This window comes from Carassius carassius, chromosome 6 (assembly GCF_963082965.1).
Source record: "Carassius carassius chromosome 6, fCarCar2.1, whole genome shotgun sequence".
NCBI lineage: Eukaryota > Metazoa > Chordata > Actinopteri > Cypriniformes > Cyprinidae > Carassius > Carassius carassius.
In genome coordinates this window covers 15264751-15408929 of record NC_081760.1, presented here as the reverse complement: position 1 = coordinate 15408929, position 144179 = coordinate 15264751, and the positions used below count along the sequence as shown (strand labels likewise).

The 144179-nt window shown below is 36.7% G+C and overlaps 3 protein-coding genes and 2 long non-coding RNA genes across 17 annotated transcripts; 1 reads left to right on the top strand and 4 right to left on the bottom strand.

The window, feature by feature from the left end:
• Positions 1-5002: 5002 nt before the first annotated feature.
• Positions 5003-22543, top strand: LOC132142411 (protein SON-like). Of its 9 annotated transcripts, XM_059552253.1 has the most exons (13): positions 5003-5135; positions 9564-9646; positions 9726-9897; positions 10224-11818; positions 12688-13070; positions 13146-13277; positions 13668-13886; positions 13971-14081; positions 15863-15979; positions 19629-19776; positions 19857-19922; positions 20154-20269; positions 21968-22543. In XM_059552253.1, the coding sequence occupies exons 1-13, from the start codon at positions 5053-5055 to the stop codon at positions 22124-22126; spliced, it is 3384 nt and encodes a 1127-aa protein (XP_059408236.1). In that variant the 5' UTR covers positions 5003-5052; the 3' UTR covers positions 22127-22543. The 9 variants fall into 9 exon arrangements, 3 of the variants coding, with proteins under 3 accessions (XP_059408236.1, XP_059408237.1, XP_059408238.1); XR_009434064.1 differs by lacking the exons at positions 19629-19776; positions 19857-19922; positions 20154-20269; positions 21968-22543 and adding exons at positions 17981-18090; positions 18187-18274; positions 18366-18971; XR_009434060.1 differs by lacking the exons at positions 19857-19922; positions 20154-20269; positions 21968-22543 and adding an exon at positions 18187-18274 and having other exon boundaries at positions 19629-19767.
• Positions 22544-47691: 25148 nt separating this feature from the next.
• LOC132141887 (uncharacterized) lies at positions 47692-48217 on the bottom strand. The gene is made up of 3 exons (XR_009433952.1): positions 48167-48217; positions 47959-48070; positions 47692-47866 (listed from the first exon to the last, which is right to left on the bottom strand). It is a non-coding gene; the product is annotated as an uncharacterized LOC132141887 (long non-coding RNA).
• Positions 48218-49838: 1621 nt separating this feature from the next.
• LOC132141886 (uncharacterized) lies at positions 49839-51128 on the bottom strand. Its single transcript, XR_009433951.1, has 3 exons — positions 51044-51128; positions 50052-50122; positions 49839-49964 (listed from the first exon to the last, which is right to left on the bottom strand). It is a non-coding gene; the product is annotated as an uncharacterized LOC132141886 (long non-coding RNA).
• Positions 51129-58147: 7019 nt separating this feature from the next.
• On the bottom strand, positions 58148-66519 carry LOC132142410 (protein downstream neighbor of son homolog). The gene is made up of 10 exons (XM_059552252.1): positions 66001-66519; positions 64994-65056; positions 64703-64900; positions 63476-63654; positions 63145-63323; positions 61414-61534; positions 61206-61328; positions 60603-60801; positions 59933-60148; positions 58148-58633 (listed from the first exon to the last, which is right to left on the bottom strand). The coding sequence occupies exons 1-10, from the start codon at positions 66412-66414 to the stop codon at positions 58496-58498; spliced, it is 1830 nt and encodes a 609-aa protein (XP_059408235.1). The 5' UTR covers positions 66415-66519; the 3' UTR covers positions 58148-58495.
• Positions 66520-85135: 18616 nt separating this feature from the next.
• Positions 85136-138876, bottom strand: LOC132142413 (runt-related transcription factor 1-like). Of its 5 annotated transcripts, none has more exons than XM_059552257.1 (8): positions 138554-138870; positions 138313-138459; positions 101886-102142; positions 100582-100738; positions 95948-96052; positions 94422-94589; positions 86132-86257; positions 85136-85686 (listed from the first exon to the last, which is right to left on the bottom strand). In XM_059552257.1, exons 1-8 carry the CDS (start codon positions 138615-138617, stop codon positions 85175-85177), a joined length of 1536 nt encoding a protein of 511 aa, XP_059408240.1. In that variant the 5' UTR covers positions 138618-138870; the 3' UTR covers positions 85136-85174. The 5 variants fall into 5 exon arrangements, with proteins under 5 accessions (XP_059408240.1, XP_059408241.1, XP_059408242.1 ...); XM_059552258.1 differs by having other exon boundaries at positions 138676-138863; XM_059552259.1 differs by lacking the exon at positions 94422-94589 and having other exon boundaries at positions 138554-138876.
• Between the last annotated feature and the right edge of the window lie 5303 nt (positions 138877-144179).

The following is a 144179-nucleotide window of genomic DNA, read 5'->3' as shown; positions in this document are numbered from 1 at the left end:
CTCCTTACTTCTGCCTGAATCTAACTTATTAAATGTTTTCTAAAGTCACAGAATAGACTTGACTTCCTTCAAAATAAAAGATTTAACTGTGAAGGCAATTTGCACTTCTGCTTGTTAATAATAATGCAAGACAATCCATAAAAGATCACTTTAACATCTCAGTAATTTCTCCTAAGAATAAGTTTCTGAAGTGTGTTTTACAAGAAAATACCAGTAGATAGAGTTTTTCTACTTTAAAATTTCATGTAAAAGCTTCTTTGCACTTTGAAAATTTTGCATAATTTGCTATTTTCAAGAATGTTTGTGACCAAACAGTAGCCATTGACTTTATCCCCCTACTAAGTTGGCTACCGTCAACTGTTTGGCTGCCAGCATTCTTCAAAATATCTTCTTTTGTGTTCAACAGATGAAATAAAGTTTGGAACAACTTTAAGGTGATTAAATGATGATAGAATTTTCATCTCAAACTATTCATTTAATTGTGAATTGTACAAGCAATTTCTGAGTGAAAATTGTTTCTACACCAATTTTATTTTATTTTTTTCAGTGTAGAAGAGCAAATTTAATATTTTGCTAAATTAATACTAATATTCAGATTTTTCTTGTGAGAAAAATACTCCAGTAGTCTCATATGCGACTCCTCTGAAGTTTCAGATCTTAGTGGCACCACAATATATACTCAGATTTATTAGTACTGTAACTTTTCTTTTGGATCACATACAGGCCTTATGGCAATTACCGTCATTTTACTGTAGTAAAAAATGGCTTTAATATAGTATGGCATTTTGGTGGAAACTGATTACTATTGTAAAGGTTTGTGTTTTCCTCATTAGTTCAAGTTTTGTGAGCAAGTGTTCTTCTGAATTGTAACCTTTGTTAGTGTTTAACCACATCTATTACTTTGTTAATCTTTTGTGGCACACTGGAATAGTTTATCTGTTTGTTAAAGTGTGTGAATATGTTATGTGTGATTAAAAGTAACAATAAAGAAGGATTTTTCAGTTCCCGCTGAGTTCTGTAGGCAGGGAACAGAACCTTGCTCCCTGATTGACATGAACACTGGGATGCTCAAGGAGGAAAAGAGTTTCTGGCTTTAAGTCTGCAAAATAATTAGCATTATTTATTTAAGTGGTGCTTTGCTTTTCCAAACCTCTTAGTATTAAGGACAACATGAAATCAAAACTGCAGGGGAACTTTTGCATGGACAAACACTGCTCATGCTGTTCTTAAGAGAAATCTAGTTTAGCAATGACACTGAATAAATTCTGGGTACTTTTATTTTCTTCACAGTCTACAATCCAGCACCTATTGAGAAGAGGCAGGGAACAGAACCTTCCAGACGCTTCCTGATAGACATGAACACTGGGATGCTCAAACATGACGTTTTAACAAGAGTTTCAGGCTGTATGTCTGCTAAGTTATTATTATTATTAATAACAATAATTATAATTATAATAATAATACACATTGTAGATTTTGGACAAATTGAACAAGTGTTTTTTTTTTTTTTCTGTCTACAATCCTGCATCTTATGAGGTGAGGATGGGAACTCCTCTGGTGAATCCCAGAACCAGACAACAGCTGCCATCACTAACAGAGCTGCAGAGGAACACGGCTCCATCTGAGTTTATCAAAACATGATATCAACAATGTTTTAAGACTTGGAAGTTATTAAAAATATCTACCCTACTTGCTCTTTAGGACACTATAGGGGTATTCCTCAAAAATGTAAATTCTGTCATAATTTCTTACCACACTCTTAGAAATAAAAGGTAGAAAAAAAGTAGTTTTCACAGCAGTGCCATAGAACCAATTTGAGTTTCCCAAAACTTTTCAGTGAGCCAGATAACGAACAACAGACTGAGTCGTTCTCGAGTCAAGAACCGTTTCTGTCAGACGCGTCCGATTTGAGAACCGAGGAGCTGATGATGCTGTGCGTGTGTTGTGTTATTCAGCATGAAGCAGACTGACACACAGAGCGTCTGCAATGGAACTGATTCTTTTGGTTATTGATTCTGAGCTGATTTTGTGCTAATATTATGAGCGCGGGTAAACCGAAGGCTTGAAACAAGGGCAATCATCGCCAATGGCGTCATTACGTCGAGCGCAAAAGAACCGGTGAACCGGTTCGGTTCAACTGGTTTATTGAATCGAACTGTCCGAAAGTATTACTGGTGATCTGAAAACCGATGCAATTCATCTTCAGTTCTCTCTTCACAGCAGTTCAGTCAGTGTACTGTTTGAGTAAATGAATTACTCCGGGGTATTGGTTTGTTTGAACTCAGAGGGAGTGTCAGCCACATTAAAAAAGTTAACAGCTTAAGTCATTTGTGGATTAATGCATATTGGAGACACGAACCGTTTAAAACGATTCAGTTCGAATTGGTGAACTGGTTCAAAAAGATCCGGTTACATCAAATGATTCGTTCGTGAACCAGATATCACAAACTGCTTTGTTTTGAACTCTCTCTCACAACAGACACGGAAGAGAAGACAATGCTGAATAAAGTCGTAGTTTTTGCTATTTTTGGACCAAAATGTATTTTCGATGCTTCAAAAAATTCTAACTGACCCTCTGATGTCACATGGACTACTTTGATGATGTTTTTCTTTCCTTTCTGGACATGGACAGTATACCGTACACACAGCTTCAATGGAGGGACTGAGAGCTCTCGGAATAAATCTAAAATATCTTAAACTGTGTTCCGAAGATAAAAGGAGGTCTCACGGGATTGGAACGACATGAGGGCGAGTTATTAATGACATAATTTAGATTTTTGGGTGAACTATCCCTTTAAATTATATGATAATTTACTGCTGACCTAATCTCGGTCAACAGCTTATTTTTGCACTACTAATGATGTGATAAACAATCCCATTATAATCAACGAAGAGACATAACATTTTAAGTATAAAGCCTACTGCATCACATTTGATATATGAATTTACAAAGCTCGAAGTTGTGAAAAACCTGTTGTATACAACATGCCTTCTGTTGTCTGATTGACACTCCATACATTTTAGCAAGTTTAAGCCTTTTAGGATAACTGTAAAAACCTTCACTTTCCGGCTGTGATTTATGTGCTTTATGAAGTAAAATCTTTACTGACTTAAATCTTTATCAATTAAACATAAGAATAACTTTTAGATTGTTAGTAATATTACAAGATGAACTCCTAGTGGACTGAATCAAAATGAATTTCGTCTTACTCACAATATCTGCTTTAGTGGGTGAATCGGCTACATCAAAATTAATGTAACTTACACACACACACATTATACATTCCTTATTTTTTTTTTACTTACAACTTTACAGTAACATTAAACTTTTTTTTAATGTTTCCTCTAAACCATGTTTAGACTTCAGAATAATTGGCCAGATTAAGGCCTAAAAAAAAAAAGACAAATCTTACCATTTTAAATAAACATAATGTCACTTCTTAAGTTACAGTATAGTATTATTAGGACAGTATTATTTATAGATAATATTAATAGATTACACTTTGTATAAACATTTGCAAATTAGTTCGTAAAAAGGTATCGTTACATGCTTAAGGATCCTAGTTACATTTCTTTTTCATTTATTTTAGGAGCTAATTAAACTAATTAAAAAAAAAAATAGGAACACATGGTCAATGTAAAAAAAAACTGCCTTCCCATTACAAGGCAATATTTTATTTAATATTTGACAAAGTGATTCGCAGGTGCGTTTTTAAAAACCTTTTTTGAGGCATTTTTTTCTATCCTTATTTAATGTATGTCATATTTGGTAAACTTCACAAAATTTATATTTCCAAACGTTTTCAAAGTGTTTAATTAAAACAATATATTCCGTTAGAATACTAAAACACAATCAGGAAGAATAAGCTACCAATCAGATGAAACCTGCATCAACAAAATGTTCCTTAGCACTACAGATGTGGCAAGTCAGTGGCATGTAGACAAGTTAACGTCATATTCACAGACTGTTTAATGAGGCTCAGAGACAGGCGCGGAGTTTGCGGGGGGGGCAGGGGGAGCATTGCCCCCCCTGGTGGCTGAAACGGGAAAGTAACTGAAGTAGTTCAGCCCAGTGACACGAGATGGGCATGCAAGTGGAGATGTGTGAAATCAGTGAAAAGTCACTACTCTGCGATTATGGAGTGTTTGAGAGAAATTAGTGAAGAGGGAGAGAAGTGGTCATGTGTAGAGAATTGTGTGACTGTTCATTTTTCCCTCTTAAAATGTTTTATATGTTTCATGAAGTAGGCTACAACAAAATGCGAAATAACTTGTTTTTAATCACTCTCATTGCCACAATGTGTTTCAAAAGTGGAGAGTATTGTGTGACTGTTCATTTTTCCCTCTCAAAATGTTTTAAATGTTTCATGAATTACAACAAAATGCGAAATAACTTGTTTTTTAATCACTCTCATTGCCACAGTGTGTTTTGAAAAAAGGAAAGAAAAATGTTAAAAATCTTTTCGTTTTGGTTGAAGATAATATTTTAACAGTGCAAAAGTGGTCCACATTTCATTGATTAATTGTGTTCGAACGAAGATGCGATGCGAAGTCAAGTGGCTGCTTATGCGAAGTAGCCTACCTGTTTACAAATATGATTGTATTGTTGTAGTGTTTTTTCTTGGGTTAAAAATAAATATGTGTTTATTTAGCATGTTTGTTTTGTCCATATGTGCTAGTGCTGAGTTCCCCAATTGATAGGCCATGCAAGTCCCAGCTGCTACAATGATTTTTTTTTTGCCCCCCCTGGCTCGAATGTCAAACTCCGCCTCTGAGTCAGAGATGGCACGTGATGCTCTGATGTGATCTCGTTGTTACTTATAACAATGACAATAAAGAACCTGAAATGAAATACAGTATAAGCGAGAGGGAACGGGTAGCACAAAGCGGCTACAGTTGTTTTTGTTAACTCTTCAATGCAATAGATTTTTACATTTTGAACGGGCCGCCTTCCCCCGTCGCTGTCATTCGCTGGTGTGTCCGGAGGAAGTAGACGTCACTGAGGCTTTCTGGGATACTTGCGGAGTCAGACCCAGCAACAATCCTAGTGTGATGGAGACCGATATAGAGCACATTTTCAGGGATTTTGTAATGAACAAGATTAAAGAAATCGAAGATGAAACTCAAGAAACCAGGTAAAATGTCAGATATTTTACATGTGCCTTACTAGATTGCGTTTTATCATTGTATCAGCTGTAGTTGTATTTGTCTTAGCCGGCTAGCTAAACATTAGCTGTAATAGGTGTATAGCACCTCTACTTCACCGCACAGAAACACGGTGTTGAAACGTTTCACGATTGTGTTGACAAGAGGTAAACATTTACAATCTTACAAAGGTTGCCATGGTAAATTAGGGTTCGACTATAACTTACGTTAATCGTTTTATAAGGATTTATGACGTCGTGACTTTAACTGATCAAAATGGTTCATCATCTTTGTGTTCAGACATGCTAACACTACTGCGGTCAAACAGTGCCAGAAATGTTTGTATTAATGCTATAGACCGTTTCAAAGACGATGGAACGCTACTGCGCACGTCTGATCCTGAAGCATTTCCGGTAGCGCCATTTTTAAATCTCCGATCTGTCGAAACAATCGCGTACATTTTAATTCTAGCGAAAAGGCAACAGTTGCGGTATTTAAAATAATAATACTAATCGGTGATCGGAATTACCCATTTAATATGACTGAGGCGGAAAATTACAAAGAACATTAAAAGTAACGTTAGTCTTCCGTACGGCTCTGATTGCTGCTGCGTGCGTGTGCACGAGAGACGGTGTTCTGACGATGTAACATACTTTGTCAGAATAGCATACCGGATGTTGAGTTTTATAGCGGAGTCTGTCAATTTAGCCTATTTTGTCTGTATTAAAAATACAGTTTATACAGGGGTATGCTTTTTTGATAGGCCCTGGTTTAATTAAAATACAGTTTATACAGGGGTATGCTTTTTTTAATAGGCCCCGGTTTAATAAAAATACAGTTTATACAGGGGTATGCTGTTTACCGCTTGTAATCTTAAGTATGCTGAAATGTTTAAATTTAACGCATCATTTTCACTGCTGCGCATGCGCATTAACCGAAGGTATCCCATTCTGATGGGTATGGTGTTCCCTCAGAACAACGGCGGTAAATGCACGTGGCAGTCTCGATGCGATAAGTTCCTTAGCGGAAAGGTTGTGATCATTTGTTCGCACAGTATGTCTGGTTAAAATGAAGCAAGACAAACAGTGTCACTTGCGTACTTCTCATTGTTTGTCGCCAATATGTCCGGAAAGGTTTTTAATAGACATTTCACTTGCATTGCTGGGTCAGTCTGTAGATCTGCAGATCCACTTTCCTGCATAGTTTAGCTCTAACCCTAATCAAACACACCTGAGCATGCTATTCAATGTCTTCGGGATCATTAGAAAATCACAGGTAGGTGAGTTTGATAAGGGTTGTAGCTAAACTCTGCAGCAGATTGGCCCTCCTGCTGTATATCTACGCAAATATGAATTTTCATATATATTTTTACAGCGCTTTCCAAAATACATATCATTTCACTGCAGCTTTACAGAAGATGCATGTATATATTACAACGCTAAATGAATGCCAGGATACTAATCAACACATGCAATTATTACTTATTTAATTCGTTTACAGATGTGTGCTTAGTTTGGACAACAGTGCGAGAAAGCATTTGAATGCTCTATCTGAGACAGCATGTTGTCACAAATAAATGAGGTGAATGCAATTCAGTTATGGCTACCGTGTTTTTAAAGATAAAAGTATATCCTGCATGCAGATGAATAAATGCACACACACACCATAGGCAGTATATATGTTTTTATGCACATTTACTGGAAACGCTCATACACACACAGAAGCACTGGTCAAAAGTGTGGGCACTATTACGATTTTTAATGTTTTTGAAATAATTTTCCCACTCTCATCAAGGCTGCATTCAATTGATCAAAATATACACAAAAAATAATATTTCGAAATATCATTAAAATGTAAAATAATGGTTTCCTATTTTAATCCCACTGGTCACAATAGTGACCGTAAAAAAAAGGTTTTCATTTATAAAGGTCTAAAAAACTTCCTGACTGATGTTTTAGTGCACTTCCTGCAAATATGGAAAATAAATGGTCACTTAAATTTGTCACATGATCAAAGCAGTTTATTTCTTGTTTGCACCATGAAAGGATGTTTTGCATCAAACCTCAAAAATTAAGTAAAGTATGTTAAACATAAAGATATGACCAAGATTTTTGGTACACATTCTTTTGGGTGTCTAGTATTAATATATGAATTCACATTTTCAGTTTTGTTGAGTGTGGTCCTTGAATGAGTAAACCTTTTTTTTAATTTTTTTTTCAAGAATTTTTATTTTTTATATTTCAAAGGATTACTAATGACTCATAATTTGGATATGTTGGTGTATGTCGAGATTAAACAGGTTGATATGCATTAAAATATAATTTATTTCTGTGATCAAAGCTGAATTTTCAGCATCATTACTCCAGTCTTCAGTGTCACATGATCATTCAGAAATCATTCTAATATGCTGATTTATTATCAGTGCTGGAAACTGTTGTGCTGCTTAATATTTCTGATATTATTTTAGGATTTTTTGAAGAATAAAAGAACAGCATTTATTTAAATTAGAAATGTTTTGTAACAACATGCCTTTCTGTTTAAAAGTCTGGGGTCATTTTAATTTTTTTTATTTTTTTTTTAATACATTTATTCAGCAAGGATGTTAAATTAATTTAAAAAGAGTGATAATAAAGACATACTGTTAGGAAAGATTTCTATATTCTGAAAATCCCTGCAGGATTCAGTCAGTCAATCCTGTATAAAGTAGCCTATCACAGGTTCCAGAAAAAATATCAAGCAGCACAATTGTTTCCAATACGGACCCTAACAAAGTATCAAATCAGCATATTAAAATGATCAATGAAGGATCATGTGACACTTAAGACTGGACTAAAAGCGGATGAAAATTCAGCTCTGAATCACATAAATAAATATGAAGAATATTAAAACAGAAAACCATTAATTTAAATTGTAATAATATTTCACAAAATTACTGATTTTGTCTTTATTTTTAATCAAATTAATGGAGGCTTGATGAGCAGAAGAGACTCCTTTCAAAAACATTAAAAATAGTCATTTGTCCAGACATTTGACCACTGCTGAATATAACCAAAAGACATCATCTCACTGTTTCCAGCTAATTTTTTTTACATATGATCGATCAATATCAAATGCAGCAGGCTGGCCATGAGCAGCCTTAAGTACTACATTGCATTTCATCCTCAGGTTTTCAGACACATCTGGGTGTTCATATGGTCACATGTGGTTTGGCACAGCAGGACAACCAGCTGTCCTTCTTGTCTTCCTGTAGCACTTCCTAAAGTCTCCGGGCTTTCCTAAAAACAAAAGAAGAAAAACAGTTATTTAATGCACAATATTTATAAATAATACTATTATTCTTTAATACATCAGTACATGTTGGAATTAACATTAGGCAAGCATAATGAATGATGAAAAATGTAAACCACTGCAGTTAATGGTTTAACTATTCAACATTCAAGTTTACAGTAACGTATATATTTCTATAACGTGTTACCCATATGAATTTATGAATATTAAGATTGCTAGACAACTAATGTGAACTCATATTTAATTTTAGCCCACATTAACACTTGGCAATAAAACTGAAATAAAAACTTTTTTTTTTTCAAAAAAAAGAATCAAAATGCTACCCACATGTGTAAACAATGACGAAAGCACAATGTTGCATTATACTTGAGGAGATAACGTAAATAAATACAAAGAATCAAATGGAAAAAAACAACAAATACATTTACTTACCTAAATCGAAATGTGCACTGTAGATCTACATGCCTTGATCTACTTAGAACGAAATTGAAGAACGAACTGATGACGTCATCTCGAACAAAATCAGATTTGAAACATCTGACCGAAGTAAACTTTCTGGGGGAGTTTTTTTGGCTCCTAAACACCTCTGAGTTGCTTGGTCTGTGGCGGTTCCGCAGTCGGTGAGTGTGTTCTGAAACTCCCATCTTCTTTGACGTGCGATTTGTTTTTGACTTCATTTTTCTACCAGTTTGTTTCTCATTCAGCGGAGGTCAGGCAAGAGAGAACATTATCTCCAGCCTAGTCACTAGCAACATAAATACACTGGAGTGTCGAATAGCTGAGCTGCACAAATATATCTGCACCTGGACGACCGCCTAGCGGAGAGATTTTAAAGATTCAGAGAAAGCATTTAATTCCTAGAAAGTAATTGCAATGAAGCTTGGTGTCGACGACCATGAGTTATGCAAAAAGTGATGCAGAGAAACATCCTACTTTTCCAAAGCCATCAAAAGAATTAAAGGAAAGAGTAAAGATATAAGGTAGCAAGTACCAAATACATGTGTTTCAAATAAATGTTACACCATACTGATGCTGTTGTTATAATAAATGCTGCAATCCAGGCGTGTTTTTTCGGAAATCTAAACCCTTTATGGTATTTTTAATGAATGATGCAGTGTTTTTCCATTCAGTGTGAAAGATGAGCCACAGTCTGATCCTGTAACAGAGACCAGAGAAGATGGACTCAAGGAAGAACAAATGAACACATTAACAGGTTAGTCATCAATACATCTACATTCTTTATATTTTCTGATATATATTCTGTCATTAATATGTGTTTGTCTTCATGGCAGATAATGTCATGCATACTGACCTCCAAGATAATCATGGTCAAGAGGACACCAGCACTAAACACAGAAAAAGTAAAAAGCACAAAAAACACAAAAGTAAAAAGAAGAGAAAGAAACGCAAAGAAGGAAAAGACAGCAGCTCAGACACAGAGTCTGACAAAGAGATTCAAGAAAGGTGCAACACAGTTCTTTGTACTTACAAAAAAACAAATAATGTTTGTATTAATTACCTTGAATTGACGATACATTGTGTTTTAAAATTTATTTACAAAATGTGAAAACTTAAAATTTGTATTATTTTATCGGGTAAAAGTCTTTATTCTTAAATTTTGATCATGTATATCTTCGGGTCAAGCACCACTAAAATGTTTGGGACTATTCAAATGAATTAAAAATGAAAGTAATTCATCTAAGTGGGTTTGATTTAAATTTCATTTTGTCGTTTTTACTAATCCGCTGTTGTTGTTTTTTTGTTTTTTCTTTAATGGCTTTTGTCTAAAGTGGAAAGAAAAAGAAGAGAAAGAAAAAGAAAAAAAGCAAAGATGCAGACAAACCAAAGAGGTCTGGCTCACGGTCCGAAAGCTCTTCAGCATCTGGTTCTGAGTCTGAATCGAAACCTTCTAAAGAAAATACAAAGTCCTCTTCAGCAGATAAGACTTCAAAGTCTGAGCTCAAAGACACATCTGGTGTTGGTAAACCTCAGGAGTTGCCTGACATTATTCCCAAGGTGGAGAATTCGATCCACAAAAGCACAGAGATGGAAAGGACCAAGGAAAAGAAAAGATGTTCCAGTAGGACATCTAAAAGTAAAGAGAGCTCTAGAGCAAGACGAACCAGATCAAGATCACCCAGACGAAAGTCAGAACGCAGGTCAAGATCCCCAAAACGAAAACCTCGATCAAAGTCGACCTCCCGCTCTAGAAATAGCTCCAAAAAGAGGTCTCCTCAACAGAGAGTGAGAAGCAGATCAAGGTCAAAGAGACACAACAATCGGTCCAGATCTCATTCTGTTAGAAGAGGCAAACATTCAAGATCCAGGTCACGCTCCAGATCAAGGTCTGTTGTTATCTCAAGGAAGAACAGAAGGTCCACATCAAAATCTAGGTCTCGCTCACCACGGCATAGACAGCATTCAAGGAGTAAGTCTCAATCAAGAACAAAACCTTCAAGATCAAGGTCCATTTCGAACTCAAGGTCTGATCTAAAACTGGAAACCGAATTGATTACGAAGGATATAGATCCAGCAGTGGACAATAGTAAGAGTTGTGAAATGCAAACAAATGTGTCTCCAAACACAACTGAGAATGGAAAAGATCCAACAGTGACTGTGAAATCTGACACCAAGTTATCTGAAACTGCATTGAACATCTCAAATTCTGGTTTCAGTGCAGTTGTTGTCAAAGGATCTTGGCGACCTATTCCCTTCTTGGCAGAGCTATCTGAGACCACATCTTCACAAAAATGTGTTAAACCTGAGGTGCCTTTGGAAGTGACCAATGTATCTGAAGAACCTTCAGTATTCTCGACTGTTAAGCCAAAAGATTCAGAGGGTGCTGCCAGTCCTGAGAAGAAAGAAACCAATGTGAATCCAACAACCGTTGAAGAAACATCAGTTGAGAAGAACTCAATGTCGCCATCCCGATCTCCCAGTCAAAAAATATCTGCAAGATCCAAAGTAGCTGCACAATCCAGATCAAAGTCATCATCAAAAAAAAAGTCTAGGTCGTCTTCACAGAAGTCTCGATCACCCTCTGAAAGAAAATCGCACAAGTCTAGAACAATGAGCAAGCACTCAAAATCAAGGTCGCCTAAAAAGAAAAGGTCGAGATCTCGTTCACAAGGCCGTCGGAGGAAATCTCGAACTCCAGACAGAGGCAGACGTTCAAAATCAAGAAAGAGGTCAAGCTCACGTTCGAGGAGGAGATCCCGATCTGGCTCGCGTCGGAGAAGAGCTTTCGGAAGCCGAACACTAAATCAGCGGGACAGATGGAAACGAGAACCCAGTCGCTCTCCGGTCCTCATTCTCCGTAACAAAAGCTCGGCGTCCAAAACTCGACGCAGCACCAGCAAGACGCCTCCACGTCTCACAGAACTTGGTATGAAGAAACTTTGAAATTATTTCCTTTGCTTGTACAGCAGCAGTCTAAAGTCCAATTCAAAGAACACATTTCTATCGTAATATATTTTATAATATAATTTATTTCTGTGATTTTAATTACTCCTGTCTTCCATATCACATGATCCTTCATTTTAATATGCTAATATAACAGCATTTATTTGAAATCAATCAATCATTTATAACATCATGAATCTGATTACTGTCAGTTTTGAAGAATTTAATTCATGATTGTTGAATAAAAGTATTAATTTCAGTAAAAAATGTTAATGTTGAATGTTGAAAACAGTTTTTGCTGCTTGATATTTTAGTAGAAACTGATACAGAGTTTTGGGGAGAGTAAGATAAAAAAATGAATAAATAGACAACAAATTAACACACATTTAGCAAAGATGCATTAAAATGATAATGTCAGTAAATGTCAGTAAAGAAATTTATAATTTTACAAAAGATTTCAGTTTCAAATAAACAACTTTTTTAAACTTTCTATTCATATAGGAATCTTTAGAAAAAATTAAGCAAAAAAATGTTTTCAACATTGATAATAAGAACCTTTTAATAGCTGTACACCGATAACAAATGATGATAACTAAGGAGCAAATTTTTGAAGGATCATGTGACACTTGAGACTGAAGTAATGATGCTGAAAATTCAAGTTTGAATCACAGAAATAAATTACATTTTAAAATAAATATTTCATTATTGTTTTTATTATATTTTTGGTTCAAATAAATGCAGCCTTGATGAGCATAAGAGGCTTCTTTTAAAAACATTTAAAATCTTTATTATCCTAAACATTTGCCCATTAGTGATGGTGCATTGGTCTTCACTTAATCTTATTTTCCCCAGATAAAGAGCAGTTGCTGGAAATAGCTAAGGCTAATGCTGCAGCTATGTGTGCCAAGGCCGGCATGCCAATCCCGGAGAGCCTCAGGCCCAAAGCGGTTCTTCAACTCTCCTTGCCAATCCCAAACTCCACATCCATGTCTTTATCCTTCCCAATGATGTCAAACATGACTATGAACGCTGCTATGGCTAGTATGACTGCCGCCACCATGACCGCTGCTTTGTCCAGCATGGGTGCTTTGGCTTTTTTGCCACAAATGGCACCATTACCCACAATCGTCAACAAGCCACCGTCTTCGAACACACAGAATCTCGCCAATATTGAAGAAGCTAAAAAGAAAGTTGCAAAACAGGCGAACAGCTTCAGTATTAAAGAGCTAACAGAGGTAAGGGTTGTGCATGTGCTTGCACTTTGGTGTTTCTTGATCTGCATTGAATCAACACTTTATTTAAACTTTCAGAGATGCAAAAAGATAGCAGATAGTAAGGAAGAGATGGCCATCGCAAAACCACATGTGTCAGACGATGAAGAGGATGAAAGGCCATTTGGAGCGTCCCTTAAGGAGAATAAGGGCATCGCGTTCAGTCTCAGTGTAAGTGTCGCTCTTTTTCACATCACCTTTATATCACTGCGCATACTTTTGTTTAGGGATTTTGTTAAATCATATCACAATTCACAGTGTATTAAACTTGGCACACGCTGTTTGTTTTATAAACATGAATTTTACCTTGGATTATACAGCTTGTTGAGGTAGGCTTTTACTTTTCCTAAGCCTCTTTCCAAATCGTTTGATTTTGGTTCATTCACACTTCCAGAGATTTTCCAGAATCTGTGTAGTGAGGAGTGCCATGATCAACTTGTTTAATTTTTTTTATTTATTTAGACAATATATAGAATAGAATTATAATATGGCCTGAATTTTTATATTATTATGTCCCTATTTTACAGTAACCGTGTTCCCATACGCCCCCTTTTCCTTCAGAACACCTCAATAAAGCCATCCAACCGAACCGAAGCGACCTTTGCTAAGGAGTTCCCAGTGTCTTCCGGCTCGCAACACAGGAATAAAGAGGCTGATGGTGCCTATGGTGAATGGGTATCAGTCAAAAAGAAAACAGAAAAGCCATCTGCATCAGGTTCTTCTGGGACTGAGAAAACTAGCAAGGACAATGATAGTGTCTTTCCTGAAGCACCTTCTCAGGTAAGTGTTTAACTTCTAAAAATCTAATTCATCTCAAATAAGTCTTGTGTTCAGCTCGTATAAGCTTTTCTCTTTTGTCTCTAGCCTGTGGACATCACGTCGGCTGTCAGTGAGAGAGCGGTTGCCCAGAAGAGACTGGCCGAAAACCCTTTTGACATCAATGCCATGTGCATGCTGAATCAGGCTCAGGAGCAAGTACGTTTCCTCTTTTGGACATTGGGTTTTTAGAAAGGCATCATGGTCCTTAAATCAAGTTTTAAAGAAATGCTTCACAGAAAAATCAAATTTTAAGCTACTAGTATGAATGTAACAATATAAAATAAAATCAAATCAAATCAAATCAAATAAAATGTAAATATTAGGTGAAAAACGTGAAGTACTAAGTATTAAAACTTCTAAAACTGGAAGTTTTTTTTTCTGAAACGTAAAAAAAATATAAATCTTTAAAAATGAATAAAAATGACAAAAGCTCTTAACGAAATTGCTTAAACTTAACCTAAAATCAAAATGAAAACGTAAAATATTAAATTAAAGGCTCTTTGAAAAATAATTCCTAAATATAATAGTATTCAAATAAAATTAAATGTAAATATTAGATGGAAAACTTAACCGAAAATATAGCTATAATATAAATATATATAAAAAAACGAAAAATGACAATCACATAACAAAATGACCAAAATTATACTAAAATCTGAAAATTTAAAAAATAAAGGGTTATTCAAACTGTTAATAAGTGCTATAATCAGGGGTGCACATAATTTTCTCAGCCTGGTTCTCATAAGAGAACTTGGAGATTTGGGTTGGTCCTCACACTGCATATAGTGTGTAATAGTTATAATATTATTGCATTTTATTTATTTAGTTTTTTTTTTTAGATAAAATAATAGGAAATAAACTAAATAATAGTCTGTGATAATATTATCAAAAATAAAAGGCAGTCCTAGTATTAAATACAAATACATTTATACTTCTTACATTAAAAATAAAATGCTAATATTTACTACTTTCTTTCTTTGCCTCTTTAAGAAGAATCGCTTTATGTATTCCCCAATTTTAAGTCGCTTTGGATAAAAGCGCCTAAAAATAAATAAAAGCGTTTTCATCATATTCAAACTTAAAATCAGCAGGCTTTTATTTTGGCAGGTTGCCGGCAAGTAAGTATATGCGCTACCGTATTAATCTCCGCTGCTGATTAAAGAGCGTCAGTGGATGAATGTCACAGTTTTGCATTGTGCTTTGAAAACAGCATTGCATTGCCTAGATTTATGCTTTCAGGTTGAAAATAAAACTTCAACCAAATCAATATTGTACAGTTTGTGATTTTTATTTTTTTGTCGCGCATGCGGACCTGCAGACCACTTATGTGCACCCCTGGCTATAATGGTAATTAATAATAATAGAAAACATATATCTTAGATGAAAAACAAATTAAAATTAAAATTGACATGTTGCCCTGACTAAAATAAATAATATTGCTAAAGTGCGAAAATTACTCGCACTTAAACTCAAAAATTTTAAATCTATATAGAAAGATAAAACAAATTAAAAAGAAAAAAAGCACAACATGAAATCACTACAACTTAAAATTAAAATTAATACTGAAAATATATTATTTATTTAAAATATACTCATTCAAATATTCCTATTACTATATTAGCATTTAAATAATATAAAACAGACATCAGATTAAAGAAGTGCTGACATATTAAAATTGTTTAAACTTCCAGTTAAAAGTGGAGAATATATAAATAAAAACTAATTTGAATATTAATAAATACTATAAGTGTATAAATAATACTAAAATAACACAGAAGAGTGGTGCTCTCAGATCCATTTAACATGTTTTGTCACATTTCCCCCACAATCAGTGCAGAAAATATGAACTGCATGAATTCTGCGCTAGCCTAGGTTTGAAACTTTGTTTCCATATTTTCAGATTTTTCTAGCTCACATCTGGTTATTAATGTTCACAGGTTGATGCATGGGCCCAATCCAATACGATTCCCGGCCTCTTCACAGGCTCAACAGGAGCTCAAGTGCTCTCCTCTGATGAGCTTTCTAACAGCGGCCCGCAAGCGTGGATTAAGAAGGTAAAGCCATGAGTCGACGGCATCACTCATACAATGATGTCACACATATATTGTGCTCGATGGTTTGTGTTTTGCATCGCACATGTGTGTTCAATTTCCTAGAATCAAAGTACACGTCATTTCCTCATGCACTTTGGCAAAGTACAGTCAGACCCTTTTGACTTGTGCTTAATTTAGATTTACACTCTTCTTGCCCATGGAGGGTAAAATAGATCCTGGAATGCTCAAAATACCCATCATCCCCTCTTATAAAATTTCATATACGGAAGAATTGTCATCTGTAATGACTTTGCCAATTGGTGTACCCAACTTCGTTATTCAGACCGCAGTCCGGTCAGTCGCACAATGATAGTCTGTTTTTAATGTAATAAGCATTGATTTGGGACCGAAGATGACGTCAAGGTTTCCATGGAAATGATCTTGCCAAAAGACAGCCCAGAGCAGTGTTTACTGACGTCATTATGCTTTATCAGCTGGAAGATAGAGTAAGTGCAAATATTTGCTCGTATCACGATGTTTTGAGGTTCTCTGATTAAACCCAGCAGCAGTTGTACGGGTACACCACTTGTGCACAGTCATGCAGATATTTTATATCTGAAATTCTGTCATAGTATATGCATTGATGGATGGGCTCTAGAGGAAGTCATCTCACTATATTCCTTTAAAAGTGTCTTTTGAGAGAGGGGAGGAAGGAAGGAAGGAAGGAAGAGGATGTGAAGTAGGTTTCTCCGCCCCTCTTCTGAATGACCAATGATTAAAGACATTCACATCAGGATTCAAATTTGGATTGGAAGAGCCATTTTTGGAAAATAGCCAATGTATGCACCCCTGTGACCACACTTTTGCACCATGAACAGCCTACAGTTAGATTAATGACCTGTAGTAATGTACACTACTGTTCAAAAAGTTGGGGTTGGGTTTGAAAGAAATCTGTTGTGCTCAGCAAGGAATATTTATTTGAACAAAATTACAGTAGAAATTGCGAAATGATAAACTAATAAAAATGACAACAGCACATAACAAAATTACTGCAATTAAAATTGAAAACTGGAAAAATAATGGCTTATTAAAAATATAATAGCATTGAAACAATATAAAATGTAAATAATACTTTTAAATTTGATCATTGTTAAAATTGATCATCATTTTTTAAGATGGAAAACTTAGAAATGTTACCTTTATAACTTGAAGTATTGGTGATTACTAAAACGGAAATAGAAAATAAAGCAATAATACAAATACAAGTTTTTAATATTTTATTTTAGTTTTCTATTGTTTATTTTTGTGATGCAGACTGAATTTTCAGTTGTCACATGATCCTTCAGAAATCATTCTAATATGCTGATTTGTTGCTTAAGAAACATTCCTGATTATAATTAATGATGAAAACAGTTGATACATTAAATTTTTCTTTCAAATGTAAATATTGTTTTTAATATTATAGATGTCTGTCACTTTTGATCAAATGAATGTGTCCTTGCTGAATAAAATATTAATTACTGACCCCAAATATTGAACAGTATGAAGCTATTCATTGAAAATTTGTGTATTATCGTATTGATGTTCATGTTACTTTATTAAAACAATCAATCTCTTGCAGTTGTATGTTATACTTATTCTAAGAGTTTTAAATGTACACAACACAAACCTTTCGATCAAAATGTACAAGTGTGATTTTAGCAGAGAGATTCATTTTCCTGAAGACTTTGGATGCTGACCACTGTGTAATGCAAACCTTTACATTAAGACACGATAATCCCAGTTTTTATTTAGACTCGGATGCTAAATAAATGCTAGCAAAATACCTGGTCTCTATTAAGAGAGACCAAAGCATTCACACAACCAAATATGTCTCAGGGCAGTGTTTCCAAAATGGCCAACTTTGACTAGATACGAGTCTCAATGAATCCTGGGATATGTTTGGAGCGCTCTCTTGACTTAAGAGCGAAATCCAAAATGTTCAGATCATATCAAAGGTTTTATTTTATTTCTGGTTTTTAGTCTTAAAATGACTGCTGCATCAAAAGGGCCTGGTCATGCACTAACTGCAGTCAAAATGTTTGCTCCTCTTGGGATCTGGCATCCAGTGGGTACAAAGTTGAAGCTCATTGGTGGGGTTGGCGGGTTTGGGACACGGATGGACGAGGGGTGGGGGCTCACAGTTTGATCTGTGAACTCTCACCCCTCTGTATGGAAACTTGTTGCAGGGTCAGTCCTTGTAGCTGCCTTGTTGCCATGGTCACAGTCAGGCCCCTTCTGTTCACGTCAGATGCTCGGCCGATGATGGGGGCCTAGGTACGTACGTCCTCCAGCACCCTTCCTTCTATTCATGTGGATTTGTGTGTGAATTGATTTATTTCTGCCATGTCCTCCTATTTGTTTACAGTGAACCGACTCAGAGCCTGAGATCTGTTGAGGATGGTATTATAGATGCTTTGTGCTATGTAAAAATTGCACTGCCACTCAAAAGTTTGGAATTGTTTTTGAAAGTCTTTGCTCACCAAGGCTGCATTTGTTTGATCAAAAAACTACAGTAAAAGTGTGAATTGTGAACTGTTTTCTATTTGAATGTATTTATTTAAAAATATATTTTATTCCTGTGATGCAAAGTTGAATTTTCAGCATCATTACTCCAGTTTTCGGTGTCACATCATCTTTCAGAAATCATTTTAATATACTGATTTGCTGATTAAGAAACATTTCTGATTATTATCAATGTTGAAAACAGTTGTGCTGCTTCATATTTTTTTGTGGAAACCATGATGCATTTTATTTTTCAAAATGGTTTGATGAATGGAAAGTTCAAAAGAATGACATTTATGTGAAATAGAACCCCTTTGTAAACAACATACAGTTTTAGATTCTCTTTTCCCTTAATAATAAAAACCTTAATTTAAAAACCGCAGGTTGTGTTTACTTGTTTTATCTTTGACTAATATTTAAAATTGTTTGATTATCTGAATCATTAAAGTGTGAAAAACATGCAAAAAAACAGGAAGGGGGCTAACACTTTTTCACACCACTGGAAATGTCTTCACTGTAAATTTTAATCCGTTTGCTGTGTCCAAAAGTTTTTTTTTTTTTTTTCATAAAAATATAAAGCAGCACGATTGTTCTCAACATTAATATCACATTATATAAATGTTTCTTGAGCAGCAAATCAGCAAAGAATGATCTCTGAAGGATCATGTGACACTGAAGACTACAGGAAATTCAACTTTGCATCACAGAAAGAAATTAAATGTTTAATTATATTCAAATAGAGAACGATCTTTATTGTAACAAATTTTTACTGTATTATTTATCAAATAAATGCAGCACTGGTGAGCAGAAAAGACTTCTTTCAAAAACATTTTCAAAAATTTATAATTATTCCAAACTTTGACCAATAGTGTTACATTATATATAATATATACTTATTTAGTTATTTAGACCTGCTCCAGGTGAGAAATAAAGGATTCTACATTTAAACATTTCACACATTCTTAAACCACAAACTCACAAGGCTATTATATCTTATATTTTAATTTAAGCACAGCTCCAGTTGCAGTGACGTGACCTTGTTGCTCTAAATGTGAGCGTATCATTCACTGCTTCCCGTTTCCCTTCGTTTGCCTCTCTCTGTCTGAATCTGTCCCATTCCATTCAGGACCAGTTCCTGCGAGCGGCGCCGGTCTCAGGTGGGATGGGGGAGTTATTGATGAGGAAGATGGGATGGCATTCAGGGGAGGGTTTGGGGAAGCACAGAGAAGGAACAGTGGAGCCCATCATTATTGACTTCAAAACGGACCGCAAGGGTAAGAAGAGGCTGTGCAGAAATCATTGAGTCATATCATCATGACTGAGATCATAGTGCTGGATGCTTCTGTACATACAGGACTTGTAGCAGAAGGAGAAAAAACCCAGAAATCTGGCAACATTGTCGTGATGAAGGATCTTCTAGGTGGGTGTTTGGTACATAATTTTTTAGAAAATCATGTTCAAATGAGAGTATTAAATATGACCATCAGTCTTCTAAAGAATGTTTTTTCCAGAACTTGTCTTTACAAGGCTTTACGTGGTTAAATCGGATGCTGAAGTCAGAGGGAAATAACTGCTTGATAATCCTAAACCCTCTTGCAAATGTACAATCCATCAGGTTTATAGGAATTTGGGTATGATGTTTATTCTGCAGGGAAGCATCCGGTATCCGCTCTTATGGAAATGTGCAATAAGAAGAAGTGGCCACAGCCAGAGTTTATGCTGGTTCACCACAGCGGACCCGACCACCGCAAGAACTTTCTCTTCAAGGTTTGTGCTTAGGGTTAGTGTTATTATCGTGTTAATGCATTAATTGATTTAACGCCAACAAATATTTTATCGCACATTAATGCAGTTTTATATTATTATGAAAGTCCGTTGCTCACTGGCTCTGAATACACATAGAGACAAATCATGGGTCACACGAGGGGATGCTCCCGATCGAATTATTTAGGCTAAGCATCAACATTCACAAATCACTGTCCACTGTTATTTTTAACAGAAAAGAACGAGCAAACGAGCTCCTAATCATGGCTTTATAAGTTGGAAATAAGAAGTTTCCGATAGGGGTGACCCCGAAAAGTCGACGAATCAATGCTTTGATTCGAGGAGCCTGATTTGACTACCAATCTAACAGTCGAATATTCGCGTGGTGTTATTGATTATGCCATTTTGACTATATGGGGGAGCTCAAGTGTCTGATTTCATATAGAACTACCTGTTTTCTCCCAATAAGTTAATATACAGCCTATTATGATAAAGCTGTAAGAATCTGAAAAGAAAGAAGCTATAAATTAATATTTTAAAGTGCGTGAATAAAACCAGCCGAATGTCTGACTTGACTATTGTTAATGTATTTTGCCCCACCCCCAAACATATGATTTGACTATCAGTCGAATATCGGCAGATTCGAAAATTCCGATTCGAGTATGAAAATCCTTAGTCGAGGACACCCCTAGTTTACGATAGCATGTGAAGACAGCAGAGATGACTCTGGCTCAACACAGTGGAGGATTTTTTTTTCTTTTTTTCTTTTTTATTAACAACGCAGTAACACACATCCCTTTTACAATATATTGCTTTACAGATCTATCGATTCGTAAAAATTAGTACGAAGTCACCGTTAGATAGCGTTGGAAATATTCATGCAATCATGCACCATGTATCAGAAGATCTGCACTCTGGTGCGGTTAGCGCTCACACTCACTGATCTGTATATAACTGAACCACGGTCTGGCCCACCTCTCCCAACCGAATCAGGGACCCCTAAACAGAACGATCACACTAGTCAAATGAACCGGGCGTTGGGGGTCGATCGTGCAGGTCTCTAATAGGAAGACGTCTGTTGGAATGTTATGATCAAGGCTCTGGACTCTGATCATAACTTGTTTTTTTATAACAAACTATAAAATATTTTCTATAAAAAAATTTAATGTCCTGGCAGTGACAAATCGCTTGTTTTATATTTAATTTAATTACATTAATGTTATAAGTTGAGATTTAGGCTACAATAAATATTTTAACTGCTACTATGTAAAAGGAAGCACCTTATTTCTTTAAAGTGTTTGCAAACCAAATGTTATTACACTTTTGTTCATATAGCAGTAGGCATACTTTTAAATGTAAAAAGTGCACAATACACTACTTTTGAATACATTATTAGTTTTGCGCGTAACAATGCAAATAATTGCGATTAATCGCAACTAATAATGCGATTAATCACAATTTTTAAAGATTATTGTTGCCCAGCACTAATACACACACACACACACAGGGGTGCACATCGTTTTTTTAATTAAAATAAAAATGTATTTAATACAATTATTTATATGGGTTTTTATATCTTATTTATATCTTGACTGAAAGTATTAAATACTGGTTTCACTAAATAATAGCTTTGAATCAGAGATTGTGCATTCAGCCCCAAATACATAGTTTTGTGTCAGTCAGATGTGTTTGTGTGAACAGGTGGTGGTGAACGGATGTGATTATCAGCCTCAGACTGCCAGTTCCAATAAGAAACATGCCAAGGCGGTGGCAGCCACGGTCGCACTGCAGGCCATGGGAGAGGTGGCAGGCGACGGTGTTCATACAGGCCCCGTGTTCACAGCAGCCACCAGCACATGATGCCAGCGCACAACACGCTCAGACACATTAGTTTGACTTCATTTCTCATGTTGGCCATTAAAGCAATATCATCTTTCTATGACATATGTGGAAGTATTTTTGTAATTTGGGTTATTATTTTTTTTCAACCTTGTCCCACTTGATTTGGTAAACTATTGGCCTTGATGACTATGTAGTCAACTGAGTTTAGCTCGTGAAGATTTGTGTTTGTTGCATTTGATCGAGGGCTCCATTGTTTTAAACTTGTGTCAGCTCTTGTAAATGTGTCACGCATGCTTTATAACTCTTTTATCTTTATAAAGCCTTAAAGATTTACCTGCCCCCAGTCCATTACATCTACGTCTTGTGTTCTGTTGCTGGCAGAGAACATGTTTTTGTGATGAAGCAGAATAAATGGAAAATCATTTCACAGGAAAATTATGTTCTTTATTGTGTACAGTTCGTTTCACAAATACTCTTAACAAAAATTACAAATTAAAAAGTAATTTCTGTTTGCTTTCAATTCACAAGATGGTTCAGTAGCTTTGTAAAGAATACATAAAACTTATTTTAGGTCATCATTTCAAGAATTAAATTCTTAAAGCATCATACAAACTGCAATAATAATAAAAATAAAAAAAATCTGCATGTTCTTACTTTTCAGTTTGGGCAATATCATTATAGTTTTTATTCTTAAATCAGGAGCAAATACCGGTTTCAAATTTCCTTTAAGATCATTTTTTTTCTAAGCCCATTAGACATTAGCCCATCTTTAGACCATTCCACTGTAATACAGAGAAGAAGTTTTTACAGTGTAATTACAAGGTTCAGTAAAATTATTTCCATATTCTAGTATTTGAGAGTAATTTTTTTATATATAATTGTTTTAATGGAGATCAGCTGGAAGTTGCATTTTCAATCTTTGAAATGTTGCTAATGCAATTCATTGTGCTTCCTAGACATTTACATTTAAAGAAAATATTGATTGTATTTAATTGCATTTTTAATAATGCAGGGTTTCTGTAAATGTTACAAAATAAAACTTTTTTCTGATGTTTTAAATTAATATGAATAGATGAAGATATAGTATATTTCTAGAATATAGAATTATAAGATTTTTGTAACATTTTAAAGTATTAATATTGAATACTGTAAATAAACAGTAGCGCTCCACAGATAAAACAAGGTGTGTACAGTAGTCAACATTTGAAGTGGATCAAAACCTTTCATCGAAGTTGTCCTACAATCAAATAATACCTGTTCTTGTCTTATAGGACAACTTTGATAAACTACTTTGATCCACTTCAGATGTTGACCGTTATACACACACACACATACACTATATAGTCGAACCTACAAGTACATTTTTACAGCTCACAAAATCATCTGTTTGCTTGGAAATGTCTGAAACTTTAACACATTACTTTTCATGTGATGACTCAGATTCTTCCAAATACCAGCAATAAACCCAGAACGACCGCAGTAAGAAGAAGAACTCCACTGATGAGACCAATGCGGATCCAGGGAATCTCATCCAAGAGGAACTTGAGAGGATCACGCTGACCTGAGAGGGAACATCTCACATTAAAAATGAATAAACAGAAACTGTTCATGCTGAAAGTTCATCTCAGCCTTTTGTTTTCATTAAAGTGTGGCCTTTGATCTTTTTACAGACTTTTCTTTGAGCTCTGAAATAGAAAAGCTTATTACACTGCTCTGTGGAATAATTAATTCTGACTGGTCAGTCGCGGCATACTCTATAACAATTGGTTAAAGCTAATAACACAGGCTCATCCAGGTAACTGAAGTACTTTTGCTATGAACAGTTTTTCTTGGTGGAAATTTTAAATTTGATTAGCTAATACAATTTTAAAACTCAATTCAATATTATGTATACAGTTATTTAATTATGTCATCCTGGTATCGCGGACTCGCTCTTGTATCGCAGCTCAAACATTTTTATATTAAATAAATAACTTTTATTGCCATAATTATTTATGTGGTGAAATGTTGTGTAATAAGTGGTATGACTGCATTGTATTCCCTTAAATGTCTGTTTGGTTTGAACTTGCCGCTGTCACGTTCGAATTAAGGACAGGAAGCAGTTGCAAATTATGTTTATTAGAGAAGTATTGCCAGGCTGGGTTGATGGTGGGTGACGCAGGGACCTCGATGGCAGCACAGACTGGTGAGGAGGGGATTGAGTGCGCAGGTGGGTGATGTTGAGGGATCCGTATGATGACTGGTGACCGGGGCAGGCGGATTAATCGGAGAATGAAATACAGGCTTTATTTTAGATACATGAAAGGCGGGATGAATTCTCCTGTACACTGGAGGAAGTTTAAGGCAGACTGCCACCGGACTAATGATCTTGGTGACAGTGAACGGGCCAATAAATTTGGGAGCCAGTTTATTAGAGATGGAACGCAGAGGAATGTTCTTGGTAGAAAGCCACACTTTTTGACCCACGACATATACGGGAGGCCTAGACCGGTGGCGGTCGGCTTTAGCCTTGGTGCGCGCCCCTACTTGGAGTAGAGTCTCGCGGGCTCTAGTCCAAGTACGGTGACACCTCTGGACAAAGGTGTGAATGGAGGGGATCGCGACTTCGAATTCCAGACTGGGAAAAATTGGTGGCTGGTATCCTACACTACACTCAAACGGAGATAGGCCCGTAGCTGATATTGGTAATGTATTGTGTGCGTACTCCACCATTGACAGTTGTTGGCTCCAGGAGGAAGGATTCTTGGAGACCAAACATCGCAACACCCTTTCCAAATCTTGGTTGGCTCTCTCGGTTTGACCATTGCTCTGGGGATGAAACCCTGAGGACAGACTTACAGTCGCTCCCAGTAATCTACAAAATTCACGCCAAAATTTGGACAGAAATTGGGGTCCTCTGTCGGAGACCACGTTTGTCTGGAGGCCATGTAAACGAAAGACCTGATCTACGATGGTCAACGCTGTCTCCTTGGCTGAGGGTAATTTGGGCAAGGGAATAAAGTGGGCCGCCTTCGAGAACCGGTCCACCACGGTCAAAACTACCGTTTTGCCCTGGGAGGGCGGGAGGGCGGTAATAAAATCTAGTGCGATATGGGACCAGGGTCTCGAAGGGACCGGCAGAGGTTGAAGTAACCCATCAGGGGGTCGATTGGAAGTCTTACCACTGGCGCAAACCGAGCAAGCCAAAACAAAACTGTGAATGTCGCGAACCATAAGTGGCCACCAGAATCGTTGCTTGACCAAACATTTAGTACGGTTAACGTACTATTCGACCTCCCATGTGAGTGTGGAGACCACTAATGTTTCAGGTAAAATACACTCGGGAGTAGATGGGCGTTCGGAACGGTCAAAAATGCGAGACAAAGAATCGGGTTTGATGTTCTTGGAACCCGGGCGGTATGAGAGAGTAAAATCAAAACGTCCGAAAAAAAAGTGCCCACCGAGCCTGCCTGGAGTTCAACCTTTTGGCAGTACAAATTCTTTTGGTCGGTCCATACTATAAAAGGAACCCCCGAGCCTTCTAACCAGTGGCGCCATTCCTCCATTGCCATCTTGACTGCCAACAATTCTCGGTTACCAATATCATAATTGCGTTTGGCAGGGGATAATCGATATGCTGATATGCTTCCTCCTGAAACACAGACATAGAAACAGATGGACAAGCAGACACTAGACAAGACTCATGACTCTTGTTACTCCAGGCAAGGATGGAATGCAATTGCCAGTCTATTTTGGGGTTGTGATGGAGGAGCCAGGGATGACCAAGTACTGTGGGTGCGTCAAGGGGAGAGTCAAGGATGTAGAATGAGATGATTTCTGAGTGGTTGCCTGATGTGATGAGGGTGATGTTTTCAGTGATGTGTGAGATGACCGGCAGTCTCTGTCCATTGAGGGCGTGAACCGTGATCTGGTGAACGATCAAACAATGATCTGACAAACAAGAGACGAAAGACAGGGCATTCAGTACAACCCACCCCCCCCCCCCACCCCCACAAAAAAAATTACCCCGTCACATCATCACACAGGGCGAATGGTGACAGACTTATAACCTGGGCTCTGAACGCTGTTGAGATCACCTCAGGGACATACCCTCCCTTGTTTTGAGAACAACCTTGCAGTCACTGGTGCCAAAATCCATGCAGGAGTCATTGACTGAAAGGCGTACATGTCACCTCACGCACTTCACCGAAGCATGCTAGCAAAAGTACTATCTTGTAAGAGAGCATTTTTAATAGGGTTGATTGTAACTGTAGACACGACAAAACCTTTAGAACCAAAGCTAGATCCCAAGTGGGGATAGTGGGTGAGTGAGAGAGGTTCATCCGTCTCGCCTCCCGTAGAAATTTGACCACCAGATCATTCCAGCCAACGGGCTGTCTGTCAATCTCCTTATGGTATGCTGATATAGCGGTGACGTAATCCTTGAGCGTGGAAGGTGCGCGTAGAAGTAGAAGGGGCTCCTGCTTCAGCAATAGTATTCAGCACGCGCTGAGGGGGTGTAGTTACTAGCGAGCTCCACTGAGTGGCCAGACGTGCAGATACCGTTGCTCCAGATTGAGATGCCAGATTGAGCTTCTTTCTTGAAATAGGAGGTCCTTCCTTAACTGGACTGTGCAGGGTGACCCCGTCAGCAGTTCTAGCAAGTCTGGAAACCAGGGATGCGTAGGCCATTTTGGCGTGACCAGCTTCCTTCTCTTTCCTGATCTTGCACAGAACTTGATGAAAACACATATTTGCCTGCTTCCAGGGTGAATCCACTCCCAGGGTGAATTGTTTCATTAGGGAAGAAAAATCCATTAGGGTGTTTGACAGGGGCGTTGAGGAGGACCATCTTCTTTGAATACTTAATGTCAGTAGTGTCACCCAGAGGTGGCAGTTCAGCACAACTAGGCTACCTATCATGCGGCCAGTGGATTGGGCTGTTGATTTAGTAGCTGTGCATGGAGCTGCGGAGCTCTTTGAAGATTTCTGGATATGGGCCATCATGTGAAGGACAGAAGCTACTTGGTCAGCCACTATGTAGGTTTTCCCAGCTACGTTGTTGGTAGTCTGGCACACCTTGGGCTGCACGACTAAGGACTTGACTTTCAGAAATTCTGGGCAGATGGGAAGCCACCGATTTCTCCACAGAAGGAAGATTAAAATATTCCTGTGCGTCATCACCATCAACCGTATTGAGTGCTGTTCCAGAGATGTGGGCACAAGCTGAATACAGGGCATGCCACACTTAGATACTTCTGCGTGCAGTTCAGGAAAAAAAAGGGGGCTGGTCTTTAGAAGCCATATATATATACGCACACACAGACACACACACACACATATATACGCACACACAGACACACAAACACACATTCAATTACTTCCAACAGTGAAATTTAATGTTTTGTATCAAACTATCATATGTCATCAGACTTGGAATATAGTGCATGAGTTTATTACATATAATTTATAAATAGCCCCTCAAAATGCATAAATGTGTCCCAGTATTTAATATCTACAGTCAAAAAGAAACAAACATTAATACTTACCAGAATTAGAGTCTGTCTCTAGGACTGACATATCCATTGTCACTAGAAGTAGAGTTGAATGAGAGAGACACTAAAATTACTAAAATAATTAAATAATAATATATAAAAGTAAAGTAAACTGTTAAAAAAGCACATAACAATTTCTAAAACTTTAAAATTAAGATGAAAAGAGAACAAAAACTATAAAAAATTTAAAACTATAATAGTATCTCAATGACACTAAAACTGGTTCATAAACTACATTTATAAATGACCCCACTGAATATACAAGTATCTATAGTCAAACAAAAACAAACTTTACACTTACTAGAATCAGTGCCTGTCTCTGCGACTGACATAACAGTCTTCACTGGAAGTAGAGTTGAAAGAAAATCATATGCAACCAAGATTAAACAGCATCCACTTTACATTAAAATAATCAGACACTGAAAAACATTTATTTAATGCTAATCAGGATATGCGAGGAGATCGCTGTTAATGTTTGTGGTCTTTGTGGCCCTGATCAGCATCAGTACAGTACCTTCGGCTCTTTCAGCATATGTTAGTGTTGGCAGAGAGCTGATGGTTTGAGTCTGAGTGTTGCCAGCATATGTGTGATTTGGCACAGAGGTGCTGATTTCAGTTGCTTCAGCACTTGCTTCAGTCTCAACACTCAAAACAGACGTCAAAACTGGCAAGCTTGTGCTTGTGTGAGTATGAGAGGCCGTGCTGGAGCTGGAGAGAGGCTCTGTGCTGCTTGTCACATCTGAAAACACACCTAAGAATGAAAGAGAGAGAGAGAGAGAGAGAGAGAGAGAGAGAGAGAGAGAGATAAATGACAACACTGACTTTATCGGGCCGGTGAACCTCACAAAACTCGTCAATAGCATGTCCAGGTCATATTTAACACCAAAATCAAGAGAAATTGTAATTATTATTTCATGACAATTTAACACATTTGCTTCTAACTGTATCATTAACACAAAGCAAAAATTCAAATTTCTATTACTGTTATACAAAGACTATTTAAATTGTCCATTATATCAAATTTGTTGCATCTTAAGCATCTAATGTTATTTCATGCTGATTGAAATTACAACTGTATATTTTATGTATAAAACTTACAATAAAAAGAATTGTTGTAAAAATTAAAAAAAAAATAATAATAAACATATATATATATATATATATATATATATATATATATATATATATATATATATATATATATATATATATATATAAATGACCCCACTGAATGCATAAATGTGTCTCCGTGTTTATTAATAACAAACTCAATACTTGCTAGAATCAGTCTCTGGGACTGACGTGTCTGATATATCTGTCAACACTAGAAGTATTGAAAGAGAGAAACACAGACTAAAATTAATAAAACTACTAAATAATAATAAACAAACATAATATTGTACAAAAAATCTATATTTAAGTGGCTTATCACAATTATTGTCCAATCAAAATTAAAAAATAAAACACAATGCAAAAATAATAATTTTCATTACTGTAAAAAAAGCAGATTGATTGCTATAAAAGGAAGGAAGAAGCGCTTCCAATCATTGTGTTCTTGTAAGCAATGATTACCTCCAAAGAAACATGTGCAGCCATCATTGCTTTGCATCACAATGGCCTCACATGCAAAGAAATTGCTACAAAGAATATTGCACATGAATGAACCATTTACCGGTTCATCAAGAACTTCAAGGAGAGAGGTTTGACTGCTGTGAAGAATTTTTCTGTACGTCACAGAGTGTCCAGCAAGTGCCAGGACCATCTCCTCCTGAGAATTCAGCTATGGAATCATGTCACCACCAGTGCAGAGCTTGCTCAGAAATGGCAGCAGGTTGATATGAGAGCGTCTGCACACAAAGTGAGGACAAGAATTTTGGACAACGGCCTGGTGTCAAGAAGGGCAGCAAAGAAGCCACTTCTCTCCAAGAAAAACATCAAGGACAGACTGCAAATTCTGCAGGAAGGTTTGGACAGCAGAAGACTGGTGCAAACTTATTTTCTCTGATGAACCTCTCTTCCGACTGTTTGGGACATCTGGAAAATCGATTGTTCGGAGAAGAAAAATGGAATACTACCATAAGTCCTGTGACGTGCTAAACGTGAAGCATCCTGAGACTATCCATGTGTGGGGTTGCTTTTCAACCAAGAGAGTGTGCTCTCTCATAATTCTGCCCCAAAACACTGCCATGAATAAAGAATGGTATCAAAGTGTCCTGCAAGAGCTTCTTCCAATGACCAATTTGGTGATGATCTGTCCATTTTCCAGCATGATGGAGCTCCATGTCACAAAGCAAGAGTGATAAAGAAGTGACTCGAAGGTCATTTCATTGAACTTTTGGATCCATAGCCAGGCAACTCCTCTGATCTCGATCCCATAGAGAACCTGTGGTCAGTCCTCAAAGGTGAGTGGACAAGCAGAAGCCCACAAATTGGGATCATCTCAGAGAAATAATAATAATTAATAATAATTTGTTGCATTTATATAGAGCTTTTCTAGACACTCAATGTAATAACGAAGAGCTAGGATCCAAGTGCAATGAAAAGAGTTTATTGAGAGAGCGACGACACAAGTCTCTGTAAACGGGAACACAGGTTGCTGCAGGTTATGCAGGGAAAAGGTCACTCATAACAGAAACGGCAAATAGCTAAGAACAAAGGATAGATCACGGGACGGTCTCCGTAGAGGGTCCTCGATGAATGGGTCAGTGGCTCTCTCTTGATTTAGTGAACGGCTGGAATGCAGCAGGTTAACAGGGAGACCGGCTAGCGGAGCCTTGACCTCTCGTCCCCACGTATTGGGCGGCCGCTATGCTCTGAGCGCTGCTCAGGTAGATCCTCGACAGCGGGAGGGCTGGACACAGTAGCAGAGAGGTTAATAGGCAGTGATAAGGTGTGGCTGACCTGAACCTGACTGTAGACAGGACTGTGACAAGACAAGACGGATACAGCAGGGTTTGTAGAAAGCCACCAGCGTCATACTCCGATGAAATAATCCGACAACTGGCAAGAAAACAGAGGACATTAAATAGCAAGCGAGTTAGAGAGGGAACAGGTGGAACGGATCAGCGAAAAGGCTACAAATGAGAAACAGCTGAAGAGGGAAAGGGAAAGAGTGAGGTAATGACCAGCAGAGGGAGGAAAAGGAAAGGAGAGACAGAGGGGAGAACCAGACTCATAACACTCAAAGCACATGATAATGTGAGGGGGGATTTCCTCAACCAGTGAGGCTTCCGCCTGAATGATGTGATGGCAGCAATAGTGCGCCAGAACCCCTACCACACACCAGCTTACTGGTGGAGAGGAGACAGAGTGATGAAGTCAATCAGCAGATATGGGGATGATTAGGAGGCCATGATGGTCAGAGGCCAATGGATGAATTTGTCCAGGATGCCGGAGTTACACCCCTACTCTTTTTCGAAGGACATCCTGGGATTTTTATTGACCACAGAGAGTCAGGACCTTGGTTTAACGTCTCATCTGAAGGACGGTGCTTGTTGACGGTATAGTGTCCCCATCACTACACTGGGGCACTAAGACCCACACAGACCACAGGATGAGCACCCACTGCTGGCCTCACTAACACCTTTTCCAGCAGCAACCTAGTTTTCCCAGGAGATCTCCCATCCAGGTACTGCCATGCTCAACCCTGCTTAGCTTCAGTGGGCAACCAGCCTTTGGCTCCAGGGTGAATTTATGGCTGCTGGATATAAGCATGATATGATATGGCTGCTGGATGTTATTATATATAAATAATAAGGCAAGAATGGATTGCCATCAGTCAGGATTTGGCCCAGAAGCTAATATCCACCATGCCAGAGGTAATTGCAGAGGTTATGAAGAATTAGTTACTTAGTTTAGGCATAAAAATTACATATTTCATATTTAAATATTTAAGCTAGTAACTAAGCCAACAGAAATGAAATACTTCAGACTACTTCATCAAAATAAAAAAATAAAAACTCTGCTCATCTAGGCATTTTAAAATGTCATTTTTTCCATGCAAAATATTTTATTTTGAGGTTAAGTATGAAATGTGCATGTTTTCAGTTGACAATATAGTGATGTAGGAATGACATCAGAACCCATCTAATTTGCCGCTGATTCATTCGAGATTTTCCTGTTTTGGCCATATCACACCCTAAACACGGTCTTTCTTGCGGTCTTTCTTCTGAGTCCAGACTTTTATGACATAATATAATATTTGAAAAAATAAAATAACATTTTCAATAAATCCTTTAAAAAAACTTGCATATGTGAATTCTTAGTTATCTAAACATCCCTATGTAGTAGAGTTTGCACACTACTACACTACAGTGTGACTGTAAATTGTCTCTCAGTTTTGTTACCATTCTGTGTCTATCATCTGCTATTTCCACCACTTAATCAAGCCACCCTTCTTTAAAACATGACAACGTTTTATTTCACATGTCATTGCATTTGTGTCGGCTCTCATGTTGAGCTATTTCGTCCGCAACCATTAAAGTAGTCTTTCTACAGTGACTCATTTGGCGCACATTATTCTCTTTCTATGAAACCTGTAAATCACATTCACTGATTGTAGCTCTATAATGACTATAGCACTCTAGTAATGGTGTGAAGGCACTGCGTCTCATTCCATCTTGGGAAACCATAGTTACGTGCATAACCCAAGACATTCCCTTCCTAGGGAACTAGTGCTGCATCATCTAATGGACACTTCTGGGAATGAAATGCAAAACTATGCCATGCAGAGGTGCATGCCAGTCCACCCGGTGAGAGACCAAGGAGGTGACAGATATACCTCTATATTTACACAGAAAAGCCTGACACCTGAATAGATAATCTAGAAAACCTCTAGACAGGAGTAGAGAGATTTAAAGCGATCTCTTTGTGTTCTGGTTCTCCGAAACAGACGAAAGAAGCATCATCACCGGCACCGCATATGAAAAATAATTTCCTGACTGAGAAAATGCACATGAATGCAAGTTGTAAAGCTCCATTTAAACAAATCTAGCAAATCTTTATAGCAACTTGAGTGTAAATGTTCATGACACATTCTGACTTAAAAGCCCAACTCGGAAATGAGACTATCCGAGGAGCATGTGAATGCAGTAATTACACTTGCTCTTATGACAGCAGGTAGCCTACCGTTAGCTAGCTAAGCTAAACATGCTTAAATTAAAATGCCTAAAGTTAAACATTCTATGTGGCTGTATTTCACAACAGAGGATTCTGACACTATAACATTCAAAAAATGTCTTTCAAAACATGTCAAACCTATTGAAACATTTGAACTGCTTGTAGACATCAGCTGGCAGTGTAGGTATCCCTGGCCCCAGTCAGACCAGCCCTAGCAAAGTGGAGGCCATTAATTATGATGACAACATCAACCTTGCATAGTAGACTAATGTAATGTTCATTGTAAAATACAAATTTTGCATTTATGCTAACAAAGCATTTGTAAAATATTTATCATGAATTATGTTTATCATTTTGGCTCTCTAGCTAGTAGTACTAGTAGTACAGTTGTAGCATTTGGACCTATTAGGCACACAGCTATTTGTTACATTTAACAAATAATATCTAACGCCTTCTTATCTAACCAAAGGGTCTATGGACCCTTCCCCCAAAAGTCTATCACCTCAAAAAGGACAGAACAGGGCTCTTGTTCCATAGCAACCATAGGCACACTATCTGATAACACCCAGGAATGTGGCTAAGCAACTCTTAACTCAAGTCTCTCAAAAACAGACACATAATGCACATAAAAGGGACTCTTCTCTAATTAATTCATAGAAAAACTTTTCTTTGAATTAATTAACATGTACTTTAGGGCATTGTGTATGCTGTTACTGTTACTGTTCTTGTATATTGTGTATTGTATATGTTTTATATAAGACAAGAACCACTATTTAACAGTTACTGTGTACCATTGATGGCCACAATAAGCAGAAAGTGATATACACTGTATGCAGCCCTCCTGGTGGAAGACAAGGTAAATTGCATTCTCCAGGTATTCCAGATAAACACTAAAGTTGTATCTGCCACAGGAGACAATGCCAGCAATATGGATGTTGCATTGAAGAATCTGAAGTTTTAAAGGTTGGGTGATTTGCCCATACAAATTTACTCTATTGTGGTGTGGCTGAAGAGGTTCTCCATGGCTAGGCCGTCCTGTGGGAGAAGAAGCAACTTCTCAGTAAGTACTAGAGTAGCCTTATGAATCTTAAAACTTTTGTTTTAAACATCTTCCCAAAATTCCCCAATCAGAAGCCCTGGATGAACAGAGAGGTTCGCCTCCTGTTAAAAGCGAGAGATGCATCCTTCAGGTCTGGAGACCGGGAGACTTACAGCTCAGCCAGAGCCAACCTGAGGAAGGGTATCTGCCAGGCCAAACTCACACACAAACAGAGGATTGAAGTACACTTCCCCCGGCGCATGTGGCAAGGCATACAAACTATCACAAATTACAAACCACCTAACACTGTGGCCCCCTCCAGCTCTGCCTCCCTCCCTGACGAGCTCAATCACTTTTATGCTCGTTTTGATCAAAATAAGGAGATAAAATAAGGAGATCTCCCTAAAAGCTGAGCATCAACCCAATGAACTGCCTCTCACACTCTCCACCTCAGATGTTTACTCCACTCTGTGTAAGGTGAATGCATGGAAGGCAGCTGGCCCTGATGGAATACCTGGTCGTGTGCTTAAAGCCTGTGCAGAGAAAGTGGCTGAAGTCTTCACAGACATTGTCAACCTGTCCCTGGCCCAGGAAACTGTACCCATTAGTTTCAAAACCTCCACCATTGTGCCAGTTCTGAAGCACTCCACTGCCTCGGCCCTTAATGACTTCCACCCTGTTGCACTCACCCCCATCATTGCCAAGTGCTTTGAGAGGCTGGTTGCATCCCATTTAAAATCCTGTCTCCCTGCTACACTAGACCCATTCCAATTTGCCTATCGCCATCGAGTCGCCATCAGTTTTATCAAGGAAAACTGGGAGATAGTTCACTATTGCAGACTTGAGTACAGAAGCAAACTGAAATTGAGCGGAAGTATGAAGTCTGACGTAGTCAGGCTTACTCACACCATTGATGTCCGAAATCGTGTATACTGTCTGAGTAGGTACTAATCAAAAAAATTTTGTTACTTCACGGACGTTAAAAAGGTAATTTCTGAATAGAATGAATATGGGTATGAATGAAATTCCAATATACTACATCTGCCATGTTGTTACTGTCACATGACCTACCAGCGGGAGGTGTGTCGCTTCACTGCCATTCATAAATCCTCTCCCGTGGCCTCATGGGATAGTAAAGTGTCCATCGAATGCGCACTTCAGGTGGAAGAATTATGCCATCCGGGTACTTTTCCCCTACTGTTTTTCTAATACAATGAATTCTGACATCCCTCACATACTTTTGCTTCAAATTCTTTTGTATTTTGCCACCTATATAGGGAAGTGTGTGTCTTATGTAGTTACTTAGAAACATAGATTAAAAAAAAAAAAAAGCATAACCGTTTTAAAATTCACGTTTTCAGTACGGGTGTGTGCAGTTTATGTTGTAAAACAAAACCTCAGAGTATTGTAAAGTTTTGATCATTACAGGCTTTACTTTACTCATAAAAATTCCAGGTTCTGACTTCATACATGCAACACTCTATTCAGGTAATACTATTTAGTCTTATCTAAATGATCAGCTTATATTAAATGATTGAACACATTACGTACCCCAAACAGTGAGTGTGTACGTCTCTGGGAACCCGCTCTGCAGTGCCTCATAATCTCTGCTCTTGTAACGGCATTGATAAACACCCTGGTCAAAAACAGTTACTGACTTGATGCTCAATGAGAAGATACCACGACTGATGTCATGTTTGGGAGGTAATTTCATGATGCTGTAATCAATACCGACGTCCATCTTTCCAGAGCTCAACCGCAGAATTTCTCTGTCATCTTTCAGCCATTGAACATAAATGTCTTCCCATGGTTTATTTTTAGGAATATTTCCAAAGCACTTCAAAGTGATATCGTCACCCTCAAATGCTTCCACATAATTGGTGAAAAATGCTGGTGCTGCAAAGACACAAGAGAGATTTATGTTGCACTTTGTCTACATGTTGTAGATTTTACTACAGCAGGACTATTTATTTTCTTAGACATATTTTTTTTTTTATTACTCCAGTATAAAGTGTCACATGATCCTTAAGAAATCATTCTAATATGCTGATTTATTATTAGAATTATCAATGTTGGCAAAAGCTGTGCTGCCAAATATTTTTTTAGAAACTGCAATAATTTTTTCAGGATTATTTCATGAATAAAATAACAGCATTTATTCAAAAAATTAATATTTTCTAGCAATATAAATCTTTGCTATCACTTATAAATTTAACACATCCTTGCTGAATAAAAGTTTTAATTTCTTTAAAAAAAGAAATAAATAAAAGAAATGTACTGACCCCAAGCTTTGAATGGCAGTGTGTATTGTTAGAAAATATTTATAATTTAAATGAATGCTCTTCTTTCTTAAATCCTGAAAAAAGTATAACAGGTTCCAAAAAAATTCAAATATTAACCAGCACAACAGTTTTCAGCACTGATAATAATTCAGCATATTAGAATAATTTCTGATGGATCATGTGACACTAAAGACTGGAGTAATGATGCTGAAAATTCATCTTTGCATCACAGGAATAAATTAGATTTTAATGTTATTACACATTTGTTGACCACTAATCTATATAATGATGGTTGCTCAATATTTGTGGAAAGTTCAGAAGTACCTTTTTGGAAAATAAACAATAAAGATTCATTAAGGCCCTGTTTTCTGAGATTTATTTATTTATTTTTACATTTACAACTAGTAATTGACAACTCTGAACTGTAAGTTACTGTGATACTTACTCAACACCTGTAGTAATACAGAGCAAATGGGTTTTGTTCCCTCCCAGAGACATTCATATATATCTCCATCATTCAGCATCACATCTGACAGAATGAGGGTTAAGTCCTCAGATTCTGTAGGATCACTGAGGAAGTTCACCCGGTCTTCAAACCCTCTCCCGACCATGACAACATCTCCACTCAGAGAGATGACGTCTTTGCCCATCGCCTCCCAGTGAACGTGCAGCTCTTCCACAGGTAATCCTGAACCATTGCAGGACAAGATCACACTTTCTCCTAGATATGCGTGGACCTCTGACATCTGAAGGTAGAAACCTAGACAGACTGGATGAAAAAATGCATTAATGCTGATAAAGCTGATTAAACATGGAAATTTCTTTGAAACAACAACAACAACAAAAAAGCATGTTGAATTGTACTAAGTGAAAAAAATTATCCATTGCATTATCATTGCTTGTATTTTAATGTCTTGTATTTTCAGGGCTTGCATTTTAGGGATCTGAAATTCAGTTTACTGAATGATATTCAGTTGTTTATTTCAAATCAAAACATTTCACAAATATTTTCATAATTAAAAATTCAATAATCCATATTCACCTCACAGATTTCACTTCCAGAGAAATATTAAATCTAGGGCTGCACAATAAATCGAAATGAAATCGAAATTGCAATTAGGCAGAAGCTGCAACTGTCATGTGTATCTTTCAGTGAAGCACGGTTCTGTGATCAGTAGTAAATCTCCATCCGAAGGCCAGAGAGCAATCTCGAGCTGAAACTCCAAATACACCCCTTAGAAGAAATTCAGGAAATGCCTATAGCGGCTGCTGAATAAACAGAAGATTTAAATGCTTCCATTGATTCAGTGTGTCTAATAAACACACGACTACGGGAGTGTATGGTTTATCTGAGTTATTATTATTATAATTTTCATTATAATAAAGTATATATATAATGCAGTGCTAATCGACATAGCCTTTATCACTGGTTAGAATACTATGAAATATGTTGGGTGCCTTATTCTGTTTAAGAAGCCACATCATCTCACAGAAGGATATATTTCAAACATTTGGCGGACATTATGAAGTGAGTTTAGGGTAAAACATGTTATTAAATGTGGTATTTTCACGTGCTTTGAGATGGAGCAGTATTTACTACGCAGAGCCATGGTTCCATGAGAAGCTACGCAAACAGCTTTCATTGTCGCAAATGATTTCTTCGATTTCATAATAGTACGAACTATATCATCTGCCTTTTTTTTTTTTGCTTAGCTTGTCAGATTACTGCTCTGTGTCTATTTAAAAATATAATTTATAGTATTCAACAGGCAATTTCAGTCACTTTACTAATTCGCTTTCACAAATTCAATAGTTAAAACTGACTTATAGGTAAGCCCCGCCCCCCTTAGTTACTGCTGTGAACTCAGACAAACAAACACTTTGGTTACTAATGTAACCTCGGTTCCCTGAGTTGCGTCACTGTAGCCATACAGATCCAGTCTGTATCCAGATCAGATGGTCACTGTAGCCACCCATATCAAGTCTGTATCCAGTCCAGATATTGAATCAGCACCTAGAGATGTCCTCTACAGCCCAGAATGTCAGCAGAGACCACGTCAACTAAATGCACCCCAGAGACAGATCCCCTGCGAAGACCTCATCACCTCGATGACCATCGCCACAAAGTACGGGAACCAGACGAGTCCTCTGCACCAGTGTTGCAGCTTGGAATTAAACTACAAATCTGGCCAGAGGAGAACTGGCCCCTCAACTGAGCCTGGTTTCTCCCAAGGTTTTTTTGTATAAAGTGCTATACTAATAATATGACTTGACTTGACTTGATGCCAATGAGAAACTCCTATTTCTCTGTTAATTGTTAACATCTGTGTAGCTGCACAAACCAGTGGCACTTGATCCCACCATAAGGGCAGTTATGACCGCTATATAAGTCTGCTTGCAGTGCCGTTCCCTTATTTTAGAGAACCGAGGTTACGTTAATAACTGGAGTGTTCCCAATCAAACTGGAACTCCCGTTGAGTCACTTGACTCTAATGGGGAATGCAAGCCCAACTCTGGAGCACTCATTAGAGGGCCCCTTATGCCTGAGCTACAGAAGACACAGTTGTAAATCTGAGGTCTACTTAACTAAGCCCTTCTGCTCAAAGGGGGAATGGGTCGACTCAAGCAGAAAAGATATGCGCCTGCATAGCAGGGGCATCAAAATGATAAAATCTAATAAAGGTAGACAGCGACGACCAGCCAGCAGCCACACAAATCTCCTCGACAGAAATCCTACTGGACCACACACAGGAGGTAGAATGGGCCCTCACACCTATAGGGCATTGCAAGCCAACTGCGGAATAAGCATGCTTTGTAACTGACAGCTCCTTTGAGCAGCTTCCAAAGCAAACAAAGAGCTACGCTGATTGTCTGAAAACCTAGAGTGCTCAACATAAACCCTGAGTGTCCAAAACAAGACACAACAAGTTGGGACCCTGCTCACCATTCTCTGTAGGGAGAGCTAAAAGGGAGTTGAGAGCACCTTAGTTATTTAACCTCTTCAAAGCTGTAGAAAGACTTTACAGTCATTAGGCATGACAGTGCTTGTAAGTCACCTACTCATTTGACCGATGCCAAGGCCAAAAGCAGAGCAGTTTTGAATGACATGGGCTGCAATCCAGCCTTTTGAAGCAGCTCAAAGAGAGGGCCCTTGAGGGTCCTCAGGACTATAGACAAGCCCCATGTCTGCACAGTTCTATGGTGAGGTGGATTCAGTCTCCGAGCTCCCCTTAGAAATTTAATGACCAGGTCATTTCTGCTGATTGGGCGGCCAGCCACGAGAGAATGATTCACCACAATGGCTGCCACATAAAACTTGAATGTGGAAGGGTTACAGCCCTTGTCCAGCTTCGTATCCAGACTTCATGCTGAGCACCAGTCACAGAAGACTGGCCATTTAAGAGCATAAACTCAACTTGTAGACAGAACTCTAGCCTCTCTAGAATGGTATTAGTGACTCTCACAGGGAGCAGGTTAGAATCCCATAGTGGAGCCAAATGTGAAGGCTCCGCGGCTGTGGCCAGGGATGCCAAATCTTGCCCTTCACTTGCAAGAGAAGGTCTCTCCTCTGTCATTTTGACCACAGGGCTGCAGAAAGCAGCTGAATCAGCTCTGAGAACCAAGTTTGGTTTTTCCAGAGTGGGGCCACTAGGACGAAAGAGCACGTTGTTTAGCCGAGTAAGGGAAGAGAAGGTATACAAACTGCAGACAGACTGCAATAATTTCGAGGCAGTTGATAAGTAGACATCACTTGTGGATTGACCAGCCATACGCAGAGTAGCCCTTGTACAGAGCACCCCAGCCCAAGATGGAGTCATCTGTCATGACTACTTTACTTCTGGAATTCATTCCCAACTGAATGCCTGATAAAAACAGGTGAGGAGTTGTCCAGGAGGCCACAGATCTGATACAGCGATTGATTACCCTGATATAACACTGGCCCAGGCACAAGCCGTTGGACCAATATGAGTTTTGACTCAATATTGGAGGGGCCGCATGTGTAGCAGGCCCAGGGGAATCACAGAGGAGATGGCATACATGAGGCCAAGCAACCTCTGAAAGATCCTGAGGGGACGCGTAGTCCCTAACTTAAATGATGTCCCAAATTGCTGAATGTTCAGGGAGCATTCCGGCATTATCCAGGTTCGCATCTGAACTGAGTTTATAACTGTTCCCAAAAAGGACACTCACTGTCTGGGAGTCAGTAAATTCTGGATTCCAGATGTCTGAGCAACAATGACCTCTGAGCAATAAGTTCCCACTCTGATCCGGCCAGCACTAGTCAGTCGTTGAGGTAGTCCAAGATACTGATTCCCAATCGGTCTCAGAGGGTTAAGAACCGCGTCCATGCACTTTGTAAAAGCAAGGTCAAGAGGCCAGGGACAGTCCGAATGGTATGACTGTTTACTTATAGGCCATTCCTTCAAATGCAAAAATCAAGAAGGGTCTGTGAAGGGGGGCTGTTTGAATGTAAATGTATGGATCTTTAAGATCAGATATCAGACAGAAACTAGTCATATTTGACATACTTGCAGAGGATCTGTTTCAAAGTTTACATTCTGTATGGCTGTTGCATGAGATTAAATTCAGAATTATGAGAATTGGTCTGAGCCCGCCATCTTTCTTGGTAATGAGGTGAGTGAACACACACAAACACACACACACACACTCTCTCTCTCTCTCTCTCTCTCTCTCTCGGAGTGGATGCTGGGAATGAGTGGGCGGAGCGTGTGAGTGTAGATGTGTGTGGCCGACTGTGGCTGGTAAGAGTGCTTTTTCCAAACTTTTCTCTCTTTTTCTTGTAAGTGTTTTTATTGGTTTATTTTTTTTGAGGTATTTAGTTTTTCTCGTTTTTGTGAGGATAGTCTGCTTCCAGCATTTATGCTGGGAAGCATGGCGACTCCAAACACAATGGTTTTTGAAAATTTAACTAGGCGTCATGGAGTAAAAATTGATTCAAACGCTAACGTGGAAGATGTTTGTTTGGCTGTAGGAGAGGTTGTGGGTCATGAAAACATTGTGTCCGCCTCGCAAATGAATAATGCGTTTGTGCTTTTTTTTAGCACTATTGAGAAGGCGAACGAAATAGTGCAAACTGGTGTTGTGATCAAAGGTTCACTCACGCAGGTGTTTCCTCTGAGCACTCCTGCCAAGAAAATAATCCTTTCAAACGTCCCTCCGTTTGTGAAAGATGAAATGATTGTGCAGGAGTTGTCACGATATGGAAAGATAGTTTCCCCCATCAAAAAAATTCCACTTGGATGTAAATCGCCTCTAGTGAAACATCTCGTGTCTTTTAGGAGACAGGTGTTTATGATTCTTAAGAATGGTGAGGATGAACTTGACCTGGTTTTTAAATTTAAAGTAGAAGGCTTTGATTATGCTGTCTTCGTATCATCTGATATGACGATTAAATGTTTTAGCTGCTCGAAAATCGGGCATCTCAGTCGTAATTGCCCTGATAAATTGAACAAGAACACCGAACAGATTGATGTAGATGAAGCGGGGAGCGCTGTTGGCGAATCCAGTGCAGCGGTGAATCCCGCGAATACACTGCTCGCGCCGCGCGAGGAAGTGAACAGCGCGGAGACGCGCGCGTCGTGTTCCACTGTTGATGATGGAGTTGTTGCTGTGGAGTCCGCGGTACCAGAGAACGCGGTGGGGTTGAGTTCATTGTCTTTTGTAGACATTGTAAAGGAAAATCCGAGATTGAATGACTGTGGATTGGACATGGAAGTTGAATCAACTTTCAAAACTCCAATTAAAAGAAGAAAGAGTCGAAATGATAAAGTCAGTAAACAAGTCAAAATAGGTGATGCTGTTGAAGATGAAATCATAGCTTCGGACAACGATGACTCTGATTCTAGTGTTTCTGTGTGTTCAGAGTTCTCTGCTTGTTCTCAAAATGAAGCAGTAAATGTTTTGTACAAAGCTGAAGACATCAGTGCTTTTCTTCAGGAAACGAAAGGGCTAAAAGGTGTGCAGATTGAGGATTATTTTCCCAATCGTGCACAATTTATGAAGGACACTAGATATTTGATAAAAGAAGGGGCTTTCGCAGATCTCGAAGTGTACCGTTTACGGAAATTTGTAAACAAGTTAAAAAAACAAATTCCTAGAGATGAAAAGAATGCAATGGTTTAAATCCTTACACTTGTTTTTGTTGACCATGTGCTTATTTTCTGTCTTTTCAGTTTCTTGTTGAATTTAAATAAAACTATGAGTCAACTAAAGATCGGAACTCTCAATTTAAATGGAGCTAGAGATGTTCATAAACGGATGATGTTATATGAATTTATAAATCAGAAGTCTGTTGACGTCATGTTTATACAAGAAACGCATAGTGATCAAAGAAATGAGGTGGACTGGAAAAGAGAGTGGGGTGGTCAACTCTTTCTTAGTCACAAATCCTCTGTAAGTGGAGGTGTTGCAATTCTATTTTCTAAAAGTATGATTCCAGTTTCTTATGAATTTGTTGAAATTGAAAAAGGTAGTTTCTTAAAAGTTATTGTTAAATTTGAAAAAATTGTTAAGGTTTTTTTAAATATTTATGCTCCTAATAGTGGAGTGGAAAGGGTTTTGTTTTTAAATTTAGTCAGCGCTACTCTTAAAAGCTTGAATACAGATGATCTCCTGTTTTTAGATGGAGATTTTAATTGTACAGAGAATGATAAAATAGACCGAAATCATTTAGAACCACATGTTGCATTTCAAAGAGTTGTTAAGCAACTCGTTCAAACTTTTGATCTCTGTGACGTATGGAGAAATATGCATAAAAAATTAAGGCAATACACATGGGTTCACTGTAAAGATAATTTATTGTCTTTGGCACGTCTCGATCGGTTTTACAGCTTTAAGCACCAGTTCAATATTTTCAAATCTTGTCAAATGAATCCTGTGGGTTTTTCAGATCACAGTGCGGTTCTTTGTTCTGTATTAGTGAATTATGTGAAGTCAAGCAGTGCCTATTGGCATTTTAATACATCTTTGCTTGATGACAAACATTTTAAAGATTCTTTTACTTTTTTCTGGGATGTTTTTAAACAACAAAAGTATTTATATAGCTCTCTACAACAGTGGTGGGATTGTGGGAAAGTACAAATCAAATTTTTTTGCCAGCAATACACTCTTAATGTTACAAGAGAAATAACTCGATCAATGAATACTTTAGAGGCTGAGATAGTTGATTTGTACAGTTTGTCAGCATCTACAGGCAAAAAAGAACATATTGAAGCTCTGACATCAAAGAAAACTTTATTGGCAAACCTGTTGGACATTAAAGCACAGGGAGCGCTGGTTCGCTCACGTTTCCAGAATATCACACAAATGGATGCACCTTCCAAATTCTTCTTCAGTATGGAGAAAATAAATAGTCAAAGCAGAATCATTCACTCTTTGGTCTCTGATACAGGACAGGAATGAACTAAAACGTCTGAAATAAGAGAAGCTGCTGCACAGTTTTATAAAAAATTATATACAGCTGATCTGATAAATGACATGACTAATAGTAGTTTTTTTGAAGGTCTGCCAAAACTCGATGATGAGAGTAATGAAAGTTTGCAACAACCTTTGACAGAACAAGAACTTTATACTGCAATGATGGGTATGGAGAATGGGAAATCCCCCGGGATTGATGGGTTACCCATTGAGTTCTATAAAACTTTCTGGTCCATTTTAAGAGAAGATCTCTTGGTAGTTTTTGATGAAAGCCTTATTAATGGGTTTCTTCCCCGTAGTTGTAGAAGGGCAGTTATCACCTTATTGCCCAAAAAAGGTGATCTTCAAAACATGAAAAATTGGAGGCCTGTTTCTCTCCTGTGCTCAGAGTATAAAATACTGTCTAAAACATTAGCTACAAGATTGAGTAAAGTAATAGGGAAGGTGATACACTACGATCAAACATATTGTGTACCAAATAGATCGATTTTTGATAATATAACTCTAATCAGAGATGTTTTAGAGGTTTCAAAGCTGCTTGGTATAAATATTGGCCTTATTTCTCTTGACCAAAAGAAGGCTTTTGATCGTGTTGAACACCTTTATTTGTGGCACACTTTACAAGCTTTTGGTTTTAATTCACGTTTTATTGATATGATTAGAGCAATGTATTGTGAAATTGAAAGTGTGATTAAAATTAATGGAAGTTTGTGTGCCCCCTTTAATGTACAGAGAGGGGTTCGACAAGGTTGTGCCATGTCTGGGCTGTTATATGTGTTGGCTATAGAACCACTGCTGTCGATGTTACGAAACAAGTTAAAGGGTTTAACATTGCCACAGTGTAATAATGCTTTCCATTTATCTGCATATGCTGATGACGTAATTGTTTTTATAAATGATAGTGATGATGTTGAAACGCTACAACAAATTGTTAATGATTTTAAGGATATTTCATCAGCAACTGTAAATTGGGGGAAAAGTGATGCCTTATTGATTGGAAAATGGGAAGAAGGAAATCCCATTCTACCAGGAGGCTTATTATGGAAAAAAGATGGGTTAAAATATCTTGGTGTTTTTTTAGGCAATGACGTTTTCATGCAGAAGAACTGGGAAGGAATGGCAGATAAAGTAACTGGACGTTTGAAAAAATGGAAATGGCTGCTTCCTCAGTTGTCTTTTAAAGGACGCACACTCATTATTAACAATCTTGCGGCTTCTTCCCTGTGGCATAGACTTGCATGTGTTGACCCTCCTGCTGGTCTCCTAGAAAAAATTCAAGCAGAAACAGTGAACTTTTTTTGGGACAACTTGCACTGGATCCCTAAAAGCGTTTTGTTTCTGGCTAAAGAAGATGGAGGCCAAGGTCTTGTGCATTTGGCAAGTAGATGTGCTGCTTATCGTCTCCAGTTTTTGCAGAAGTTCTTGCTAGGATCTGAAAGACTGGTATGGAGGTCGGTGGCTCAATGCAATCTACACAGAATAAGTGGACTTGGTCTGGACAATGTGTTGTTTTTAATGGACTCTAAAAAATTAGATTTCAGAGGAGTTCCTGCTTTTTATCGAAGTCTCTTCAAAATATGGAGTCTGTTTCAGCCTCAATGGATGGAACCGTTAATGTCCCTGCACTGGTTGCTCGAAGAGCCCATTGTGTGTGGAGCACGTTTCAATGTATCTGGTGATGATTTACCAGGTCTAAAGAATTTGTTGTACAGAACTAAATCTCTACAGTTGAAACATATTATACATAATGCAGGTCCTGATTTTAAAGATGTAGAAGCAGTTTCAGCCTTTTTAAAGGTCAAGTCTGCCCGATACATTAAACGGTTTTTAGATAAACTCCAGGGGGCTTTGAATGTACAAGAAATAATTTTACTTGATGATTACAGTAAGAAATGCATAATTCCAGATTGTGAAGATTTCTTCCCAGATATAAGTATTGTACCTGATCTATTTTCATTTAATGACATTAATCCCTTGTTGAAGAAGGAAATTGATGTGCAAATTGATTTTTTTGAAGTTAAAGGGAAAGCATTGTACAGAAGTATTGTGAAAGTGCTGAATATTAAATGGTTAAATAGAAATGATACTGTATGGAGAGAAACATTACAGATGACTGAAACAACAAAACCAGTGTGGAGGATTCTGTACAAACCTCCATTACCGAAAAGAGTTGGTGACCTTCAATGGAGGATACTCCATGGGGCTATAGCAGTTAACTCTTTTGTGGCAATGTTGAACCCAAATGTAAATGAAAATTGTCCTTTTTGCAATGAAAGGGAGACAGTATTTCATTGTTTTATGTTTTGTAGCAGACTTAGTTTTTTGTTTAGTCTTTTAGAGCTTCTTTTTAAATCTTTTGAGGTTTGTTTCACAAAGCAGGATTTTATTCTTGGTTGCATATACACCATTAAGAAAAAATGTAAATGTCATTTGCTTAATTTTATTGTTGGTATTGCAAAGTTAGCCATTTATATAACTAGGAGAAATAAAATTGAACAGAAAGGGGAACAAGAACTTATAACAGCTTTTAAAAAAATGGTAAAATCACGACTTGTAATTGAGTTTAATTTTTATAAATTAATGAGTACATTGGATATCTTTGAAGTTGAGTGGTGCTGTGATAATGCGCTGTGTTCATTAGATGAAAATGAACTGGTTATTTCTGAAGTTTTGATGTAAGATCTTTAATAGATTGAAAAGTATGTGATTTTGTTTTTTATATGATATTTTTGTAATAAAAGGATTTTCAAAATTCAAAAATTCTCTCTCTCTCTCTCTCTCTCACACACACACACACACACAATCTCTCTCTCTCTCTCTCTCTCTCTCTCTCTCATACACAAACACATCCACCATTGATATCTGGGGCCTGTTGCACAAAACTAGGATAAGGGATTAAGCCAGGATATCTTGGTGATCCTGGCTCAATTGATCCGTAATCCGGTTGCACTAAAGCTGGATAGGGGGCAGGAGGATATGTTATGGTATAAATTACCATGGAGATTTATTCTGTGGAGCTAGCCTGCTCCAGACCAGGCTAACTTCCAGGATCTATTTAATCTCATCCCTAATGTCAGTCAGCAGTCACCACAAATGGAAACCAATAGTTATTTCACTGCTCACTATACATTGTTATCACATATAACTAGACCCACTGTCATTATTTAAACGTTTGTGATCATTAATTTCAATCATTTTGGATAATGATTTTTAGATGATGCTGCTATCATTAGATAATTTACAGTTTCCCATAGACTATAAGGCTATATATAAAATGATAGAATATTAGGGCCACAGAGGGAAAAAAAAAGACGAGTCATAATATTGTAACCAGTTGTTTTAAAGGAGGACAGTTGTTAAAATGACAGATGTGGGGCATTTCGTGAAATTGTACTTCAGTATGGTTTCATAAACAAAGACATGCTGATGTGCCAGAATATTAAGTATCACATTGTCATAAGTATCAAAACTGTAAAAAGAATATGTAGCTTTTCTGCAGAAAGAACCAGTCTCATAAATTTATGACTATCCTTTTTCCTCAGTGTGGCCCTAGTACTCGGTCATATAAACAAATACACATTCCATATGAATATAACACAATGTGTAACATTATGTTCCTTTATTGAACAAGGACAAAAAGCAGGTAAACCATCAGCTCCTTTCGAAACTGAAGTCACAGTGACTCTACAAGATGGAAAGCACAGAATCAAAGCAGATTATACAAAATGATACATACACATTCAAAGGTCTGTATATAACACACCCTGCATGTCTGCACACTAAAATAAATGCAGGACAAATCCATACACAATCAACTGAACAGACAAATGAATGGATGCAGTAGCCTCCCTGCAGCCTTGTATTACACACAGTATACCGCACAAACATCATAAGAGGCCAAATTCGTAAAAAAACGAACCCAAAAAAAACCAAATTACTCTGCCACCGCAGGACATATTTAACCAAAATTGAAAGCACACATACTAACTAAAATAATTCAACACATATTGGTCCCTCAGCAGCCGACCACTGTCGTCATCAGGGAAGACTGCCGGATTGTCCCAGTCCATGGCTGGTGGCACTCTGGGGGCCCTCTCCTTCCTCAGGCAGGTCACATTATGGAGGACAGCACAAGCCACAGTAATATCACATGCCCTAACAGGGCTGACCCTTAATTTGTGAAGGCAGTGAAAGCGTGCCTTCAGGAGGCCAAAGGTCATTTCAACTCTGGCCCTGGCATGGGCATGGTTGAAGGTCTGCTGTGCTTCCTGGGGGTCTGTGAAAGGTGTCAGGAGAAAAGGCTGGCAGCCATACCCCCTGTCTCCCAGCAACACACCAGAGAATTCACCTGTCAACACAATCTCATCATTACTACCTCATAAACACAGTGACATTCTTGACACAGCCATGATGGTTATAAATAGGGGTTGTGTGGCTTACCTTGTGATAGGCACTGATAGATTTCAGAGGCCCGAAAGATTCTGGAGTCATGGACTGAGCCAGGCCATTTTGCCACAACATTGCTGATCACACAGTCAGCATTGCAGACCATCTGAAATCATAAGATGAGGAATATTACACCAATCAATGCACATCACTGGCAATGCAGAGTGTTCGTCAATGGACAATATCAAAAAGTTATGTTCACCTGAACATTAATGCTGTGAAAGGATTTCCTATTCACAAAATCAGCCTCATGAGGACCTGAGGGGGCTTTTATCCTTGTGTGTGTGCAGTCCATTGCACCAATGACATTGGGGAAACCTGTCACACAAAGTAATGAGTATCCTACTAGGTGTTAACAGTTGTCCTGTAATTTGTAGATCCTCTTACCTGCAATCCAATAGAACTCCTCTTCGATGTTACAGAGTCTTCTGTGGCCAGGGAAGGAGCTGAAGACATCTGCTAATGCTTTGATAGCCAGACACACACTCCTTATTGTGCGGCAAATTGTGGCCTTGTTCAGCTGTTCTGCATCCCCCACTGAGTACAGGAAGGCTCCACTAGCAAAAAAGCGCAAGGCCACACAAACCATTTGCTCCACACTCAGTGCATGGCTCCGTGCAGTGCGGTGCTTAATCCTGGGACCCAGTAGTCTGCATAGATACCTGATGCCATCTGCAGAAAACCTGTATCTTTCATATAGATGGTCATCAGGGAAGGCCAGTGGGTCCAACCGGTCCCTGAAGACCCTTTCTCGCCTGAAGGCTCTCCTCAGCACAAGTGCTTCTTCATCCACCACATCTCGCAAGAATGGGCATGCCATTGTCAGAGCAGAAAGGAACACACAATTTTGGGCCTTCATATAGGCTAGTGGCCACACCTGGTGCTGGGGGGGTGGGCAAAAGAGGCTGGTGCCTTATAACCATGACTTGGTTGTACTGATTGCTGGGAAAATAAAAAAAAAACCTTAGAAAGATGCCACCGTCCTGTGTGCTCACAATAAGAGCTCATATGTCATGGCTCACTTGACTTTACGAGAATACACCTAATTTTTATTTTGAGCTGTGTCATCTTCTTGGAGCTGGGGGAGGAAAGAAAAATAATGATTAATACATTTGTGTTACAGTTAGCATACGGTGTACATTGAAGGCATATCTCACCTCCCTCTCCTAATGGTCCTCTTTTTCATTTCGGACTCCAGTGCAAGATTTTCCATCTTTTTCTTCTTGTACTGAATGTCTATGTCTGCCAGTTCTATTTGGCGCCGGAGGTGGTTGCCATACAACTTTCTGATAGCTTGTGAGCTCTGTGAACACAATACAATTAGCGCAGCTGGAATTTGGCAGGATGTGGTGTCCTTTTATTAATATGCACTATGTTGCCAGGCTGGTTTTCCCCACTGTATAGCATCTGGGTCCTGTAAAAGAAATTAGATGTTTTGATTTTGATGAGGACTCCTCACCATTGTAGAGTAAATAGTACTTTCACAGTCTTAACATGATACCTCATGCCTTCTGGAATCCAGAGAGATGGTCTCCTCCTCATCATCGTCTCCATCATGTGCTGTTGCTGCTGCACTGGGGCTTTCACCCGATCACATTTAATCGGATTCATATTGAAGCTAGTAGACAAGACATGTCAGGCCTACAGTATGCCTTTGATGGAGTACTCACTGGATCAGCATCGTCTGGTGCTTGTGCTGGTGGATCTAACAGGAACACAGTGCTGCCAGGCACTGCAAGGCAATAGGTAAACCAAAGTCAGACAGTCCAAATTGATTCAATATGAATGTGGTTGTATCCCATGTAGAGATGGAAGGACATACCTTGAATGAAGCGGGTGGCATCTTGGGAGGAACCTATGCTCGTCTCTTTCCCCCCCAGGGATCCCCTCTAAGACGGGCCTGCCTTTATTTAGCTCCAAGGCCATGTCCTCTGCTGGGGTAAGGTCAGCCTTTGGTGACCCACCACCCGTGCCTTGTCTGTGGGTATTCTTTTTCACTGCTAAAACAGTACAGACAATGTGTGAGCAGGCACCTTCTGGGTACAATATATGCTTGTGCTTTGTTAAATATTAGTCAGGGACCATACCATTCTGCAGAATGTTCTTGTATTTGATTTTGACCTGCTGCCATGTCCGTTTTGGCCCGTTCATGTTTAATCTACATCACACGCGCGCACACACACACACACACACACACACACACACACTCTTTATCACAAGAACATTTAATGGAGTCACACTGCAAAAAAATGACTTGGTATTTTTGTCTTGTTTTCAGTAAAAATATCAAAAAAAAAAAAAATCTTAAATAAAGATGTATTTTCTTGATTTGCTAAATGACCTAGCAAAATAAGTATAGTTTAGACAAAAAATATAAACTTTAAGTAAATGTGTGCTTAAAACAAGCAAAAAATAAATAAAAGATCTGTCAATATAATAAGAAAAATTCTCTTGAAATAAGTTTACTTTTTCCATAAACACTTAATTTTAGAAAAGTTCTCTTGTTTCACTGGCAGATTTTTTTGCTTATTTTCCTAGGTAATTTTGCTCAAGAAAATATTTAAGATTTTTAGATATTTTTTTTTTACTGAAAACAAGACAAAAATACTAAGAAAGAAAGACATTTTTGCAGTGCAGTGAGCAACCGACCTTGGGTCCTTTGAAAGGCGCTATATAAATTAAAGTGATTATTATTAAAGCTCATCAATTTATTCAATTAAATTTTATTTATATAGCACTTTTCACAATTGTTTCATTTCTTTCAAAGCAGTTTTACATTAATAAAAGCAGGAGAAACAAAAAAAACGGTGGACAACATACAACGGCTAAGATTAAACCGTACTCAGCGTAGTAACGTTAAATAATAATGTAAGGCTTTAATAATAATTTATCATAGCTTTATACAGTGTGATTGAGTTACTTTACACAATTTCAATCATAACTGCAGTGCATTTCAATTAAAAATTTAACCGTTTAATAATTACAGTACAACTGCGTTTTTGGAGATGTGAATTAAATATTTGAATTGTAATTGTGATGTTTCATCGGAGCGGTGAGTGTGTAATTGTGCACTACTTACGCATTCAGGCGGTCTGCAATACTTTGCCACGCTTTTTCTCTTTGCTTTATCACTGTGGCGGTGTTGCCTTTCTTCTTAATTATATATTTTACCTCCTCGTATGCATCCATGAGGATTTGTGCTTCCGACGGGGAAAAGTACGCGGCTCTAGTTGCCATGGTAAATCAGTTAATCTGTGATCTGTGGCGGGGTCTATTTGAGTGAGCCGTGAGCGCGCACCTATCCAGGATTGGTTTCACCTGGCTTAATGAATCCGTGTCTGCTCATCCTGGCTTGGTCTTTGTGCAACCAATTAAGCCTGGACGCACATGTTTTGGCTTCATTGAGCTCAGCTAAGTCATTTATCCCGGATGTCTTAATTCTACTTTTGTGCAACAGGCCTCTGCTTATTACAGTTGTTGTTGTTTTTGTTTTTGTTTTTTACATTTAAGTTTAGAAGGAGCACGCACGATCACCAAGGTGCCAGACAAACAAGACTGAAAATCTCAAAAACTGTCTGCACACTTGAATCCTTAAAGGGTTAGTTCACCTAATAATCAAAATTATGTAATTAATAACTCACCCTCATGTCATTCCAAACCCGTGAGACCTCTGTTTATCTTCGGAACACAGTTTAAGATATTTTAGATTTAGTCCGAGAGCTCTCCATTGAAACTGTGTGTACGGTACACTGTCCATGTCCAGAAAGGTAAGAAAAACATCATCAAAGTAGTCCATGTGACATCAGAGGATCAGTTAGAATATTTTGAAGCATCAAAAATACAACTTCTTACGCAAGTAAGATTGGGAAAGCGTATTAGTAAGTTTTATTTTATTTATTAATTTACTTACAAAAAAATAACAACAGTAAAATATATTAAAATAACTACATTATGTGCATATTTACTTTTGAGTTGAAAAATTATTAATTAAAATATATTTAGTAAAATCTTTCAATCGTTGTGGGGGGCAATGCCACAATCTATGTCTATGTTTATAATGGATGCCATCTTATTGGGAAAAAAGCCCTCCCTACACCTACCATAACCTTAACCGATACTTTATTTGCAACTTTTTGATGATTTTCTTCAATTTTATTAAAAATAAATGTTTTTCTGAAGTTATTTGCAATTTGTAAAGGGAGATTTTTTTTATTTAAATTTTTTTATGTGACAGGACAACAGGGGATGGACTTTTTCACCGAAGGAAGCTTTATTATGGTTATGTATACATATTTTAGCCCAAAGCAATGATCTGAAGTTAAAATGCCTTCATGGATTTGTTTTTCACAAACATGTAGCTTTTTGCTTCATAATATGTTAATTTATTCACTGGATTCGTGATGGATGAACTTGTGGATTATTGTGCTGTTTGTATCAGCTCTCAATCTAACTACACCAATTCACTGCAGAGGATCCACCGGTGAGTAAGTGATGTAACACTAGATGTAGATGCAAAATGTATTTACCTCTTGGATGGCATGGGGATGAGGACATTTTCAGAAAACTTTTACTTTTGGGTGAACTACTCCTTTCATATCAGCAAATATACAGATACTAAACCAGAACACTTGAACGAGCTGTGTTCACCCAAGTCTCTACATTTCTCACAAACAACAACCTCCTTGACAGCAACCAATCTGGCTTCAGAAGTGGGCATTCAACTGAGACGGCCTTGCTCTCAGTTGTTGAAGCTCTAAGACTGGCAAGAGCAGAATCCAAATCTTCAGTACTTATCCTGCTTGATCCTTTTCGCTGCTTTTGACACGGTTAACCACCAGATCCTGCTATCAACCCTACTGGCAAAAGGCATCTCAGGAACCACACTTCAATGGTTTGAGTCCTACCTATCAGATAGGTCCTTCAAAGAATCTTGGAGAGGTGAGGTGTCCAAGTCACAACATCTAACTACTGGGGTGCCTCAGGGCTCAGTTCTTGGACCACTTCTCTTCTCTGTCTACATGGCATCATTAGGTTCTGTCATTCAGAAACATGGCTTTTCATAACACTGCTATGCTGATGACACTCAACTCTACCTCTCATTCCATCCTGATGATCTGACGGTTGCTATTCGCATCTCAGCTTGTGTAACAGACATTTCTTCCTGGATGATGGACCATCACCTTCAACTCAACCTTGCCAAGACAGAACTGCTTGTGATTCCAGCAAACCCATCGTTTCATCACAATTTCACCATCAAATTAGGCACATCAACCATAACTCCTTCAAAAACAGCTAGAAGACTTGGAGTTATGTTTGATGATCAGCTCACTTTCTCAGACCACATTGCTAAAACTGTCCGATCCTGCAGATTTGCTTTATTCAACATCAAGAAGATCAAGCCCTTTCTTTCGAAACAAGCAGCACAACTCCTTGTTCAAGCTCTTGGTCTGTCCAGGCTGGACTATTGCAATGCTCTCTTGGCAGGTCTTCCAGCCAATTCTATCAAACCTTTACAATTAATTCAGAACGCGGCAGCAAGATTAATTTTTAATGAGCCAAAAAGAATACACGTCACACCTCTGTTTATCAATTTGCAATGGCTTCTAATAGCTGCTCGCATAAAATTCAAGGCATTAATGTTTGCCTACAAAACTACCACTGGCTCTGCACCCATTTACCTAAATTTTTTACTTCAGACTTATGTGCCCTCTAGAAGCTTGCGTTCTGCAAGTGAACGTCGCTTGATTGTGCCATCCCAAAGAAGCACAAAGTCACTTTTACGGACTTTTAAATTAAATGTTCCCTCCTAGTGGAATGACCTCCCCAACACAATCCGAGCAGCTGAGTCCTTAGCCATCTTCAAGAATCGGCTGAAAACACATCTCTTCCATCTTTATTTGACCCTCTAACTTTAACACTCATTATTCTAATTCTATTCTTTAAAAAAATCTCCCTACCTTTCTAATCTTTTTGTATTCTATTTTCTTTTTATTTATTATGCAATTATATATGTGTGTGTGTGTGTGTGTGTGTGTGTGTGTGTGTGTGTGTGTGTATGTGAAAAGATCTCTAACACTAGCTTGCTCTATTCTTTTTTTATTCTATCGGTTATTTATTTAATTTATTTAATTATTTATTTATTTTATTATTTAAAATCCCATTCTACGTGTACTGTGTTAACCTAACTGAGACTTGTTATAGCACTTATATATCATTGCTCTTTTTGTTGTTTTTGATTGCTTCCACTGTCCTCATCTGTAAGTCGCTTTGGATAAAAGCGTCTGCTAAATTAATAAATGTAAATGTAAATGTAAACAGAAGAAACAACTTACCTTTGAGGGCTAGAATAAAAATTAATATAGTTCCAAGAATATGCATTTCCTCTCAGAAAACCTATTTAAAAAATAAAAATAAATATTATTTAAGGGTTATTAAATAGTAGGTATTATTATTTAAAACCTAATGGACTGTATTGTAAGCAGACAGAATGATCATCCAATAATCTGCTACTTGAGCCCCGCCTCCGTCACGCCCACAAATGCTTCTAAAGCTTTAATTAATAGTGCTGATGTGTCACACTGAGCCTGCAACCAAACCCACATTAAACTTTTAAATTATGACATTTAATTGTTATACACAATACAGCAATAGTTAGTTGTTTGTCTAAAGCATGTGAGATTCTGAAATTATTTTATTTTAATAATTATTATATTTATATGCTATTAATATTTAGAATTTGCTTATTTTTAAGCTTTAGTAATTTTATATGCATTTATAACTTCCATTTGTATGTTTTTTTATCAGTTTAGCTTGAATTTATATTTAATTTTCAGTAATTTTAGTACTTTGATTTAAATTATTTTATTTTTAATTTATATTTAATTAGTCATAATGTTAATGTTGTTTTATAAAAAAATTTACTTAATCTATTTTATTGTTAAACTTATTTCAGTTGATTTCCCAGATAAGATTTTTTTTTTACTGTAATTTAACGATTATGACATCGGTTGTCACCGAAACAAAAAATCTAACTTGTATTTGCCTATTGATGTTAACTGATGAGGATAACATTGGATGGATATGTTATATTTTATGTTTGTACATCATGTTTGATGACAATTAAAACTAAATTGAGAAAAGAAAAACTAAACAACCTGAAAAAAATAATAATAATGCATTAATAGATTATTTTATATAAGACATTGTACTATTTGCACAGTGTATTTTATTATATAGATTATTGTTTTAATAAAACTTTAATTTCTCTTTCTGTAAGTTGCTTAATTTTGTGCTTTTCTTTGCAGTCATTTCAGTGCTTCATGATTTATTATTGAGAATTTGATAAATACTAAGCCTTCAGCATTGAAATGAAATGTTTCTCCAATATTGTTAATCGATATTATGGTATTTCCAGCTGAAACCATCACTGTACCGCAGTAAATCCACAATATCTTTTGTATTAGCTGAAGTGCATGATATGATGAGGAAATTAAAGGAGTACTTACCAAGTGTTGAGTTATTCAATCAGAGTTTGTGGTTTAGTTCGCTGAATTCGTTCAGTGTGTTTTAAGCCACTCTTGTCTCGTCTTCAATCACAAAGAAGTTTGGTGCACTTCAGAGTCAAGTTACATGCTGAACAGAGAGAACATGAATCCAGCAGCTCTGTACGTGAGTGTCATGCTGCACAGATGCTGCTTTATGTTTAGGGCCTGGGGTGACATGGGTGTTAAATATGACCTGACGCAACATCCCAATCATATTACAATGCAACAGTGCCATTACCATTGCAATATTGCATTGCATTTGAATGGACATAATAAATTTTCGAAGAAAAGGATTGTTTCTGTCCCTAATGCATGTTTTGTCCACCTCTGTCTTTGAGTATTTTTTATGTATAAGCCCGGGCTGTGAAACGTTAGACGTGGAGGCACACAGGCACAAGGATCATCTTTTGAATGATGGAATTTCTTGGCTTGAATTGAAGTATTTACAATCTCCCTTCAACACTTCTGGCAGAAACTCAAGCTCTATTTTAAGACTCAGACTTATCTGACTCACACGAGGACAATAACACGGAGGAGTTTGTGAAAACATGATTGCATAAATATATATATTTTTTAATCTTTCAGCGATCAGATCAAATAAAATGCACGGCCAGATAAATTAAAATCCATGTGTTGAAGGGTTAGTTCACCCAAATATTAAATTTATGTCATTAACCCTTTCGCACGCAAGTTTAAAATATTATCTGAGCCCCCGGTGTGAGTTTTTTTCACCGATCAGTGGTTTTTTTTTTAGACGACCGTTATTTTAGAATGTGTCGCCTTGTTTCCATGGCAACACGTCATGCTTGTCATGTGACACAACACAGCTGCAACAGATCTGTATGACACATGGATCGCTTTTATTTAGTTTTTCCTGTTTTATTAAAAATGTTACCAAAACATGCTCACTATATTATGAAATATTTGATATTCAGATTCTGAAATAGGTGCGAAAGGGTGGAGTTGGCGCAGTGGATAAGACACATGCCTTTGGTGTGAGAGACCCAGGTTTGATTCCATTGTGAGACACCAATGTGTCCCTGAGCAAAACACTTAACCCCTAGTTGCTCCAGAGGCGTGCGACCTCTGACATATATAGCAATTGTAAGTCACTTTGGATAAAAGCGTCAGCTAAATGTAAATGTGCAAGTAAATATATTTGGTATCTTAAACACTTTTATATCGACTGTGTTAGTTGATCTACGGGTAATGGGTGCCGCCATGTTAGTTCGCACAGAATCCGAGCTGTGGGATTCACACAGAGACAATTTACACACATTCATCCTCTCCTCCCGAAAACACATAAAATTATGTCTGCGGTAAGTAAACTTTAGTTACCTACACAATCTGTATATGATATCAATAAAAACACGTTATCAGATTATATTTGTAAAGATCATTATTGCCATTTCCACAGACATATTTTACAAACTGTACATTTTTTTGCTAGTGTATTTAAATGTCTGAAACTTTAAATAAGCATTTAATGGTTGAAAACACTGAATATCTGTGATAATATGACCAGTGCTCAGCGCATCCGATCTGCCTCTGCTTCAGCCAAAACGCGAAAGCGGATTTAAATTCAGCAGTTAATAACGTGACGCACTGAAAGTTCTAATCACACCGGTGTGATTGTATGCGTTAAAGGGTTAATTACCCTTATGTTGTTCCAAACCCCTGAGACCTCCGTTCATCTTCGGAAAACACGGTTTAAGATTTGAACATTTTTAATGGAGGGACAGAAAGCTCTCAAACTAAATCTAAAATATCTTAAACTGTGTTCCCGAAGATGAATGGAGGTCTTACGGGTTTGGAACGACATGAGGGTGAGTTATTAATGACATAATTTTAATATTTGGGTGAACTAACCCTTTAAGAGCCTAACTCGCTCAAAAAAAAAGTCATTTTCATGCCACAAAAATGTGCATATTATATTTAATATATTTAAATATAACACTAAATTATATTTTTTATTATTAATTTTTCAAAAAATTAGGGACATGTACTTTAAATAATTTCAAAATTAATGCATAACACATTTCTCTCTCTTTTTTTTCAATTTGTATACATGTAAAAAATAAATTGTATACATGCCTTAAAAAACATCTGTACATAACTCAATGCACACACACACGGTATAGAAAGTAAACAACCCCCTTTAAAATGATATTTTGTTGCTTTGGAGCCTGAAATGAAGAGGAGTAATGTTTTTTGTTTTATCTAGGTGTACTTACTCAGTGCAACTTATAACATCCAAGTGAAAGATAAAACCCCAACATGTCAGAAAAAAGTTGGAAAAAGGACCCCCCACCCCTCCTAAAAAATGACGTGTAAACTTAACCAGGTGGAGCTAATCACCTTCTCTGTAAGGATAAGCAGGCTAATGTAGTTCACCAGTCCTTATCACTAAAACAGACGGCAATTATCCTTCAATTATTTCCATGCCAGACACATTGAAACACTCATTTTAAACATGTTTGTTTTGCACTTTCACAATCATCTTTGACACTATTATGAGAGACACATAGCAGAAAAAAATTCAACTAATTTAATGATAAATTCATGCAAATGTGATAAATACACCACCACAGAGGATTTTAACAGTCAGAAACAGTCTGTGTATTTATATATATATATATATATATATATATAGACACACACACATTTCTCAAGGAATATTTTGTTTCTCATCTAGAGACGTCGATTAAAAATTAAGCTTTAAATCACACATAGCCTAAAAACATTACAGTACAACTGAAAAAAAAAAAAACAGGTAAACTGATCCAAACTCCTAACATTTCCATACAAAACTAAAAGCTACACACTATACTAGCACAATCTCTATGATCAAGTGAGTTCAGCAGCGCTCCTGGAAGCTGGTACATCTACAGTAAGGAAGCCTAATATGCCAGAGATATTAATAGGCCTGGCCTGTCATGTCTCTATAAATGTTTTCCCAGTGGCCGAGGGTGCAGGAGAGCCGGAGCTCAGGACTTCCAGCTGTACGAATAGTCTCTCATGTGCAGCTGTCTGAGTGCACTCTTTCCCAGCATGCTCGGCCCTGCCAGCTGTTGAACGGAGCTCTGCTGTAGGCCGCACCTGCGGAGATCCTGTACCACGGCCTCCTAGAAAAAAGACCAAATGAGAGCATGACATTTTCCGTCTACAAAGATCTAGTATAAAGGACGTCGAGAGATAGTCAATCATAAATAACATGCAATACTGAGGGGAAAAAAAACGTGTTATTGAGCAGAGCAGGGCTTCCCAAATGGGAGATTTGTCTAGGTTTAGTTTATTTTACATAAATTAATATAGATTTTAATAATAATAATATCAATTTTGTATTAAAAAACTATATAAAAACTATACTAAAATAATTTAACGTTAAAACTAATTACAATAAAAATAGCAGTTTAATCAATATCTGTAACAAAATCACATTTACATTTTTGCCAGCCATGCAGCCCTAAATAGGAATAATTTTAAAATAAAAACCCTAACTAAAAATATAGTAGTGTTGAAGCAGCCATTTCAGGCAGATGCTGTGTGTATCTAGGCGAAAGCAAAAGTACTTTATTTGGCCTTCCGAAAGTAGATGCATTTAGGAATCTTTAAGAATCTCTAAAGGAAAACGCCACAGTTTTTCCGTATTCCACTATGTTCTTCCCTTAACTTAGACGAGTTGATACGTAACTCTCCCGTCTCAGTGCATGCACTCAATCGCTGTAGCGCGCGGTGCCACTATGCTAGCGTTTAGCTTAGCACCATTCATTCCTTGGGATCCAAACAGGGATGAATTAAGAAGCTATCAAACACTTCCATGTTTTCCCTATTTAAAGATGGTTACATGAGTAGTTACACGATTAAGTATGGTAACAGAAAATAAAACGTGGCGATTTCCTAAGCGGATAAAAATGATGACTATAATGTATGGCGGAAGAGCACTTCGCAGCATTTCAACCTCGGCGGAATAATATCTTCTCTCCTGACTTTTGTACTGCAAAACATATACGAGCTTCATCACTGTGTCTGTCACACCACTCTGTTCCCCTTTCGGGAAACAACGCATTTGAGAAAGGCATAGAGGGCCTACAATAATGTATTGCTATTTCAGGGGTTCCCAAACTTTGAAGTATATATTTATTTCAGCTGACAAAAAAAAAACGTTTGGGAGCCCCTGAAATAGCTTGACACTGTGCACTAAAAAATATTTTAGAAGTTATAAAGGTTATTGAACTATGTTTTACAAGAAAGTACTATTTCAGTCTTTCTACTTCAAAATGTTACGTTTAATTAAACGTGTGACTTTGTCAATGTGTTACCATTTCTTGTGAAATTGAGTAAATCCTACTCCAATCTTTTGTTTTTTTTTGAGTGTAAATGCTCTGACACAGAGCTAAAACACTGCATGTGATTAAACGCACCAGTTGTTGAGGTTCAGAGGTCTGGCTGACGGGAACATTGAGGACAGCTGTGGGTTCATGGGTGTAGAGACCCACAGAAAACTCTCCTTTCTGAGCGGGTTTCAGGAGCTGTGTCAGCGCGTGTAGCGTGTGGGGCATGATGGGTCCCGTCACCTCCAGGCTGCACACGTCCTGATAGCCCATTCTCACCCGAGTCTTCACATTCACAGTACGAGCCTAAAACGTGCACAGAAGAGACACACAGACACAAAACATTTTCATTAGAAAAATGATGATGTAAACTAGAATCAGTAATAAAATAAACTTTATTAATACGATTGATCAAAATCAAATAACTGAAAAATAAAATACAAAAGTACAATAAATAGAATAAAAAATATAAAAGTACAATAAAATGAAAAGATAAAGATGAATAAAATGAAATAAATAAAATGGAAAATGGAAAATGGAAAAAATGAAATCTAAATATGAATATAAAATATAAAAATGTATAGGAAAAATCTAATAAAAAAGAAAAGAAAAATGCAATTAATAAAATGAAAAAATAAAACAATTTTAATAAATATAAAATATGGGAATACATCAGTCTAAATCAACTAGAGACCTTTCAACACTGAGAATGGGACAAATCTAGAACATGAGGCTGGGACATAAACAAGAGGTTTGGTACCTTGAGCGTGTGCAGTGTGGCCCCTCTGAAGGCTGTAGGGGCCAGCAGTGTTGGAGGAAGTCCTGCCTGAGAACCGGCTCCAGCCACCAAACTCTTACAGTTAATGAGGAAGTTGAGCAGCGTGAAGGTGTTCGAACCCTCCACCAACACCACGGACTCTGGTCTGTGGTCCAAACGCACCTCTCTGTGCTCCTTACGCCTGGGGCACGACTTAAGGAACTACATCATGCAAATTTGAGCATTCAGATTTAATATAACGCCTTATGAAAACACAGGATGGCGTGTTCCATGAAGGGTTATTATACTTAACTAAAACTAAAAACTAACAAATTTATAACTCAATAAAATACATTTAAAATTATAAAATAATAAAATAAATATAAAATAATAAAATAAAAGTTAATGGAAGAAAAAAATAATTAAATTTGATGCCAAACATTTCAATTATTTTATTTGGTTTAACTTAAAAATAAAATACAATTACAAAATACAAACTATAAAAACACCATGTGCCAATATTTTAATGTTACGAACATATTTCATATTTCATGGCTAAAGAAAGCATTGCATAAATGTGTGGCTCGAGCTGATTGTAAAGGATACAGTTTGATGGAAATGGCATCTGGTTTCTTGATCTTGTCTTGGACGCCCATCTCCTTCAGCCAGGAAAATCCACCATCATCATCATCTTCATCATCCTCCTCATTTTCACTGTGCTCACTTAATCTGTAAAAAGCAAAGATGACAAATGCTTTGACCAGTATTGAAAGCAGAATCGACTCCCATCAGCTGTCAGAGGTCATGTACTCACACATCGCCGCTGGCCGCTTCCTCACCATCGGTCTCTCGGTGAACACTCTCACCCAGCTGAGATGAAGCAAGCTCTTTGCTCTTCCTCCTCTCCTCCAGCAGAGGGAGGGAGAACTCTATCCCTGAACACAACAAACACAAGTACAAACACTGATATAGTTCATAAAACAATAAAACATCCCTTCAGGTTGTGTATTATAACGATTCAGCACTGTAAAAAAACAAAAACAATGTGTTTTCCTAATAGGGATACAAGAAACATTTTCAGGCAAAACAACTGAATTTATCAGAATATATAAATTCTTATATGTTTGTGTGTATATAAAATCTGTAATCAGATTATTGTGCTGATATACCAGCAAAATATATATTGAATGATGTGTTCTTAGTCTTTACTTTCTGTAATAGAGCAGCAGTCCAGACAAAAGCTATAAGAGCTTAATTAAATGCCAGATAAAGCTTACCAAAAGACTAATGATAACCAAGCAATAGAAAAAATTATATATATATATATATATATATATATATATATATATATATATATATATATATATATATATATATATATATATATATATATATATAACACAGGACATTTTTTGCATACAGTTGATTGGTAATGAACATGATGCAAGGCAACATATATGATATAGTTAAGAAATTTCACACGAGAAGCAAGTGCAGTATCACACGAGTGCAAATGTGATATTGATTTTATACAACAGTTCCATAAAAAAAAAAAAAAAAGGTTAATAGTGTGTTATATTTTAGGCACAATATTGTGCTGGAAGTTTGTGTTTCTTAAAGTATCTTTTCATTTTAAAAATAATTTAATATTAATATAATATTTATATTAATTAATATATTTAATATAAAATCTATTAAATAGATTTTTCACCCAAAAATGTTAATTTTATCATCAGTTATTATTCTTCCGTCACATTGTTTCAAACCTGTATGACTTAACTTTCTCAAACCAAAACCAAACAGTTTTGGTTAGTACTACAGGAAATAAATACTGAATTTGTACAATACTGAACAAATTTTATTTGTTTTCTTTTTTATTATTATCAATTAATTAATTTTGTGTTTTTAAATTAAATATTTATTTTTAAAGCTACTTTTTAAAATTCTATTTAATGCTTTTCTCATTTAACACAATAATGGATTTAACTGATCTTCATGGGGTAATCTTTCATATTTGATATACAATTAAGTTGTGATTAATTACATTAATTGCCACATTAAAAATGTTATCTCTTGACAGTCCTAATTACAATATAAACATAATTCACTGACTGCGAGCCTATAGAATGTGTAACAGCAGCGTGTTTTGACTTTGAATGTGCAGCGCTCACGTTTATTCAATCACCTTTGGACATTTAATAATAACATTAGGTTGTTTCACCATTTCCTGATCAGTCTCCAAATTTGAGACCTCTTTAAAAGACATTTGTTATTTGTCTTAAAATAAGATTTGGCCTTAAATTTCATAAAACTGAACTTAGACCTTTTGGACTGGTACGAACTTAGAACTTAAACTGAGACAGACACACTGGATAGGTTTTATTTTTTTATTTATTTATTTTTTATTAATAAACAGGCTCCTGAATACTTTTTAGGTTTTTTTATTTGAGCTATTTTTAGTCACTAGTCACAAGTCACTAGATACAAGTAATGCTAGTGTATCTCTCACTGCTGAGTCCTGGTTAAAAAGTGCAGGGACTCTTACCTTCGGCCTTCATGGCCTCTCGCAGTCCTCTAGTGGTGGGGGACAGCAGTGCACTGATGCCTTTAGCACCGCTCAGACCGGCCGCCCTGAACAGTACTGTGAATTGATACGAGCACAGGTAGAAATATGGACACAGTCGGGTCTTCAGGAGACTGTACAGAGATGTCAGACTCACAGACCTACAACACACAAGAAAGCAGTCAACAACACATTCAGTTGCATCTGGTAGAATAGTTTTTCCAAAGGCTAAATATTTTCAAACGGCAGCATCTAGAGGGCTGATGATTATATTCATGCATGTGGCAGACACAAACTCATTTCGATCTCGTACCAGTCACTCATCAGATTCTGCTGCAGTGTTGCATCCTGGGCCCATGGCATGCACTTGCCAGAGAACTTGCGCTCTGCACCAATCCGTGGGAAGAGGGAGAGCCAGGGTAGCGACGGGTGCTGCCAGTACTGAAGACACTGCTGAAAACCACATCGCAGCTCCGCACAGCCCCTGGGGTCCTGCAACATACACCAAAACAACATGAATACACATTTAACAGATTAGCATTATTTCAGCTTACTGGAATAATTACATTATTTACATTATTTCAGGAATGTAACTGTCTACTCCTGAAAAACTCATAATATAAACAAATGCGTATTGAATTCACAATAAAAACTATATGAAATGACAAAATATTTTAAAAGATAAATTATAAATATATTTAAATATAAATAGATAAATATATTTAACATTTTTGGATAAAAGCATCTGCTAAATGACAATGTAAATTTAAAAGAAAACTACTTTAACAATATAATATGAAGTTTAAAACACTAAAATTTAATCCAACAGTAATGTCGCAACACATAAGTGTGAGTAAACATGCTTTTAGCACTTTTGCATTGTCTGTTCCAGACCGTTTGATATATACTGAGCATTTATAGACTTTTAACCCAAATCGCCCATGCTGTCTACAGAGTACGACACAGTATCGTCCATTTAATAAGTGAAACTGTTAGCCAATCATAGCTGTGGTTATTTACTTGTGGGTAGGGATGGGTATCGTTTACATCTTATCAATACCGATAGTGTTATAGATACTATTTGGTGCAAAAAGATAAGTTGTTGAAAATTTCTAGTTATTAAACCACACAAAACAAACAACAAACATTTTCTGTTAAAATCTTATTAAACAAGTGAGCTTAAACTTAAAATTTAAAAAACTGTTTTAAGTAAAATGAATGTTATATTATCACACTAAAACTGCATCAATATTTGATTAGACAATAATATTAAATTAGTTTAATATTGAATGTATTATTTAATCAAATAAAATGTAAATAAAAAAAAAAACTCTAAATACTAAATATTTAAAAAGAATACTACAAATGAGAGGAAATAAATTAAATCATAAAACTGTATACACAAATAATGAAAATAAGAATTTAATATATAAAGTAATAAAGATTTCATATTTAATATAAACAAACTATGAATAATTTATTGGTAGGCTGGCTTCTAGTATTAGTTTGAAAATATCTGAAGACAAGAGTGTGTCCTTACTTGTATACTAGCAGGTAAGCTGGTGAACTCAGCCCTGCAGTGAGAGCTCAAGCCCTGTGCCTCCTCCTGCGCCTTCAGATGTTCAGCCCAGGAGAACGACTGAGGAGACGTGAACAACAGACGCGTTTTAAGAGACCAATCAGCTGGGAACTCCAGACACACTTCAGCTGGAGCCGCATCACAAACCACCGCTGGACTCTAGAGACAAACACACGTCAGTGAAGCTAATTAACACACAGAAACCATGACAGAGCAATCATGAGTAACTATGAGCCGTCATCAGACAGACACCTTCAGCACTGGAGGGGACAGATCCTCAAACAGATCATCATCTTCAGAGAGAGAAACAGGCGTCTGCAGAAAGATCAGAATAAAGTGAGCACATGAGCATCAGGAAATATGGCAAAAACATTCACAGAATAAGGGGAATTAGAACGATATTCATTTTTACAAGAACAATAACCACTGATTATAATATTTACATTAAAGTACAGTAAAGCTCTGATCTAGAAAATTGCTTGCTGACATGACCTGAAGTGAAATCAGAAATAAAAACTTTTAACATACAGACTAAATGATGAATAACTGAGTTAATGATAACATTATTATTATGAGTAAATATCAATCACGTCACTACTACTCCATGAGCCCACTATAAAATTAGAAGAAAAAAAAAACCAATATCAAATCACAAAATCAAACTACATAAAACTGTATACAAAATATTTTAATCAAAGTATAAATCAATTACACATTTTAATATTTTATACAAAAAACTATAATTAATTATTAAATGTTTATAAATATAATAAACAGTGAAAAAAGTTTTAAATAAGTAACAGAATTATTAATATATATATATATATATTTTTTTTTTACTGAATCTTGCCACAACCCCATGAGACCAATATTTTCACCACAGTCTATGATTTTCACAAAAAAACAATACTTCAACAGAAAAATACAAATATTATTTTATATTAAACAATAAAAATTGCTTTAATAATACAATAATGACGTGAAAAGAAAATATATGCTAAAAAAAAAAAAGCAAAACTATAAATAAGACATTAGAATTTCTAAAACTAATTAACTTTCACACTCTAAAACTATATAAAACGTTAAAAAAATATATATATATTTTTTATAAAGAAAAATCATAAAAACGTTAATGATAATAAAACTATAATATATACATTTAGCAAAAATATATTTAAGCTACCAAATAGTGTGTGTGTGTGTGTAACGTTATGTGTGAAGTGGATGATGGTGAACAGTTGACTGTAATGTAACGTTACCTCTATGTGGTGGTGTTGTTGTTGTTGGTCAGTATTGAACAGCTCCTCTCTCATTGACACTCCAGCGTTCGGAAGTTCTTCTCTACATTTCGCGTCCAAACCCGTAATTGCTGCTGCCGCCTTTTTACCGTCCAGCGCGCCGCTTTGTCCGTCGATATGTGATAAAGCTCTTTTCTTGGGACTGTTGTACGTGTTTTCAATGTTCGCGAACGGATTTCTGCGCTTCACGCCGCCGCTCGCCCGGCCCGGTGCGCTCAACAGCGGGCCCGGTGAGAACGGACGGACTCCGTCCACTGACACCACTGGACTCGACGTTATCCGTCCGGGACCTTCGCTCCGCGCGCGCTTCCGTCTCATCCGGAGAACATCGGATGGTTTTTTAAAGCTGGGAGAGTAGCAGCCCAACTCCGACATTGTGAACGTTTCAGGCGGATATCGTTGCGTTACGCGGGAACTGTGGTAGTTGTTTTGATCGGAACGCAACACTCAAAATTTCGCGCGGAGCGGAATTACGTCAGCACGTTGCGTGATGACGCAAATAAAATCGTTGTCGTTGTGGTAAAACACCCGACAAATGTAAAGTCTCTACTGTTAAGAAAAAAGAAAAGAAAATGTAAAATATTGCCTTTATTGTAAACCATTGCAAATATCTAACAAATAAATAGTTTATAAATAGTCTGTGTATTCTGGTAGATTGCCTAGATACATTGTGGTCTTTTATGATAGTAATAAAACACTACAAATCCAGTCACTGCTGTTTCATACTTGTTTCCTTGATTTTATAATATTAATAGCTACATCGCTACATTTATATAGGCATATTTAATTCTAATATATATATATATATATATATATATATATATATATATATATATATATATATATATATTTACATTTACATTTATTCTTTAAGCAGATGCTTTTATCCAAAGCGACTGACAAATGAGGACAGTGGAAGCAATCAAAAACAACAAAAAGAGCAATGATATATAAGTGCTATAACAAGTCTCAGTTAGCTTAACACGGTACACGTAGCAAGGGCTTTTAAATAATATAATAAATAAAAATAAAACAGAATAGAAAAAGAATAGAGCAAGCTAGTTATAGAGGTCTTATATATATATATATATATATATATATATATATATATATATATATATATATATATATATATATATATATAACACACACACACACAAAAATAATTGCATGATAAATGAAAAGAAAATTCAAAACAAAAAGATTAGAAAGGTTAGATATATATTTATATATATATTTTTAAAGAATAGAATTAGAATAGTGAGTGTTAAAGTTAGAGGATCAAATAAAGATGGAAGAGATGGGTTTTAAGCCGATTCTTGAAAATGGCTAAGGACTCGGCTGCTCAAATTGAGTTGGGGAGGTCATTCCACCAGGAGGGAACATTAATTTAAAAGTCCGTAAAAGTGACTTTGTGCTTCTTTGGGATGGCACAATCAAGCGACGTTCACTTGCAGAACGCAAGCTTCTAGAGGGCACATAAGTCTGAAGTAATACATTTAGGTAAATGGGTGCAGAGCCCGTGGTAGTTTTGTAGTCAAATATCAATGACTTGAATTTTATGTGAGCAGCTATTGGTAGCCAGTGCAAATTGATAAACAGAGGTGTGACGTGTATTCTTTTCGGCTCATAAAAAATTAATCTTGCTGCCCCTTTCTGAATTAATTGTAAAGGTTTGATAGAATTGGCTGGAAGACCTGCCAAGAGGGCATTGCAATAGTCCAGCCTGGACAGAACAAGAGCTTGAACAAGGAGTTGTGCTGCATGTTCCAAAAGAAAGGGTCTGATATTTTTGATGTTGAATAAAGCAAATCTGCAGGATCGGACAGTTTTAGCAATGTGGTCTGAGAAAATCAGCTGATCACCAATCGTAACTCCAAGGCTTCTGGCTGTTTTTGAAGGAGTTATGGTTGATGTGTCTAATTTGATGGTGAAATTGTGATGAAACGATGGGTTTGCTGGAATCACAAGCAGTTCTGTCTTGGCAAGGCTGAGTTGAAGGTGATGGTCCATCATCCAGGAAGAAATGTCTGTTAGACAAGCTGAGATGCGAATAGCTACATCATCAGGGGATCATCATAGGATCATCAGGATGGAATGAGAGGTAGAGCTGAGTGTCATCAGCATAGCAGTTGAATGACAGAACCTAATGATGCCATGTAGACAGAGAAGAGAAGTGGTCCAAGAACTGAGCCCTGAGGCACCCCAGTAGTTAGATGTTGTGACTTGGACACCTCACCTCTCCAAGATACTTTGAAGGACCTATCTGATAGGTAAGACTCAAACCATTGAAGTGTGGTTCCTGAGATGCCTTTTGCCAGTAGGGTTGATAGGAGGATCTGGTGGTTAACCGTGTCAAAAGCAGCAGACAGATCAAGCAGGATAAGTACTGAAGATTTGGATTCTGCTCTTGCCAGTCTTAGGGCTTCAACAACAGAGAGCAAGGCCGTCTCAGTTGAATGTCCACTTCTGAAGCCAGATTGGTTGCTGTCAAGGAGGTTGTTCTGTGTGAGAAATGTAGAGACTTGGTTGAACACAGCTCGTTCAAGTGTTTTAGCAATAAAAGGAAGAAGGGAAACTGGTCTGTAATTCTCTAAAAGAGATGGGTTGAGGTTGGGTTTCTTAAGTAGTGGAGTTATACGTGCCTGTCTAAATGATGAGGGAAAAACACCAGTGTGGAGGGATGTGTTAATGATGTGAGTGAGTGCAGGTACAACTGCTGGAGAAATGGCATGAAGGAGATGAGATGGAATAGGATCAAGCGGGCAAGTAGTAGGGTGATTAGAAAGGATGAGTTTTGAGACTTCTGCCTCAGAGAGTGAAGAGAAGGATGTAAATGAGTGTTAGTTTGCTGGTGATATGAGCTTGACTGATATATATATATATATATATATATATATATATATATATTCTCTACGATTAGTTTTAAGTTTTTAAACGTCTATTGTCCAAAAAGCTTTTGTAGGTCTACGAAGACTGTAGATTTTGTGGATAGTATATATATATAACATATATAGTTAAATATTATATGCTGTTTTATACTGGCAAACAAAATTTTATTTTATTGTGCCTCAGTGTTTTTGCCAGTAATATTGCCAGTAAAACTTTGTTTATAAAATCTAAAATAAATGAAAGCTGATATTTGTATAGTTTATTCACTCAGAATTCAGGCAAAGCTTCCTCTGTCACTCCTGCCTAGATGTCATCATCTAGATTAATGGGATAATGTTGCTTCATGTCACAATTAATTGCCGCTATTCATCATTTGCATGAGAGATTAATGATGATGTGAAGTGTCAGGAGCTGAATATTGTGGGTATGGATGAGTTGTCAGAGGTTCTGGCTCTTCAGATAGATCTGCTGCTGATCAGCAATGATGACACACGTGATGAATGGCCGCCTGACCCTGAGCTAAATTTGGACATTTTTATAATAATATAGAGATTAGAATTGGGTTTTAAAGAATCTATTTACATGAAAACAAAATCAGCTTTGCCAAAAGTTAAAAAGCCTCTCTATTTGATGTGAATGAGCCCAGTAATCTCCTCTAGAGTTTTAGATCTCAATAATGTCTCAAACTCTGCTCAGACTTGATCAAGATGCCAAAGTCTCTGATCAAAAGTCAGAGATCTCAAAATGAATACAAATATTTCCGAGCTGCTCCATATTAATTTAAATAGCTTGTTTACTAGACGACGATTTATTTGTTCTCCAAGGGAATTGTAGGAAAAGCATATGAGACAATCTTAATGAAACTTCTTACATGTGCTGTTCATGAAATAACAACTTCTTCCATCTGATTTTAACTGTGTACCATGTACGGCCACAGGTTTTTTTTTCATGTTCATAACATAAACACTGTATTTGTGTTAAAATGATTTGCTTGCAATAGCATAACAGGATACCTCTTTGATGAATCATGGGAACATGCAGATTTTGTTATAATGCCAGTTAAATATGTATTAAATATGTATTTTAAAACAAAAATGTAACTTTTAACAGTGCACAAATAGTTTTCAAGCCCCAAATATGCAATTAATAATTTAATTAAAGTCTTTTTTTTCCTTTTTTTTTACATAAACAGACACCATAAACAGAATGTTCATATTTATTTATTGTTTCAACTGACAATAGTTCATATTTATTATTTTCTCTTAATTTAATACATGTAACACCTATAAATTGCTCTTATATGCCAACTCCTTATTGCTTTGTGCTTTTTTATGTGAACTTAGTTTTACTGTTTCACCAAACCTATTGTTCACAAAATATTCTGGTTAGTTAAATATTAAATTATTGTAAAAAAAATAATGAATGAAATGCGTTATGGATATATTATGTAATTTTTTAATGGTATTTATAATTATATTTATGCAAAGATATTTGCAACTAATATTGTTTTCTGATATTATTTTATGTTTAAAAAAAAATAATTTGTATTATTATTTAAATATTTAATTATTTAAAATAATTACTGTAACATATTAGTATGTTACAGTAATTAATATATTAACATATTAACATATTGTGATCTAGATGGTTGCAAATATATTTTCTGTTTTTGTAAAGTGGAATACCTTAATCATGTAGAATTGAAGCACAAAAGCAGCAGACAGGCTCTGGTTTCAATTTCACAGCATATTCAGCCGAGTATTTCTCTCACGGACAGACAGACAGCCAGTGGTGTGTGTTTGTGGGTGTTTCTGTCATGCTGCTCACCCTCTGCTCTTTTTATAAAGGCGATTTGATTTTATAGGCCTTGGCCCGACTCCTAGACCACAATTATAGCCAAGGCCCGGCTGACAGCGTCCTGGGACAGGTCTGCCTTTATTTAGCCTCTGTGTCTCCTGCGGGTCTGTATGTGTTTAAATCTGGCCAGAAAGAGGGAAGTACAAATTGAGGGGAAGGAACACTGTAAACGAGAGAGAGCGAGAGAGAGAGAGAGAGAGAGAGCGAGAGAGAGAGAGAGAGAGAGAGAGAGAGAGAGAGAGAGAGAGAGAGAGAGAGAGAGAGAGAGAGAGAGAGAGAGAGAGAGAGAGAGAGAGAGAGAGAGAGAGAGAGAGAGAGAGAGAGAGAGAGAGAGAGAGAGAGAGAGAGAGAGAGAGAGAGCAGTTTATCTGTTGTATCTGCAGGCTGCGGGCAGGTCAAGGCTCGTCTCCATGTAAATTCTTCCTGGGTCGAGAATAGTATACACAGACAACTGAACATGAAAGACAGGGACATGCTCATTAGCCCCACAGACAGACCAACAGTTATCTGGTCAAAGTTATAACGTTTTTAACATATTATTTATACACTTCTCGGACTGACGTTTTTAAATATTACTGCTTGTTTATTAACCCTCTGGGGACGGATTGGGCGGTACCGCCCAAAATGGCATACTTTTACAAATGTGTAGTTATCTCAAAAACTATTAATGCTAGAGAGATGCGGTTTTTTTTGCCGTCTTCCTCAGATTCCACTGAAAACAGCGGTATCCAGTTTGTATATTAAACGCTTCCCTTATTGCGCAATACCACTGCGTAAACAGGCCAATGAAAACTATTATGTTAGGCAGATTCAACACGCAACAACCAATGTAAAAACCGCTGGGAGGAATATTTTTCTAACCCAATCAGAGGAAGGTTACCATGATTTATTCTAGCCATTCAGAGGACTCTGTAGCTCTGCTGTAGCCTTGTAAAAGCTGGGCTGGACTATAGTAAAACGACCAAATATGTTAGTGTAAATGTGAGAGGAGGTAAGGTGAGTCAAGGAAATATTGGTAGATGGAGGTTTGATAAAGCAAAGTGGGAAGAATTCATGAGTCTGAGTGAAGAGGGATTAAAGAATATTATAATAGAATCAGATAGATCTGTAGAAGTGATAAGTGATGATATTGTTAATGCCATTCAAGGAGCAGCAAATAAATATATACCAAAAGGGAAAGGAGGTAGGAAGAATAAGATAGTTCCGTGGTGGAATGAAGAGTGTGCAAGTGCAATAAGAAGGAAAAGGAAAGCATTTAGGATAGTTAAGAAAACACATAATTTTCAAGATTTAATAGAGTATAAAAAAGCACAAGCTGAGGTAAGGAAGATTGTAAGGAAAACTAAGAAAGAGTATTGGATGGCTTATTGTGATGAAATAGGGAAGAATACACCAGTGGAGGAGGTATGGGGCATGATTAAGAAAATGAAAGGGATTCAAAAGAGTAATGGATATCCAGTTTTAAGTATGGAGGGAGAAATAGCTGTGGAGGATGAGGATAAAGTGGAAATGTTTTTAAAGGCATTTATTAAAGTGAATAGCTCAGAGAATTTGACAGAACAGAGTAAGAAAATGAGAGACTGTGTGATGAAGGAATATTCTGAAATAAAGAAGAGAAAGGAGGCTGAAGATAATTTGTTAGATGTATCATTTTCTATGAGTGAATTAAAGAATGCAGTAAGAAGAATGAAACAATCTACTACAGGAGGGGATGGAATTAGTTACTGTATGATGAAGCATTTTAGTGAAATTTCTTTGGAAGTGATTTTAACATTTTATAATAGAGTATGGATGGAAGGTATAATTCCCCAAAGTTGGAAGGAAGCATTAATTATACCTATTAAAAAGCCTGGGAAAGATCCAAGTAATCCTATAAATTATCGTCCAATAGCTTTAACTTCTCATTTATGTAAGGTAATGGAGAGAATGGTAACAGATAGATTGACTTATCATTTGGAAAAAATGAACTGGTTTTCTTCTTATCAAAGTGGGTTTAGGTGTGGTAGAGGGACTATGGATCCAATAGTATTATTAGAAGATGAAATAAGAAAGGCATTTATAAATAAGGAAAGTGTAATTGCAGTTTTCTTTGATATAGAAAAGGCCTATGATATGTTGTGGAAAGAGGGGTTACTAATAAAGTTACAGAAGATGAGTATAAAAGGAAGAATGTATAATTGGATTAAAGAGTTTTTAATTGGAAGAAGTATTAGAGTAAAGGTGGGTGGAGCTATATCTTCAAGTGGAATAATTGATAATGGTACACCTCAGGGCAGTGTAATAAGTCCACTTTTATTTATTATTATGATAAATGATGTTTTTTCAAGGATTGATAGAAGTATGGGGAAATCATTGTTTGCTGATGATGGGGCTATCTGGTTTAGAGGAAAGAATATAAAGTATAACATAAAGAAAATGCAATGTGCGCTAAATGGAGTAGAAAAGTGGTCAGGGGAAAATGGTTTTAAGTTTTCAGTGGAAAAGACAAAAATAATAGTTTTTACTAAAATGAGGAGGAATATGGATGTTAAGTTAAAATTATACAAAAAAGAGTTAGAGCGTGTAAGTACAGTAAGATTTCTAGGAGTTTGGTTTGATACTAGATTAACTTGGAAAGAGCATATTGAGAAAATGGTTGGAAGATGTAAGCGAGTTGTGAATGTAATGAGATGTATTTCAGGTCAGGAATGGGGAGCAGATAGATTGGCTTTAAAAACTATATATATATCTATGATAAGATCTATAATGGATTATGGTTGTATTGTATATGGTTCTGCAAATAAATCTCATTTAGTTAAAATAGAAAGAATTCAATCTCAAGCATTAAGAATTTGTTGCGGAGCATATCCAACTTCTCCAGTTTCGGCTCTTCAGGTGGAGATGGGTGAAATGCCTTTGCAGATAAGAAGACAGCAATTAATGGCATCTTATTGGGCAAATTTGAGAGGACAGAGAGAAGATCATCCAACAAGGAAAGTAATGAGTCCTAGTTGGGAACATGAGAAGAGAGAGTGTAATAGTTTTGGATGGAGTGTGGGGAAATTAGTTCGAGATATGAGATTGGAGGAGGTTGGATATGCTCCAATAATTCCTTTATCTCCAGTACCATTATGGGTTATGCCCCAACCAGAAGTAGATTTAAGTTTATTAGGAAAAAGACAAAAGGAAGGTTCATATGAAATAGAAGTATATAATGTAAGGGAGTATATTGGGTCAAGATATGGGGAATATATGCACATTTTTACAGATGCTTCAAAGGATCCAAAAACTGATCATGTGGGTTCAGCATTCATTATTCCAAAGGTTAAAGTGTATAAGAATAAAAGGATATCAGATTGTTTATCGGTGTATACTGGAGAGATGTTTGCAATAATTATGGCAATAAGGTGGATTAGGGAAGTTAAAATATCCAAGGCAGTAATATGTTCAGATTGTAGTTCAGGTCTAATAAGTTTGAAGGAGATGAAGTCAGAAACCAGACAGGATATGGTAATAGAGATAATTCAAGAATTATATTCAATCAAACAAGCTAGTTTAGAAGTACAGTTTTTGTGGGTTCCAGCACATATTGGGTTGAGAGGTAATGAGGAGGCTGATGCATTAGCAAAAAAGGCAATAGAAAGAGATATAGTAGATATACCGATTTTATTTAGTAGGTCAGAAATTAAGTCAATTATTAAAAAGAATATTCTGAAAATATGGCAGCAATATTGGGATAATGAAATAAAAGGTAGACATATGCATCAAATAGAGCCAATAGTGGGTAAAGGAAGAGTATCAGGTAGGCGTAGGTATGAGGAGAATATGATTACAAGATTAAGATTGGGGCATACAAGATTGAATAGTACATTGCATTTAATAGGTAAGAGTCCAACAGATTTATGTGAGGCATGTGAAGTTAGTGAAACAGTTGAGCATGTAGTAATTCACTGTAGGAGATATAATGTTGAAAGGAAAGAGTTGAAGGAGGAATTAAATAATATAGGAGTTAAGTTTACAATTCAAAATGTATTAAAGTCAGATAGGAGTATAATAAATCTAATGGTAGAATATTTGGGAAATACTGGGTTAAATAAGCGCATTTAAATTAGGGTGTGTATTTTTTTTTTTTTTTTTTTTTTTTTTTTTCCTCTGTCATGGGGGCTGAGAGTGGACGGAGGAGCTGAACACGCAGCGCCGGATGAAACTCTATGAAGCCTCTGTGCGGGTAAATAAAGGGTGTTATGTTGGTGAGAGGTTATAGTATAGGAAGTGTTAATGGTCCATTTCCAAGATAGGTGGCGGTAATGCACGTATCTGTCTGCGATCCGCCGTAAAAAAGTAAGAAGAAGAAGAAGAAGAAGTAAAACGACCTCCAGCCAGGTGTAATCAATAACCGATCGGAGAATCAGCATGAGGTGGAGAAAGCAGAAAGCGATCGGAGTGTTACAGAGAACGATCGGAGTATTAGCGAGCACAAAGAGATAAATTCGAGAGAGATATAGCATTATTACAGAATTGTTTTATCAAAATTGCAAGCAGTAAAAGATCTAGGGCAGAACAAGCTCTGGAACAATTACTGGAAAGTGACGAGGGGAAATCTGGAGCAGACAGCTTTTACACAGATGACGAAGTATTTTACCAGGGTGGGGAAGATCCATTTGAGGACTGGTATGTAACTTCAAATAACCTCTTTATCATTATAATTTATTATATCATACATCTTGAGTATGTATATGTTTTGGATTTTTAGTCAGATAGCGATTGAGGCATGAAATATTTGTTTTAGTGTACCATACTACTCTTTCCCTGTAAACTCAGTTCAAGAGTGGTGTGCAATTTGTTTCAATAGACTGACTTACTCAACTAAGTAAACTGCTCAGGTCAAGAGAGGTGAAATGTGTTTTTAGTGTACAGTGGAGTTTCATAGGGTTACATGAGTTTATAGGAGTTATTTTTTCTACATTGAATTTTGACACAAAAAAAGCTTCCAGTTTGATTGTGTATTTGCTCTGATGCAGGATGCAGACAGGACAACTCGCCGCACACCCCTACCCATTGTCCCTTGGACCCAGCAAACCCTGCACACAAGCCTGCAGATGTCAGAAAGTACTGTGAGCACTGCAAGGCAAGCAAAGTGTACAACAAGACCTCCTGGCCTTGCTTTGCTCACTGGCATGCCTAGGACTGTTTGTAAAAAAAGTTAATTATTTAATTGTTCTTTACACATTTGATTAAACAATAACACATTTCTGTCAAGCAAAGAGTTTGAAAAAAATTTTTTTTTTCAAAAACTGTTCTATATTGTGTGTTTTTCAGTAATAAATGACAAAAAAAAATCTAATTTTCGTTTTTGAAATTCTCTAGTTTATTGTACAATTTTTCACTCATACTTCCTTTATAAACACATTGCATGCATGCTTATGGTAGCTTAGGGTCTTCTGAATCCATCGATACCAAATACATGGTGGTCCATCATCATTACATATGGTTTATAAGCCGAAATGTAAAAATAGAGAAAACGGACCAAAAAGGGCTTAGTCCCAAAAATGAAAAAACGCCTAGGACTGTTTGTAAATAAAGTTAATTATTGAATTGTTCTTTACACATTTGATTGAACATTAACCCATTTCTGTCAAGCAAAGGGTTTGAAAAATATATTTTTGGTTCAAAAACCTTTCACTTTTGTTGTGTGAGGTAGGATTTTCAGTAATAAATGACAAAAATCTTATTTTCGTTTTTGAAATTCTCTAGTTTATTGTACAATTTTTCACTCATACTTCCTTCATAAACATATTGCATGCATGCTTATGGTAGCTTAGGGTCTTCTGAATCCATCGATACCAAATACATGGTGGTCCATCATCATTACATATGGTTTATAAGCCGAAATGTAAAAATAGAGAAAACGGACCAAAAAGGGCTTAGTACCCTAAGGGTTAAAGGAACATTCAAGAGAAACTTTCTCATGATGTTTGCAAAGTGAAAAAAAGAATGTTTGCTTTATGTTTGCATAACTAAGAAAGAACTTTATGAAAATGTAAAAAAAAAAAAAAAAAATCTGGATGTTTTGGAAGCTCAGAGAACATTCAGAAATAAAGTTTTCATAACTTAATGGGAGCAAAACCTTCTTAGGCCCCGATCACAGAGAATGCGTTTTTCAAGTTTGAAAATGCGATGCGCCCGGTGTGCATAAAGTCAAAGTCAAAGTCACCTTTATTTATATAGCGCTTTAAACAAAATACATTGCGTCAAAGCAACTGAACAACATTCATTAGGAAAACAGTGTCAATAATGCAAAAATGATAGTTAAAGGCAGTTCATCATTGGATTCAGTTATGTCATCTCTGTTCAGTTAAATAGTTTCGGTGCATTTATTTGCAATCAATCAACGATATCGCTGTAGATGAAGTGTCCCCAACTAAGCAAGCCAGAGGCGACAGCGGCAAGGAACCGAAACTCCATCGGTGACAGAATGGAGAAAAAAACCTTGGGAGAAACCAGGCTCAGTTGGGGGGCCAGTTCTCCTCTGACCAGACAAAACCAGTAGTTCAATTCCAGGCTGCAGCAAAGTCAGATTGTGCAGAATAATCATCTGTTTCCTGTGTTCTTGTCCTGGTGCTCCTCTGAGACAAGGTATTTACAGGGGATCTGTATCTGGGGCTCTAGTTGTCCTGGTCTCCACTGTCTTTCAGGGATGTAGAGGTCCTTTCTAGGTGCTGATCCAGCATCTGGTCTGGATACGTACTGGATCCGGGTGACTGCAGTGACCCTCTGATCTGGACACAGACTGGATCTGGTGGCCACGGTGACCTCGGAACAAGAGAGAAACAGACAAATATTAGCGTAGATGCCATTCTTCTAATGATGTAGCAAGTACATAGGGTGTTATGGGAAGTGTTTCCGGTTCCGGTTTACCTAATTAATGCAGCCTAAAAATCCTTTAACGGATTTGGATAATAAAATCATATTAGTATGTTATGTGTATGCCAGGTTAGAGAGATGGGTCTTTAATCTAGATTTAAACTGCAAGAGTGTGTCTGCCTCCCGAACAATGTTAGGTAGGTTATTCCAGAGTTTGGGCGCCAAATAGGAAAAGAATCTGCCGCCTGCAGTTGATTTTGATATTCTAGGTATTATCAAATTGCCTGAGTTTTGAGAACGTAGCGGACGTAGAGGATTATAATGTAAAAGGAGCTCATTCAAATACTGAGGTGCTAAACCATTCAGGGCTTTATAAGTAATAAGCAATATTTTAAAATCTATGCGATGCTTGATAAGGAGCCAGTGCAGTGTTGACAGGACCGGGCTAATATGGTCATACTTCCTGGTTCTAGTAAGAACTCTTGCTGCTGCATTTTGGACTAGCTGTAGTTTGTTTACTAAGCGTGCAGAACAACCACCCAATAAAGCATTACAATAATCTAACCTTGAGGTCATAAATGCATGGATTAACATTTCTGCATTTGACATTGAGAGCATAAGCCGTAATTTAGATATATTTTTGAGATGGAAAAATGCAGTTTTTACAAATGCTAGAAACGTGGCTTTCTAAGGAAAGATTGCGATCAAATAGCACACCTAGGTTCCTAACTGATGACGAAGAATTGACAGAGCAACCATCAAATCTTAGACAGTGTTCTAGGTTATTACAAGCGGAGTTTTTAGGTCCTATAATTAACACCTCTGTTTTTTCAGAATTTAGCAGTAAGAAATTACTCATCATCCAGTTTTTTATATCGACTATGCAATCCATTAGTTTTTCAAATTGGTGTGTTTCACCGGGCTGCGAAGAAATATAGAGCTGAGTATCATCAGCATAACAGTGAAAGCTAACACCATGTTTCCTGATGATATCTCCCAAGGGTAACATATAAAGGGTGAAGAGTAGCGGCCCTAGTACTGAGCCTTGAGGTACTCCATACTGCACTTGTGATCGATAGGATACATCTTCATTCACTGCTACGAACTGATGGCGGTCATATAAGTACGATTTAAACAATGCTAATGCACTTCCACTGATGCCAACAAAGTGTTCAAGTCTATGCAAAAGAATGTTGTGGTCAATTGTGTCAAACGCAGCACTAAGATCCAATAAAACTAATAGAGAGATACACCCACAATCAGATGATAAGAGCAGATCATTTGTAACTCTAAGGAGAGCAGTCTCAGTACTATGATACGGTCTAAATCCTGACTGGAAATCCTCACATATACCATTTTTCTCTAAGAAGGAATATAATTGTGTGGATACCACCTTTTCTAGTATCTTGGACAGAAAAGGGAGATTCGAGATTGGTCTATAATTAACTAGTTCTTTGGGGTCAAGTTGTGGTTTTTTGATGAGAGGCTTAATAACAGCCAGTTTGAAGGTTTTGGGGACATATCCTAATGACAATGAGGAATTAATAATAGTCAGAAGAGGATCTATGACTTCTGGAAGCACCTCTTTTAGGAGCTTAGATGGTATAGGGTCTAACATACATGTTGTTGGTTTAGATGATTTAACAAGTTTATACAATTCTTCCTCTCCTATGGTAGAGAATGAGTGGAACAATTCCTCAGGGGGTCTATAGTGCACTGTCTGATGTGATACTGTAGCTGACGGATGAATGGTTGCAATTTTATCTCTAATAGTATCGATTTTAGAAGTAAAGTAGTTCATAAAGTCATTACTGCTGTGGTGTTGGGAAATGTCAACACTTGTTGAGGCTTTATTTTTCGTTAATTTAGCCACTGTATTGAATAAATACCTGGGGTTATGTTTGTTTTCTTCTAAAAGAGAAGAAAAGTAATCGGATCTAGCAGTTTTTAATGCTTTTCTGTAGGATATGTTACTTTCCCGCCAAGCAATACGAAATACCTCTAGTTTTGTTTTCCTCCAGCTGCGCTCCATTTTTCGGGCTGCTCTCTTTAGGGTGCAAGTATGCTCATTATACCATGGTGTCAAACTGTTTTCCTTAACCTTCCTTAAGCGTAAAGGAGCAACTTTATTTAAAGTGCTAGAAAAGAGAGAGTCCATAGTTTCTGTTACATCATCAAGTTGTTCTGAGGTTTTGGATATGCTAAGGAATTTGGATACATCAGGAACATAACTTAAAAAGCAGTCTTTTGTGTTAGAAGTGATGGTTCTTCCATACTTGTAACAAGAAGTAGAATTTAAAATTTTGGCTATATGAATTTAGCAAAGAACTAAATAATGATCTGAGATATCATCACTTGGCTGAATAATTTCAACACCATCAACATCAATTCCATGTGACAGTATTAAATCTAGAGTATGACTTCAACAATGAGTAGGTCCTGAAACGTGTTGTCTAACACCAATAGAGTTCAGAATGTCTATAAATGCTGATCCCAATGCATCGTTTTCATTATCAACATGGATATTAAAATCACCAACTATTAAAACTTTATCTGCAGCCAGAACCAACTCGGATGTAAAATCACCAAACTCTTTAATAAAGTCTGTATGGTGCCCTGGTGGCCTGTATACAGTAGCCAGTACAAACATAACAGGGGATTTATCATTAACATTAGTTTCTCTGGATAATGTTATATGAAGCACCATTACTTCAAACGAGTTATACTTGTAGCCTGCCCTCTGAGAAATCCTGAAAACATTGTTATAAATTGAAGCAACACCTCCACCTTTGCCTTTTAGACGTGGCTCATGTTTCTAACAGTAATCTTGGGGGGTGGACTCATTTAAAATAATGTAATCATCAGGTTTTAGCCAGGTTTCTGTCAAACAGAGTACATCTATATTATGATCAGTGATCATATTATTTACAAAAAGTGTTTTCGTAGAAAGGGATCTGATATTCAATAAGCCAAGCTTTATCATTTGTTTATCCATATTGCTTCTGTTTTTTATTTGTTGAACCTCAATTATATTGTTAATCTTAACTTGGTTTGGACGTTTTGTTTTTTCTAGTTCGGGGAACAGACACAGTCTCTATAGTGTGATATCTAGGTGAAAAAGTCTCTATGTGCTGAGAATTAACTTACCTCTGTGACGTGAGGCAGCTAGCAGACGGTCGGTTTAGCCAGTCTGTCTGCTTCCTGACCTGGGCCCCAGGTAGTCAAGTATAAACACTAAGACTATTTGCCATATTTCTAGAGAGAAGAGTGGCGCCACCCCAGGAGGGATGAAGACCATCTCTTTTAAACAGGTCAGGTCTGCCCCAAAAGCTCGTCCAATTGTCTATGAAACCTATGTTATTCTGTGGGCACCACTTAGACATCCAGCCATTGAGTGATGACAATCTGCTATGCATCTCATCACCACGGCAAGCAGGGAGGGGACCAGAGCATATTACAGTGTCTGACATCGTGCTTGCAAGTTCACACACCTCTTTAATGTTATTTTTAGTGATCTCCGACTGGCGAAGTCAAACATCATTAGCGCCGGCATGAATAACAATCTTACTGTATTTACGTTTAGCATTAGCCAGCACTTTTAAATTTGCCAAGATGTCAGGCGCTCTGGCTCCCGGTAAACATTTGACTATGGTGGCTGGTGTCTCTATATTCATGTTCCATACAATAGAATCACCAATAACTAGAGCACTTTCATCAGGTTTCTCAGTGGGTGCATCACTGAGTGGGGAGAACCTGTTTAATGTTTTGATCGGAACAGAAGAGCGGTGTTTTGACCCACGACTACGCTGCCTCACCGTCACCCAGTTGCCCTGCTGCAGGGGCTCTGTTGCCGGAACCGGACAATGTACAGGAATCCCTGAGCTAGACGCATCCAAAGCCGTATCTAGAGCCCTAACATTCTTACTGTCCTCAATTAAAGTTTGGATGCGTGTCTCTAATTCTGAAGTCTTCTCTGTCAGCCTAACTATTTCCCTGCATTTATCACATGTGAATCCCTCATCAGCGACAGAGATAGATAAACTGTACATGTGGCAAGAGGTGCAAGTAACAATGACGGGAGAAGCCATTACTCACCGTGCTTGATGAAATATTCTTACTGCGGTTGTTTGATGAACTTGTGAAAAACTGGAGCGAGGGAGAGGAGAAAAAAGAAAACAGCGATAGGTTCGAATGAAAACGCTAATGACAAGCTAACGAGTGCTAACGCTTGGCAGGTGTACTGCACTCACGGATATAAAATAAAAGTGAACAATCAAAGTTAATCTGATAAGATTGATCGATAATATCAGAAATATGGTGTGAATTAAGTTATATTTTATCACTTTAAAAAACAGAGAGTGATAGTAAGATAAAGATTCTAGAGAAAAAATAAAATAAAAACAGCTACATGGAGCTACAATTTGCTACAGAAGGCCAACAGGAAGTAGAGAAAACACTGTCCCAAAGTAGAGAAAACACTGTCCCACTGTCCCATAAACAACAGAGACTAATTTTAAAAATCACCTCTCACTGCAAAAAAATAAATAAATAAAAAATAAAAACTTTCCGTGTTATTGGGACCTTAGAATGTATTTTTGTTAGATATTTTAAAATGTATACATTTTTCATGAAATGTTATTTATTTATTTATTTATTTGTAACACGTTTTTGTTAGACTTAGACGTTTGTAGTTTTTAGAAGTTTTTAAATGTTACTGGTTTCAAAGAACATCAATAAGTAACGTTCCCATAATGTTTGCTAATGTTCGCATATTCTAGAATTTTTATTATTATTATTATTATTAGCGGCTTATTTCCTTGTACTCTGTATATCTCTGCACATTTGACCACTCTTTACTCATAATTGACAAATAATATTTAGTAATATTATCGATTTAACTGCACTGATGCATTTGAATTAAAACAAAACCTAAATTAATATGACTAGACTCACAGGGTTATTATAACTACAACAATAAATAAATAAATAAAACATGGAACAACTTTTGTTCATAGTAATATAATACACTTAAACTAAACTAAAATAAAAACTTATGTTATTGCAGTTGGTTGCCAAGGCAAAATGTATCATTTTCATGATCTTGGTGTACTAAAATAACTTGAATAAAAATTATTATATTTAAAATAAATTAAATAATAATAATAATAATGAAAACTACAGACATATTAAAGAAAAAAATGACAAGAACACAACAAAATTACTAAAGCTTTAACTAAATTAAAATGAAAACAGAAGATATTAAATAAAACATATTTCAACTATAATATAAAATATTATAAAATAAATATTATAATACTATAACAGTATCTATATGAGACTAAAATATCAAAGTTGTCTTGTTTCCTTATTATATTTTGCTATTATTATTCATATCTTTTCATTATTTTTTGTATCTTAATGCTCCATTTTGCTTACTATTTATTTATACTTAATGCACAGACAAAGTAGCTGGCCAGGTTTACTGTGTATGTGACAAATACAAATCTTGACTCTTGACCGAGTGGTCATAAGTGTTTCTGTCTGACAGCTGGTTGAAAAATAAGAGGGAAATTAATTTGACAACTGGATTTTGATAAAAATAAAAAAAAATCCCTTTAGTATAATGTGCATTGATCAATCATTCACAGTCTTATTTGAGCCAATTTTGATTTCATGTTGGCCTTAGAACAATAGTTTTGAGTGCTTCGATATCAAATCCATCTTTGTCTCTGCTGAAACTGTTCAGAAAAGAATAATAAATAATACAAACTAGATTTTAATAACAATACGGTTGTAATGGTCTCTATAAGATGAAAAAGTACTATGGACCGCTTGCTATGCTAATTGGACAGCTGCATTAAATACAGTACATGTACTTTGGAGAATGTGAAGTCCATGTTATACCACTGTAACAATAATACTATGATACCATTATTTTAGGAGCTTTGAAACTCTGCAGGATGAACACAAATAAACACAGTACATGTGGTATAGAAATAAGTCGTTTCTTCACAACAAAGTGTTATATTTTCCAAAGAAATGTTGAAATGGGACAAAAAACAACAAAAAAATTAAGCTGCATTTGATAAGGTTGAGAACCGTGTCGAGTGTGTGAAGTGAACAAACTACCATTAACCGCCAGAGTCATTTACAATCTATTTACACAAAAAAATCAGGTCCATGATTCTCCCATCTTCCATCCAGCTGACCATCAAACCGTGACGTGAGAGCATCAATTGGAAAGCTTTAATTTGCAGAGACCATGCGGAGAGGACGACTGTTAAAGGCAGTGACCAAGCAAAGGCTCGTAAACCTGGAAATGTAAAGAGTCAAAAGTCTGTTGAAGCTCTTAAGAGCGTATCACTGCCAGCAGAGGCTTCGCTTTGTTCACCTTGGCTTCGGGAACGACAATAGAGGGGGGGAGAAACGGCAGGCTGGGAACTTATTGGGCATTTGTTGATCTATTCACACAATTCGTGAACGGACTGCATTTGGATTCTATACTGTAGATCAATTTAAAAGTATTAGATCCCAAACAGACTCTACACAAGTTCAACACAAACTCTTCCAGCAACACAAGCTTCATTTCATGCATTTTTTACATTCAGAAATGTGTCAGAATGCAATGCGAGGGCATATCGCAAATGGACATTAACGTAAATCATCTTCTTCTATGGTCAGCTGGAGTTACGGTGAAGTTTGAAGAGAATTGAGCAAAATTAGTGAACATGACTCCAATTCAGTTACCATTCAGATAAACTTCAGATTGTTTGCTGATATTATTTTAAGTATCTAGTAACTAAACCAATATTAGACTTATTTATACAGTATATCATTATTTTAATTTAGCGCTATATTCCTGCAAAGTTATTTTGCATGTTTTTATCATTTACTTGAAAGGAATTATATATATAGAGATCAACTAATATGATATTAATTATTTTTATTAAGTGCCTGATAACTTAACCAATACTTAAAAGACCTAATTTTATTTATAGCATATTTTGATATTAATTATTTGTATTATGTGTCTGATAACGGATTATTGAATAGGAGAAATAAAACCATAGGCAATCATAAGAGTACAATAAAAAAATCTAAACACAAAATTCATTACTAGTATTTTATTTATTATTAAACATTTTGCATAAACCATATGCACAAGTTGTTCTATTCTTTAGCGATATGCATTTATTAACACTAGAGTTGTGTTAAATTGCTTGCATCACGTGGGCTAAACACTCACATCTGCATCTGAATACTTGCGTAGAGTCTGTTTCTGACCTTAGATGTAACATGTTGAGTTCTGTTTGACATGAAACCGGGTGGAGCTGATCAACAATATCGCACAGTGATGATGAGAAGAACAACAACAATAACAACAACAGCAATAATATTATTAATAATAATAATACAAACTATCCACAGCTTTAAAACAAACAAATGAGTCTCATGCTGATCTGTGAAAAACAGTCTGTCCATTGAGTCAGAAACCACTTCATTCAGCTGCCCTCGTCCTACTAGTCAACGACTGCTTTAAACGTCAATACGGCCTCCAGACGGCTTCCACTGACATGCTGGTTGGTGAACTGCTGTGGCTTCCCTCTGCCTCCACCACCTCGCTCTGATTGGGCAGAGAGGGGTGCAAGAGGGCAGAGCCTGTGGAGGCGTTGGTGCAGGGCGGTAAGATGCGCGGCGGCGAGCGCTCGCCCCCTCCTCCTCCGCCTGGCATCATGGAGAACTGGTAAGAGCCGGCAGCACTGCTGTAGTACAAGTGATATGGGGACGAGCCGGCCTGGAAGGGTCCGGCCTGAGCCTGGGAGGAGCCAGCAGGGTATGCTGGGGGTAAGTATGTGTGGTAGCGGCCTGCTGGGCTGGCCATGGCTGACATGCCAATGCCGATGGCGTTGGTGACGGGGGTGGGTGTGTACGTGAACGCTCCAGTTGGGTACGGAACCCGTGGGTCCGAGAAACGGCCGTCTGGGAGGGAGGGGAGCGATGGGAAGGAACGCTCCAGACTGACACGAGGGTCAGTGAACGCCGTCAGCTCTGGACCTACAGGAACACAAAACATTTGTTTAGTTATACAGTTAAAAATGTGCCAATTGAGTCACTAGTTATCATCCAGTACAAGTACAGAGATGTGAAATCAGTGTGGAGCAGCTCAGATCATTGGACGCGAAATGATTTAATTTATACTGAGATCATATTGAGTTTTGATTATAGAGTTAGAGCACAGTTTAAGACACTGTTGAGATCTGAAACACTAAAGGATATCTGTTGTCTTTTTCTGTGCAGAAACATCTCAAAAGGCCTCACGTTTTCTGTTAATTGTAGTTGCTAAATCTTGTGTGCAAAATGGGGCTATTACAAGTAATAGATGTATTAAAAACCTTTTACTTCTATGAAAAAATAAATCATCATCAATTTTTCCATCATATATACACATTTGAATTTCTAAATCTTTTATAGATAGAGAGATAGAGAGATAGAAACTCACAGTGTAAAGCGCTGCGGCTGGGCGAGATGGGTGTGGTGGGGTGAACCGCTGGGGTGGAGATGGGACCCAGGTAAGGGTATGGCTGCTCGTACGACCAGGATGGAGATGTTTGCATCTGCCTAGAATCTAAAACCAAAAATATATATATAAAAAAAAAATCATATTCAATGAATGACTTTATGACTGCTCTACTTCACCAGCAAATCCAAGAAATAGACAAAAAATACGGAAATATTATTAATGGTTAATGAGAACACAGAGATAAACACACACACACACACAAACACACGGTTTCATTTTTACAGTTTTTCTGTCCAGCTCACGCTAAATAAGCTTTCCGTTGAAGTATGGTTTTGATATGAAAATCTGTAATCATAGGGTGCAAAAAAATCTAAATATTGAGAAAATCAGCTTTGAAGTTGTCCAAATAAATTCTTAGCAATGCATATTACTAATCAAAAATTAAGTGTTGATATATTTTGGTAGGAAACTAACAAAATATTTTCATCGAACATGATCCTAATATCCTAATGATTTTTGGCATGAAAGGAAAATCGATCATTTTGACCCATACAATGTTTTTTTGGCTATTGCTAAAAATATACCCCAGCGACCTAAGACTGGTTTTGTGGTCCAGGGTTACATATATTAAACAATTGCCATATTAATGCACTATAATATTTACACTGGCATTCAAAAGTGTGGATTTTTTATGTTTCAGAAAGAAGTCTCTTCCGCTCACCAAGGCTGCATTTAATCAAAAATACAGAAAAAATACTGTTTGCTATGTGAATATATTGTAAAATGTAATTTATTCATGTGATCAAAGCTGAATTTTCAGCATCATTACTCCAGTCTTCAGTGTCACACGATCCTTCAGGTATCAGTCTAATATTCTGATTTGCTGAAGAAACATTTCTGATTATTATTAATGTTTAAAACAGTTGTGCTGCTTCGTTTTTTTTTTTTTGAGGAAACTGTGATACATTAATTTTTTCAGGATTTCTTGATGAATAGAAAGTTCAAAAGAACAGTATTTATTGGAAATAATAATCTCTTGTAACATTAATGTCTATACTGTCACTTTTGATCAATTTAATGCATTCTTGATGAATAAAAGTATTAGGGTGTATTCACACCTGTCTTCTTTGGTTTGATTAAATCAAACTCAGTTCATTTGCCACCTTGGTGTGGATCTTTTGGGCAGGTGTGAATACAGTAATCGCACTCGAGACCCAGCTGAAGAGGTGGTCTCAGCCCGGTTCCAAACAAACTCTGGTACGCTTGAGAATTTCTGTCCAATGAATGAATGACCTTTAGCACAAGTGTGGTTTTGTCTACAATTTCTGATTCACTTGCAAAAAGAGCAGTGTGAAAGTGAACCACACCAAAAAAAATCAACATTGTATTTGGTCCAGACCAAAGCAAGTGAACTAGCGGACTTTCCTGGAGTGAATACACCCTTAATTTCTTTCCAAAACTTAGTGCATGTAAAATCAGTAGAATATTAAAAAAGGGTCTCTATTCAAGACAAACACGAGGACGCTGAATAATGGAGCGAGAAGAGCAGGAGGAGAAGACATTCTTTTAGTAATGAGTCTCTCTCTCTTTCTCTCTCTCTCTCTCCCTCCCCATGGTCTAATAAATGCTCGCCGATTGCCTGCAGACTTCCAGACTGAAGGGGAGGGAGAGCCATCAGAGAGGAAGCAAATTATGCACAGCGGCCAAAAAGTGTGCGGTCCGTTTCAAGTGCAGCCAGAGCGGGGCCCGCTGCCAGGCCCCCCAGAAACCCCCTCTTTTCCTGCCTCCCTCCCCAGGCTCAGGGCTTGTGATCTGGAGCAGGAGTCACACATGGCTGGGTGGGTGGCTGGAGGCGGATTCGGGCATCCGGTGCGACCGGGAGTCATTTTTTACTAGGCTTTAACACACATACACACAGCTACCAAAAATTTAGATGGGAGAAATACACACCGAATAAAATTATACTTAGGAATCAGTGCTGTTGTCGTTAACTAATACTAAGACTAATTAATTTTTTTTAAAATAAACTAATTGAAATTAAGCTTAAAATAAAACTGAAATAATGCAAAAATATTTTTTTTTATTTAATTAGATACAATTTTAAACTTAAAAATAAAAAAAAAATTGAAAATAGAAATGTCTTGGCTACTGAAATGAAATATGAAATAAGTAGCTGAAGTACTAAAATTACAAAATGCTTCTCAACCCAACAATTAATCCTCTACAATTAATCCAAAATGCCGCTGCAAGATTATTTTTAATGAGCTGAAAATAATGCACATCAAACCTCTGTTCATCAATTTGCACTGGCTACCAATAGCTGCTTGCATAAAATTCAAGGCATTAATGTTTGCCTACAAAACCACCACTGGCTCTGCACCCCTTTACCTAAATTCATCACTTTAGACTTATGTGAACTCTAGAAGCTTGCATTCTGCAAGCAAATGACACATTATTCTGCCATCCCAAAGATGCACAGAATCACTTTCACTGACTTTTAACTGTTTCCTCAAGAATCGATTGAATAAATGACTTAGTGACTGACTTAAGAGAGTGGTTTGCCATCACCTACTGGTAATTTTAGTTTCACATTTAAAAGTATCACTAATTTTATCTATAAGTTTTATTTCTATATAGCCGTTTTTATATTTAAAACATTAATGTCATAAAATGATTTATGCAATTTGTAAGTGCAGTGTAAATGCATGTATAAGTGATAGAAATAAAAAAGTGTATAGAGCCCTGAATTAAGCTTAAACTTGACTTGACTTTATTTTTTTATTTTTTTTAAGCCACTTACTCAATGTAAATGTGTGTGTGTGTGTGTGTGCTCTTGTTTTTGTGACATATCAGGACACAACTCTGTATAATGACATGGGTATGACACAGGTATTACAAGGAGAGACTTATGAGGACATAACCCATGTCCCCATTTTTCAAAACGCTTATAAATCATACAGAATGAGTTTTTTTGAGAAAGTAAAAATGCACAAAGTTTCCTGTGAGGGTTAGGTTTAGGTGTAGGGTTGGTGTAGGGCCATAAAATATACAGTTTGTACAGTATAAAAACCATTACGCCTATGGGATGTCCCCACTTTTCACACAAACAAACGTGTGTGTGTGTGTGTGTGTATTAGTATGCATATCCCATGTATTTTCACACATAGCTACATGGGTGTCTTTGGGCTAAGCCCTGGATATCACCCTAAAACTGCTCCTAGGAGCAGCTATACTAAACTACTGCTGTCTTTAATGGAAAAATTAGGCGCATATGGGTTTGGTGAGTAAATAATGACAGAATAATAATTTATAGGTGAGAAGAGTTGACTTGGGAAAGTGTTTCTGTAGTGACTCTTAGTATGGAAACACGTCTTTTAGAAGTGGGTTTGAAATCGTTTTCTTGAGAAAAATTCATTGTGATCCTCTGAGGTTTGATTTGCGGGAATGGTCAAAGTTGTAAACGTGAAAAGTGGGCAGAGCACAGCAGAGATAGACGGGATGAACCGAGGGCGGGGCTGAGTGGGTGGGGCGTGAACCTGAGACCCGCAGTGACGGATTAATTGACAGCTGCTGTCAGAGTCGCTGAAATGGAGAGTGACTGTAGTGACGCAAGTAGCTTTGCAACGAAGCATTCATTTGAAGTATAGGACTTTTCTCCCCCACCTTCACCTGAAGTGGAGGATGTCGAGGTCTCTGTGGCCTGAGCAGCTGGCTCAAACTGTGGTCTTAACTCCCGCACCGCGTCGCTTTTCAGCGTGAGCTGTGTGGAGAAGCCAATTTCCACCTCCATTGCGTTGGAGAAGCAATCCCGCGTAAAATGCAGTTTGCACACTCCAGCTCTAGGCGGGAACTCGCAGTCTTCCAGGCCAAGTGCATGCAACCACTGGCGCCTAATTGTAAAGTCTGCTGGAAAACAGTCCAGCAGTGCTGTCGCAATCAGCAACACTACACCTACGTACCATCCTGACCACTACTAAATACATATAAATCTACGCCAACTTGAAGCTATCCTAATTGATGCAATACTATGCTACTAACTAACTATGCTTCTAACAATACTAACGTTACACTAACAACTATGCTAATTAACTACATAAGCTACACAAAATAATCTAAATAACTATATAAATGGTATGCTAAATAGATGCTATAATAGTCTATCCTGGTCGTTTTCAATACTCGCAATTCCAACTGACTCACTCACTACAGTAATTTTGACGGATCAAGATGGTTTTATACTGCCAAGGGCGTGGTAACTCGTACAGAAGGGCGTGGTGAGCTGGAAACTGCTTACGTCACTTGCCACCGCAACATCCAATAGGAAAAATCAACTGCAGTAGCCACCGTTCAACCTGAAGAGGGCAGCACTCAGACGTTTTTACACCATATATTATAGAATTAAAACACTTAATACTCAAATGTCAAAAAAGTTACTCGAATCATGAACAGCACTAATAAAGCCCCATTCTTACAGATCATTAACTAAAAAAAGTTGGTTTAGGCTTTAGTTACTCTTTAAATAAACAAATAAAAATAAAAGATGCTAAAATACAAAAATGTTTACTTTTATATGATAAAAACATATCCAGATTTCAAACAGACTTTTGTCCAAACTTCCCTAATCTGCACACACTTTTGGTTAACCCAGAAACCTCCACAAACAAGAGTTACAAATGCACATTAATGTGTTTCCTCAAATCTGCATGCAGCAGAGCTCATCCAAACACGTCGGCACACAAACAAACATGGATACATCGGGCCCATGAAAGCAGCTGCTTCTGATTTTCATGGTATGAAAAGAGAAGTAGCAAAGAAAGAGAGAGAAAAAGAGAGCTCTTGAATGACTTAATAACAGTTTCCGCTGGCCATAATCCCGCTGCTATTTTTGGCCGGTAGATCAGAGAGAAGCATGAGGCAGGAAACATACAGTCCGGCCCGGTTCAGTCCTTTCATCACTCCATCCAGCCATTCAGCTCAATTCCACTGCAACATTTATCACTCAGGGCTTGTCAAGTTTGTCAGTTATTTCTTAGAAAATTCAATTATTATTTTTTTTTAAATAAGACTTTTAAATGGAAATTTCTGTGTTTTAGGACATCTATATTTTGATCAGTAAACAGCTCCACCATCCAGACCAGCAGTAGCTAACATCATTTTGGTTTAAAACCAATTAGTCTAATTTAATCACCTTATTTGCATAAATAAAATAAAATAGCACTAGATTTGGTTGCGCTTTGAATTAGGGATTTTCACACAAGCCTGCTTCCCCTCAAACGCGTCTCACTTCCTCTTTTCTGCATTCTGCTTCCTCCTCATTACGCATTTGCATCTTTCTGTGATTCTCTCTCTCACACACCTTTCTCCCATCTGCACCCACGAAAGGGAAGAGAAACTAAGAGGATCTCAGTGTTTCGGAGCGGGAGGTTTGTGTTTTCAGATTGGGAAATGTTTTAAACCATGCATGAAAAGCAGAAGTGCTGCTTGGGCCAAACTTAGAGCTTTAATCAGTTGATTTCTCAGAAGATGACTCTTAATATATACACTACTGTTTAAAAGATTGAAAGAAATTCATATTTCTATTCAGCAAAGATGCATTAAATAAATTTAAAAGTGACAGTAAAATGTTTATAATGTTCCAAAAGATTTCTATTAAAAACAAACTGTCCTTTTTAACTTTCTATTCATCAAAGAATCCTGAAAAATAAAATGTATCAAGGTTTCCACAAAAATATGAAGCAGCACAACTGTTTTCAGCATTGATGATAATCAGAAATGTTTCTTGAGCAGCAAATCCGCTTATTAGATTAGATGATCACATGCAGGAGTAATGGTGTTGAAAATTAAGCTTTGCATCACATGGATAAATTACATCTTAACATATATTCAAATATATGACAGTCATTTTAAATTGTAATAATATCTAAAATTTTTCTTGTGTTTTTGTTCAAACAAATGAACCCTTGATGAGCAGAAAAAACATTCTTTCAGCAACCCTGTTTTATAATTTTAATTATGATTTGGGGAAACTCAAAACTACTGCACTCCATCTAACTGGTTTCAATATAAAAACACATTGTGTGTGAATGCTGCCTATTCATAACTGAAGGCGTAATCATATTACTCAAAATATTTAATAAATGAATGTGCCTCACACAAGGCATCACACATTTGATTGCCATAAATATGCAGGAATATTGCATATGCTGTAATGCTCAAAAGAAACAATGAAAGAGCAAAGAAACATTTGTGGCCCCCCCAAGGCTTTTGATGATTGTAAACTTTCCCTTCCACTGCATGTGTGTGTGTGTGTGGCAGCACGCTCTGGCATGCTTGTCTAAGCTTCAATCAAAGGAGGCCTTGTTCGTTGTATTTGTTATGTCTGAACGTCTGATGATGTGTGATGTGTCCCCGCTTCCCCCCATCACCTGCCAGGAACAAGAAGAACCAAAAACAACGTGCCATGCACACACACACACACACACACACACACAAAACACACTGAACTATTACAGACTAATGCAAAAGCAAAACACAGTGTGTTTGCAGCAAATTCTGATTGATTTTATTAAATGTTTCTATTCCAGAAAAGCAATTAATATGATTTTATTACTGACATTAATGAGGTCAGTGATACTTAGAATTATGTACAGTGGGTTTAATAGGGCTGAAATGACTGCAAATAGACTAGACTAGAATAGAGGATTATATATTTTATAACTGCTTGTCATGTGATCATTTAACTGGCATTAGATAACTATGAATATGCAAATGTTGTTAAATGACTGAAATATTAATACATATTTAATATGAAATTTTAATAAATATATTTATAAATATTATAAAACATGTTAGGGGGAAAAATAAATGTAAACATAAATATTTAAATACAACAAAAGTAAATGCACATATATTTTAAATCTAAGGGGTTCAGATGACTAAAAACATATATATATATATATATATGTATTACATATATAAATGTATTACATTTAATTAGGAAATAAACTTAGCCAGGAAATTTTAAAAGTTTGGGAATCCCTGGAATAGGAATAAAAACTGAAATGAAGAACAATCCTCTACAGCAGAAAAAATAGATTAGATTAGATTAGATTATAATAGAATAGAGTAGAATAGAATACACTAGAATATAACTAACAAACAAGTCTAGCCTCAGTAGAAGAGCACAATAAATAATCAAATAGACAAAACAGAAGGGAATATTATGGAATTTAATAAAATTAAAGGGTTAGTTCACCCAAAAAAATGAAAATTTGCCCATAAATCACTCACCTTGAAGTCATCCTAGGTGTATATGACTTTCATCTTTTATACGAATCCAGTCAGAGTTACTAAAAAAAAAAAAACTGTCTTTGATCTTTCAAGCTGTTGGATGCAACTCAGCGGGTGTTGGACTCCATCGGGTGAACTCCAGGGGGTGAACAAATGCCTTCTGCAGCGAATCAATGTGTTTTTGTAAGAAAAATATCCATATCCAAAACGTAATAATCACATTAATCTATCTGGCGCTCACTGTTGTTAAAACAGATACAGTTCCAGGGTGGATGACATATGGGGTCAGTGCTGCACATGCGCCGGTGTGTCTTGTGAAAACCAATTGTTTGTTAACAGGAGCAAAGTTGCTTTGTTCTAAATCCTCATTTTTTTCTTCTAATTCATAACCATTGTTTGGTTTTGATCTCTCCACTGCGTTTCATCGTGCGTCACTTCTGAGCGGCACAAGCACAAAGCTGACATCATACTTCATTCCCCCGGAACTGCTTCGTTTACAACTGTGAGCGCATGCTAGATTAGCTAGTTTGGAATATGGATATTTTTCTTACAAAAGCACATCGATTCGCTACAGAAGGACTTTGTTCACCCTCCGGAGCTGTGTGAGACACTTTTTTTAATGGATGAGCTTTTTATTAAACTTCTCATGGACCGATGGAGTGCAACACCAGCTGAGTTGCATCCAACAGCCTGAAAGATCAAAGACAGTTTTTTTTTAAATAACTCCTACTGAATTTGTCTGAAAGTAGAAAGTCATATACACCTAGGATGACTTCAGGGTGAATAATTTATGGCTTAATTTTCATTTTTGTCTAAGCTAACCCTTTAACAAACAGGTCTACCCTCAGTAGAAGAGATCTAGAATAGAATAGGGCAGAACAGAATGGAACTGAATAGAGTTACCAAACAGCACTGCCCTTGTGTGTCATCAGTGATGTAGATGTGCGTAAGGTACAGAGAGTTTTTGAGTCTAACTCACCGGAAATCTGGCTGTGGGCGGGACTGCTGAAGGGGGGCGTGCTGAGGGCGGGACGGGGGTTGGGGGCAGGGCCGTGGTGTGGACTGCACCGCATGGCACTTCGCCTCAATTGCTCAGAGAAAGCTAACGCGCCTGGCTTTACTGCTTCATCGGGCTTCTGTCGGTGGCCTGGACACACACACACACACACACACACACACACACACACACACACACACACACATACAGAATGTAGATGAGAAAGAACGATTTAGATACTGACTGTCCATTAACACAATCAAAGCCACTTAAAGACACACACAACATATTCACCATGATCTGACCACACACACACTTCTGTACATCTCGCTTCCTACTAATGATGTTGAATGAGCTTGCCATTGCACCAGTAGGGGACGCTGTGGTGTCTAATGTGTGTGTATGTGTGTGTCGCTCTGACCTCACACATAGAGAGCACAGTGGGATTAATGATCACAGGCGATGAGAGAAAAAGGCAAACGGAAAGGAACAGAAAAGACGCGGCCGCAGCTGTGTGAAACCATCAGCCGCACTCATCTGCATAGTCATCAGCGCGCACGCGAGGAGAGGAAGTCCCGCTGAAATCAGAGAGCATTTCTAAGCGCTTTGAAGACGAGGCCAGCGCATCCCGGCAGACAGACCCAGAATATGCGGGTTGGCGCCGACCAATGGATTCCCGACCGGAATAACGGACCAACGGGGAATAGACCCACCACAGCCACCAACACGAAAGCACAGCGTGATATGTACTCATATAATGACATGCTATTAAAACACACACACACACACACACACACACACACAAACACAAAAACATTGTACACTAGTCTGACTGACAGATACTAGACTAAAACCAACATGATTCAGAAATATATCAATAATATGCAATACCAATTCAAGCATTTAGGTAGGATATACACTTTTTTAACTCAATATTAATGACAACCCTGGTACTTTAGTCATGATAAACTTAGTGATAATAATAATGAAAAACTTAATACACGATGATTATTATTATAAAGTTGTTATTATAATTACTAAATTATTAACAAACAAAAAAAATCTACTTAAAATTAAAGGTAAAATACAATTATATAACAGTAATAACAATAAATACATACTTAAAGTTATAATAATTACTACATTATTATTATATATTATTATTATTATTGTTATTATTATTATAACCAAGGGGTTAAGTACATATGCTAAAACCATTCAGTACCATAGAATTTGCATCAGATATCATCACTATAGCATGTACTGGTTAGTAAGGGGCATATAAAAAGTTTCCTGTGAACCAACATAAAAATCAGACTTAAATCTCACCTGTTACTTGTTAAACTGACTAAAATCACAGTAGAGACAAAATGAAACCCCAACCAGCCACCAACAGCCAAACCACACCAAACACAAACACGCCTACAGCTTTAGTTTGCTGTTTTACACTAATATATATATATATAAAAATATATATAACATTTATATTAGGATGTGTCGTCACTTACGTCGTGGTTCGCGGGGTCCGTCTACAGTAATCTTGATGGCTCGCTGGTATGTTGCCACCTGAGGAGGGTTTGTGAAGACCGTGATGGTGAGAGTGAAACTCTTCCCTGAAAAATACAGTCAAAACAAACAGGTTAGAAATTAAGCATTTGCAGAATATATTTAGCACTTCTTCACAGGATATATTTATTAGTAGCTACATGTGAGGAGTACATATTTAAAGGAGTGTGAGACTGTAAAACAGAGAGTGAGTGTATTTCTGGATGTAGACATTTGTGGCTGATCTATCACGAAGATGGCTGTCATCATAAGTGGCCATGTCACAATAAAACCCCCACAAACAGATGCAAAAGGGAATTTAAAGTCGCCTTTGTTGTGTCCATAAACAGAAACTGAGTTCAGACAGTACAGCGGAGACACGGGCCAAACAGCACGTCATGTGACCACATCCCCAAATAAACAGATGACACATGGACGATCTCGCAAAGACATAGAGGGAGAGAAAGAGGGAGTAAGAAATAATACAGTGAGATATCGAGAGGAGCTGATACACAAAGACGGACAGCTTTCACATGAACTGACACCAGCACACATGCTTACCAATAAAAACAACCAAAAAGATGAATGTCATAAAATCAGAAAGTAGGAAAGTAAAGTCTTTTTAGGATGTTGAAGAATTTATTTTTTTATTCTTTTTTATTATTATTATTATTATTATTATTATTATAATGTACTACCTTTGATTTATAGTAATTTTAAATCATTATATTTCAGTTATGAGATTTATCATACAGATACATTACAGAACATTATAGAACATTCTTAACTGTTACGAAAATAATGTTGAAATGAAAAATTTTTCATGGTACAAAAACAAGCTTAATTTTCTTTTATGGAAAATATAAAACTTGATATTGGGATGAAATACTATCATGAGATTTACCCAAGGAATTTTTTTTTTTTTTTTTCACAATAGGGTTGCGTTGATTGTAAGTATAAGAGATTTATTCATCATGTAGCTTCACTGAATATAACAGGAGTGTTTTTTAAAGTGCATATACTCGCGCTAGTCAGTGACGATGTTCTTTGATAAAATTAATGTTTTTTTGCTCGTTTTCTGTTGCTGCTGTTTAAAAAACTGACACATAAGCATTAGTAACTTAAAATGTTTCTATTAATTTGTTATCATGTTAAATACTAATTCAGTCATATTGAAAATATTTTATGACATGACATCCATATACTACTTGAATAAAAATATATAATATGTAGTTAATAGATTATTATAAAAAAGGATAGTTCCGGTCCTTTTAGCAGTTGTAAATTACAAACAAACGCCTTTTTTTACGTCTGTGTGTTTTCTTGGCAACCACTTTGTTGGAACCACAACTGTTTCTGAGGAACTACATTGTTTGGTGGAAGAATACTGTTATTTATTTATATCATTACACTTTATTTGCTCTGTTTTATTCTATGAAACCTTACTACGTACATGGAATAACCGTTTTATGAAAGCAATAAGCCCCGTGAAGCCGTGGTTTACAGTGAATTTATAACAGCTAAGGGGCTTTGACAGGCATAATGCTTCTTTGGATTTATTGCTCTATACTAACACTAAGCTGCTTTTGGCCTTACCCTGGAGTTGGTTCACTCTCCGGCTATGAAAATATGTCAATAATTTAATAAATTAGCTATAATATTGTGAATAATATATTGGAGCATATCGCCCAATACTATTTCACCAATACCTTTTTGTTCTCAAAAAGGTATTGGTGTCTATGGAAATCTATGGAAAACCCTATAACTAGGGTCAGTAATTTGATTTATGAGTTATGAGAAGAATCTCCATTCAAACGTTTGTGGTTGTTCAGATTTTTTTTTTTATTTTCCAAGGCTGCATTTATTTGATCAAAAAATACAGGATTTTTTTTTAAATATTATTACAATTTAAATAAACCATTATATTCTAGTCTTAAGTGTCACACAATCCTTTAGTGATTCCAATATGCTGATTTACTCAAAAAACATTTCTGATTATTTTCAATACTGAAAACAGATATGCTGCTTCTTTTTTTCGTGGAAACCATGATGCATTATATTATTTAAGATTTATTGATGAATAGAAAGTTAAAAACAGTGTTTATTTGAAATTATTGTTGTAAAGTATTGTTGTAAATAATAAATAAATAAATATAAAAAATTTACACATTTGTTTTTGTGTTTTGAGACGTCTTCTGTATAATTGCCATTTAGTTGTTACTTGTGCCAAATGATGAACTTCGTGAAACAAATCCTCAACATACTGCTAAAAAATAGTCTTGAAAATAAAATAGACTCCTCTAAAAGTCAGTGATTATACTTATTCACTCTGGTTGCTCCTGCTATAGTCAACAAACTCACGCATATTATAATGAGATGCATGATTTTATTTTCACAATGAGCTGCATCTCATGCTTTGACTGACATATGTGAGACGTGCATGAGTGCCAAATGACATACTGAATTTGACTACAAGGATAATGGGAACTGGGGTTTGTACCCACAATTCCTGATGTCTTCACCTGTCACTCATCGCTATGGCGATGAGATGGACCCCAGGGAGGTGGCCGCTTTCGTGGCAACAGCAGGTTTGAGTTACACAGCACTAAATGGGCCTAAGTACTCCAGCCAAAGCAAGGTACAGTAACACGCACACGCGCTAGTGATTATTTAGCCAGAAAAACAGAGCTGGGAAAAACTCCAAGCTGTTCCCCAAAATCTAACAAACTATGAGGTCTGACCACACACATATGCACAGATGTGACACGCACACACAAACACGGCTGCGCCAGGGATCAGGTGCTATTCTGAGCATAGTCGCTGTGACAACACGGATCCACTTCTGTCTGCCATGACCTCACACACAAACAACACAAAGAATCACATCCAGAAAAAAAACACTTAAAGCGCTGTAATGCTGCACTAATAATTTATGACAAAATGTTCAGAACATTCAGTTTAAAAAAAAGTACCATGGTATTTTCATGGTACACCATATCATGTCACCATTTCCAAAAAAACAAAACAAAAACTGGTAGTATGTAGTATGGTAGACATGTAAATACACTTGTATATCAATATGTTAATCATTCCATAGTACCATAGTTTTTATATGAAATCTTAAAAAATAGAAATGCAAATCACTGACTCATCTCTTCCTGTCTCATTACAAGACCTTTTGCACTAACACACACAGGCTGTGGTTCAGTGGTTTAGTGTCTGGATGGGAGACGTTCTGCCTGAGACACTCACTGCCCAAACAGGGAGGAAGTGCAGAGCGTTTCTCAAGGGAATGTCCCTACATAGTGTGTGCATGTGTGAAGTGGGAGAATTTGTTTATAATTTGTTTATATGTTTCTGTTTTGTAAAGTACTGTACAGTGTGTGCGCATGAACAAGTCAAACTCACAAAGCAAGAAACTTTATAAATGTGTGCATATAAATGTGCCTGAAAACATCAAGTTATTCATGATGCGGCAAAACACACAGATGCAGTCTTAGCTGTCTTATCTACATGTCTACGTAATACAGAGTAGCAAGAGTGTGTGTAGATATGCATAGTTTACATTTCTCTCTTACCTAACACGGTCTTGCTGTTTCTTCTCGACTTGCACTCTTTTCCGGCACTAAACCTAATCACTTCCATGGCAGCAAAGTGCAGCTGCTCTCACACTCACAAACACGCTTGGATAAACAACAGTCTGTGAGGATGTGCATGTCTGAAATTCACTGAAAAGCAAGACTTTCATGCAGGAAAAATGGACAAATATGTTTCGTTTAACAATTCTGACTAAACATTTATGCTTTTCTTTGTAAACAAACTCAGTTTTCAATTTCAATGCATGCATTCTGCACTCAAAGCATGCAAGCACACCTGCTGCAAACATCAACTTATTTGCCTCTATTATGCCGCGTTCAAATGATGACACAGACAAAAGAGAGAAGGACAAAGGAGTGTGTATGCTTTCATATATTTATCGCAGGTCTGGACATGTAGGTTAAAAGCAGTGGTGTTTGTGCTGAGGACTATATCAGCGAAATCACATCGGGCCTTGAATAGAGCCCTGCGGGACCCCTAGTTTTCCCAGAAGCCAGTCATTCTGTTGACTTACCATGTCATTACAGAAGCCGGACGATTCATACATCACAAATACCGTAAGAAGCTACTCCTAATTTTCTCACAAGTCAAATTTTTTCTGCTTTAAATATCTAAAATACAGGCCACAAAAACGGCATTGCTGTGCTCTGCTACCACAATGAAGTGGTTCAACAATCAGATGGGCTGGATGGCTATCAAGTGTACATAAAGCCTTGTGTTTTAAATAGGTAAGATCTCCAGTATTTGACTGAACTGACTGCCTGCCACAGGAAGTGGAAGTGACAGGTAATGGTCTGTGCTGATGTGTTTGAACACAATATCAAAACACATGGGAAAACATACATATTTAACCAAGCATGTGCACACACGCAGACGATGGCTTTAAAATATCTGTCACGGCTCAGCGGTGAGCCTGATCTGTGTTTCCTTTTCTCAAATGTGTATGTCTAGGTGAGAAGAAGTGAATTTATTATATTTTTAAGCATTATATGCATTTTACCTCGTCCGCTGCGGCCAACAAAACGCAGATCATTAAAACGGGCCACTTGGTTCTTGATGGCAGCTGTGGCATTCCGAAGTTCGGCAGAGTAATTCTCATCATTGCCAGCCATCACTGTGACTAGCGTGCCATCAGGGATGTCACCAAGGGCAACTACCTGTCAACCAATGAATGAGGAGAATATGTTAGATCAGTTAAACCTTTCAAAACTTTGTTTTAAAAGCAAACCAAAAATACAATACATGACACTAAGCCACAACTGTCAATACAGGATGAATAGTAAAGAAGACAAATTATAATTTTAAAATATAAATCTAAAATTATTATATAAGATTAAAATATATGTTTTTTTAAGAAGTCTCTTGTATTCACCAAGGCTACATTTATTTGATAAAATATACAGTAAAAGGTTGTGAAATATTTTAGCAATTTAAAATAACATATTATATTATATAATATTATATCATAATAATTTTTTTTTATTTGAATATGTTAATATGCCATTTATTCCTGTGATGCAAAGCTGAATTTTCAGCATCATTACTCCAGTTATCAGTGTCACATTATCCTTCAGAATGTTTTTTTTTTTCAGGATTCTTTGATGAATAGAATTTTTAAAAGAACAGCATTAATTTGAAATAGAAATCTTTTGTAACATTATAAATGTCTTGTCACTTTTGATCAACTTAATGCATCCTTGCTGAATAAAAGTAAAACAACTGAACATTATTTAAATGCATCTATATATTTTCTGTAACTTCACTATCATTATACTTATACTCTTATTTAAAGACTTCATTACTAAGCAAAATCATTGAGCAGAGGGTGAAAATGAAAACCAAAAAACATTCAAATCCTTTTTACTCTCAGCGTTGCATTCACTTGCACAATATCTCCACATCTAAACTAAATGAGCAGGTTATTTGCATATTAACTGTAAATGTCATCACATTCTTCTGCTCTTTGTTTCAGAGTGCACACATGCCTCACAGCACTACACTCTAGATTTGGCAAAGACTGGGTGGTTTGCATTTTTGCCATGATTTGACAAATATGAAAGGTGATGATGAAAGATGATGATGAAAGATGTTGCAGTCACCCGTGACGACAGGAGATTAACAACAATTACTGATGCTTCCTGCCAAATCATTAGCTTAATTAAGGATGTGCATTAAAGTCAAATGTGAGATTGTAGGATTTTAAAATGTCCTTGAGCCTGAGAAAAAAATGACTTCTTCATATTGCCCAATATTATTAAACCATTAGATGTAACTGAAAGACAACCGCAGTCAGTGGTCAGCTACCTTGAAGGCAATGGGCAGCGTCTTGTTGCAGCGCCAGTGTGTTGGCAGGACAGAACAGAGGAAATTGGGGCTGTCGGTGCGCACCAGCTCTCCAGGGTGGTCGGAAAGTACCTCCACCATGCTTCGGTCAGCCATGCGGAGTTTGCCCACCAGGGCGGCACTGCTGTTCTCCTGAGCCCCTAGGGGCAACCCCTCGTTCATCTTCCCCGAGCTCAGGGTTGTTGAGGGAGGCGTGAAGCGTCGCCCAGGCACAGGTTCTGAAACACAAACATGCATAAGGCTTTTTACTAAACGTAAAAAAATAAATGCATCATTTTCAAATATTTATTTTTACAATATATCATATTGCAAAAAGTTAATCTGAAATGTGTCATTGTGTCATTGTTTGGTGTGTGTGTGTGTGTGTGTATATATATATATATATATATATATATATATATATATATATATATATATATATTTATTTATTTATATATATACGTATATTTTAAACAGCCCCAAATCTAAAGTGAAACAACACATGTGCACCAAGATGCTGCTTTGCTCTGCAATTGAAAAGCAATAAGACAACTTTCTGCCATGTATAACAGTGGTTTTACTTTGAGTCGGGACACAAAATGACTCCTTAACCCTAGTAAAATAACACTAATGCACAAAATATCACTTCTGGAAAGATTAAGTATGAGATGTTGCATTGCTCAGAACTGTATTTCCAGGCATATAAATCATGTCTAGTATAACTGATTGCTTATTAAACATTGGTATCTTAAATAAAGGCAATAAGACACTTTCAGGCTTGTATTTTAGATATTATTTTTTCTTTTTTACTTAACCATAGTAAAATCACCTCATTGCACAGCTTTTCATGCCTGTGGTCATTATTCCTTCATTTACATCCTATTTTACTACAGAAAATCTCATTTTATGCAGCTATGCTCAGTGTATGCTGCTGCGTTTTAAGTTTATTTTTTCATGCCCATAAACTATATTAAAAAAATAAAACTTTCCAAGCAACTTCTGGTGCCCATGCAACAGTGCCCCACAGGCATATAAAAGCATTAAAACCATCAGATAGCACTGCGACCCACAGTCATTCAGCCAACCACAATTGATGCCACATGAGTGTGGTTACACACGTTACAGTGCTGTGCACAGAGAGCCACTGCGTTCTCTCCAAACCCACTGCCCAATATAAACACAGACACAGTCACTACATCAGGCCAAAACTGGAGTTTGTTGACGGGTGTTTGGGGTGAGTGAGATGAGGTGTAGAAAACAGAGAGAGATGCATTTGCAGACAGAAAGCACAAAACACAGCACAAATTCGGGAAGCCATACACGTACAGACATAGGCCAATCATATGAAACTTTGAAAAGAATGAAAATGAAAAGACTTATTATGGCACAGTATGTGGGATGAAAACTAGATTCTTAAATATTAGATTTTTTGAGATTCGATTTTTTGGTGTGAAAACAAGCTCATAAAAATATAATCTTTATATTCAAGTTATTTTCAAACATTTTGTACTCACATTCTGACCTAATAGATTCAATTTAACCTGAATATAAATAAAGAAAATGCAAAAAATTAAAATTAAAATAATTATATAAATATATATATATATATATATATATATATATATATATATATATATATATATATATATATATATATATATATATATATTAAAATTTATGATGTTGACACAGTCATGAGGGTTTATGTAGGTCTTCTCTGTTGCTTCTCTCTCTCTCTCTCTCTCTCTCTCTCACACACACACACACACACTTGACAACATAATGATTTCCATAATTTTGGTGACAATACACTGACTTTAAATCACTTGGCTTTTTTATGTAAAAGGTTTTTTTTTTTTTGTGTGTGTGTTTTTTTACACTCTTTGGGACAGTAACAATACTGAAACTCTCTGACTATAAATATCAAAATTACTTAATTAAGTTCATAATGGAAGATATGTATATATCTTTATATATACCTCTCATATTCAATATTATTTTTAAGCTCTTTCCTTTTCAATGACTCAAATTCCATTCGTTTTTCATGAACTTATCTCTTTTTTGTTCATTTTGCTGATTCATTTCTCATATTAATGCAATTTCGTTTCAGTTTTGCATTCTTAGCTAAGTGAACTTTAGTTGAGACGAAGAGTCTGCAGTATTTTTGTCTATGGGAATGTCACATTTCCATCATGGTTTAAGTTAAGTTTAAATGTATCAGTTATTATCAACAGCTATGAACATGCAGACATTATGAAATGTTACGCGTAAAAATAGACTCGTGAAACCGCCGTTACGCAGAGCTGAGAAACGCTCTTACCGTATTTGGCGTCCCAAAGAAAAACCATTTGGTATCTTTTGAACACCCTTTCAGTCAGGATCAAGATTCAGGGCTCCGGACGAGCAGCTGATTCGGACGCGCGCGGATCAAGGGTACGAGCTCGAGGGCGACGTGGAAAGCTCGCGCGTCTTACTATCCGTTTGGAGATGTTGAAACCCTGCTTTTCAGTCTGAGCTGAACTTTAAACAGTTTATGTAGTTGTTGTTCCTCTTTCAGCAGGAGTCAGCAGAGAGGATGGTCTAGCGCTTGGGTATCCTTGAGAAAGTGCGCGTAAAGTCGCGCACCTGACGCCAACGCTGTCAGTCTTTAACTGTCTAAAAAGTGCATCAGTCTATTCTATAAAACGGTAAACTTTTGTGAGAAAGTATTCTTCCCGAATCCAGAACGCGCGGTCGCACAGAGAAGATGATGTGTTGTGAATGAATCTCCCGGCAGCGACGCGCTTTTACTGGAAATGGGCAGCGCAGGAACGCCAGCCAGGAGAGCTCATTTGCATACGCCTCCCCTCTAAACGTTCTCATTGGTCAGCGATGACAGACCTCGACGGGCTCGACCAATCAGAAGACCGTCCGAATCGGGGGGAAAATGGGAAAAAATGGATCTGAACAGTCAATGGAATTCCTGGCGCGTGGCTCGACGCGCGCACTCGTCAAATGGTTGATTTATTGTTGAATTGTCCGGATTTAAGTTACTTATCAAATGACAGATGAAATGTAGAACAAACAAAAATCGAACAGTTTGTTTAATTAGATTATATTCTAAACATTATGTCTTTTACATTATTTCAAGAAATCATGTAAACAATATTTAAAAAGTTTAAAGAACAATATAATGGTTTGGGGGGAAATGTAAGCACCAGCAGATGTTGTTTTCGGTTTTGTCAGAAGAAACAAGAAGAAAAGTTATAAAACACCAACCTTATGCGATGTGATGCTAACAAAGCATGCAAGCAAAGAATTTGCTGACACAAATAAATTCTGTCCAGAAAAAATAAAATAAAATAATAAAAATAAAAAAGCGAGAAAATATTAATTCCGGTGAAAAGTCAAAACATCTAAATAAGTACTATCTAGAATTATTTGTTCTAAAAATAATTAAATAGACACACAAAAAGCAGGATAATTAAAAGAAAGAATGCCTGATGGAAAGTAACTCCGTAATGATCTAAAATAATCTGTTTTGTAGCCAAAAGGGGGCAGCAGACGATCTACATGGGCCATATGGAGTCTGTTAGGTCCTAATACAGAATGCATGAAGTGGAAATGGCAAGTAACACAGAAATGTTTCGTCATCTTTTAGTGAAATGAACAGAATGTGAATTAATCTGAAAGATCCTGCCTTCACAAAAGACTGACAATTATTTAAAGAAAGTGTGGTACCTGAAATGAGGGGATTTTTATTTTTATTTTTTATATTTACCACACGTGTGGTAAATAACAATAGTAAATAATTATAAACATGGGATGGGAGGCCTAAATACAGAACACGTCTGTCAAATTACAGTAAATGTAAATACTGCAGTCAATACAGCCAAGAATCACATTTGATGCCAAATTCAGAACTTTTACATCCATCATTATCAGAAACAAATCTACAAATGTGCCTGCACTTGATGAAAGGACATGTTAACTAGAGCAACATCTGAAGGATTCTTCAAAAGGATTGTAAAGCTGCAAATGCTGCAAATTCCCAAGATAAAGTTGCATTAGTCATATCTAACAGAGTCAGAGTCAATCATAACAATAAAACAGAGAACTAAAAGACCTTGTTCTCTTCTGGTTACAGATAGGGCATGATTCATTTGGTAAAATGTAAAGACCTGCTTTATGAGGTCTGTTATTCCCGTCTCATCTTCCTTGTTGTTTGTACTGAACGTGAAACACAAAACAAAATGCAAATTCTGATATCAGTCACAGTAATGCAAACGCAGCCTCTGTACAAGCCATGGTTATTACACTAAGTATGCCTGAGTCAGTCTTTTTCGTTTTGCTCTGAAATTTGTCTTACTGTAAACAAATGTAATGCATTTCAGTTCAACTGAAAATAAAGTGGCTTCTTTTCTGAGTTTGAATGTCAAAACGGATCTTTGCAGATTGATATAGTGTAGGACAAAAAAGATGCATTAAAAACATTCATTGTCATTTTCAATTAAACTTTTCAATCTATAAATAGTCATGTTTGTAGCTGTGATGTGCATGTGTTTAAAACCTACAGAGTAAAATATTGCTATTAACATAAAAATAATAATTGAAGTATATATATATATATATATATATATATATATATATATATATATATATATATATACAGTATATATAAATACTAAAACTAAAATACTACTTAGTCATAAAATTTTAATATACTGTATATTCTTATTCCAAGGCATAATTATTTTAATATTATTTAGAACATAATACTTAATAATACTTAATATGATAGTTTTGTAAAAGTGCAACATGTTATTCAGTGCCTGAATAAAATTATTATAAATAATAATTTTGGATCAGTATAGTCCAAGCCACCAAAGCAGAGATAACGGCTGAATCTGAAAGCAAAGATCAATTCCAGGGAAAATAATATAACCTGCACGCCAATCATAAATGATTTTCTAATACAAAGGCACCGCAGGTCTTAGATGTGCAGGATCTCGGTCTTGTGTTTTACTGATTTAGAGTAATCTGAGCTCTGAAAGTTGAGCAATCAATAGTGCTTGTAGTCGGCTATAAACTATATTGACAAGAGTTGCAGGGTTACAAATATCTGATCATGTTTGGTCGAGTCATGGAGGATGAACACGCTGAATAAAATATAAAAGAACAGCAAACAATATGATGCAGTCAGCTTCTTCCTTTAAAAAATATTTCCTCTAACTTAAAACAATAATTATAATTTGGCCTTCAGAAAAAATTCCACGAGGCAACTGCAGTGTAGTAGCAAAAGCATCTATCTATCTATCTATCTATCTATCTATCATCATTAATGTCAGCATATTTGTATTTGGTTAACACTAAGCATTAAGCAAATGAGAGAATTTAAAATTCTTATGAAAAGAAAAACAAAGGCCTGATAGTGCACAAGCACACACAATGAAGGTACAAGAAGTTGTTGTTCCCTATTTCAACAGTTCCTCTTTCACATTCTAAAGTGATAAAACAAGAGAAACTACTAACAATAAAAGCAAAAAAACTAAACAACGGATGATGTGATTCATGGAGAACGAAAGTGAGACACATATGACAGAAGCTGACAAACTAGAAGAGTTTTGTTTTACCAAATAGTGTGTTGCTGTTTCGGCTCTTCCTCATGAAGTACATGGCCCATGAGAGCGGTCCGGGTGTTTTGAATGGACCTGAATTCATTTCGAGTAGCTCAGATTCAATCCAGTGTTCAAGATATGGATTCCCTCCTTCACCTCGCTGCATTTATACCCTCGTGTCTCCCATCACCCTGCTCCATATTACACAAAATACAGATTAAGAGAAGAGGTGACGGAGGAAAAGTTGACATGCAGTCAACACTAATATATCCCATCAGTAACCATGGCCTCAGGAGACAGGTCCGTCTCACTGCCCCGGGGCACTTCTAACCTGCTAATTTCATTTAGCCACTGATTTTTTCCCTCCTGTCTCATGCTTTCTCCATCTTGATGCAGTGAAAATGGGAATACCGCATAAGAGAGAAGGTGAAGTGTGTGAAGAAGAGATTGTGAATATAAATAATATAACCTGCGCACCAATCATAAATGATTTTCTAGCACAAAGGCACCGCAGGTCTAAAAAAAAAAATAAATAAAAAAAAAAAAAAAAAAAAATATATATATATATATATATATATATATATATTATTTTTTATTTTTTTTATAAATAAATACATGTATATTGAATTGCCCTAAATTTATCAAACCTGGCAGGAAAGACATCTATAAACTAACAAAAAATGAAGCAGCACATCTGTTTTTAACATTTATAATAATCAGAAATGTTTCTTCTGTAGCAAATCAGCATATTAGAATGATTTCTGAAGGATCATGTGACACTGAAGACGATGAAGAAATTCAGCTTTGATCACAGGAATAAATTACATTTCACAATATATTTACAAAGAAAACAGGTATTTTAAATTCTAATAATATTTCACATTATTTCTTTTTTTTTTTTATTACAAATTCCAAGGTTTATTATTGCTTATTATCTATTTTAAAAAGCATATAAACATGGTAATAAGGACCATAGTTTTACCTGTTGTGACCTAATAGTAAACGCTGAATTCTAGGCAAGAACTATAGTAAATTTCATTAGGGCAAAGGATAATTTAACAGGGGTCTTTCTCTTTAAATGTTTAGTTCTAATTAATTGTAATTGAACTAAATGTTAATTCAATAAGAGCCTGATTAAAGATAAATATCAGTGTATTATATAAATCAGGTGTTAACTATTTACAAATATTAAAGTTCTTAAAGGGATAGTTCACACAAAAATTTAAATTGTCATCATTTACCCATCATCATGTCTTTCCAAACCTGAATTAATTTCTTTCTTCTGTGGAACATTAACGGAGATAATTTGAGACATTCAAGAAATGTCTGCCCATTTTAGTATAGAAATCAAGGGTAACCAAAATTGTTTCAAGGTAACATTCAACAAAATATCTGCTTTTGTGTTTCGACGGAAGAAAGTAAGTCATACAGGTTTGGAACGACATGAGGGTGAGGAAACCATGACAGATTTTCATAGCAGTAAATTTTCTGCATCCTAGCTCAAAATCAGTGCTTTACTGTCAAGTGCATTACTATGTGACAAAAATGCATTATTAATTTTGCTTTAATTGCCGTGAATTCAGTAATCTCTATCATTATTTGTTTCTGCCCTGTTTTATATATTAATTTATTTGCTCCATTTTAAGGTCCCATAACCTAGTAAATCATTCATGGGGGAACTCATGGGTCCGGATGGGCTGGATTTGTCCAGGACCAGCCCTGATGGTGTCTATGTCTATTTTAGTCTCCATATAAAAAGCTGGCATCAGAGATTTTAGACTTACACTGGCAAAGACCACAGCTCGAGTTTCAAAGGGTTTGGAGGACTTTGGATGTCTGGGTGGGTAGCAGGAAAAAGTTGGTAAGCCACAGTAAGTTGTTCTGGTCATAACATTACGACTGGAGTGCATTTGACAGGTCCTGTCACCGCCAGGGGCGGACTGGGACCAAAAAGTGGCCCTGGACTTTCTGGCCCACAGCAGCCCACCACATCAAAACGCAAACGCCCCTGTTTTGATGTAATTTATTTATTTGATATTTAAGTATACTGTTTGGGGATTTTAACCAATAGGGCAACTGATCCTCCATTGAAAAAAAAAAAAAAAAAAAAGATAACCTGCGTGCTGCAGCTGTTCATTTAGCGACTCCTAGTGAGCGATACATGTTCATCACGAGACAAACATTCTCCTAGAACTCACACTTTGCATTCAATTAACCAGTGTTGGGGAGTAACTAGTTACATGTAACTTAATTACGTAATTTAATTACAAAATAAATGTAACTGTAATCAGTTACAGTTACTAAGAAAAAATGAGTAATTAAATTACAGTTACTTCTGAAAATTTTAAAGATTACAGTGGGGATTACATTTGAATATTTACACACATCCACATACAGATGTAATTGATTTCTTTCCCAAATTGAACTGACTATTCTGAGATGTACGGCCCTATAATTTCCGCGATGCAGAAACATAGTCTGGTTAGTAGAATCCAGTCATAAAAACGGGATTGCTATTGCCTAACACGGACGGAATATGCCACATTTTGGACAAATATATCAAAAGTACACTTGAATCAAAGCATATGCAAAGTTTTAATATTTGCTATAAATTCAGAGACAAAGGTTACTGTTGTTAAACCATGCCACAAATTTACATATTTATTTATTTAAAAATAAATACAAATGGTAATCCATTTGCAATAATAATAATTAAAAAAACATGGTTACTGTACTTTTACGTAATAAAAGCAGTTAATATTTGTGAGGGAAAAACATGACTCATGTTCAGTATTAGGATTTTATATTGTAGTGATGCACTCAATTTGACATGTAGGCAATTTAGAAAGTATAGTTTTGTTAAATCTTGAGTATTAAAGTCATGAGAGAGATGGATAACAGGGCAAAATAAAGAGACTGAAAAGAAAAAAGAAATGAAGTGAAGGTGAAGTTCAGGAGAGAACTTTTAATTATTTTGCATGTCCCCAAACTAAAGATTTAAATCTTTTTTTATATCAGGTCCATACAAAAAATAGTGTTGTCCATGAATTTGTTTGTATGAGTTTGAGATTTCCCGGTCTGAAATTTTATCCCAGTCCGCCCCATGTGGAAATTAATGAAGCAGACATGCAGACATGTGTTCAAATTTGATCATCTTAATTCAAGTGATGAAGGATTGTAAAAGTCTGACAGTATTGAGCACTGCTGTAAGGTTAAACCTGAATGGTGTAAATGTTTGAAGATGATTAACAGTTGCAAATAAACATTTATTGGAGATTTTGAAAAGTAATCAAAAAGTAATCAAAAGTAATTAGTTACATTACTTTAATAAAGTAATTGAAAAAGTAACACTACTATTACATTTTAAATAGGGTAACTTGTAATCTGTAACCTATTACATTTCCAAAGTAACCTTCCCAACACTGCAATTAACAGATGCATGAATATGCGGTAATATAAGTTCATGATCCGATTAGTGAACAGATTATTCTCTTGAGTAAATCTTTTAAAATAATCATTTATTTTGTTTAACGAAAACATTGTGGAAACCAGTGGTTCACAAACTGGATAGATCTGAGGTGCAGGGCTCGCAAAATCGCTAGCCCGACGTCCAGGGGCTATTGTGTTTTGCAGTCGGGCTCCAAAATGTATCACTGCTCTTCCCGACGGGCTATCGTGAATAGTGATTTAAAATTCGCGTTGTTCACTCGCTTGGAGGGGTGAAATGTATCGTAGTTGATCGTTTTCACTTGTTTCTAAATCTTGCTGATTCAACTTTTTTAAACAATTTGCGCGCGTTCGAAGCTTGCGCGCACTCGTTCAAAGCACGCGCTGTGAGCAGCATTTCAGACAATGCGCGTACAAAGAATTAATTCATCTTTTGGGTATCCTAACTTCTGAATGAACAAATACACACACAATTATTTCAAAATAATTGTCTCTGCAAGTATTCTCGTAAACACAGTCGGTTATGTTTTAAGTGAACGTATACAGTGGCCTGCTGCTCAGAGAAATTCGCTGTACCAGATGAATCTGTCTCTCTCTAAGTTAGACGAAAACGCGCTTGTTGGCTGCGCGATCGACTCACTCATCCATTTGCGTAGAAAAGAGATGTAATATTATGATTTCCGTCAATTAAAAAAAAAAAAAATTATATATATATATATATATATATATATATATATATATATATATATATATATATTTGTGTACTGGGTGGGCCGGCCCACATTGGCTAGCGGCCCACCGGGAAAAGTCCCGGTGCTCCAGATGGCCAGTCCGCCCCTGGTCACCGCTAATACCACATAGATGGATGTGGAAAGAATGAAAGTGAAGTGACATTCAGCCAAGTATGGTGACCCATACTCAGAATTTGTGCTCTGCATTTAACCCATCCGAAATGCACACACACAGAGCAGTGAACACACACATACACTGTGAGCACACACCCGGAGCAGTGGGCAGCCATTTATGTTGCAGCGCCCGGGGAGCAGTTGGGGGTTCGATGCCTTGCTCAAGGGCACCTAAGTCATGGTATTGAAGGTGGAGAGAGAACTGTACATGCACTCCCCCCACCCACAATTCCTGCCGGCCCGGGACTCGAACTCACAACCTTTCGATTGGGAGTCCGACTCTCTAACCATGGTGGTCTAGCGAACTCTCAAAAAATACACATCTATACAGTCTTACACTTTAATTTATCACATGCACACAACGAAAGACAGAACAGATTTAGATGTCATTTTCTCTACTGCCCGCAGGCAGTCTGTCCCCTGTGGGCCCCAGAGATGGGCCACCCTGGGGCCAGCAGTGCTGGGCACACAGGATCAATAATCGCTTCCTGGGGCCCGACAATCAAAGCTGCCAAAACTACTGAGCAAACCAATCAGGAGCTGAATATCAGCTCAAAGTCAAATCACATTTATGTAAAAAAAAGAAAAAAAGAAATAAAATAAAAAAGGAGGGGCGAGTGGGTTTCTATATTCATAAACAAAGGGGGTTTGTATATTCATGGGGGAAAATAATTAATGTATCAGAAGCAATTTTCATAAAAAATTAAATGTTATTTTGCAAGCTATGTGAATAATATATTATTAATTGCATGTACCCTATTGTCCAAGAGGAAAATTGCTCATAGGTTGCACCTTCACTGCTTTGAGGAATTAATGGAGGTCTTAGTTAAGTATTAAATTTGACTCAGATGTTTCTCCTAAAAATACTTTTGTGAAAAAAAAAACAACCCTCTAATGATTCACTATAGTTATCATCCGGTAAGAGTAAGAGCGACACAATGAATGAGGATCAGATCAGATCAGATCCGATCACTGGATGAGAAATGTCTAGCATCACAAGAATGTGTTCTACTTTCTTCAAATGTATAAGTCTGTTTCCTCTTTCACCGATTTGCTCCTGATTTTTGTATGTTTTTTCAAATCGTCTTTGAGCATTTCTCCTTTCAGCCCGAGCCCGTCATTTCTCCTCTGTACTGTATGGGGAGGTTAGTTAAGGGAGAGAGAGGGGAAAATAACTCAGCTTTTGTCCTCTTTAATAATTCATGCAGCTGTATTGTGTGGATGCCGTTAACTGCTGCTTAAAAAGTAATTAATTGATTTTCTGACATATCGTTTAGCAGCACAGCCAAGTGACAGAGAAAGCACTTTGCCCTCTCTCTCTCTCTCTCTCTCTCTCTCTCTCACACAGACACACACACACAAACACACACACAACCTAGTGAGCTGCTTAACTAGACAGTATTTTAAGACATCGTAAGCAACACTTCTGACAAGAAGGCCAAAAATACAGCACCAGTAACAGATTTGCAAGTAGAATTAATACTCAGGAATAATTATTTAAATGTTATATATGTGTGTATAAAATTTAAATATGAATTAAAATAACACATTAAAAACGTCTTAAAATAAATAAATACCGAAAAGTATTTAAATAAATAAGATTTTTTATATATATTGAATTTCATTTCCTAAAGTTAAACTCTGTTTGACTCAACTGTGATTCACCATGTAATTGCTATTTACATGAAGTAAATAGTTGCTGCTGATGTAGTGTGTTCTACTCACAAGGTTCCACGGCGGTCAGAATGATGCCTTGCAGCAGACAGCAGGACAATATGTTAGAGCAGAAGTACCAAACTCAAAGTACAGAGACTAACACATGGAGTATTTAACATTGTGATGCACTATAACACTATATCTGTGTGTGGATGTGGACTGGACAGGCACAGATGTCCTTCGGTCAGGGCCACACTGACACACACTTCATCCAGCTGTATTGACATTGCTGCCGATCAGAGCGTTCCCGTATGGAGACTCGATCTAAGGTCACCACAGTCTAAGGCACTGATTTTCCCATGGTCCTCTAGTCTTGTCCATGAGCACTACTGAGTTGATCCCTTGCCAGTGAACACCTGCCTCAGAACAATTGTGTTTGCAGCATAGCTTTAAACCAAAGCACTGTAAGAGCTCATAGAGGGGCTGTCCTGCCCCTTAAGAGGAAAAAAACAGAACATGGAATGATCCCGCTGTGAGTTTCAATCTACTTCCATCACGGCTCCCAGAGGCCTCGTATACTGTAACGAGAATCCGACTGCCGCACATTCTAATGGGCTACACACACTGCATTTGGGAAAGAAACTGCGCACAATCAACTATATTAATATCAAACAGCTAAATTAATTACTTACAAAGGATTAAAGCAGAATATAAACACACAGTGCATTTAAAATGGCTTTCAAACCTGATATTGCCAAAGTGACTTGCTGCATAGATAAATTCTGTATCAAAGCATTAAACAGTGATGTTGCTTGCAACTTTAAAATACTCTAAATACGGTATATATAACATAAACGCTGAATGATTATGCTATATGCATGAATAATAATTCAAATCATCTGGCTTGTTGAGGAGAAGTATGCAATTAGAAAGCAATATAAAAGTTAAGGAAGGACCAGAAACCTAAGGGTGCTCTGAAGACAGTAAGAATCAACCTATCAACCAGCCAAAGCACCCTACACCATTGATACTAAAATTATACAACTACATAACAACCACCCAAAACACCCTAGCAACTACATAGAAATGACCCTTAACACCCCAATGACCACTAGCAACCAAGCAAAACACCATAGCGAACATCCAAAACACCCTAGCATCATGGTGTTGAGTGGGGAAATGTCAAAGCGTTGAGGACGTGTCAGTGCACTGCAGTCCGGGCTGGAGGGTCACCATTTGAAGTGAATTATTCAGAAGCCCCTCAGAGACATACAACAAGAACTTCCTCTAAAATTCACTGATTGATTTTCTGACACACAGGATGAGGGTGTGGTAGCAGGACGCTAAGAAGAAAGAACCAAAGTGCTAGAAGAAGAAGAAGAAGAAGAAGAAGAAGTTAAACACTGGATTTTTTCAGGCTTTTGACGCTAAAGCGCAGGTTTATGCTCTCAGTACTGACATTTACTAGACTAGACAGTATCAACAGATATTAGCAGAGGAAGTCTCACACTAGATCACTAGGAGAGGCTTCAAACTTCAACTTGAAGCTCCTCTGAGGGCAGACATTCACAGTCCGGCCTCTGGTGGTTTTGACTGTCCTGTAAGAGTCTGAGGTGCGCACTCAGCCCGGTTTGGCCTGCTGCTGCCTGGAGCGCTGTGTGTGGGTGGAGGCTGAGAGACGACTAGAGATCCGCCTCGGGCACTATTTAGTGCAGTTTGAATGGATGAGCAGACATATTGCAGCCGAAGATGAAAACACACACACTATTGCACATGAATGTTGCTGTGAGTTACACTGACGTTCGCAGGCGTCAATGTTTGATAGGGACTTCCATAAAATGCAACCATAAAGTCTTGTTAGCCGCAGGTCATCTATCCTAAATACATTTGAAACTTTCTGTCATGTATAAATCTAAAGTAAAGTGATAAATATATTCAGTTGGAATCAGTTATACAGTACGATTTCAGAATAATACCATTATTGGTCATTAATGTTTATATTTACTTCGAAGCAACAGAGAAGATTTGATTAATTTAATATTCCCTAAAATTACCTTGATTAAGGGATTCCAGTAATACCCGTAGATCCCAGCAATATTGATGTCCATAATTCAGAGGTTTCCTGTAAAACTACTCCAAAAATGGATTTCACATGCACACGCTGACTTAATGTTTCTATATCTGAGAAAGGCACCATGCAATGATTTTCAAATACAATGTTATTAACCTTGAATTCAATCCAATCCGCAGACTAGACGGTTTGTCTCTACTCGACTACTTTATGCTCAATGAGAAGCAAATTGAACAACATTTACAAGACATTGTTTAAGTAAATATGGAAGGAAACTGAATTAACAGAACGTTTAAGACTAGATTGTCCAGCAGAGTGTATCTGCAAGCGGCAGAGCCTGTGATGAGCCGCTGCCTTTGGTACAGGAACGCAAGGATGTGGCAGGACTGAGAGCCGGAGATGCGTAAGGAAATGAGAAGCAGGAGTTTGATAACAGAGACAGACACTCAAAGACTGCTCACCATCCCATTACAGCCTGAAAATATATGAAAATACACTTGTTAGAAGTTACTTAAGTAGAAAATATATGAAACATATTTTCTACCTTTACAGTATATAAAAATATTACGATATATAATATTTAGTTTTCAGTAATACATAATTAGAATTTTAAAGATGCTTATTTCAAAAACATTATTTTTTTATATTATATTATATTATATTATATTATATTATATTATATTATATTATAAAATACACAATTACTGTTCAAAAGATTGGGGTCAGTAAGAAAGAATATATACTTTTATTCAGCAAGGATGCATTAAATTGATAAAAAGTGACAGTAAAGACAGTTATAATGTTACAAAAGTTTTTTATTTCAAATAATTACTGTTCTTTCTATTCATCGGAGAATCCTGAAAAAAATAAAATGTATCACAGTTTCTACATAAATATGAAGTAATGTTTTCTTGAGCAGAAAATCATCATATTAGAATGGTTTCTGAGGGACCATGTGACACTGAAGACTGCAGTAATGATGCTGAAAATTAATCACCGAAATAAATTAGTTTTGAACTTATATTAAAATAGAAAACAGATCTTTTAAACTAATAATTTTTCTTAATATTACTGTTTTTACTGTGTTTTTGATCAAATGAATGTAGCCTGGATGAGCAGAAGAGAATAAAAAAATAATTATGGTAGTGTAAATGGCAATGTCTATTTGTATTGCCAAGCAGAACAAATTTGATGAAAAGAAAAAAAGAAAACAATTTTTTAAACTGACCATATATACAATTAAATATGAAAACTCATTTTCATCATTAAGATTAATTAATTTCCCTGCTGAAATGACCAAGGCTGGTATGAATTTCTAAACTGGTTCTAAACTGTTTTGATACAGAAATGGCTGGTGAACCAGAAAACGTCATGTGTGAAGCTGTTCAGTGAACTTTTTTATGGTAAAGCAAATTAGCATTGCTAAGGCAATATTCACTGAAGCTACGCTCACATTCTTACTTACAGTTGAGAAATGCATGTAGTGGTGTGACATCTGTCTCCAAATGAATCATGCAGACACAACTTAAACCCCGTGAAAACTGCTATTGTTCCACACAACACAAAGCCTCTAATTAAACCCGACTGATTCACTCAAAGTGTCTCCTTTCATCCGCTGCACACATTTCCTTGTATATCCATCCTGTGTTTTACTGCAGACATTTCTTTGTTTACTCTTTGGGATTCACCAACAGATTATGAGCTCAGAGACAGACAACTGTGTCACCTCTGTGTTGTTGTGTTGTGGCGAGCCTGTGATTATGTAGCGTGGACCGCAGAGCCACAGTGACAAACAAAACAGCTTTGTTTGAGCAGAAGGTCGGCCTGACCAACGCTGGCGGTTAATGCTGGATGAGTTGTGGTCAGCGGCAGCAGATGGGCGCTTTAGACAGTGCCTCAGAGCTCAGACCTCAAACACTAGTACATTTAAACACACAGGTCACCAATTCATTAAACACAAAGAGCTCCTGATTGAATGATACTATATTTAGCTCACTTCCAAAAGCTAAAAACACTAAACTTTGCATGCATGAAGGGGGATAATTGTAAATTGTGTAATTTTTGGATGGACTTGATTTATGGTATATGTGTATTTTATATATATACATATATATATATATATATATATATATATATATATATATATATATATATATATATACATATATATATATATATATATATATATATATACACACACACTTACCCTAAGGATTATTAGGAACACCATACTAATACGGTGTTTGACCCCCTTTCGCCTTCAGAACTGCCTTAATTCTACGTGGCATTGATTCATCAAGGTGCTGAAATCATTCTTTAGAGATGTTGGCCCATATTGATAGGATAGCATCTTGCATTTGATGGAGATTTGTGGGATGCACATCCAGGGCACGAAACTCCCGTTCCACCACATCCCAAAGATGCTCTACTGGGTTGAGATCTGGTGACTGTGGGGGTCATTTTAGTACAGTGAACTCATTGTCATGTTCAAGAAACCAATTTGAAATGATTCGAGCTTTGTGACATGGTGCACTATCCTGCTGGAAGCAGCCATCAGAGGATGGGTACATGGTGGTCATAAAGGGATGGACATGGACAGAAACAATGCTCAGGTAGGCCGGGGCATTTAAACGATGCCCAATTGGCACTAAGGGGCCTAAAGTGTGCCAAGAAAACATCCCCCACACCATTACACCACCACCACACGCCTGCACAGTGGTAACAAGGCATGATGGATCCATGTTCTCATTCTGTTTACGCCAAATTCTGGCTCTACCATCTGAATGTCTCAACAGAAATTGAGAGTCATCAGACCAGGCAATATTTTTCCAGTCTTCAAGTGTCCAATTTTGTTCACTTTTTCCTATTTGTAGTGGAGATTAGTGGTACCCGGTGGGGTCTTCTGCTGTTGTAGCCCATCCGCCTCAAGGTTTTGTGTGTTGTGGCTTCACAAATGCTTTGCTGCATACTTCGGTTGTAACGAGTGGTTATTTCAGTCAAATTTGCTCTTCTATCAGCTTGAATCAGTCGGCCCATTCTCCTCTGACCTCTGATGTTTTTCCCTTTTCACACCATGACTGAGCAGATTGTGAAATACTCAGACCGGCCCGTCCGGCACCAACAACCATGCCACGCTCAAAATTGCTTAAATCACCTTTCTTTCCCATTCTGACATTCAGTTTGGAGTTTAGGAGTTTGTCTTGACCAGGACCACACCCCTAAATGCATTGGAGCAACTGCCATGTGATTGGTTGATTAGATAATTGCATTAATGAGAAATTGAACAGGTGTTCCTAATAATCCTTTAGGTGAGTGTATGTATATATATATATATATATATATACATATATATATACATATATACATATATATATATATGTATATATGTATATATATATGTATATATATATATATATTTATATATATATAATTTTATTTTTTATTTTTTTGGTCTCTTCTGCTCAACCAAGGCTGCATTTATTTGATCAAAATGGATGAGAGCATTTTCCTTTTTTTCTTTCTGTCTTTTTTTTAAACACTCTCAAACAATGTGACCCGAGACTCAACTAGTTTTTTCAGTTCTTCAGCTGTGATATTTGGCCACTCAAACTATCTTCCTCACCTTGCTTTAAGACAATATACAAACATTTTCTTCCAAGCAGATTTGTAATATTTTCCATTGACTGTTATTTAATTTTTTTCATTGTGATGGATGATGGTTATGGTTTTTTCTCATATTTATGATCATGTGAAATAGGAAGGCATAGCTAAATAATTTAAGGTTTGTAGTCACCCTCAAGTGCTAAAACATGTAAATATGAATGGGAATAAACGTTAGTGATATTTTACTCATAATAAGTTTTAGGGGTGTCAATAATTGTGGCGAATGTGTATTTAAGAAAAAAAAAACAATTGATAATAATTTTTTTTTATTATTTTCTTTTATTTACTTTATGTTCATTTAGAGTTTCTCTATGCTGTGTGTGTTGGATGGTAATCAGAACTCTTGTTAAGAAAGCCGTCCTCCACATCAAGGCCACAAAGTTTGGTGTGGTCACTCCAGCTTTTCTCCCTCTAGGAGCATGAGGAAATAAAATAAAAAAAAAGTCATTAGTCACCTACAAAATCAATGAATAACTCATAAAGTCCTGGGACCAAAGTCACTTTCAGTCCTCCTCCAGTAGCATTGCTCATCGCTCTCTCCTCCACTTAAACTATTATGCAGATGAGGGCCTTCCAAATTACCCAGAAAACAAATTCCAGGAAATGGGATCGTCGCGTAAAAATCCACAGATAAATAAATTAGCAATGGACACACAGAAAGCTCCTAAACGAGCAGTGAGGAACGTTGCAAATGTCAAAGTCATTAACCACATCGCAGAAGTATGGTGGAGGTCCACTTGGGGACGGATCCCATTGGGCTTCTGGTGCTTCGGATGGCCCATTATCAAAGTCTAGGAGGGTTTCTGTGGTGTGGCGAAGTGGCTCTGACCATGTGTTGCTCCATGCCAGTATCGGCCATTATATTGTCATTTCCTGTTGTGGTCTCACTGCTTTGGGGCAGCAGTGATGGGACAGAGTGTCATGAAGTGGCCACAATGCGAATGAAACGTGGTTCACCATCACCGTCAGCGCTTAACTGCAGCTAATGTAATCAAATGGACTAGGACAAATGTGACAGGTGACTTCTTATTAGAGTACACACTTTAATCAGACAGGACTGATAAGAAGTTACTCAGAAACTCCTTTTGTTAGGCAACATATCTTCAGCATGACAAATAAATGAATATACATTTTTCATGAATATACATTTAATTACCCTAATATACGTTTTCAGCATTTTCCTTAAAAAATAATACATATATAATTATATCTCTTTTGAGAAACAATTTATTAGCAATGAGATACAAACAACGCAAACCTATTTTTAACGAGTATTTTGTCTTTTTTTGCAGTTCAAATTAATTAGATACGTTCACTTGAGAAGCAACACTGCATAAAATAAAAGGACTTTAAAATAAAGTGTCTTTCTTGCAATGTTTTTTTTTTACTTGTTTAAGTTTAAATTTGTTAAAAACAAGTAATTTAAGTAACACATGGCTCTTGTCATATGCTCTTGTCACTTTATTTTATTTTTATTTATTTTATATTCAGCTTTAATTTATTTTTATTTAAATTTTTATTAATAACTTGGGTTGCCAAGGGGTCATTTCTTTTACATTTTTTCATGTAATAATACTTGTTTTATTTAATTTAACATTTTATAATTATGTTTTAATAGTTTTAGTTTACAATAATTACACTGCTGCAGTACAAAATGCTCATATACATAGGTGATATATATAGATACAATACAATATGTTACTCTTACTTCTGCCACAGAATAAAAAAAGGCTGTGACTTCACCTTGCAATTGACTTTTTTTCTTCGAATTCTGGCTTTATTTTTCATAATGGTTTATTTGTTTTCTTTAATTCGACCAGTGAATTAAAAAATCTACTTTTTATCTAACAATTCTGACTTTTGTTAGATAAAAGGCCTCAACAATATACAGTGTTGCTTGAATGAATGTATCTTTCAGCAGAAGATTTTTGTATAGTATGTCATCAATTCTGGAGAAGCATTCTGTTGGTAACAAAGGATATTTTTGCATGTAGAGAGTTGCAGTTTTCCTGAATGAAGCTTGTGAGGCCTTGTGGCATTAGATCAGGGGAATGTGGGAAGTTGGTATGACATCATGCTGTGTTTGCATCTGGCCTCACCATCAGACATCCACCAGCACATCAGAAACTTACCAACAGATGCTGCGACAGGAAAAGTGCTGACCACACTTAGGCAAAGACGCAGGTGGAGAGACAGGTTTAGAAAAAGAAAGAAATGTGGAGTTGGTACTACTTCCTCTCATGCGTTTAGCCTCGGGCTGCGCAAAGGTCGTTGCAGTTGTTCCTCGCTTCTGATGACAGCGAACAGTAGACTATTGTCTTTGCACATCCAGCCTAAACATCTCAGCAGTCAGACAGGTCATTTGTGTCTATAAAACATCAGACAAACCGTTTGTCAAAGAGCGATTAGTGCTCTCAGTTACAGTCTTCAAAGAAACAAAGAGGCTCCTGTCAAGAGCCATGTTGCAATCAATGGCAACACCCTCCTATCCTCAGCCAGTCTATTCAAGCTTTATGAGACACTGATCAATATTTGTAAGCTGCTGCTGCCAGTTTCTGGCCCGGCGTCTCTACTGGATCATTGAAGAGTGTATCAGTGAACCGGCTGCGTGGATCTACAGCCTGACAGATTCTTTATTGACTGCTCTCATGAAGGCAAGGCCTTGTACTGACAAACGTACGACACAGCTCAGGTCACATGACCTACAGTATTTCAGATTCGAACAGGGTATTCAGAGGGGAAAAAATGTAGGTTGGGGCTCAATTTTGAACTTCAGCAATGTTATTTACACAATTACATTAATACATTACATACACATATTTGAACTTTTATATTTAATATTTAATATTAATTATTATTAAATATGTTTTTTACATTACATACACAGTTTTCAAACTTTTATATTTAATATTTTGTATTAATTATTTATTATTATTATTATTATTATTTTTACAAATTAAATTATTACATTTTTATTAAAAAAATTAAATGAATGGAGAAAAGATACTGCAAAGTCTTAACAGGCTTGGAAAGGAACATTATAAAAGTTTACAAAGAATATATATTTTTATTTCCTTTGATTAACGATGATCATATACAATAAAACCTGTACAACATGTTTTTGGTATTTACGCTGTATGATTCATCAGTACATATTTTTTCCATCTTCCATCAAGTATAAAATAAAAAAACTTTTAAGTATATATATATATATGTGTCCTGAACTCATTCCTTCCTCTCTTTCCCTGGTTTTGGGTCCATCCTGTAAAATTAAGACAGAAAGGCTGCAACACCCCTCCCCCCAAAAATAAAAATAAAACAAAAATAATCATTTTCACTGGTTTAAGATGGGCAATGTTGTGCTAAAACCAGTATGAACTGTCTCAAATGGGCGAATTTCACAGAAAAGTGTCAAGGTTCCGTTGGTCACCAGCTGATCCAGTTTAGCATGTATAGGATTTTTTTTTTTTTTTTTTAGCAAGAACGGAGATTGTAGAGAAATGAAAATAAAAGGAAATGAAGAGGGTTTATTAGAGATCCTCTTCCTGTGCTGCGGATGTTGTGTGGAGCAGCTCAGAAAGCAGATCAAACAGGCCGGCAGGACTCTCAGATCCTGGGCCAGTTTGCCACATGGCTCCTTCAAGCCATGGGTGGAGTCCAGAAGTGGAGGGGGCGGGGCATCAGAAGCCAGTCTGTAATACACTCCCATAGATTTCAGAGATTGTGAGAACAGATCGCACAGACAGTCTGCATTACTGTCTCAAGACTACTGGAAAGAAACAGCACAAAGGTCATTTATTTATTCTGCACAGAGATGAGATTAAATGGAGAACAAATGGAAAGTATCCTGCTTCTCAGATGTTTCTCCTGAGGAAAAATACCCCACGATATCATTTGTGTCTCCTTTCATAAGAAATCTCAATTAATGTCTCAAACTGTTCTCAGATTTGCCAAGATCTGCAATCAAAAGATTTCTCAGATTTCAGAAAGATTTTTCTTTTCAGATTTTAAATCTCCTTCCAAATATTTCTCATAATTTCTCCCAAGACAAAATTGTCGAACTTATGCTGTAATAATAATAAGTGGAATATCGGCCGACATTTGGCATTTTCAAGTATCGGCATTGGCCGATAAGTTTTCTGCTCACATTCTCCCTCTTCATTGTTTGTGGTCATCGTTTAACAGTCCTTCCTAATACGGATAGAAGTCTGTCTAGTAATCAGATAAAACGGTTAAACAAAGGAATTAATGTATACAAAAAGATTGCTTTTATATTATTAGTAATAGAAAGGCAAAAATTACAATACTTTCTCGTTTATCATCAGCAGATACTAATTAATTACTGTAATTAAATTACCTATCCACTGAAAAGGTAAAGTAAGGGATTACTGCTCATTTTTAGGCAATTTAATTACAGTTACTTATAAAGTACTTGGGTTACATGCAGTAAATAATTTCAACAGCTCTAAAATCAATATTGAATTTGAAATCTAAATTTACCGTTTAAAGATAAAATAGAATTTAAGCATAAATTTAAACTTTACAATATTCAAATATTCAAATGCAAATAATCCTTTGGCAATGGGGTAAGAGAATCAGGGATAGATAGAAAAAGCTTATCAGTGTACAGCTACTTTTAACATACAAATACTAATGAATACTACTGATATTAGAGTTCCTGTGTGTCTATCGTTCATCATATATGTAGTTATTCATCTTTGTAGGCTCCTTTCCTATGTTCCTTACAGTGCTTATGTCCATAAACACTGAAAAACACACACCCACAAAGTTCATGCAAGTCCACACGGCCGTGTTTAAGCATTAGCGCTAAACGGAGCGAGACAAGGTGGCATGACTATGGCTTTCTTCTTCAGCCAGACGGCGACCAGAGGAGAGTCTGTCCGGCTGTGTGCTGTATCACTGATGCTGTGACTAAACATAGACAACTGATTTGTTGCTCGCTGCCTTCTCCTCTGACTAAGCATAGCTCACCATGTACACACACACACACACGGGCGCCCGGACGACTGTGCTGGAAACAGGTGATCCTAACTGGTCCCAGGACACTAGCCAAGAGCTGCTGAGTCACACGAACATAATTACTGCAGCAGACGTGCATCGTAAAGTTTGCGGATGGCATTCTTGCAGCAACACATACAGACTGCCTCATGTGTGCTTTAAAAGGAGACATGCAAGATGGAACTATTTGTGTATTAAAGTGAGTCATCATTCTGAAGAATTGATTTCATTGGTCCAAGAGAAAGAGACAGACGGACAGATATTATATAAATAAATAAGTCTGAGGTGACTGCAGTCAAATACTGTCGAGGAATATACTGTACAGGCCAGAAAAGAGGAGGCAGAAACATGAGAATATATGTAAATTAGTTCAGAATTGTAGAAAATTGTGAAAACGTAGAAAAAAAACAAAGCAGTATCTTGTAAATGTCCAAAAACCATAGTAGAACCACATTGCATGTCCAAAAGCCATATTAGTACTATGGTAACAATGGTACCTATCCCAAAACCATAGTAGCACCATGGTACATATAATATTACCATATTACAGCTATCTGATCATCACGGTACAATGATACCACCCAGGGCCATAGCTAGGGCTTGCCGGGCCCTAGTGCAGGTTGTACCAGTGGGCCTTATTTGAAATCATGTAAATAGCACAAATAAATGGAACAAAGATGCAAATTAAACTATGTTTAAGTTTTTTTAAAGCGTTCAAGTTTAAAAACAGAATAATAAAATGTAAAATATCATTGCATAGTCATTCCTGTTTAAATTAAATCCAGATCAATTCTTGTTAAAACTACAAAGTAATTCAGTCAGGAGCAGTGAGTTATTTTCTGTCTCTTATTTTCTTGGTTTCCGCATCCATGGGCCCCTATAATAGTCACCGGTTTTCACCCCACTAGCGATAGTCCTGGTACCACTACAGGTTTTGTGAGGGCTTAATATTGCAACTGTAAAAATACTGAAAAACAGCTTCCTGTGAAGCTGATACTGCAGAGGAAGGAAGCTGCAGCTGTAAGGCCACCGTTAGGAACTCTCAGACTGTCTAACTGAAAGGGTCTTTGTGACATCTCATGACACACACACAGACCCAATAACTGATGCTGCAAACGATGTACCATCAGGAAGTCTCCCCCCATCCAATGACTGGCCTGTCAATCATTTAACAGAAAAAGAGAAGCATGCATGTGAACCCCGTCGTTTCAGATTCAGTCTGAATGTTGCCATTTACATGAACTTTAACCAATGAAATTAGTTTTGTGGTCTTTTTTTATTTGGGAAATGACTAGCACTGAGATGAACTATTCTTAAAATGAGACTTACGAAAGCTGGTCATCAACAAAGATAAAGAAATGATTGCTTAGAGGTTTAATTTCAAAATAAGATAATTATTGATTATAAATATGATTGACTACGTATCAATTTAAATCAAGCTCAAATTCAAAATAACCTATCTGATCCATTATTTGTGTGTACAGTAATTCCATTTCAGTTTCTGAATTTGAATTTGAGGTAGAAAAGAGGATGCATAATTGCTATGCAGAATTAAATTGAAATGTTCCCACAGTTTTCACTAAATATATAATATATACTAATAACTTTATTTATTTATTTATTTAAATATTAGGACAAAATGTAATGCTTATGGAACTTTCTTATAATTTCTTTCTTATTCTTATCCGTGTTTGTTCTTATTTGTTAATAGTTATATACATTCTCATAACGTTAAAAGAAAACGTCATAGGAACAACATTCTCAGAACATCTTACTGATGTAATTTACACATGAATGATTTTTCTAAGCAGGCAAGTGCACAGATAGACCCCAAGTGGTGGACCCTTTTGGCATCTGGAAGATAAATGACCCTTTTTGCATGACATTTTTCTTTCAATCAATTAAACAAGTACCAACCACTGCATTTAAGATCTAACTGTAATTCCAATTCCGTGAGAGAGCATCCACGTCTCTCGGTCCAGTAACTTTTTTTTACCCTGGACCTGCCTTCATTGGTTGACAGAAGGGTAACAATTGTGTTTGCATTTATCTCAAGAAATGTTTGTTACTGCAGTGAAATTAAACCACTATTAAAACATCTCAATACAGCCTAGCCAGTAGCCCTTCATTAAGCTTTACAGCAAGCAAGCTAATCTGGTTTTGCCGTAAAATAGTGTCATGCAGGGTGAGAAATCCCACCAAAATAAAAAATACCCCCAAAATTGAATGCCCTGTATGAGTTCTTATACTAGCCTATAATTCACACATTTTATCACACAAACAAGACTGCTATTTCCGGAATATCAGTACAAACATGATATGTATTTTATAGAACAGTTCAATAACTGACCATTTTAGACAGAACATTGTCAATTTGGACAGTTTTTGCTCTTTTTAGCTAACAAGTAATAGTTCCTAACTAAGCAGAACAGTTGCTTCTCCCACCAGAATGGTGTTTCATTCTTAAATGATTCACCGTTTTTGAACAAATCTAATGAATCAATGATTCAATTACCCAATTATAAGTCTGTGGTCACTTGCTTCATTCATCAATGAATCAGCTAATGTTATATTTTAGGCAAAAATAAAGGTAGTAGAACATTTAAGAAATGTTTTTGTAAACTTTTAAATAACGTTCTAATTACAACAAGAAACTGGAAATGTCAGTGTTTCAGAAACATTTCAAAACATGTTCCCACAATCATTATAACCTAATTTTTTACTTTGATTTTTGGTGTATGTGGAGTTAGGTGGTGTGCCCGAAGCGTGAATCCTTATAAGGTAAAACAACTAACGATTCCTAACACCATGTTGCCGACGCAATATCATGACGTATATCAGCCATCGGCATTTATTCATAAATAAATAATCTTGGTTTTGTGAATGTTAAAGAAAACATTAAGGGGAATGTTTAATTTTATTGTTTTGCAAACATTATGAGAATGCTATGAGAATGTGACAATCCATTTTGAACGGATGTCCTACTAAAATGTGTTAGACAAATGTTCCATAAACAAAGTATAATTTTTTTTAGAAAATTCTGAGAACTTTAAGTTTGAATGGGCATTCTATTAACGTTACTGGAAGAATGTTTGTTCATAACTTTGAGAGTACCTTGCCAGAACAATCTGAGAATGTTCCCTGTTAGCTGGGTCTGTAGGCAGTAGAAGTTGAGCCAATGACTAATGTAGTTCTGTTTGTACTGCAAGTATATTTCTACATGACTATCTTTGCCTGAATGAGATCTCTGGTTAGGGTACTTTGCATGTGGGTACGGAAGTGTGGCTAGCCAGGTAGCCACAGTCACCGCTGCGTTACCACAGATAGGCTTCTGTTATTGATTCCACACATTTACAAATGCTCAACAAAGAAACTTCAAGAACACACAAACCCAGTTGTAAACAGACCCACACACACAGCATGCAGCCTTTCTAACTTGATGTTAACAGTGCCATGAACAATAAAGTAAAAGCAACGATGCTACAAACTTAAGCACAGTTTTTACAGTAGTGCGACTCACTCAGGTGTTTACTGTTTTTTTAGCAGAGTAGAGTAGCACTTGTTGTTTGTCATTTCTTGTTGTTTGTTGTTTGTCAAATGCAGACATGGTTTTATGTTTACACGGCGCGATATGCAATGCAACACGTAAAAAGACAGTATAAGTCATTATAATCAGTAATTATGTTCCCACTGAATTTAACAACTGCTTCGTTTGTAATGGGCTTTATTGTTTTTGTCTTGTCATGCTGGTGTTCTGACCGGGACACACCATAACAGCATATGTTGAGGGGTGTAACATTTCCGTCAGATGCTTGAAACATTTGACCAATCACAACGCACTGGATAGCTGGCCAATCAGAGCACACCTCGCTTTTCGGAACGATGAGCCTTGTAAAAACTGACACGTTTCAGAAGGCAGGGAATAGAGGAGAAACAATAATGTATATTATGTGGAAAATAATGTTTTTTTTTTTTACAACTTAAACTGCATAAACACATTTCATTACACCAAATACACAAAATAATGTTCTTTTTAGCAACATCATATGTCCCCTTTAAATTAACAGGGGAAAAAATAATGAATGAATAAATTAATTGTACTCTCAACCTGTTCATTTTGATCATTTTGATTTGAACATTAAAATAAATAAAATTATTAAAATGAATACAATTATAAGTAAATACATTTTATTTTTGATCATTGACGATTTAATTGAACTGTCGGAATGAAAATAGTCAGTTCAATTAAATGAACAAGTTCAATAAAAACAATAAAAAAAATAAAAAATAAAACTAAGCAGGCTCAGTAAAAGTAAACAAACAAATAAATATATAAATAAGCTGTACTTTTTATTAGCAGCTTGTGTTGTTAAGTGTAGCTTGACTGTAGTTCAGCTACTTTCAATTACGAAAGATCGTAGCTTGTAGGTTGAAAGCAGCTTCATGAACACTCGATATTAAACCCACATGATGAGGATATTTGCAGTTTAGAGTTGCACTAAGGTTTTGCACATATCCTGTGCACACGAAACAGACGGAGAGAGAGGGACGTGCTCCTCACGCACCTTGCAAAAAGCTGCTTCTTCCTGTCAGAGCCTTGAATTGAGCCTTATTCCGCTTTCTCAAACGACATACAGGGCTTTAGGTGTTAAAACAGAGACTCGGGCTCACAGCGATACAGTTATTTTCAACAACATGTCTCCCTCATAGCAAGAAGCTGTCGACTTACAGGAAAAGTGGGTGAGGGGAGGGCAATAGTGAAGGAGAACTGAAGAACTCAAGAGTTCCCGACCTCTTATCTGCACTAACAAAACCTCTCTGTGGTTTCTGTACATACACAACGAAGCTGAGGGCGCTGCTTTCTTTTCCCTTCACATGTGTGTTATGAAACATTGGGCCCACTCATACTATTTGATCTTTGTTTGGGCTCCAAAAGTGATTTTGATCATGAAATCTACATTATGACAAAGAGAATGGCTGTGATTCAGTATGAAACTTGAGCAGATCGATGGCTGACCAATCAGCGGTTGATTTAATATGATGTGGTCACCGAATCAATGTCTGCTCTCAAAATAATTATTGAAATGAAATTAAACTGGTGGGTGCGTTCACACCAAAACAAATGTTCTTGGAGAAATACACTTCAAACCACCAGAGTCAGACTTGTTTTTTGTGTGTAGTTTTTACGTAAAACATTACTATAACCACACATCACACACTATAGGCAGCACAATATTAAGAACATGTGCACTTTGCTTGTGTCTGGTAATGCACGACTTTCTTTTTCTATCAGTTTCTGAAATTGTCAGTCTTCAGTAAACAAAGCAGATTTCATTACATCTATTACTTGTCATTCATGACTAAGGCAATGTCCACAAGTACACGGGTATTTTTACAAACGTTTATATAAGTTGTTCCTTCTTCCATTTAAAAAAAAAAATCTCCGTCCACATGAAAATGCAAAAGCATGCTATGAAGCACTGTCACGAGCATGCCAAGCCAACAGGTGGCAATATAATCTCAACCGTAAAGACATGTTGGCCAATCAGAAGCTGAAAAAGTTTCCAGTAGGCAGAGATAACAGCGCATGCTCCGACGTCACAAGCCAAAACCTCTAGTTTCGCTGTCTACACAATAACACTGCAACTAGATTTTTTGAAAATCTTCACCCTGGCAGGACATTTTCAAAAATGTTCGGTTTCAGTGACCTGGTGCTGTGCTTGTGTGTGGACGAACGGCCTAACCGCATAGAAAAAGCTGCATTCGTGTGGACAGGGCCTAAACCTCATGGCCCTGACAGAGACATGGTTCAAACCAGAGGACACTGCTACTCCTGCAGCACTCTTACTCACTAATAATTTCTCATTTTTCCAAACTCCTCGTCTGACTGGACTCAACTCTACCTTTCTTTCCATCCTGATGATCAGAGGATAGCTGCAAGAAATAGACATTTCTTGCTGGATTGATGGACCATCACCTTCAACTCAACTTTGCCAAGACTGAACTTGTTCCAGCAAACCCATCGTTTCATCACAATTTCACCATACAGTTAGGCACATCAACTATAACTCCTTCAAAAACAGCCAGAAACCGTGGTGTTACGATTGATGATCAGCTGATTTTCTCAGACCACATTGTTAAAACTGTCCGATCCTGCAGATTTGCTCTATTCAACATCAAAAAGATCAGACCCTTTCTTTTGGAACATGCTGCACAACTCCTTGTTCAAGCTCTTGGTCTGTCCAGGCTGGACTATTGCAATGAGCTCTTGGCAGGTCTTCCAGCCAGTTCTATCAAACCTTTACAATTAATCCAGAATGCGGCAGCAAAATAAATTTTTAATGAGCCGAAAAGAATACACGTCACACCTCTGTTTATCAATTTGCACTGGCTACCAAAAGCTGCTCACATAAAATTCAAGGTATTTATGTTTGCCTACAAAACCACCACTGGCTCTGCACCCATTTACCTAATGCATTACTTCAGACTTATGTGCCCTCTAGAAGCTTGCGTTCTGCAGTTGAACATTGCTTTATTCTGTAATCCCAAAGATGCACAAAATCACTTTCACAGACTTTTAAATTAAATGTTCCCTCCTGGTGAAATGACCTCCCCAACTCAATCTGAGCCATCTTCAAGAATCTCTTCCACCTTTATTTGACCCTCTAAATCTAACTCTTTCTATTCTAATTCTATTCTTAAAAACATGCCCCTTTTAGACTTGCACTCTATTTATTTACTAACAGCTTGTTTTCTTAAAAAAAAAAAACCAACACTAGCTTCTCAAATCTTTTTGTATTCTAACTATTTGTTTTCTTTTTTATTTATCATAAAATTAGAAAAGGCAAAAAGGGCCTCTAACACTAGCTTGCTCTATTCTTTTCCTATTCTATCTTTTTTTCGAATTTCTTTTTATTTATTATATGATTCCAAAAATCTTTCGTCGTGTACTGCATTAAGCTAACTGAAACTTGTTATAGTACTTGCATATCATTGCTCTTTTGTTGATTTTGATTGCTTCCATTGTCCTCATTTGTAAGTTGCTTTGGATAAAAGTGTCTGCTAAATGACTAAATGTAAATTTTACTAAAATAACAATGATAGACTGGTAGATGTATTGTCTAATATTAAGGAAAATGTCTGTAATGAAGTTAGTAAATATGACAACAGTGTCATTGTTCAGATCAAGTGAAGTCAGTTTAGAGCTGGTTCAGTTCAAAGTTCAACAACTATATTTTTTACTATATTAACAATTTCTCAACAGCATTTCCCAGAGACGTTTGATAGAGTTTTGGTTGTGTTAACAATTTCAAACGCCTGTCTCAAACATGACCACAAGCTTCAAGCCTGTTTTGACCATCGGCTCAGTCCGTCCACTGGTTTTAGCCATCTTTATCTCCTTTCCTGGAGCTGTGCATTGGTGACGCCACTCAATACATTCCCATCGTGGTTCTGTCCGACGCTGGGCTCAATAGCGACCAGCCTGCCTGCCTGTCTACCAGACACTGGGCTCAATATTACCAGGGCCAAACTCTCCCAGCAGCTGCTCCATGTAAAGAGAGCAGGGTCAGAAAATCCATTTCAGCACAGCGACACACCAGGGGACGGAAACCCAATATAAGCCAAGTGAGAGACGACTCCTCACGCATGATGCTCTGATATTGAGACATCAGCATTTCATATCAGAACAGGGCTCTTTAACACATATCAGATATTATAGAGAGTCAGAATACCCCCCCCCCCCAAAAAATAAAATGCATAAAACATTTAAAAAGCTAGTTGCCAAGGCAACATTCCTCATTTATGTTTAGTTTAAGTACTAAATAATTTAAATTCAATTGAAAATGTATAAATAACAGAGCTCTTCAAAACGTATCAAATATATAAAAGCTATTTTCCAAGGCAACATTTCTGTTTAGTTTAAGTTGAAGTACTAAATCTATATACTATAAATCTATAACTATATACATATAAAAAAATTCAATAAATTATTAATTTCATTTTCGGTAATTTTTTTTATAAAAAAATACATAGACAACAAAATCACTAAAAAAAAACAATTGGTATGCACAGTGCTATTTCAAGCCGGATACACGTACGTAAGATGACGTACATGAGGTGGGGCGGATGTGTTAATTGCATTAAAAAGAATTTACAGACTATTTTTTTTCCATGACTAATTAATTAACACGTTAAATCGACAGGCCTGATAAATATGTAAGCAATAAGTTACGAGGGGCCGTGACCAATCAGAATCGAGGAATGGAACTTACCGCTTTACAAATGGACATATTTCTAAATAAGCAAATAAATATTTTGTTTACCATGATTTATTTCTGATAAAAATTTCTCAAACATGACAAAAACCTATTATTGCAGAGGTAAATTATGAGTTTAGTTCGGGTTGCTTTGTGTGTAAAACAGTTAATTTACTACAGTTGACCACATTCTCGCAGCTCTGATACAGCCATTGCTCCCATCCACACCTTCTGCTAAACTCTTGAGATTCATCCCAGTGACCAAAGGGACACAGGGGAGCGGGGACAGGAATTTATGACCCTATGCTAGTCCTTCTCTGAATCTGCATGGACCAGGCAAAGCGACTTCCTTCGCCTGTGGATGTAGATAACCAGAATCAACGGTGGCTAGGCGGGAGGCCGCTGGGAAGGCTGCAAGTCCACAGGACAGTGACCAGCCTCGAGAACAGCCTTGACAACACCATAAATCTATCTCTGTCGACACTCTGACCCACAGGAGGACAAAAGCAACCTTGTAAAACCTTCAGCTACAGTGAAACACTCAAGAGATATATGGAAAGAAACGATGACATGGCATGGAGCACGATCAGGAGAAGGAAACAGGCAACAAGGGTGAAATTGAGGTGAAAGTGGCTTCATTTGAAGATAAGAAGTGGAAAAACACTTCTTCATCATCTTTCATAGATGTGTCACAGCCTACTAAAGTTAACCATACGAACCCCATAGAGTTATAGAGAAAGATGGCACAAGTTTCATAAGTCATGCACTAGGTTATATTAAGCTGCATCAATCTATAATTTATACTCCAATAAAGTAGAAATACATTGTCTATCAAAGGAAGACCTAAACAAACTTTAATCAAAATGCAATAACTTGCTCTGCTTCTAAAAAACTTTTCTTTTCTGTTGACGTCACCAGTTTAAAAAAAAATTGTAAACAAAACAAGAGTACATTTTACGAAAAATATATACTTTCATTTTATAATGTTGGTTTTATAAAGTTGAACATGGTTTCAAAGTATATCCAAATAACTAAAAAAGTACTAAATAAAAGTAGTGATTCTACTACTAACTTCAAGTAAAGGTATAATATTACAAAAGCACAAGGGTTTTCTATTTATTATTTTTTTATTGTATATTTATTTGCACTTAGCTTTATACATTTACAACCTGGAGAAAATGAGACTATTCAAACAAAATCTACTAAATTAGTATCTTTTTCTAATTTTTGGGAAGTGTGATTTATTTCAAAGAATTAGTTCATTTCAAATAAATAGTTGAAATAAGCAAATAAAAAAAAAATCATGAAAGCAAACTTCCCTTTATATAAAAAAAAGAAACACTGACTTGAAAAATAATACAAAAAAGGAACTCTCTATGAGAACTTTAAGCACAAGTGTGAATAGTGATTCCGATAGAGAGGGTGTGTGTGTGTGTGTGTGTGTACTAGATTTACACACAAACCATCTGATAAACTGATCCCACAGATAGATTGAGGGTAATCCTCACACATGACTGTCAGTTAGTGTGCTGCTAGTAAAGAAGAGAAATGTGACTAGACGAGACCAGAAACACCTAAAATATGCATGTGCACATATATTAAACCTTCAACTTTGCATATGCATAGTTTTTCATTGATAAAAGGAAATGCAAATGAGCTGTATGCAAACAACATTCTCATTTGATATGTATATGCAAATGTACATCAGCCAACACGATTGCCGATTCACTTGCACAAAAACATGCTAACAATGTGACAATGTTCAGACAGCCTGTCCAGTTGAGATAATCAGGGAAACATACTTGTGAGGCAGGCTATGTACTGTGCAACATCATAAAGGAGATTTTTATATAATGTTTAACAGCTATTAGTGGGCAGAGCTGCTTTATGTTAATGAGTAGTCGACTGCCAATGTTATTGTAGGGAAAATACTAAACTACAGTGCTGGATATGTCCAAAGTAAGTAAAGATGAGAAAGAACTTGTTACTAAGAGGTGAAAAGTGGAGATTAAATGTTTAGTTGCCAATCAACAGTGCGATTTTCCACATTCTATAGGGTCAATCAAATTCTAAATAAAAAGAGAAATGGATCCTCTGAAGTGAATGGATGCTGTTGGAATGAGAGTCCAAAAAGCTGATAAAAACATCACAATAAGCCACAAGCACTCCAGTCCATCAATTAATGTCTTGTGTAGCCAAAAGCTGTGTGTTTGTAAGAAACAAACCCATCAATAAAATGTTTTTAACTTCAAACTGTTGCCTCCAACTAAAATATGAGTGCATAATCAATTATCTCCTGAATCAGGAGAGAAATATGCACAGATCAAGCACTGTTAACAAGATAAAACAGCTCTAAACAAATATGTGGGTAGATTTTGATGTGAGAGGACAACAGGGGATGGGCTTTTTCACTGGAGGAAGCTTTATTTTGGATTATGGACTTTGCCAGATGCAATGGTTTGAAGTTAAACTGTCTTCATGATGGATTTGTTTCTTACAAACACACAACTTTTCACTTCACAAAACATGAATTAATGAACTGGAATCGATGTTTGGGGTAAACTAATCCTTAAAAAATGGGCTAAAACATCATGGCATCAGATTTTAAAACAACGTACGCATTGAACTGCACACACAGACAATTTCAGTTCAGTAACCCTACATCATCAGTAGAATAAAGGTTGTTTTTTAAGTTTCTTGTCGCCTTTGCCTCGTCTTCGAGATGTTACATCGAGGCTGTTCACATGTGCTCAAAAACAAAAATGCATCGGGTGAGACTGATAAACTTCCTGTGTTAACTGAAAGCACCCGCATACACATAGATGTGTATGAGAAAGAGACAGTCAGGAAACTGAAATGCGACTTTTTCAAGAAGCAACTGTGAAAAAAGCAACCAGACCTCATAACCTTGTTAACATCACCTTTAGAAATGATCTCACGGCATGATCCACAATAAAATGCATGTTTAAAACAGAAGTGACTTATAAAGAGTCAATCTGCTCAGCAGAATATTTCTGTGCGATGATCCACTCACACCAGCTAAATGAGTCAGTTTAACCATTACAGGGTAATTTCCATTCACCCTTAATTCACAGTCATTTCAGTTTGAGGGGGAAAAAAACTAAAGCATTACCTTTGGGCCTCAGCTGTGAACTCACACACCGACAGGCATTAAAATCAGCACTTCAGAAACTACAGAGACTTTAATAAGGAGGGAAAGTCCAGGACTGTAAGGACATGGCACTGCTGCCTAAAAAAGAAGCTATTTCTCTCTGTCATAAAAATAATAATAAAAAAAAACAGAACTGAGATTTAGGTCAAGATTTGACTTTTTCCTCATATAATGAAGAAGACTTTCATTTGTTAGCACAAATTATTTTATAATGCTATTATTTTTATTTTATTTTACAAAAATAAATAATGCAATGCCTTGAGCGATTACAGAACTTACAGTTAGCCAGTTTCTCACTGAATGAAATTTGTTAACATTAATAATTTTATTACAGTTAGGGCTTGCATAGACTAGTCGAGTAGTCGAGGGATCGACTACTTCAACCACTAGTCGGAGCTGTCGGAAACAATCGACTACTCGAGCATTGACCATAATGCGTACAAAGAGTTTGCAAGTACGACAAGAATTTTAGCATTACAAAATTGCGTGTAGCTGTTACTTTCTATGACCTTATCTATGTTGCATGTACAATTAAAATATATGTAATGTAGGTTAATAATTAGGGGTGTGCCTGAAGCCAAATTCCTTATTCGGAATGGCACGGATAATGTCTTCAAAAATGAATAACAGACAAATAAATTCAGAATAAATCTGCCTGTATACTGTAATAATGTGAGTATGAAGCTGGCACAGTCAGGAGTTTTTTAGATAACAGTTGAGTCAGGGGATCAGCGCAATATTATACAACAGACCTCTAAAGTCATGAGTGTGAAGTGAATGAATGTAACTTTATGAGTGAAAAGGATGCAAATCAAACACAACTTTGTTGTTGTCTCTCCGTGCATCTCTCAGAAATCAGAGCTTTGCAAGAGTAAATCACCTATAATAAAACATCATACAAGTTCTATTATTTTTATATGTTTAAAAGGCAATGATTTAAACCTTAGGCTACGATATGATATGAATGAATGGAATAAGCACAGCGCGCTCACCAATCAAGCAGCTGCGCTGCGCGTCTCAGTCTCTCAAAAACCAAACCAGTTCTCTCTTGTGATAAGGCTAATAATCAGCTTCGATACGGATACATTTTCTACTCGTCCTACTTGTTTGCATCTTTATCTTTTGCTGGTTTGCGCGGCACACACAGATTTGTTTAGTGAAGTTCACCGAACATTAAGACTCGCTTAAGTGTTCTGCGTAATGAAAACGTGCGCATTAAATTGATTCAGTTGTGTTCAAATGATCACTAAACGTTTGTCATGACATCTCTCTGCTTGCATGATAAATTTTATTTCAGAAATTAATAATTATTTTAGTTTAACACGGCATACTTGTTCAGTGATAACTATGAAAAAAATTATCAACGCTGTATCCGAATGCAGATACGAAAAATGTTGGGATTGTTACAGACACAAATACAGATACAAATACTGGCTGTTACATGAAAATTTAAATATGTAATGTCATAATTATAAAGTTTTAACAATTTACATATGTAATTATTGCATACGGCTATGAATTAATAAGCGTTTATTGATTATAAAAAAACTATTTAATGTATTTTCATTTACAGTAGCATGAACCACAAGTAGTCGAGTAACTCGAGTATTTTTTTAGTAAAAAATCAACTAGTAGAAATCAGTAGTCGTGCAACCCCTAATTACAGTATTATTTTATTTTAGATTTTTATTTTAGTAGAGCCATTACAAGTGAGTATTCCTTCAGAACATTCAGTTAGGATTGAACTTGATTAAAGAAATGCTCAAATTCTTCAGCAAAAATAATTTTTAATACAGCATCATGCAACAAGTTTCTCAAGAAATCAGTAAAACAGCCAATGCATACCTACATAAGGCATGTTCTACTACATCACTACATTGATTCAAATGTTGACCTGCCCATTTTCCTACACAAATGCATTTCAAAGTCAACTCACCACTGAAGTTACATAACTCAATGCCGAAGAACAACTTCCCAGACCTCAAACTATTGAGGGTTCATCGTTCATTTTGACTTAAGTGATTACAGTGATGATATTCTAAAAAAAATTTGCAACAGCACTGCTGATAGTTACACACTGCAAGACACGCCATAAAAAAACAACAAACTAACTCTAAAACTCAAGGTCTGCCACAATGCAAGAACCAAAAAGTTTTCAAACTCATACTATATGCATTAAAACTCTAATGCAGGTTCCTTTCTCTAGCCTTTTTAATAAGCATACATCCAAAAAGACATTCAGTATATGATAATATGCAAGTTAAGCAACAGGTTAGTCTCACTGTGCAACAAACCAACTATAAAACCCAAAGTTTGACCCAGTACAATAATTGGAGAAATAGTAATGCAACTCCCTTTCTGTAGTTTTGTTGATAAGGAAACATCCAAAAAGACAAGCTGGAGTCCACCATGCATTGGCTGGTTGAATGAGGTTAACCAGTGAAGTACTCACTAACCCACAGACCTGTGGTTTTCAGATTCAGCCACAAGATTTCAGTACTCCACTGACACTGCAAACCAGCACTTCGGTGTCGTCACTTTGCTCAAACGTTGCATCGATGTGCTTTGAATTGAGATAAGAGCTCGGTTGCAAATCGTAGAAAATTGCCTCGGATACTCACCCCTGGGGAAGCAAGACTGGTAGGAAGGGAAACTTTCGAAGATGCTGTTCGAGGCCATTGTGATCGGCTGCTGCTTCTCCTCTTCGTCCGAATCCAATGCTTCCAACTTGATCTGCTCCCGAATTTTGAAGGGCTCCCGGCTTTGCCCTGCAAAGGGGAAAAATACACCCATGATGACATGCTAGAGATTAAGCTCAAACGCCCTCCACGTTCCTCCCCCAAAAATGGACCCCAAACACACCCTGAAACCCATGGTCGCCTTGCACCGGTCCAGCCAGGCGGTTCTGTCCTTGGATTCTGTGCATGGTTCACAGACACGGGAGATTGTGATCGGCGGTCAGCCTGTGGTTGACTGATGCTTACCCTTGTGCAAAAGAGTCAGAGCGCAAACTAGTCGCTGTGGGTTTTTTCAGGCGATTTGGCTGATTCACACGCTGACATCAACACGTATTCTCCCTCCCCCTCTCACTCTTGAGTCCCTCGTCTATCTTTATCTCGCTGTTTTCTAGTGCCTAGAGAGCCGTGACCGGTGGCAGACTTGGTTTGTGGTTGTGGCGGCCCACAGAAAGCTTCTCCCTTAGTCTGACAACAAGTTTAACCGTTCCCTACAAGTGGGGGAAAAAAAGCATCCAAGCACCATTGGGCTGTTTAGGTCACATGTTCTAGCAAATTTAATTCTGGGTTTTTTTTGCACAGGTTTTGTTCTGCATTATCTGGCATTCGGGCCAGTCTATCAAACCTCCACCTGTCCACATTTGCTTGAAAAGGAGGAAATAGGAGTGTGTGAGTGGAACAGAGGGGGGTTGAAAGTGAGTAGGTGAGAACACAGCAGCGTTTAGCGTCGATGCATGTGTGTGTGTCAAAGTTTGTGTACTAGAGTGAAGCAAGTCATGCTGCATAAGTTAAAGTATGCAAATCTCCAACAGAGGATACAATTAGTCCTGTGTCTCAGACGCCATAAAGGTGCTGCAGATCGTCAAAATTTACATGGTGCCTTTTGTATCTGCCTCATCTGCTGTTTCTGAAAGACAAACAGAAAATAAAATACAGTATTTACTCACAATAATCTTGTACATTGTGTGGTAAAAAAATGTCAGTGTTCAGAATTATGTATAAAAATAAGAATATACAGACATTTAAGCCATCAAAAATAAACATGATTATTTTTAGTAAACAGTGTGCTAAAAAGACATTTAAACCATCATAAATGTCATTAGCTTGATATTTTGTTGTCTAATGCAATAACATTCATATATTTTCAAGTGAAACATAAGTGTGCAAATAATGTTAGGAGCTAAATATTTACACTTTTAACATCTGACATTCAATTATATTTAAAATTTAAATAAATATATTTATGTATTGACATATACTTGTCCAAAATACCAAACCAAATGGATAAAAAAAGAAGAGAAAAGAAATGAAAAACGGTCTGAGAAAATTTCTAGCATATTTTCTTTGAAGATACCATTGTGTTGACATCTTGATGTCTTATGCAGCGACATTCATATTGGGTGTTACTCAAGTAAAACTTTCACTCTTAGCAATGTAAGTGAAAATGTCATATTTGAAGGCAGATATTCAAGAAGTTACTTTAATAAACAATTCATAAACAATTCCCTTAGTAATATGTATTATCAGGCTGTAAATAATTGCATTATCTGCTTCAAATTAGGGTTGGGCGATGTCTACAAATTTGCTATCGGATGATGTCTACAACGAAACATCGCGATGGACGATGACATCTGCACGGGGAGAGGGGTGGGAGTTGATGGACTTAGTGGGTGTGCCCACAGCGTGAATCCTTATAAGGGAAAACAACTAACAGTACCTAACACCGTGTCTACACCAGATGCGAGCGGCACGGCGGGACAAAGTACTATAGAACTACTGAGCTATAATAGAGATTCATTATAGGTCGGTCAATAGAACTCAGTATAATCAGTGATAGTGTCTACACTGGATTTGGTGCTGCTTTACACCACAAATCCCTGAAAGCAAACTACTGCCGCATTCTATTTATGACATGCTGACACTAATTTCAAATGATTTTCAGTGGTCGCTTTGTCGCGTACAGTGTAGACATTCTTTAGCAGAGTACGTGCGATCACAAATCTCAAAAGTGATAGTGAAACTAAAAAGCAATCGTGCATTCAAAAAGGAAGTGTGTGTGGGGTCGAGGGGGGAACACAGTTCCGGTACAACATTGTGATGATGTCTATCAGCCATCTGCTATGGACGATGACATCGTATATTGGCCCAATCCTACTTTAAATCGAAGACTTCATTATGCATTTTGCTAATTGTTTAAATCTTCTGTAAATTAATCTACTGATTCTCTGTGAGAGACAATGTAAGAGTGTTAACCAGCAATTAACTCCATAATATGCACATTTTACTGACATGAAAATTCAATAATATTTAACTGTGCAAAATATTTTTCTTGTGCAAATCGACTGCATTACCTAGATGAAAGCAAACATCATGCGTTTTGCATGTCGGGTTTTGCCATAATTCTTTGCATTCTTTGCATTCTCACCTGCCCTTAATGAAGGCATTGCATAGCAAGTCCATGTGGGTCATGATATCACACAAGGCTCCTGGCCATCACGCAACTGATTAGGACGTTTCATTTTGTGTAAAGAACACCATGCTCACATAACATAAACGGCCCCCAGCAACCCCTCAAGCCTCTATTATCTGGGAGCCACACACCTGCGTCCACCTCCAGCTTAGACGCCCCAAATTGGCACATGTGCACCTGCACCAAGCCTCCAGCACATGCCAAACACACCCACACCTGTATCCTGGCTCTCCTCTCATCCGTTTGGACAGGAGGTTTGGGAGTGGTGAGCAGTGCTTTAGGAGGTATGGGCATGGCTTGAATTGAGGTGGGGGTATGGGGGGATGGCATCCCCCTGGTGGAAAAAAAAAAATTACAAAAAGCATCCCCTCTGTGAAACCATCATCCCCCCAAGCTATCCCATTTATATTAATAATGATGCGTATTATGTAAAACTTATCGTGCAAATGAAATGTTAAATTCTCTACTTATGATAATTCACAAAACTATATCACAGAGATTTACCAATTGACCAGAACTCAGTACTATAACAAGCTGCGTACAAGCTGAAGCAAGGTATCATCATTTTTCACGCAAAATGGTTCAAGCGCAACTTTTGAAGTTTGTTAAAAAGAAGACAATAGAAGATGCTTTTTCCTTGATTAGAATTTAAAGACATTTCCCTGACATAATGTCACTGTGATAGTGTCTGTGAGGGACTGAGGAGAGCTGACATTAAGAAGTACATCATTGACATAACAAACAAAAAAATCATCACTGCGCGATGAAGCCCATTCCTTTTAATTCAAGCAATGAAAGAAGAAATATCCATGTATGAGTTTTTATGTTTTTATATTCAATGCACAAACAATGTATTTTTTTAATATCAGCACATGTGCGTGAGCATAAATAAGCTAGTAATAATATACAGCAGTGTAGAGTAGAGCAACACAGTGTTTCATTACTTGAATTAATCTCTTTTTGAATGAATCATGTGAGCCAGTGATTCAATGGTCCATTCATCTGTTTATTTTCTAATTGAATCAGCCATTTTGAACGAATTGTTTGATTTGAATGGTTCAGTTAATCATTTATTAAAACTGGGACTTGCTGCCACCTACAGGTTTTTTTATTTATTTATTTTTTCATCTTTATCCATGATAGTCCTAAACCAGCCATGGTGCCAGCACAAAAACACATTTAGCACAGAGAAGAGCACAGATACAGTCAAATCATTTCCATAATGACCAACACAATCTACCAAGAGCAGTGCAAACATGTTCGTAAACTATAATTACACATGCATTAATGGGTTAAAACATTTTCTTTTTTTTTAGATGTTAAATAAAGGTACAAATCTCAGTAAACTGACTTCTACAAACCTTAATAAATCATGTTGAATAATTTATTTAAACACTCTCCTCCTATACATTTTGTATCTGAAAGGAAAACTCTTACAAATGCATATGCAATCAAGTCAGCTGCAAAAATAACTTTTTGTTCATGGGTAAAAAAAATATGCTTTAATATTTGTTTTAAATGTTTGGGCGGCGCTGAAGCTCCCCTTTCATCCCTTCTGTACTGCACCGATATGGGCAACCGCAAGCTCAGTTCATTTTCAACAGGAGTAAATAAGGAGCAATAAAATGGCATTTGAATTTTACTTTAGCCTATGCGATCTACAACTACATAGAATAAAATATTATACTTTTTTTTACATAACACAATTTCATGGGAAAAGCCCAACCCCACATAAATATATTAATAATAATATTTATAATTAAATAATATAATAATTATTTATAATAAATCTTTACTTAAGTTTTCACCATAATTAGTCTACTGTAATTCTTAAATCCAAATTCTAGGATATAGTGTAAAATTATGAACTAAATTCACGAATTCCATAGATGATGACCATATGAATAGAGTGTGGGTGTGACCACATTAAAGATAATGAGTTCAGACTGGAAACTGCACCTCTCGTTGGTTTCGATTTAAATTGTTTCTTTTAAAAGCAGACATGTCAAGCTCTCTATGGATCTGTGTTGGTTCTATGTCTGTGATGCATGAGCCTGGTTCATTTCTGACGTGTTTCAGAAATAAGTTCAAGTTAGGTTTCTCTATTTTACAACAGAGTTTTGTAACATTTTGTTGTCATTGAGGGTGTCTTACGACCAAAACAGATAGAGCTGAAACGCTTTCTGCTGTTATCGGGATGGCACGTGCGAATCAGGATCTGTCGACAGAGAAGTGCATTAGCCTACGCTCTACAAGATATAGCTTCAGTTGCTGTTGTTTGTAATAGCAAATGAAAACGTTACCTGTGAGGTTTTTCTTAAATAGAATAGAATATAGAATAAAATGAGTAGGCTATCATATTCCATGTTGTTGTAGATCACATATAGTAAAATTAAAATGCCATTGAATAAAGTAATTTCTGTTTTGTTAATAACATGCAGCAGCCATGAAACTATTTTATTTATTTATTTATTTTATCTTGTAAGCACTGCTAGGAAAGAATCCGCAGGATTAATAAACCCGGCTCACCTGCCGCTTCTCTCCTGTTGAAAATAAACTGAGCTCGCGGCCGCCCACACATTCAAAACAAATATTAAAGCATAATCCAATTTTTTACCCATAAACAAAAATACGAAAAATCCAGCAAGATTTTTGTTTTCCGTTTCTTAAAAAAAATGAAAAAATTTAAATCAAACCATTTCTCATTTCTCTTTATTTCTTTTTAAGTAGAAAATCAAATGACCAAAAGATAGAGATCCAGCTTCACCAACAGAAGAATGAATATAAGGTGTTTTTTTTTGGTTTGTTTTTTTATGAATCTTTGCAAATCGCCTAATAATGTGCCAATTAGCAAGTTTCATGATGAATGTGGCTACAGTACCTCAGAGAGTTGCTCAGAAGAGAGGGGCGGGGTCAGCAGAGCTCATTAACATTTAAAGGAAAACACTAAAAAACGACTTGCTCTGAAAAGAGCTGTTAACAGGGTAAAAGGTAAAAAGGTTGAATACTGTAATAATTATAATAAGAGCACACTATTAAACTTAGCTTTTGATGCTACTTATGCTGTAAATATAACATTTAAAACAAAGATCCCTATTTGAGTTGATTTTGTAGAGTTGCTGCTGAATTTTGAATATAGCAAGCCACTTCATTCAATCATAATCATAATTGATCAATGTTTACGTTAATAATTATTACAACAATTATTACTTTTGCCACTTCAGAGTACATGTGCACATTCCTAGTAGTTTTATATGTGTTATATTGTAATGCTTAATAATTT

Coding starts and splice junctions, on each gene's coding strand:
- LOC132142411 (XM_059552253.1), top strand. CDS start 5,053: ATGGAGACCGATATAGAGCACATTTTCAGGGATTTTGTAATGAACAAG. Junction 13,071..13,145: donor GTATTAAAGAGCTAACAGAG/GTAAGGGTTGTG, acceptor TTAAACTTTCAG/AGATGCAAAAAGATAGCAGA. Junction 15,980..19,628: donor CGCAAGCGTGGATTAAGAAG/GTAAAGCCATGA, acceptor CATTCCATTCAG/GACCAGTTCCTGCGAGCGGC.
- LOC132142410 (XM_059552252.1), bottom strand. CDS start 66,414: ATGTCGGAGTTGGGCTGCTACTCTCCCAGCTTTAAAAAACCATCCGAT. Junction 63,655..64,702: donor GCTTACCTGCTAGTATACAA/GTAAGGACACAC, acceptor TGTATGTTGCAG/GACCCCAGGGGCTGTGCGGA. Junction 61,329..61,413: donor GAAGCGGCCAGCGGCGATGT/GTGAGTACATGA, acceptor TGCTTTTTACAG/ATTAAGTGAGCACAGTGAAA.
- LOC132142413 (XM_059552257.1), bottom strand. CDS start 138,617: ATGCACAGAATCCAAGGACAGAACCGCCTGGCTGGACCGGTGCAAGGC. Junction 96,053..100,581: donor TGTTGGCCGCAGCGGACGAG/GTAAAATGCATA, acceptor TGTATTTTTCAG/GGAAGAGTTTCACTCTCACC. Junction 85,687..86,131: donor CAGCCGCAGCGCTTTACACT/GTGAGTTTCTAT, acceptor GTGTTCCTGTAG/GTCCAGAGCTGACGGCGTTC.